The sequence below is a fragment of the Myzus persicae genome, unplaced genomic scaffold (assembly GCF_001856785.1).
Source record: "Myzus persicae strain clone G006 unplaced genomic scaffold, MPER_G0061.0, whole genome shotgun sequence".
NCBI classification, from domain to species: domain Eukaryota; kingdom Metazoa; phylum Arthropoda; class Insecta; order Hemiptera; family Aphididae; genus Myzus; species Myzus persicae.
Genome location: NW_019104044.1, coordinates 901,576 through 1,032,446, shown reverse-complemented (window position 1 = coordinate 1,032,446; position 130,871 = coordinate 901,576). Strand labels below are relative to the sequence as shown.

The window sequence follows — 130,871 nt, the reverse complement described above, 5'->3', positions numbered from 1 at the left end:
TTATGAATAATCTTTTTCCCTATCTAGGGTGCTGTTTATCACATTACCTTTTTTACGTTTTAACTTTTAAAGACTCATACAATTATAATTTTCATCCGGACATCCTTTTGTAATTTTTAAAATATAATGAAAGTCCACTATTTAGTTATAATTAATATGAATTCACTAACTCCCCCGTATACGATCAATCGAGTACACGTATAAACACACCGGTGTACAAATATAAGTTTGTTTTTATTTTAAGTGTAATTCTTACAAAATTAAATAAAAATGTATTTATTATGATATATCACTTTATGGGAAATTAAGGTATTGTATTAACTAGTTTATTAAATTGAATCTTAAAAAACAATATGCAGCATCGTGGATATTTTGTTTGTTGTGACAATATCACAGATTTAATAATGAGTTTTAATTATAATGATACATTTTTAGAATATTTAAGTCTACTTTTAAATTATGATTTCCAATACTTTAGAATTATATTTCTAAATATTCTAATATTTCTAAAACGATTCATCTACAAAAAAAATGTTAAATATTTTATTCTTTATTAATTAATGATCAATTGAAATTCATTAAATCAACCTGCTAGATAATAGTTTTATACAGGAAAAATTAACCGGGATGTGTTATTGGTTTTTTCTTGTTGTTTGACTATCAAATTTTTAATCAAAAACGATTCATTCAACGCGGATCATTTAATTATAAATATGAATGACATTGTAACTGTAATACAGTTTCTGTTTTATTATATTTTTTATTGACAATAACTTCAAACATTAGTATTTGTAGAGTGAAAATAAAATTAAAACGAATTTTTAAGAGTAAGTTTACCATCTTCAAAATCAAGTCTTGTTGACATGCGAAAAATCCTAATATACTTTCCGTCGTTAGGAAAATATAAACTAAAGCGAGTAAACCACTGTTTAATTTAATATCGTAGGTATAATAACTGTGTGCTGATCACCGAAACGCACTTTTGGGATTTGTAATTTGGTAAGTAAACAAACGTTATAGAACTTTGCCAGTCACCTAGTCGACATGACAAACGATTTCGAAATAGTGTGATACCTAGGATTTCCTTCTATTTTGTAATGATAAAACTACCAGTCATTTGACGAATAATGTCTCTCTCCGTATGAATTTAAAATGATATTAGCAATACTATATTATTATGATAATTGAGTGTATTAGTGAATTTTTAAGTTTTGATTAAAATAGTCAATTCAATCTTTAAAATTTAAATGTTTTATGTAAAAAACTGCTTAGGTTATAGTTGCCTGCCATATACTATCGTATTGACATTTTACCAAACCAATATATTATTAACACTTATGATTTTTATAGGTGTTGCACGAATGGCCGACACTCGATAAGCTTAAATACTAAATGGCTGACCAATTATAAGGCTTGTCAGCCTATATTGTTTGACATAAAAAAAAATTGATTTATACTGATTGATATGTACATTTTACGATACAATACATAAATTTACATTAAGTGACATTTTAAAAAAGAGTGACTTACAAAAGCCCGTTAAATTATGACATGTCGCCGATTCATTTAGAGACACAACTCACACAAGATCCGATTTCAGTAATCGTATAAATTTAAGCCACACCGCGAGATTGAAAACGATTTCAAATACCACATAGGTACTCGAAAGTACACTTCTTTTGAATGTATAATATAATAATAATACAATAAAGTACAATTCGTTATTACAAATGTTGTAACTGTCGATAACTTTCGATGTCATAGCTCATTGTAGGCCTTTTTGTGCGATGCCACGCATCATTTCAAAATGTACATCGACATCAAGGTAAGTACCCACAATAAAGTACATTATACATTTGTAAAAAAAAACGACGTGCATGTTACTGCTTAATCAAATTTTTAAATTCTCCATTTCCTGTAGGAAAATGTTTTACCGGTATCGAATTGATATTTAACATTTTATTTTCGGCTTTTCACAGTGTCAGCTAAAACAATTTCGGCCATTTGACTGTTGGCCTATGTCCCTCGAGTATGTTTATCAGCAGAATGTCCATATACCGTTTTTAATATTATGTATTTATGTTGTCTACGTCCATGCAATAACCCTATGGATATTGCATAGCGATTAATGTTTACCGGTGAAAACACGCAGTATTGAAAAAATCGTTTGTTTAAATTAGATGGCAATACAATTACTATGAAATATATTCAAGTCATATTCAACAGAAATTGCACTGAAATTCTCATATAATCACCCACCTACCTACACAATTTATAATTACGATTATTGAACTTCATTTTATTACGATCATTTAAAGTGAATAATATGTTCATTATAATATAACATTTCGTTTATTTAATTAACCCAATTCATATAATATGAAATGTTCAATGCGTTAAATTATAAATGTTTTATATTTTATCGAAATCATAGTATAGCTAAGTGTTTTTAATTTAGTATTCAAATGACGATTCAAATCGTATCAAAAATAACGTTACTAAACAGGTGTTTTAATGAATTTTGAATTGTTTACTTATTTTATTTTACAATTTTGTCCAAAAATAATGAGTGTATTATAATTATTAAAAACTCGAGAAACAAAAATGCAATAAAACAATACGAGATAAATGCTATCTTTGTGAAATCAAAAGATCAAATTGTATAAGTTAATATAAAGTTTATTAAAAGAAGAATGATATTACACAATAGGTAACTACATACAATTTCCAAGATATCATCGTTACGATATAGTTATAAATTATTCAAATATAACATTGTAACATTATTTTATATTTAGTATTAAAAAAATATTCCTCTAAACTTCAAGTAAACAATAAGTTCAACTGTTTTAATAAAAATCAAAGAAATTAATTTTATTTTCTCATGAATTCCATTATCTTTAACAAAAAGTACAGATTTCAAAATCCTTTATTATTTATAAACATAATAAGGAAAAATTTCAATGAAAATGGTGTGAATTAACATCAAATATAACTATTCCATTGCGAATATGACTATAGTTAGTCTACTCACTTATATGAGTCATAATCTTGTAAGGTGTGCTATTGTGATAATATCCTATTATAATGAATGATTTTCTCACCAAATTTCAATATTATGTAATTCGTTTACCATCATATTTCCTCAGTAATGTTAAAGTAAAAAAATGACCATCAATTTTAACACATTTTTACTATATGGTTAATTTTTTTTACCACTCAAAATTGTATGTGACCTCTTGTAATTGGTTATGATGTATGAAACATGTTATCAATTTTTGGATTTTACCACTACACAGTAAATCTTCCTCATATTATACCGAATTTGTATGTTTGGTATGGTTTGAGGTTAACTAGTACTAATAACTATACCACACATACATATATAATATCTAGTCGGTTATCATACATAACTTGTTATTATAATAGTGATTACATTTCGATAACCGTTTTGAATTTTCAGTTGTGTACCAAGACAATCGCATAGAATTACACCTATTCCACCATTTTGACCATTTTACTTCGATTTTGTGGGTGTGTATTTGTACATTTTCCATCTCTACTTTATTTTAGTAATATTAACTTATCGTGTACAAATTCTAAAAATTATTTTATAAATATTTATGTGGAAATAAAAATAAAAGTTAAAATATTGCAGGTCGGAGTGCGTAAAATACATGTTGACCGTTATATAGATCGACAGGACTCGCTGGCATTCCAGTGACATTCATTTTACTAATTACTCATGATAATGATGAAGGACTATTCAAATTTAATAATATCATCAGTCTCATACAGCACGATAGTAGTGAGGTTCTGCGTATATTCTGTCATAATAATTGAGCTATATCGTTTTTTACCTCAAATTGTAATTTATCCTAAATCACGATACGACATAAGCTCGTATAACCATAATATTCTATTTACCAGTACATATTAACTGCATAATACCTGTAATATAATACCTATACAAATTGAACAAATTTAATAAAATCAAGTTTGACCTAACTAAATTACATGGGTGACATGGGTTTTAACCGATAAACAGATACCGGTCTATTACCAGACCGGGTATTGAAATTATTATGGAAACGTCCAAGATTGAGGAATGCCGAAGATTTGTCTCGCGATATATTTGCGATCTAAGCACGAAAAAACCACGAGTATACTCTACGTGTATAAATATAAAATATTAGTATACATATAAACAGGATAATTTTTTAACATGCTCATTGTGTTTTTATGCTTAAATCATCCGCAAATTAAAATTCTGATTTTTGGAACGTTTGAATACACATGAAGCCCATTTTTCGAATCATTGAAATTTTATATACCACTTAAGGATAATTTTGTGACACTAAAAACTTCGTTTTTTCAAAAAGTATCCCCCCCTTTTCATTTTTAACTATTAAGAAGATAATTTTTTGAGAATTCTGATGTATCTAGATCAAAATTCAAACTAACAGTTTTTGAGTTATGTAACTTCGTGTCTTAAGGATACTATGTCTATGTTTTTGTTTTTTTTATATATTAGGCTTTGACGATTTGAAAAAGTTGGCAATTACTGTTGTTTTATCAATACTAATAATTTGTGAATATTTCCCAAGTATACTAAATACAACATTTAACATTACATATAGTTTTTATTTTTATAAAACCATTTTTAAGGATTAATATCATTGGTATAAACATTTTAATAACTCAGAATTTACAAATAAGAATTTTGATTGAGATACACATACATTTCCAAAAAATCATCCACTAAGCGATTGTCAATAAAAAGTGGGCATCTCATTTTAAAAATAGAAGTTTGTATCGCCACAGGATACTCCTTAAGTAGGTAGTCCAAAAATATTATGGAAACTCGAAAATATGGTCATCAGGTCTACTTAAAAATAATAAAATATCAAAATTTGAATAAATGCACCGTTGAAGAGAAAAATGGGGTGAAAATACTTAAAAAATCACTCTGTATATATTATATTACATTGAAATAAATATTGGGCACGTGTTATAATGTCAGATATTTCCCACCGAGTCGCATACTCGTCAGCTATCCCAAAATATTTGAAAAGTTGTTGCCGAAAAATATACGATGCCATGACTCGTCGTCAACCTTTAGGACACCACTCTCCCTCCTACCTCACACGTGTCACTGATACTTGATTCGAAAATATCAAACTCGGCTCAGAGTATTTTCCGAAACGATTGGAATGTGTATCCGGATCGTCGTAGAAACTTTTTTACGGTACCCGACGGTTTTTCTTTGAATATTATTCAATTTATTTATTTTTCACTTCCTGTCTTGCCATTAATTCTTTTTGCATATCAATCTCTATAGTACCTAAGTTAATGGGCATCAACTGCTAACCGGCATGATACCTCTTGAAGAATGTATCTTATTACCTTTATTTTTTGCAATTATAATATAGCATATAAATGATAATATTAGCACCGTGTGTCCGTGTCAGTATAATTATCCTATTATTTTACGACTATAATATGTTCTATCGTATATACGTTGATGTTAACCATTATTAAAACGATTAAAACGCGTAATACCAAATTCGGCATAGGTATTTTTTTTTTTTTTTTGTTTTTCACAACGTGCCCGTTAATTTTAATGAAACCGCTTACTAAAAAGGTCATTATACCTATAAAATAAAATAAAAAAATAAAAACGTTTATGAATTTAAACAACGGAATCAATTAAATATTGAAAGCTATTAATTTTGACACGTCGTATGCATGACAAAAAAATTGATTGCTTACAACGTTATTAGAGAAATAATTTAATATTTTAATAAATGGCTGATCATTACTTTTTAGGGAGCACACGGTTAAGACAAACGAATATTACATTTCAGTAAATACGCTGTATATGGACTCTGTTTGGCCCAATTCTATTAAAATTAAATGTTATAAAACATTTTGGTTTTTTATTCTGATCATCCTTACTCGATAAGCTTATGGAATACAAATCTAAAAGACCCTTGTGAATTCATCAAACATTTGTCCTCTATTTAATCCTTTCATATACAAGCAATAACTCTTAGTTTAATTACATCTGTACCTTGGTACGCGTTAGACAATTTATAGTTTACATAAATGCATATGCAAATCGTTGAAGTCATATACTACGCCCAGAACCTCCGCATCATTTCAAACGACTGAACACTAAAATTATCAATCACGAAAATTGAAAATAATATTTAACTCTCGTTAAATTGTATTTTATATCCTACGACCTACAATATAGTGCATAAAACAAAACACATTTTTACTTTATAGTTTTTTTTGTATAACATGTCATTTACATATATCGACATTATAACTGACATAGTTAATCTAATTTTACATTAATCTAGTAATATATTTTTATGATGTTAATAATTTATTATCTGGCGTTGTATGATCTAATTATATTACATATCATGTATGTTAAGTCCAGATAAGCATTTATTTTTTGCTAATTTGATTAACTGGACGTCAATAAAACCCCACATTAGAAAAAAAAATTGATCCTTGAAACTTCGGTGAACACATACATGTAAAATAAATTATTGATCTATAGACGATAATATATTTTCATAGCTAACAGATAGCAGCTTTATCATGTGACAGTATAATACAGTATACGAAATACGGTTCTTATTGTTAAGAACATATTATTTTGATTAAGTGTATAGTGCTTTTAGGATATTCCTCGGAAAATGGTTCCGAAGGGTTGGTTGAGTACTTTTTAATACCATATTTCTTGATTTTGGTATACCTACCACATATCCTTCAGTCAGATGTAATACTATAATAGCCCAGAAAATATTTCCGAGGTTATAAAAGAACTCGTAAGTTTGTCACCACAAGTTGACCTAACAAATGGTAACATGCAAATCGTTTGAACTAAATCACACACTCGTCAATGATAATAATAATAAACTTTTGATTGCATAATTACAATAAAATAAATTACGAATTAATGAAATGGGTTGCAAGAAAGTTCAAAATTGAATTGAATTCATTTTCACGATACATTAACACAACGTTGTACAACACGCATTGCCGAAATGATTTAATGAATTCTTGAAATTCAGTTTTCGTGTGCAAGAGAATAAAAACATGTGAATTCCAGGTACGGTTGTACAAATTCATGCTAAGCAAGTGTTAGGTAGGCAGCTTAAAAAAAAAATTCAGAAATTATTGTTTTTGAGCTTGCGAAAACATACTTAATTGCGTGTTATTTAACGATTGCATTTTAATTCAAAAATGATGACTTATTTTGGAATGGGTAATGTAGAGACATTTATATATATACAGTAATAAGATGTAAATATACATAAACATTGAAATAATTCAAACATTTTATTGCCTCTGCTAAAACTAGAAAATTATTTAAACATTTTATGAAACTTACTAAATAAAATTGCAAAAATAAATTTTTGGTTTAATTTTGACAAGTTATTTTTATAAGATAATATACCTGAGTTAAGCGAAATACCTAACGCAAGTGTTCACCTACATTTTTTATTACTTTTTTGTATTGTTTTACGTGATTAAACAATATCATTTAATATCAAAAAGGAATTCAATAGCTACACGGATAAAACTAAAGTTCGGAAGTTGTAGCTCTATGTATATCATTAAATCTTAACCTAAAGCAAAAAAGTATTAAAAATCCTAAAAAAAAGCAATGAAATATGTATATTGAATTATCGCAAGTAAACGTATACTGCTTAAATGCCTTAACTATTTCAAGTAACTATGTGGGGTTTAAGAAAGTTTATCCCTCGGAATAATCTCGAATTATATATATTCAAAAAATACATTCGTATCATGACAAAATGGCTAACGCGATACGACTTAATAATATTGGAACGTGTAACTACTACAACTTACAAATCAACGACATATGGTTTCGTGTATATAAATCGTTTCATAGGTATCGGCAAAGTAAACGTACCAAAACAAAATTAATTTAATTCATTACCATATACCTACATGATAATATGTTACCAAAAAAAAAAAAAACTAAAATACACTAAATACGTAGATACCTATAACATGTTTAAAAAAAAAATGACAGAATCAAAAATTTATGTTTAGTTTCATTTAGACAAAAACAAAAAATAAACGCCTACAAAATTTGAACTGTAGCAATAAAATAAAGAATATTGTTGCTTTGGTATGTTGCAATCTTGAGATAAAATAAAATAGCTATATTATTCCAAAAATACCCTAATTTTAAAAACAAAAGATATATTAATATTGTTTATAAAAACTGAATAAAAACTGATGAAAACAAAAAAAATTAATTCAGGAAAAATAGATATTGTGAAAATACCTGCAACTTTCTGGATGTCGTTAGTTTTTTACCAATAATCAATCTTAAAAAACTTTGAATCAAAACAAGTACGTAAAAATACAACTGGTACCTACCTACATTAAAAATGTTACACCAATGAATCTTCTGAATAATATGACACGTGCTGTACACCAGATTTTACTTTTTGTACCACTGCATCGCATTGAATCGATTTTACATAATGTACTATTTAAGCCTGTTTTGTATAATATTTACATTATGTTAGTATCGATGAAATGTTTATGTCGTTTTATGTGATATTATTGTCATTCTCCAAGCTTACGGAAGAGACGAATAAACCCGGTTTATGTAACTATATCTATCTTTGGTTATTTAGCATTTATTCACTTTTCAAACATTAATAATCAAACATTAGCTTTAAAAGTTTACAACTATAAATTAATAACGCACCTAACCAAAACCTATATATACATAAGATATCATTTTGTATAAAAATAATTCAATCTACACAGCTGATATATTATTTTTGTATAATAGGTTTCTAATTTGAAGTAGTGTTGTGAAGATTAGTAAAAATGTAGGATTGACTTTATTATGCGTACAGTGTGACTTGTCGGCAAAAAGCAAAAAATAAGACATTTTTTTAGCCATCAGTCATTACATTATGTGGAGAAATTAATACCCACTTCAACTAATTAACAAAAATCCAAATTCTGCGTTCATAAACCCAATTCGTAATCTCAATTTTTTTATAAAAATTATATCTAAATGTTTCATATAAATTCGATAGCGATATAAATAATCAAACAAAATGAATATTATTAGCAGCATAAATAAATGTCATTATTGTTGGTTTTTTTTTAGTATCAAAACAATATACGAACATTTACTCACAATAAAAAAAGTTGTTGTAAAGGACTACATTCAATAAATTCGCACAAGAAGTAAATTATTTCTAAAAAAAGCAATAGCACATGTTTAAGAAATGGTAATACTAAACTACCAACTATAATTAAAATACAGTCATAACAAAAGTCCATATTTTTTATGATTTATATTTGTGTTACAAAATTATAAATTAATTTAAACAATTAAATATTTATAGCTTGAACGACTATATAACTCGAGTAGGTTTTAATTCAAAATATTTGAAGTAACGTGCGCAGAATGTCTGAAATATATTATTTATACACAACAGTCAACAATAACTGATTAATTGATAAACAAAGAAATGTTAAGTTATTTATTTAGTTTAATGAAAAACCTCGAATTTAAAAACCTACCTACTTATTAAAATAATATAAATACGACATATATATATATATATATGTATATATCTTTCTTTACTAACACTTATTGTAAACTTCTTACCGATTATGTATTAGAATAATAGATTAAGAAAAAAAAATAGTTTCAAACTTTAAAATTCAAGACAACCTATGTAAATTTATTTTCTACGTATTTATTCCATTTTTATTTTGTCAAAAACCATACATAAGCTATAATATTATCCAACATTTGTGAACCTTACTCGCCATTAAACAACTATTTATAAAGATAAAATACTAAAATACATAAAAAAATGTATACTGCACATAATTACAAAACACATATAAGGTAAATGTACCAACTCTTTAGTTGATCTTAAAAGTAAAATTATATTGTAATATAATAACAACAAGCCGTATAACAACAATAGGTACAACATTATAAAATATGCACACTGTACAGCTGATGTATTATTTTTTATTTTACTTGTTAAAAATGTATCAAATAAATCTACATTATACAATATTAACAAAATAGTACCGATCGCTTTTTTTTTTTGCATAATATGTAGTTTTGAATCTGAATATTTTAATTGATATTAGTATATTCTCTGGTACACAATATGACTTTTTTCATTTCAACAAAATCGATGTTTCACTTTCAGGTGTGGTTTTAAGGTTACGTAATGCCGACCTTTTTTTTGATTTATTTATTTTTAGACCAATAATTAATACATTTAACCCACCAAGTGCACTCAAAATGTTTCGCCGATCGGCCTCGTTGATATCCCCTTTTTAATAGTCCGGCAGCGCTCATTCGCCATATTATTAATAATTTTGGTTAAAATATACTTGGCCGACTCGACCTATTTCTCGAGCCGTTCCTCGCCAATTTTAAGGATACATTATATCGTCAGGTCTACGGAGCGACCGAACAACACACTGTGTTATTAATACCCGTGTGGCCTGCCCTGTGCTTTGAGCGACGTTTTCTACCCCCGAAAAGGGTGCGACCGACTTGCGTTATTTTTCAGTGTTATGTGTATTAGTGTATTATATTTTCGAGATCCGAGAATGTGTCAGGTTTACAACAGATTCAGGAGGGTGACTGTTAAAACAATATATTATAACAATTCCTATTGCATTGGGAATTTATATCAAATTCCGCGACAAACTGCACGAGTATATTATAATATCGGTACGCGTCCCTATAAAATATGTATATTAACATCATTCGAATAATGTAATTTACTCAAAACACGGGGCGCTATAATTTGATTCGTCGAGACGCGGGCCGGATTATTCGCAATATTATTTTCACGATATTATTATTCCTCAAAATTCCAAAACGAATCAAATAATGCGCTTTGTGTTTTGTGCACACACGATGTTACATCGCATAACATTTTGTCAGTACACATATTCACTGGCGTAATAGCAATTATAACATTATGCAAGTTGAGAAATAATTGCAGTCCCACGCATTCTTGAATATAAGCCTTTTTTTTTCTCTGCAGAAATGAAACGCTGAGATGAAAACGTGCAATGGTATTGGGTGCGGATACTGTACGTTTGTCAATGCGGAAAGTAATAGCCGTCGGGTCGGCCGCACTCACTGCTAAAACATTATCATACGGATACATTAATCACAAAAGTTGTTATGACGTTCGCATTGTTGAATGGATTTGGAACGCAGGCGAGTGTGCGCCTACCTACCCAGTACCTACATAATATGTAATATATTATTGTGGTAAATTGTGTTCAGGAAACGGAATAAATAGCCACCTTACTCTTTTGCAAAGGGACTTAAATGGTGTACGTTGTACAAGTTCTACGTTGCGCCAGCGTAGCACATTTCAAAATATTGATTTTATTTTTTTCAATAACACAATTAGTGTGTTTTGGCATCAATTTCGCAATATTTGCATGTGTTCGCGGAATCACAAAAGCAATGGCCGAAATTTTGGAACGAACTAAAACGAAATTCTAAGTATCACGAACCACCATCTTTAATGGTAAATGCGAACATGCCCGAAGACTAAGTACCGCCGGCTTTGCATGTCAATCAGGATAAGTTGATCATCCTCGTGGTATGATATTTCAAAGATATAAATTCAATAATTCCAAGCATAACGTCGAAAACTACTTAATTGTATGTAGTGCTGATTAACCTTCACGGACCAAATGAAAAAAAATATAAAAGTAATATAGGTACAACAGTAGTCGATGAATCGCTAAGATAGTGATGCTTTATGATTTAAATTCAAAATTAGAATAAGAGATAAACTAGATAAGTGTTATTGCACAAAAATAAAAACGACAATGGAACAAAATTAATTTTAAATAAAAAACGTCGACGATAGCATATAAATAACTCTCTTCCTATACACTAAATCCCTGCTGAAGACGAGTTGCATGTTCAAACATTTATTTATTCCATAGATTAAAATTTACCTTCAAGGAAAATATATTTGAGATTAATATGGTAAGAAAAAAAAATGAATTGTTGATACTTGATGATCTCTCAGAAAACGGCCCAATTTATGGTGCAAAAAATGTACCTATTATAGAAGTTCATGATAATGTGATAAAAATATAGTATAAAGTATAAGCGACTTCAAGATTCATGAAACACTGCAAAATGATTTAAACAAAACGATTCAACACAAAACTTGATTACAAATATAATTTTTACTTACAACCCAAAAAGAAACACTCGGAAAAATAGAGTTGTTTTTACACTTGTTCTATAGGAACATGACATGGGGAGGGGGGGGGAATAGAATAACTTTGCAAAATAAAATTGGATAAAATCAATTGCCTCCCAAGAACGTCGACATATAAAAAACACCTACAATTCTATTATTTTCTAACATTTCAGCTGCAGTTTCTATTAAGTTCTATTCTACTAAACTTTGGTTTAAATTGTCATACTGTCACAAATCAGTTAAGAAACCATAAAAACTATGAATTCAACGCCCATACAACAATATTTTTGAATGGGAATGATGGTGACACATCCAACACATCATTATATTATTATAATGATGAACGTAATATCATACGTGTATTATTGTATTGGAATTTAAAATAATAATTAAAACACCACTTATATGTGGTATTATAAGTGTAAAACTAAAAAAATATAATATGTTGACTAAATAGTTTCATGAAAAATTATTTTTCTTACTTCTATTTTTTCCACCTGATATCAAATATAATCAAACAATGTTTTAAACATGCTTTTCAGAACAAAATATTTCAAAAAGTAGATGGACATGGAAAAATTGACAATAATATTTATATGTAGTATATGTTCTATGAAGTTAAGTAAGAATAATAATATGCTATAATATAATGTTATGCTCATACAAATAGAATTGTTCATTCAAACACATTTAATAACGTAACTAATAAAAATATTATTTTTTGACAAGTTTTCGATAATCTATAGCCGTTACTGAATTCTCAGTTTTCAACTGATTTTATCTGACAGTTTTAATTACATTACGATCGACCATCAATACAAATTAACCTAAAAAAACACCGTATAATGTAAATTAAATAATTTATAGCCAGTGGCACATAAAGTGTCTAATAATAAATAAAAAATTAGCATAATATGCGTCAACTACTTTTCGTAGAATAGTAGCAAAAAGTTTTTAAAAAACTATTATATTATAAAATATGGTTATAAATAAACACAATGAAATTTTACACTTTGATTAAACTACCTATTAAAGAAAATAATACATTATGGTTTATTTTTTATTTTATATGCATAATACCACTTTAAAACTATTTATAAAAGACTAAAAGCTGCGATGTCTCAATAGGAAATGTAATAAGGTCAATTCTCATTGAGTCTTTAGTAAGTAGCCATAACAAAAATTACAGAAACTGTTTAAAAAAAAAATACTGCATAAGTTGAATCATCATAAAGAAATATAAATAATATTAATATTTGTAATACGAATTAATTTGATTAAGTATTTTATTTACGTGGAATAGTTCTTAAACGATATGACCATTTTTTTTTTTTTTGTGAATAAATTAAAATTTTAAAAAGTTCTATAAAGGTATAAATAAGTTTTAAAGTTCCCCTCGGATTATTTTTTTAATGCACTTATGTTTTGTCCTGAGTTGAATGAAATATGAGTAATTCCCCAACATCTGGTAAATAATATGTCTTATGTATATTATAGCATTAGCTGTACGGCGCGATGTGTAGGCAATATAGGTACATAGATGTGTTGAACAAGAACACTAAAAAGTTATTATATTCTATACTTAATGCTTACATTATATTTATGTAAGAAAGTTGCATTCTTCTTGTTCGCATTTGTTATTAATAAATAATACTAAATAAAACAAACAATGTAATAAATATATTTTTTTTAAACATATTTTTGTATAAAATCAGAGCTATTCAATTCTTGGTTTTAAAATGACGTATTAGAAGTAATTAAATAGGTCAATGCTGCCAATCTATTTTCTCAGAAATTCAGAATACACCGTAGCCATTGTTGGTATTCTATGAGTCAAAATTATTGTAAAATGTATAAAAGTACTATAGGAAAGACGAATTATATTTTTTTTCATTCACTAGCATATGATTGTCAGTGGTTTCGATAGTTTGAAACCTTGAAACAAAGATGCTTAAATTACGTCTTTTTGAGAGAGGCTCTAAATATTTCCCCGAGTAACAATAAAAAAAATAGTCTGGTAAGGACACTGGGAATTACTTGATTAAGTTTTAATGAAAATAATTTATTAATTAACATAACTTTAAAAGTTTACCGATAATAGAAACGCAAAGAAGTGGTATGGTTCTATGATTAAATGATTAAAATATTTTGAAAAATAAACTCAATCAGTTCGTAGTGGAATATTTAAAAAAGAATAGTAATAAATTATTGGTAAATACTTAAAAAACAATCAACCAATTCTCATGCATAAATTAAGCATTCTAATAATTTAAATTATCATCAAAGTGGCTGGAGCAGATACAAATAATCAAGTAAAACAGACCAAAAGCTAGACAAAACTGTGGGACTTGGGTTTGACGGATTTTAATTTTTAAAACTAATTAAAAATCTTCAACAACCCTGCTAAAACATTTCCATAGAAATTTATCATTCTTATGAAAATTGATGGCGTACATAAATGTACAAAATACCAAAACTCTTATTTTCAATATGTCGATATTTTATCGGAGTATTTGAATAAATAAAATTCCCTCGGAGCCATTTCCTGACCAACACGATAACTAATATTAATAATATCTATTTTCAAAATTAAAATCCATCGAATCTAAGTTCTTTGATTTTGCCTAGCTTTTCGGCATTTCGTCATTTGAATATCACGAAGTACATTTGATAAAATCTGTATCATTCACTATCATTGAATGTGTCTGCGAGTGCGCCGATTTATATGAGGGCGGTGAGCCGTCGGTGCCCCCCGTACTCGATAACAAATTTTACGAGTTATGCACACTGACATTCATTTGATTCTCACCCGGCTCGAATATAATTATTTCTACACGAAATGCCTAAATGTTAACCCTTACAACACGCCGGCCCACTCGCTTAGAGGGGAAATAGTCGTAGAAAAGAAGCACTAGTGTTTTCGTACTATCGTAATGTACCTACATTATTCATTCCCCAGCAATAAAATACTACTAATAACGACACACAAGATACACCATCTTGTGTATAAAATGTTTGAACTTGTATTCATGATTATAAATAAAAATAAAACCTACGGTGTAACACCATAAAACGCTCGACACAATACAACAAGTACATTTGGTACAACAAAAGTATTATTCAGCAGCCGGCAACAGTAAAACACTTGCTTGTTCTGTCCAACACAATTGTTATTATAATCCCTACAACAGACTTCACGAAAAAAAAATTCTCCCCTTAAATTATATCATCGATTACAGAAATGCTTTCACAAACAAGTAGTATTATCGTAATTTAGATTATTATTATTATTATTATTATTATTATTGCTACCTTAATGCATTTACCCGTACATTTTCCCTGAGCATCACTTAAAGTTCATTGAACATATTTTAGAATCTTCATACATTAATTAATATATTATTTAATTATAAAATATAAATTTACAATGCATAATATTTCTCTGCATTAATTTAAACATATTTTTAAGCTCTTAATATTATAGTCCATAGCTTAACTAAAACGAAAAAGCTAGTGTAAGAACTCAGTGCTCAGAAGTTAGCTCATACGTCATATTTCAATTCAACTTAATCATTATTATTTTTCATTTATTGCAATTAAATCACTGTTCATATTATAAATACTAATTAGTGTAAACTGGTGACAGTTGTTAAAAACTTTTTGAAATAATAAATTGATAAAAGTAATATTATAAAATGCATGTGCATTATGATCTTTAAACTAAACCAATAAAAGTAACAAGTTCATGAGTTTTGCTAAAGTAAAAAGTAACTATTTTTTTTTTTTTTTTTAGTTATAGGATCTAAGCCAAAATTATATTATTATCAACGTCATTAATTTGTACTATAAAAAGTAATATCTTTTTTCTTATTATTATTTTTGGAACAAAAATATATCAGCGGTTTTCAAATGTTGAATTAACGACACCACTCGATCTATGACTATTATTATCTATTACTATTTTTTGTATCTATTACTATTTATGTAGTTTATACAAATAAAAAAAAATAAACACCACAAGTTATTTAGGCCAGACGATTTAAAATAAAATAAATAACTATAGATTATACATCTTAGAAATTGTATGGATAAATAGGTCATGTTATATGCCTGCTATCCATTTTCCGGTGGATATTACTTATAAGAACTAACTAACTACTTATAAAACAATGAATATTAAACTATACAAGTATTGCTTAGATTTGAGACGAAATGATGTCATTTAGATCCATTAGAATTCGTCGGGTAAGCTGCGACAGGTGGTTGCATAGCAGCGATTATTATTAACCAGAACGTTAGGTTCGAATTTAAAATCTAAATATTTTGTAGCACAGCTGGTTTAAGTCAAGTCTGTCAATTCGAGTAGCTGGACGTTGAACAATGTAATACAAAATTGTTTAAAGATAAAATTCGACGATAAACTTTAAATGGCCGATGCGTAAATCTTAACGATAATGTGAGAAATACATTTAATTTATATTTATGACTTTTATTCGTGGACTTTCTTTTCGAATTTTGAAAATAAATTCCTAATTGTTTCATAAATTGATTAACATAAACACTATAATAAGTCGTAAAAGTAATCTTGCTAATTTGTTCTTCGGCGTCTTTAGATATTTGAAATAAAAGCTTTTAGCATTTTTTTCCTCTTTTTTTTCCATTTCTCACATATACTACGCACATATATTCACAACTTTAGCCGTGCTGATCGTATGTTATGCGCAGACAAAAGCGTCTTAAAAGTTTTCAAATGCGTATTCATAAATAACAATAATTGTTGCTTCCGCCGTCCGAAAACCCGTTTAAACTTTTAACAATGTAAACGCGTTATTAGAACAATCAATCTATAAATAACGAGAAAAAAAAAACAATTTAATTCGCTTGACATTATTATGGAACCGAAACGTTTTAAGACACATTGGATAACGTTCACTATATATTACACTCTATATATACATATATAGGTCATTTAAAGGCTTGGCAGATCGTTTCCTCGTATTGAAATAATACAATTTGTGTTGGATTCATTATTATATTTCGCAGTGGTTAGGGTACGGCGATTTATTATCCAGTAATTCATTTAATTTCAGTTTTACGGCATTGTGTACGCACCCGATGACAAAATACAATATTATTGTGAAGTATATTTCGAACGCAGCTGCAATAACCGCGATAACCACGTTGGTTGAAGATTTCCTCACCCGGTGGCCGCCCTAAAAAGCATTAATCGTTGTACCTAAATTATTGATATTATTACCTATCTATTCGATTTTGAGTCAACGTTACGTCCTCTGTGACATTTTTAAAACGTAAGACGTGTACATATTAAATGTGTGCGTATTGGGAGAAATTGAATAATTACTAATTTCAACGCCTCCTTATTAATGCTCGATTATTTACCTCGTATTACTCAATATATTCTGATGGCTATAGGCGCAATGACGCCAGCTAGCAAAACGTTTTCCGGTCGATATGACTCTTAAAAAAAAAAAACGTAGTTTGATGATCGAGTTCAACGGCCAATATTTATAAAATGATTTTACGAGTATTCAGATTCTTCTTGGGTTTTAATTTGCATATACATTTTTTTTTTTTGTGAATTTCCGGTTTAACGTTTTTCATTTTTCGATGCGATAATACTATACCGGGGTGGTGTAATATCTGTATATACTATATAGTTGTTTGCTCAAATACCGTTTGATTTTTTTTTTTTTGCTCCTTTTTTCGTAACTGCGCGGAGCGTGTATATATCAATAGTAAATACTGGCGACGACGACGTGTAGAATTACTAACGTACCGGAAAACGTCCGGAAGGACCTTTGGCTCGGAGATAATTCGGCAGTCGCCAGCGTCACTAACGATTTATAGGACAGAAAAAAACGTAACCGTCCTAACAACGTATACTTATTGTATTTATTTATTTATATATATATATATATATAAACTATAAAATTCCAGCTTGTGGGCGTGGGAAGCTATTTGCTTAAAACGACCGTACCCACTTATACTCATTTCGGAACGGCGTCGAGGCGTGACAAAGAATATAACGGCACGAGTTCAAATTTCATCGCCCTCGCAGTCATCGAGAAAAAAACAAAATAACTCAATTCGTTCTCTACTCGCAGGAATCGTAGCATTAGCGAACCGTACCGAACATTTTCGTTCCATATTATAGACTAGGAGGGCAAAAGTTATACACATATGCAATCATAATCGTAATTATACTAGCGGCATGTCATGGGTACCTATAATTACAATATTAGGTACGTATGTAGATTGTAGGTAACAGTATATAAGAACATAATAACCATACGAGACATTTTTTTTTTCTGCAAATAATGTTTTTTTATTGTTTTAACTTTGAAGTGTTTATCTAACACTGTATTTATTTTTTGGCCTAAGAATCGAATATATGTATATGATAATTTATTCTCAACGAAATTTTATTTTTTTTTTTTTTTAGGAGTGAAAATATCTCAAGAACAAAATCTGGTGTTTTTGAAATATTGAAGGTACTACTTACTGCAGAGATAATGTGACTATGGATACAAAATAAGTATACTATATTATATTTTAGTAAACTAAAAACGAAATCGCTCTGATATTAAATGAATTATATATTTATATAATATCTTTAATGAGTGAATTATAAACAATTTTAAAACAGCCGCATTCGGCCATAGTATTTCAACACTTACGCAACACGAAAAAAAGATCCAGACCTAATATTTAAGTACAAAACCATTGTTGTTTTGCATCGATTATTAGGTCTGTGTTTCAAAAATACCAACAATTATTTTGTACCCATGACGGCCGTAATCCGTTCATCCAAAATATTATGAACCGCCTAAAATCTCAATCTATTATATTGTACACGATATAACAAAACGCATTTACTACCGAAATAAGAACATATTTCAACACAATATCAGTGTACATTTAAGACGCTGTTTACTTTATAATACAATATATGATGCGTATAAATAAATATAGTTTATCTAACAACAGTGGACGGGAAACAAAAATGGACTACAGGACTAGGGGTATAATTTTCGTAACGTCAAGAGCTGTTGTTATGAATCATTAATTCGAATTAAACTTTCGTTAAAACCAATCCACTCGTTGCTTCGACAAATCTGCAATAATTACCTTGAAAGTATAAAAAAATTAGCTAGCAAAATTAAGTCTTGGAGTAAACCAAAATGCATTCAATCGGACATACAATCCTCCATGACAAAATTTTTCTCTATAATACTGTATCCCAATTCCTTAATTAAGTATCTTGGTACAACGAGTTGGATTAACTACTAAAATTAAATTATAACTAAATAATCCGTCTACTTACACTAAACATCGTCCATTAATATTAAAACTTTATGTACAAAACTCCACTCGAACCTACTTGGAAATTAGGGCTGCAGGTATGCAAAGCTGGGCATAAACTAGTTAGAAAGTTATATAGTTAAATTACAAAGTTATTTTTTATGTAATCCAACACTTTAAAAACAATTAATAACTAGTTTTTTTTTCATTCCAAAAATCCAAATGTTCCTCAAAACTGCTGATAGTCGACAATTAGAAGGTATCTACTATCTACAGTCATAACTCATGATCATAGTTCATTTACGATAAATATTGAGTATTTTCAATTTTATGATAAAAACATATTTATTTCTTGTATTATTTCTTATTAATGATTTATATTAGTTATATATATATACATGCAATACATTCCTATTTCTTGCAAATCACCGTATCATAATGTTTGTATATTAATTATTTTTTTATACATTCAGTATTTTAATGACTGATAATCCAAATCGTTTCCGAGTTATAGAGGTTATTAGTATTAGTACCTACCTACTTAAAAAGTGAGACATTTGATCAAAATATAAGTTGGATTACCAGTAACTTCCGTCAGATACCGAGACATCGAGTAATTAACTTATGTAATACTTAACATATTTTGAACAGACGGGTTGTAAATTTATATTTTTAAATTGTTTTAAAAAAAACTAACTTCTAACTTCTACTCTGACTTAAATAACTACTTTCATCAAAGTAACTTCTTAGTTAGAAATTCAGAAAATGTCAGAAACCAACTTTTATTATAACTTAGTTAGTTGTTGTAGAAAAGTAACTTAACTAAAACTAGTTGAAACAAAAATGGGTTGGAGTAATGCAAAAAAAATCAAAGTCAAATCCAAACTTTTATTAATTCAAATCCTTGTATAAGTACCTAATATTATACTACACTTAAAACGAATTTAGAACTAAAAATGAGACACGAAAAGGCCAAGTATTCATATAAAAGATTTCACTACAAATAATACCTGAAAAAATAGTATAGCTTCTCACACAACATACTACTCCAAAATGTGCTTCTATTAACATATACCTGGTAAATCTTTAAATATTCTTAAAGCAGAAATGATTCTGTATAAGGATAAATAAACACTTTTAGTTCATACCAATTATAAAGATTGAAAGTGTTTTCCGTGGGTGACTTCTTTTATCGATTAATACGTCCCATTACATTGATTTTTCTGACAGATATTGTTTTGATTTACATTAAACTTGTATTCGCGTTGTCTCAAATGATAAAAATCGTACATTTCTTCAAAAAATATAAAAATAAATTCCCAATTATTTGTTTCTATTCAAACTCATTACCAGGTACCAGGTAAGCGAATGTGAGAGGCAACCATGTAGAGGAATACAATATATTAGAGTACGATTATTAGCTGGTGAGTATAGATGAGGACAAACATGTTGGCCTAGGGGCCACCTTGTGTAACTATGTATGTTTATTATTTACACGTTGTATTCCGTCGAGGCGAAATCATAATAACATTGTCTCCTACAACAAATGCGTTTTATTTTTTAATATAATTATTATTATGCGGACAATTGAGAATACGACCGATGAATCACTTCAAAAGTAAGTTGTGATGCGAAATTTCGAATAATATAGTAACGGCGTTCAGATACTTACCTCATAGGTATAATATTAAAAAATGAATTTGTTCACAGATCGGGGTTTGTCTCTATAGTCACAGTACACGTAAATACAATTATATAATACCGTGGAGTATCACTATTATGAAATAAATATTTTTTTTCCTTAATAATCAAGTGTTCGACTGCATCACATATACCTATTGTTTAAAAAAAAAATACCTTTGAAACAGCACTACTCCATTACATGATTAATTGATGCAATCGCATTGATGAAATAACAAACCACACCAATAATGAAAAATAGTGTATAGGTAAATCTCAAATCATCAAACATCGTCTTCATGATTCTGTAATAAAAACACGAAATAGGACTAAGAGCCTGGGTCACCCACGAAAATTATGGTTATATTTTTACTAGAGATTATCTTACGCTTCGCTGGTCATATCGCAATGGTGTTAATATTGAAATTTCAAATATAAAATGCTAAGTTTTTGTAAGCTTATAAGATTATGATTTATGATTTGAGTCAGGAATTGATTGGTTTTACAACTTTTGTTTCGTTTATCGGCTTCAGCGAGTGTAAAAAATGTTACGAATATCCCCACGGGCTACAATCACATAAAGATAGATATTGTTTTAGAACTACCATTGATTTAATAATATTCAGATCAAAAAAAAGTTTTGAATAAATTCTCATACATAGTTGAAAAGCAAGTAGCAACTGATAACATCGATAGATGTTACATCTTTTGATGTATGTTGTACCATATATCTGTATACTGAATTACTGGACAGTAACCAGACGCGTCCGAAATTGGTTGCACCCATGGGACACCTGTCGATCGCTTCTAAATAGTGCATGCCGATTTTTCTATACATGCAGGTTCGATTTAAGTGCAGATACCCATGACTATTGATATTAATGCAGTTGTAAGCAGTCACTATATTTTCATAGAAAATATTTATGACACTCACTCGCCTACCCACATCATTGATAGGTACTGACACTGATCATTTCGCATCACAATACTCGATAATAATAGTGCTTTTTACTCAGTTTAATTTTAATAGTTTGGAATAAAACCACGGATTATGTGAAATAATCTGCGATAAAACCATCATAGAAACTTGAAATGATCACTAATTTTAGTGTGATGTAGTACGTACGATTTATTATACGAACGTGATGGTATTTATTTTATAATTTATAGCAATAATAAAGCATACCATGTTATTTGAGTTGCATTGAAAAAAAGTGTCTCTACCTAAAATACACAACCCATACAACTTAGTACAATAACTAATAAGTTTATGTGATGAGGATGTTGTCGAATTACAAACTTGAGCAGCTTGAGTAAGAAGCCACTTATTATAGAGACTATTAATGACACCTCTTTTGGGTTATTATTATTATTATTATTATTATTATAGGTAATATAATTATAACATCGAGGACTATTTAAGTTGTACTCGTTGCAGTACTTTTTGATACCCATCATCTACAACAAATACGCAACTATTTATTTATATAGGTTGGTACATAATTATTTATGGTAAAATCTCTAAATACCAGAAACTCTATGTCTCTATAGTTGTGTTCTCTATTCAGAGAGTATGGTTTGTAGACATTTTGAAGAATGTTAACTTTGTTCCCAAAAATACGTTCACTATATTTTGGAAATGTCCCCTGTTTTAAGGTGTCGGTTAGAGGAGGTGTCAATGTGTACATACTCATTTATATAACTGTTAACATTTCCTGACAAATTGATTTCGCTTCAGCCATTGCCCATTGGCACAAAACCTGATCTCCTACATTCCAACTATATTCCTGCGGCTTATTTAAAACTGAAGAATAAACACATTAAAATAAGTATATTGTTTTTTTTTTAGGTAGAGGCCAAGGCAACATAGGCCATTGGGTGTGAGGCGGTACTGTAGAGGGTTTTTGTATATTTTTTTTTTTTAGTAGGTTTTTATGTCGGTAGGGTTGTAACACGTATTAGTTGCAAAGATATGTTGCTATAAAAACCTTGGGTGGTTACCCATCCGGGAGCTAGCAACGCCGTACACTCAGTGAGTTTCCACAGATTGAGAGTACAGCCACGCCTCACCAAGCCACGTATATTGTTTATTATACTTAGTAGGTAGGTACGTAGTATACTAATATATAGTATTTGTTTTTATACAATTATACAAATACTTAAATATATCAGTTATAATTTATTTATACGTCAATATATTTGAAAATTGTTTATAAAAAAAAAGGATTTAGATACGGCCCAACGTATAAAACAAAATTACTATTTTCATACTGAGCCTTACTCATTAATAGTATTATTCACCTAAATAAAAATATAGAACATTTCGAGTTGTTTTTTAACATTCTACTGTATTGTTTTATGTATATCTGTTCAAGTGCTTTGTGCTGGGTACAATTTATTCAGCTCTCATTTTAATAATTATATTAATATAATGAATTATAATGTTTAAAAATAATAACCAGGCAAAAAAGACGAAAACATTGTGCTTTATTTGTGTAAACAAATAACATGCTGATATATTGTTATGGTATCAATGTGAATACAAGTGAAATAATGTTAAAACATAAAAATGCATTAAATTTTAAGTGCTGTGAAATATATAAATGTATTGTGAATGAGTTATTATATTTGTGTGATTGTAGAAAAGTGTGAATGGGTCACTGTCGACTCACTGACCAGTTATAAATTAATTTTACTAGATGTATCTTTATTGTTTTGAATTCAAAGGTTATTCATTTTCATGGTTACACAGCAAAATATGAGGTTTTTATCAAATAAGATAGAATGTACTTGTTTATTTTTTAAGACATATTATTTATTGTTTATTTCAAACGTTCACAATAGGTTCAAATTTTTTATGGCAAAACTGTTCAGATGTTTATATAGACATATTCATTTTAGTTTATTACTTTAATTAACTAAAAACTACATCACGCAACAATAGTGATATTTTTCCCCTCAAGGACATACTACATTCCACAAAATATGGTGTGTTTCCGTCATTTTAAGTCAGCTTCTAAGATCGGGGTAACATTTTTCGTCAGTGAAATTGGACTGATAAAATATACAGTTCTCTAGCTATCAAATATCAGCTCAATTTTAAAAAGGTTAATCCGATAATTCTAGTAATAATTTGATCTAGTATTGCATATTTGAGGGTTTAAGGAAAATATCGCCATAAAAGCCAATTTGTCTTATTTTACTAGGTTAATCCAGCATTATTGAGGACAAATGTGTGGTTAATTGTTGATTATAAAAGTTATAGGTTCACAACTACCAAACACTAGTTGCAAACACATTTGCGGCAAATATAAATGAGTATTCGAATATTGTGTTGCGGCACGTCATTGACAACCGTTTTAATTAAATTTATTTCTATTGGTTGTTATATAATTTATATCGTAAAGGCTATATTGTTAACAGTGCGTTTTTATCGCTTGTTTTCAATTTCTTGTGTGATTGTAATATTTCAAACCTCCACTGTTGAAGTGCCTCGGCAACATGTTTGAAATATTTTCGAATTCTATTTCCGCGTGAAATGGAAATAAACATAAAAATAATATGTGACACGGCGTTGCGTAAAACACGGTTACTGCCATACCGGTATCAACCAAGAAAGTATGAATCGTGGTTTGTATTCTGCTGCTGGTATAAGCGGTGCCCAGGGGCTGGCTTATCGAACAGTCTGGCGCGGTCACTATCGGAGACTGTGCGGCGCCGCATATATGGAAATCGACGCCTTGCCTTGGCGTAAAGAGTAAAACTAGGATTATTCTCACAACACTCTAGTCTTTACCCCAACATTTTCGTTCACATTTAAAACGCACACATGTGACGCGAGTCCGGTCAAATAACGCAGCTATGGTATAATAATATTCGATTAAATAATGAAACTGAATCAGTGATTGGGCCACCGAACTTAACAAGTTTAGTCGAGATACTGGGGAGATGATAATTGTCTGTTTAAGAAAAAAACTGCTACTTGCGAACTGAAAAAAATATTCAAAATAAAGAAATTTTTTTAACTCTTATGTATTATTTTCATCATGATTAAGTCCACATTTTTCTAATAATACAGCATTATATAAATCACTAATATTAGGCGTGTCAACTGGTAATAAACCTGAATTAGTGATTTAAGTTATTTTACGTGTGCACTAACTTGTATTTTTAATTAAATTCGTTTCCGTCCGACCACCGCGTTTCCAGACCGACGACGCCGAGCTCGTACAGTGAACCGACCTGCTTTGGAAATTTGAAAGTATGGTCTAGGAGTATATTACGAAATTCTCCAAATCAGAATTATTTGAGAAGAATAATTATTGAAGAAAAAAGGAGTGAGCACCCTGTATAAAAACAAGTTAGAGTTTATAGGTGCATACTGAGTATAGATATTAGAACTTTTAAAACATTTATTTGTCTTTGTTATTTACCAATAATTATTAGGCATTTTAATTATTCCTATAAAGCTATAAATGTATAATATGTATGTATTGGTTGTATAGAAGTTATTTAAATTAAAACAAGTTTTAGATGATTAATTTAATTACATACAAGTAAAAGGTATTAATAATGAATTATGTGAATTGAATTGTATTCATAGAACGTCCCCAATAGTGCAAATGATGCCTATACATATTTTAACTTTTAACTTTATGTGACTTAGGTAACTGAATGTTTAAAACATTTTAATAGATTTATAACTGTATTCTATGAACTATGAAGTGCAGTGGTTCAAGTTTCAAATCAATATCACAATTTTTTAATGAATTATAGATTCTGATACATTAGCTTATCCGTTCTGAGTTTCTGACCCACATTCCACTACGGTTGACATAACATAACTCGACAATGTCTGTTGTATCTATTGCAATGTCGTGAGAAATTATTTAATTGAATTTATTTGATTTCGCATACCATTTACGATTACCTAGAGTGATGAATAACAGTAAGAAATACCTAATACATACATTTAAATAATTTATAATTAGTTTATACATACCTGGGCGTGTTAAATAGCTAAAATATTATGTTGTGAGTATCATGCTACTACGGTATTGTGTATACCTAAATGCGTAATATAGCAAATACTACAACATATAGTATTATATTATACTATACAAGTATATAACTTAGATTATAACTTTCAGTCATTGTAATATAAACGAAAATAAGTGAGAATATGAGCGGAGACTATAATAATAAGTAGATTATATTAAGACAATTGTATGTATCTTATGAGTAATATATTATGTACCTATACAATGAGTACAATAGATTCTTATTATGTCAAACGTCGGTAGAATCGAATTTTTGGTAATCTTGAACTCAATTTCAATCACCTTGAAATAATTAAATACCATTATAATAAAACTCTATTTATCAACCTTTTTTTTTGTTTCCCTTGAGTTTCGACATAACGAGAGCTTATTGTAATATACTTGTTAAAGTAGTTTTAGTATTTATTGTAGTACCTTGTATAATATTATATATAAGTAGCCAAGTACGTACTATGTAGTTTAACATTTATTTTCTAAGCTAACGCTTTGAGGGATAGGTATTGATTCCCTGTGAATTGTGATAGTGACGGAGATATTATTCAGCGACTAGAGGAATTTTACGATTTAGTTGTAGATGGAAATGAAAATAAAATTGTTCGCGGGACATAGTCCCAGTATTATTCGTAATGCGTTAAAATGTAAAATAAATTGTTATTATATTTTTTTTTTTTTTTTTTATTGATCTTAAGCTTCGGCAACTGAGGCCATTAGCTGTAGTAGGATTTGTATTGTAGGTTTGTTTGTATTGTATATTTTTGGGACGGTAGGGGGGAACACGTGTGTGTTTGTTTTTGGCAGAATTTCGAATGGGGCACCCGTAGGTTTCTGCCATGCCCCGGGGGTGGGGGATGGCAGCACTTGTTCTCCGGTCACCGCGACTTGTCCGGAGAAAAATGCCGCCCGGTAGCCGAGGATCGAACAGCGACCGGCTGCGTCGCAGCGGACGCGTCAGACCACTCGGTCACCTCATCCCCCTGTTATTATATTATTTTATTTAATACCGTCGTACCCTCACGCATCACCACGTCTTCAACTCCCTGTCAAACAAACAGACTATCGTCGGCCGCATCACACCCACATACATAGACTAAGACTAATACATAACATACACATTATACCTGGCTATTGTTTTACGCCAATATCTTTTGAATCATTTAAATCGTGTTGGGTGTATCATTTTTTTAAATATGCAGTAGAGTGTTCAAGTTCGTCAAACAGCATGAATCGTTTTTTTTTTTATTTCTAGTCTCCCTTGAGTGTGAGCTTAAATTATATTGCGTTATTGGTATTATATATATATGTATATGTATTTTAGGCGCTATTGCGCTATGTACACTTCTCATTATTATTAATTTATAGTGCTCGCTAATCGCCACAATGTTTATTAGATTTTTTTATATTATAAAATGCCTTAAAACATGTTAACATTTTGTGTGTACTGATTACTTATTTGTTTTAATTATTACCTATATTATCATACATTTAAAAAGTCCAAAATTAAACTTTAGCTTGATAAATATTATAATGGAGGCTCGAATAGCTATCTAATCTAATGATTTAATATAATATTACCATATTATCATTGCCAATCATATATTATTACCTGAATATATATTATAGAGTCAGGTGGCTGTTGCATTTATCTATTGATCGTTATTTATATATTTTTATTATATTGTATTATTTGATGAGTCAAAAAGAACTGTAGGTACCTAATTGCAGTATGCAACTATTTTTGTCCCGTATATTATTCTTGTATTCTAATTTCTTATTGTTCTTTCGTTATAACCCATTTGTCGTTATTTATGGCTTTTCCTGATTTTGTTTTTTTTTTTATTTTGTTTTAATTACCTACCTATATAATTATATAAAGCAACATTTAATGTGCCAAAAATCTTTAAACAGTAACACTATACACATCAACGCATAAGCCCAAAAATATTCAGACAACCACTAAACATTAGCACTCACTAGTTAAGCTCAGCGGCCCTGTCCACTACTTTTGAGCGACAGTGTAGAATTTAAATAAGTATATCCAAGGGAGGGCTATCGTCCTTTAAATTATTTAAAATTATACTGTTATTAATAATATATCAAGACGTATAATTAATTATTCCCGGTCCCACCTCGTGGCCGTTATATATTCAGAGAGTGAAAACGGATAACCCGTTTTCAACCTCGCGTGTCTTTCCAGCGATCCAAACACTTAAATTCAACACAAGTAAGCTGGAAATGGGCAAATGCCGTGTTGCGACAAAATTAAAAATTATAATTAAGAACAATTGAATATGGAAAATGAAAATGAAAATGGATATCTTTATTTATATTATATTATGTTGTATTGATATTGGAGACACGCGTTATGCCTACGAAAGAGGTACAGTTTTAGCTTTATCAATCTGTAGGTCCTATACCTAAATTTATTTAATTATTATTGTAGTCGATCGACGTTAGAACGTTCTTTCTTACAATGTGGATAAGGCCTACAGGGGACATAGCTCATACTTAAAAAGTGATGTGGAAACTTACACAACATTTTCAATTGCCGTCCTTCATCGCATACTTTCCAGTATCTTAAAAGTTCCGAAAGGTGAATATTTTAATAGAAAACACCCATTACAAATAATTATTAAATTCCAATAAAAATATATTATTTACATCGTCAGACGAAAAGTATTGTCGTTTTTTTAAAGCCCTTCAAAACAATCACTGCTACAAAACTACAATCATCCATGTATCATGTATTAACAAATCATTCTGATCACATTGCTTCATACTAAGAATCATTTACTTACTTTCATTTATCAAACATAATTATAATATTTCATATCCACGAGCACTACAGTATTATTTAGTGATGATATTATACATTGGTAACTCTGGTGTGTTTATTATAATAATAAAATCTAAAAACTGTATGATGGTATTTCACACAATTTCAGTATAATGTATTTATAAATTGCTCAGTGTTTAAATTGAGCATAAACCCGAGTACCAATACTACAGCAGACTCAACAACCGATTATGTGATAAACTGTTAATAATGTGTAAAGTGTAATTATAAATTATAATAATATGATTTTCTAGTATAGACAATGATAATACATTTTTAGAGACTTATTTGGGGGAGAAGAGTTATTAGAGAGACAACTTCTCAGGTGACTCTTTTGTACATGCACATAACAATATCATACAGGTTGGTATTTGACGTACTAAGTACCTTACGTTTATAGTTATAATAATTATAAATACTAAAATATTAATGCAATACAAAATAATTATGCATAATATTATTAACTTTGTATCCCTCCTAATTATAATCCTTGATAATTATTTTCTTATCGTTGAGATCGCGGTCGTACAATAAATTGTAAATGATTAAATGAAAACTGTCCATATATCTTTACACGAAAAAAAACCTTTGAATAATAAAGGTGACGGCATGATAATTTGCCATATGCACCATAGACCTACAAGCTAGTGGACGGCGCTTAGAGAGAGAAACCAGTGGACGAGATAGCCAAAAGGGAAAAAAGTTTGGAAATACACCTAGAAATTAATGGAGCCAAGAGACAAAGAGCTATCTCGTCCCCATGAACTGATGGCGAGTAGGTGAGTGGACGCTGTCCATTAATTTGTAGGTCTATGCGTGCCACGAGCGTCTTTCTTCGCGCCAACCATTTACTCGTAATCCTCAGAAACGGGCTGTGCATTTAATTGGACTCTGAAATGCTCACAAAAATGACTGCACAAGACGTGTATAAGACTCGATTCTCCGAAATGTCGACAAGCCACATGCACTACTATTAATACTTGATTATTACGGTCACCACTGACGACACGAAAACAGCGTTATTGAGTAGGTATCGAATTGCACATCGCGTCAATAACAGCTCGTCAGACTCTCATTGATCTAGGTACCCACCACGATGTAGAAAATATATCTATTCATATCCTGTGCATCGTGGTGCCCACATACAAGTATAATACATAAATGAATTCAATTATTAGTATATTATATACATAGGCGTGCGCACAGGGCGTGCCGGGCGTGCCCAGGCACGACCCGTGATTTTTCATGGGCCGAAGCGCCCTATGCCTTAATTTACCGAAATTACCAAATAGTGGATTTGAAAAAATTGAATAATTCACTATGTTCACTCTGTAGTTGAAAGTTTGTATACACTATACAGTATGGTGTATTATAGTCGTATATACATATTATTTTGACTAGTATCAAAATTGTTTTTATAGTTTATTTATATAATTGATGTATAATATTATGTAATAATAACTATAAATAATAATATGGTAAAGATTGTTATCTTATTATTGGAATACCGAATAATTGAATACAAGTTTACCGTTTACGTAGGGTTTTCCATCATCATATAATATAATATAATATCATATCATGATAATATGTTATTTTTACAAATTCAGTACTATTGTTATTATTAGTTATTAGTTATTACTAATATTCNTTGGTTGATTCTATATGTGAAAAATCAAATTCTAAAGGAAAACAAAATCGATTAGTTTTTAATTTTTTAGGAACTGTTCAATTCATATATAACTTTATAGAAAGTAGTCCTATGCGACACGCAACTCTGGAAAAAGTTGCAAAAGAAACTGGTGATAAACTCCACACATTGAAGTCATGTTCAAATACAAGATGGGCTTGTCGAGCAGAAGCTGTGAAAGCAATTATGAATAATTATGAAGTTTTGATTATTGCAATAGAAAACATTTGTGAAAATTGTTCAGTGCCAGAGATGAGAGCTAAAGGAATTGGTTTATTATATCAATTAAAAACCTTTGATTTCATTTTTGGTATGCATATGATGAATCCAATTTTAATGTTAATTTTAAAAGTTAGTACCTTACTCCAAGAACCAAATCTTAATCTTGTTTTGGCAATGAAAAATGTTAATAGTTTGAGAAGTACATTAGATAGTATGAGAAATGATGACAGTGAATACAAACAAATGTTTGATAGATCTGTTATATTATGCAAAAAACATGATATTGTTATTCCAGATAGTAATTCTCGCAAAGTTTCAACTCGTTTAGATTCTAATTCATCAAATCAAGCTTTTTTTAATACAAAATTTGATGAATTGAAAATTACAGTATTCTATCCATTACTTGACAAACTACTCAGTGGAATTGATTCAAGATTTAAGCAGGATACATTTGACTTGGTTGATGCTATGGCATGTATGTTAAATATGAATTTAACTCAAAATACTACAAAAATATTATCAACATTTTCCAAAGTTTCAGAGGAAGATTTAATTACTGAACTGAAACTTTTAAAAAATTATGAAAATGCTATGCAACTAAATGGTGCTTCTAGTAAATCTATTTATGAATGGATTGATTGGTTGAAAACAACTGGAAATTCTACAGTATATACTTGTGTTTTTAAAACTTTGAAAATGTTTACAATCATACCTGTAACTAGCTGTACTTGTGAACGTGTTTTTTCAAAATTAACTATTGTAAAAAACAAATTACGCAGTACAATGAGTCAAGAACGTTTGGAGTCATTATTACTGCTTTTCACTGAACAAGAAATGGTATCAAAGGTAGATTTAAATGCAGTAATAGATGAATTCAACAGTAAGGGGAACAGACGAATGTCTCTCTAAGGACATAAAATATATTTATGATTTCTACTGTTTCTAGATGACGTGAATTTCTGTAATTCATACATATTATATTTGTTATACTTTATTCTAATTTACTAGTACTTGTATTTTTTTTTTTTTATTTGAACTATCAGGTTTAATATAAAGTATTTATAATTATATTATGTTGTTATTATTATTATTATATTATTTGTAGCAATTATTGCTATTGTGTACTATTAATTATTATTATATTAAACTATGTAAGAAAATATAATATGTGATAATATTAAATAGGTACTTTTATAAAATTTAGATTTGTTATTATATATATAAAACGGTTGACTAATTGGCCGATGATAAATATGGGCACTACCTGCTTTTAGAGTCTGCGCACGCCTATGATTATATACATGAAAGCAAATATTCTATGTTAATTTACCTACCTGGCTACCTAATCATTTTAAACGCCTAATTTATAGTGACTAGAATATTTCCATATTCACTATTTCCATTCGCATTTTGGCGTCATAAAATGTCAACCTACATAATTTGCATGAAATATGAAAAAACTGGGTACCTAACTCGCCGGTATAATACATTTCCAGTGTACCTGGTCATTATTAGGTTATGTGGGTTACTGTTGTCTGTTATGGATAGTAAATTTGAATATTTTATAATGAAAATGAAATCATTGCATACGAAAAAGTGGCAATGGTACTTGTGTCACTTGTCACTGTGTTAGCCTTTTAATCTGAGTACTTATATCGTATAATTAATGCACATTTCTGTAAGAAATGTAGGTACTATATATGTACAAGTTATATGGTGCGTATACCTTGATTGGATTTATTTAAGCCAAAAACATCTCATTGACTATTATTATATTATGAAATTTAGGTATTACTGTATTAAGAATAATATAATAGAATATGTAAGGCAAATGCACTTTTTATTTTGACACTTGTCTTACAAACACATTTTAAAAATCTTTGGCCAGTTCCTGTTGACTGTTCGTAACGCCACTTCTGTGCCTGTTGGAACCTCGTAAATTTGTAGTAGCTTTTTCTGACATGCTGTGAACTGACTTCTGGCGTATAACTGCTTCAGAACATCAGAACTCTAATCTTGCATCAAATCGTGCACACACGGACACGGTACACGCATTTAAATAATTCTTAACTGTAGGTAAAATCGTTGGTAATAGGCGATAGTAATTGGTAATAGGCCAATTTTGTTTATTTTTATCATATTTCCTATACCCTGTTTCAAAAGAGAACATACCAGGTTAGGTTACGGAAAACCGGTTTTCTTATGTAAATCTGGCATATTCTCTTTTGAAACAGTGTATACTCCACGTTGGTCATTGTACATAATACATGGGCGAAACTCGTAATAGGTATATATATTTCCGAGTGATTTTAGGCATTTTATATAATGCCTAGGTATTTTGCAAAATACCGGATTATCCATATTGCCGGTAACATATATAATGTATAATATATATAAAAATATGTTATATAATAAATATATTAAATAATATATATATACATATATTTATATTTATGTCCACCTTGCACCGGACTTATAATTAATAATAATAAATACATAATAAAATCTTGGACATTGAAGACGGTAGCCGCGGCAACCACCGTTTTGTCGTTTTATGGTAATGTTGGCAGCACTCCACTCGTTGATGCCCTTCAAAATAAAATATTGTTCAGTGATAACAATATGATATCGTCTCGCTATCAACCGCGGTCAGCGTGATAAGCGATTAGCAGACCCCGAGTGTTTTTACTATTTTTTTACATCATATTTTGTGTATTTCCGTTGACCAAGGTGAATATTATATACATATATCTCCCGCTTATCGTTAATAGCGCATAACATATGTTCATGTTATCACGACCGGATTCGTATTTCGTATTTAGACAAAACTAAAAAGAAAACTCAAAAACTGTATCATTTTCTTGGTCGGGTCTCTTCCGTCACTCGATCTGTCGTTCCTTCGACCCTCTATTGCGAACGCTCGATCTTTGCCATCATCTCTTACCTACGTCGACCGAACCATCAGCCACCATGTCGTTGTTCAGGTACACGTATTACGATACTCCGGACGGTAAGGACCTCATAAAAAAACTGTTCTACACCAACAAACAAGTGTCCATCATTGGGTTCGGGCTGGCTACATCAGAAATCATCCTGGTCAGCAAACCATTTGGATATCTGAACACCGCAGTCAGGTAATAATAATTGTGTTTGACGGTAGCAATGCCTTCGTTTTTGCTCACGACCAATGTGTATCTTAAAATTGCACATCTCTTGATTTTCAGATACGGCCAGTTGATGGGACCAATGTATGCTGCCACATCGACATTCTGCTTGGTGACTTACTTTTCCACCAACATACGTGGTAAAGATGATATGGTGAACTATGCCATTGGCGGTTTCTCCACCGGCATACTGACCGGTCTACTGTTGAATCAAAAAATGCTCGGTTTTTGGATGGCAGTTTCGTTCGCGTGTATTGGTGCAGCCAAGAAGCATTCAAAGCTTAACAATTACGAATTCTACCCCACTTATCCTAAAATTCGTAAACCCTTGCACGGAGATTTCAGAACGCCATACAATAATTGGTCATTATATGAACAGCGACCAAAAGGATGGAAAGCTGCTGAAGAACGACAGGAATAAGTGAGAATGCACCAACAGCAGTTTGTAATAATGAAATAAGTATGTGAGTTTAAAATTTATTTAGTTATAATATATTACGCATAATATGTTTTGTTTGTTATATAGTGTTTGACTTGAATTACAAATACATATTTATAAAACATAATTTTGTTTCATTTGCATTAGACAGTTGTTTTTTTTTTTTAATAGTTGTATTAATAATAACCTATATACAAATAAAAAGTTCAAAATCATTTTATAAAAAAAAATTTGTAAAAAATACAACACCATCATTTGTTCGAATTTTTGACTTATTTTAGTTTACTTTAAAAATGTTGCTAAATATTTTTAAACTTCCTATCATGGATTTTAAAATAAAATAGACTCATTCCAACAATAGTTCAACAATTGTCTTTCATTTTTATTCATTGTTTGATGGATCTTATACTATTTCCTAATTTGGATTATTAAATATTTATTACTTTCATAAATACTCATAGCTCAAGCTCCGAGGTATTTTGAGTAATGTGATAGTGCAATCTGAATTTTTCAATGGAGAGGAACTATACTTAATTTCATGTTCCAAAAGTGGCAATACATTCTACATGACTATATTATTATTTTTGTTATGAATTATGAACTACCACAAAATTGTTATTTATAGATAATTTATACCATAGGTGTGTCTACGGTGGCAGCCTAGGTTGTCTGGGCTGTCCCTGCTATAAGGTGCCGGTCAACCTAATTTTAAGTCTGGGTTACAAATGTATTTTATATAGGTATTGTCATAATTACTATTTACTTATAAAGATATGTTCCCAACTTCTTAAAACCTGTACTATAACAATTTTAGAAGGACGGCAGTAAAGTTCACATCTAACATTAGATATTCCTATTGTTCTATTATTTTTTGATTTGTAGCTAGATAGTGTAATCCAAGGCTGTGGATTAATAATATTCCTAGAGTCAAATTTAAACTTTAAAAGTACTGCAAATACTGTAGATTATTTATTGTAAATAAATAAATAATCTACATTTTTTAAAATTATATAAATATTTCATTGGGGAGGAAGGACTTTAGAAACATTCAACCTTGGATGTATAGGCCTTTTTTTGGTTCATTAGCGACGGTTATTAGCTAGGCTGCCGCTGCGGATGTTGTCTAGTCATGCCTATGATTTATCCATATTATCAGTGGTCGAAGTGGGGGGAGGGGATATGGTGGGATGACATCCCTCTACTTTTTTGTATTTACATTTTTCATCCCTCTACTTTTATAATTATAATAATAATAAATACTAATATATTTTGTTATATTACAAATTATATTGTTAGTATTAATTACAATTTACAAATTTAACTAGATAATCTAAAATTTCCACAGAAAAATATTATAAATAAAATATTTTATCAGTTTTTTTGCTACTAAATTTGAAAATATGTTATTTATTTGTTTAGTTTTAAAGATTATTTATGATAGAAAAAGATTGTAGACTATAGTATTCTGATGCATAAACAAAATGTGAACTATAAAAAAATAATACTATACAAGGTATGAAGAATGTTATGATGATATCAGGAAATCTGAATTGTAAGCCATCCCTCCACTTATCTTGAGCCATTTCGACCACTGCATATTATATTCTAAATCAGGTGTTTCAAACACTCGGGCCCCGGCTCATTTTTTTAAGGTCCACGGATAGCAATTATAATAAACAATTATTAATAAAAAAAAATTCTACAGTTTTTCTTTTGTGTCACTAGACACAGCTATGTTAGTGAGAGGTATACATTATGTTACTTTTCTGTCTTATCTTCTGATAAACTGTAATTGAATATGTATTATAATAAAGTATTGTAAGCAGGGGCGGACTGGGCCGGCGGGAAACTGGGAACTTTCCCGGTGGGCCGCTGTTCAAAAATAATTTGTTATTATTACATTACTTATTACTTAAAATAAAATAGCAAATGGGTTTAAATTCAAATGATGAATATTTTATTTTTTCATATTATCTTTACGCGCGTGTATGAAAAATTGTTTACATTTGGTGTTTAAAAATAGATTTTAGATTTTGGTTTGGCTGATACTCCATCAGGAGTTTGCGTATGATCAATAATTTGAATAATATATTATTTTAGTAATGCAAGAAAATCTTTGCAATCAACCGCAAATAATCATTAAAAATGTAAATACCTATCTATTACCTAAAATTATTATTTTTCCCTTGTATTTTTTTTTATTAATAGGTATGCAATATGAATATAATTTATTTCCAAAGGAAAAATGAGTTAAATCTAGTTATAACTAGAGTTAGGATGTTGATGACCTAAAAAACACACAAAAATGCCCTAAAAAAAATGCAAAAAAACCCTAAAAAAAGTGCAAAAAAGCTCTGAAAACTTCAAAAAATGACCTTAAAAATTATCTAAAATACTAATTAAGTAAGTGAAAAAACTTATTTATAAATAATAATTTTTATTAGAGATATGGGTATAATAATGGGTGTAATAGTAATTTAAAATATGAATTATAAATATATTAAGCATTTAAATAATTCAATATATAACACTCAAAGAGTAAATCTTATCGGAACGCGATAAATGTAATCACAACAAAAACCCCACAATAATAATATTAAAATTATTTTTTACTAATAGTCCAAATCCAAAGTTAGATTTTAAATAAATTAAATTTGTTTCCAAACTTGGGTGTAACATTTGCCCTAAAATCTATAATTTGTAAAAAATGCTCTAAAAGATGAAAAAATGACTTAAAAATGTTGAAAAATGACGTTAAAAACAAAAAAAATGCATTTATAGCTGAAAATGCAAAAAATGCAAAAAAATGCAAAATAAAATTAGAATATTCTGCATCAAGGGAGCATGAAACAAATTTTTAGCTAGGATAGCATTGTACAGAATAAAAAGAAAAAAAATGCAAAAGTCATCAACATCCTAACTCTAGTTATAACTAATAAAAGTTAATATACTACAATATAAGTGTCATAATATTTTATATTTTTACATAAGGTATTAAATATTATTATGTTATGATTAAATGACTTTTACCAATATATTATTTATTTGTGAAGTACTTCATTAATATTTAACAAAATTTAAATTACTTATTGAAACTATTTGGTAAGTTTAGTTTAACAAATCTTAAGTTTCACATGAGTTCCGAACCCATCAGTCCCAAAAACCCCTGGCTAATAACTTCTTAGTTGATGCCATAAACAATTAATGAAAAAAAAAAAAAAATCTTAAGTTGTTTTCTGGGAAAATTGAAAATGTGTAGAGGCTGCATTCCTCATTGAATAAAACGTTGGTATATTTAAGTTTTACATTTTTGTGATGACGAGAAATGGCAAGGGCCGGGTCAAAATATAGATTTCCCGGGCCAAAATTTTGCCCCAGTCCACCCCTGATTGTAAGAAATGAATGCAGTTAAAAATGTGTATAAAATAGTTTTTGTTTGATTGATTTGTATGTGCATAGTAAAATATTAGTGGCCCAGTTAATAATTTGAGTTTGACATGCCTGTAATAGAAATAAAGATACTGAATTATTTTAAACGCACCTATGAAGGAGGAGTCCAGGTATCCTCCTGGTTGCACTACTGATTCTTCTGGTTATTAATGCTTAAAAATAAAATGTATTGATTATTACTTAGATATGAATAAAAAAACATTTTTTTACTAATTAATTAATTAAAGTCAGTATTGGTCATTACAATGCTTGAAATAGAGGTGGGGTGGGACAATTTATCTTTAAGTATCCTCCCAAAAATCTAAAAACCTGTGCACATTAAAAAATATATACTATGATGTTTAAAAATGTAGTATCTACTTACTTTTAATTATTGATCTAAATACATGCTATAGATATTAAGTATATATATCCTGTAAACAAAATATTAACAATAAACATTTTTAAAAATTGTTGTCAAAGCAGACTTTTTAAATAGGGTTCAACTGTAATTTATTTTATTCAATCAATTATTTTTGAAGAAATATTTAAACAAATAAAAATCTTAAACAATAATAAACCTACCTAAAAAATAATACTTTAATTATGATATTCCTATTTAAAACTTAAATTTTGAATGAAGTATCAGTCAATTATTATTTTGTTAAACCATTAAAAAAATGAAAAAAAAATCTAGGGATTGCCTATAGAGGGTTCAAAAAGTAAAGACTATTGTTATAATATTAAAGTATATGAATACTACAATATTTTCTTCTCTTTGAATATCTTGTTTAATACCCTCTGCGTTGTGAATACCTATGTGGCTATGTGTAACTATATACTGTATAAAGATTCTATACTAGGTTGTTTGTTATGATAAATTAAAGAGTGGTCACTCACTGAAGTATATGCGTTAGGATGATTTATTGTTAAATTAAAGTTCATGGTGCATAATTTTATAATCATGAACAATTGACCTGTGAATCAACATGTATTTGCTCATTCTGGAGTCAAAATCAAGGTTAGGTTAGGCTTGATACGTTCAAATTGTATTTATTTTTGGTTTTTATTTCTGGACAAAATAATGTACAATATCCATAATAATATCAATACTTATGTCTAAACAACACACATTCTTTGTATTATTTTTTATATTAATATAAATAATAACAGGTACTTACCTATAAAAAATCTTTCATCTTAAATCTGTTATCTTATATACATTTTTACAATGTTTTTTTCAGTCATCTTATAAATGTAACATTAAGCTTGTGTTAAAAATAGATAGGCGCCTAATTTGATAATATATGGTACTTACAATTAAATTAAATACTTATAGTTGAATATTGTACAATATCTCAATAACAGATATATTATATTATATGCTCTACTCATACTACACAATTTTATTGCATATATTATGTTAGCAATCTCTTTGAAAACTTTCCGATTTATATAAATTATATAGATGTATTATTAGTTATAGCTAACTGGAAGATAGTAAGAATATAGTTAGTAGTTACTCTTAATCACGTCATAGCACATCCTTTTGTATCAAAGGGTTTATGAGTAAAATGTGTGATTGACTACTTTTATTTTATTTTAATGCTATAATATATAAAACTATTTAGCTTCATCTTAAATTATACTTTATACATAACAATAAAAATCAGATCTGCTAGTTGATTTTGTTTAATTACTTATCACTTTATTTTTAAAAAATATTGTATACCTACCTAATAGTAGGTACATTATAACATAATATACCTACATTAACAGCAAATAATTTAATTAATATAACCATGTGTAAATCATAAAAAAAGGTTCCCATCTTTCTATTGAACATTTTATAACTACCTAACTATAAGGTGCTACAACAATTTATGAGAATTTCGTATTACATCAATTAGACAGTGTTGTAAAAAATACTTTTAAAATAAAGTATTTAAAATACCACCCAAATACTATAAATAGTAAAGTATTTGAGTAATACTCAAATACTTTTCAGAAGTATTTGAAATAATCTTCAAGTACAAAAAAAAATCTCTTTAGTTCTGAAATAATTTGTTATAGTAAAACATGTGTTTATTGCATTTTATTTAAACATGATTCGTTCAATAATCAAAAGTCAATAATTAGTTCTTTTTTAGTGATAGTTGCACACTTGCACCACAACAATGAACTTTTCCCTTCGTAGTTATATATTTTTAAAGCTATATTATATATTTGGATATCCCATACCGTCATCGATTTTCATCGACGATAAACGATAAAAGCATATTGTATATTTTAACTTATTTTTATTATCAAAAATTCATTAGATACTAAGCGCAAGGGCTTAAGCTGTCAAATATATTGTACATTTTTACTTCTATAATAGATTATTATTCATAATAAAAAATAGCAACAACACGTGTATGTACGAAATTAGTTCGCACCGAAATGGTGGACATGATTAATCTGCGAGGGAGATCCGGTCGCGTGAACATTACAATACTTACTCTTTGGCCATTCTCCAGAAATATGAAAGTCCGGGGAGATTTACAATGTAACGCGCATAATTTCAAGATAAAACAACGTTAGTTTTTGGCTTGAAAAAAGACCAAGACGATATGATATTATGGTTTGTTTACGACCAAGACTGCAGTTTTTACTTTTGATATTATTACTATATATATTATTTTTTTAGCGATGCAAACATACTTACATATATTAAGGAACACAACCGCAGTTTTTTTTTTTTTATCTTATAGTGTGCATCGTGCATATAATATAATATGTTCGATTCTGTACGAAATGTATATATTTATATCCGCAGAGGCACGAGGGTCGAGGACTTTAAGGGCGACAAAACATTTTTCGGGTACGGTATTTAATATTTATCCTTCGAAAAACGAATGCTCTCTCACACCATTTCATAGCCAACAAATTCTAACAAAAAATTCAATATCAAGGGTTTTCGGAGAAGACTTATTTTAGTACAAAACTTTTCCTCACAAGAAAAAAATCCCACGCTTCACGAAATAGTCAGATTTTGATAATTATGTTTTCACTTGAAAGATGTAGGTCGCATTGAACTTCTATAAAACTCGATTTTCAGAAGTTTTATTTAACGTTTGTATATCACAAACGACGTACGATATTAGTATAAAGTGTGTTATTGTTATTTTATTTTTATTTGTATTATTATTTATAAAGTATTATAAACGTAACTACCTCGTCTTCTAAGTACATATTATAGCTTAAATAAATGGTGAGAATTTTAAATCAATTCATTGCATGACCATGACTATATATATACACATTTAAAATTTAACTGATTATGTGAATTGTAAAACGAAAAATGACATATATTTTTTCTTATTAGAAATATATAGGTACCCAACATTTATACCAATAAATAATGTGACGTACATTATAATAACTAATATTATAATATAATATGGACTGATAGCATTTTAATATTGTTCTGGCTAAGATAATACATTCATGCATTATTATAATGAGAATATTAAATTAGAAAGTTTAATGTTCTGTCTTATTCTAAGTATTTAATGGCAGTTTTTAATTTTTTTTTAATTCTATAGTGCAGTAGATACTCAGTTATAAGTTTTTTTGTCATGAAATATTATGTCGTTAACTTCACGTAGGTTCACCTTTTTTTAAATCTTTTTTTTTTTGAACAATTCTTTAAAATAACATCATTTTTAGACATGGATCAATTTGTTGTTTTGGTTGTTCGTCTTGCTGCACAATGCACATATTATGAAGGTATAATGTATTAGGTATATACTAAATATTGTATTTAAAAAGGACAAAAGAATAGTCAGTTATAGAAACAACTAATAAAATATACCTGAAAAGTAATAAGAGTATACAAGGTATAAATAGCTTTTAGTTACTCATATAGCCATGTAGTTATAACTTATGACATAGATTATAGGTACCTATAGGCTTTAGAGTATAGAGTGTATAACTAAAATTTAAGTTAACAACTTACTATTAAATTGGTTATATAGGTGTAAATACTAAATAGACCTAAGGTGGGTGATTAATTGGTACAAAAAATTAATTTTTTTTTTAATTTAAATTTAAACTTTAAATTTTTTCTTAATTGGTGAACTATCTTAAACTACATTACATAATCAAATTTTAACTATAAGTATTAGTTTAATTTAAAAAAAAAATTGTAACTACGTAATAAATAATAATGTGTAAAAACTAAAAATCTAAGGTTATTCCTATAACCTAGTTCATTCGCTTAATCTTATCTGGTGAATAGCTAAACCCTAATCCGGAGTAATGTAATTTTACATTTATACATTAATACATTATACCACAATTAAAAAAATTCAACAGCATCTACACTTCCTCTACTTGTAATACCTTGTTAATTAAACACGACACAGATATGAATTTGTCGTTTTATGTGCTAAGTTAGTGAAGAAACTTGCACAGTTGCACGTGTTACTACTTACCTATCGTAGTAAAATGAATGCAGTGTAACGTGTATTTTATTATCTAATTATATTTTTATGTTATATTATTTTGTTATATTCTACTTGTTAGGTAGTTAAACATCGTGCAACCATATTTTAGGTACGGCTTTTCGATGTTTTTCTTTAACATAATATTAAATAAATGCAAATGATTAACATCACGTCAAAAATTGCATTTAAGTTCAGTGTAAGTTGAACAAGTCGTTAATATTATATAGGTACTATTTACGCTTACTTATTTTTTTGTCAAAATATCTGCAGTGGCTTACAATTCTTCAATCAAGTATAACACAATATGACAAAGTAGGTTACCTGATGTTAGGTTTAAAAACCTGATTTTCGAACCTGCAATTTAGCAATTTCCTATTTAAACACGAACACAACACTGTACTGTTCAAATTCTGTATCACACCGAACAGAATTTTTTTAAATATTTTTTTGTTAACTGGGTTCGTAATTTATTTATATTTTGTTTATTTCTTTCATTTTAAGTATGTATTGTATTATAGTGTACTATGTATCTTAATTAAGTATTATTATCATATATTCTGTGATATTGTCCTCCTTAAAGTTATAAAAATATATAGTAAATTTAATATAATTTAATTTAACTATTAATAAACTATACTAATACTTTTGAACCAAACTATTAGGCATTTGGCTCTGTCAATTGTTTGACATTTTCAGTTTGTGCTTCAAACAGTCAAGTGTTCACTATATACCTAATCAGTTAGGTAAATAGGTACAATACCGTGTGTCACACCATCATTGTAGCATACTCTGTAATAATATATATAATATTATAGATAATATATATAATATACATGGCTATCAGGACGAAGTCAATTATTGCAAAGTGTGATTCCTCGTTCTAGTTTATATTTTTTCACTAAGAAATGACTTTTGTAGGCCCTATATCTATACTCGCCTCTTGTCAGTAATATATTATTGTTATTAGTTTATTAGTATAAAAACGAGACAAAAATATTGTAGGTAAATATTATAATATAATATTGTATTCTACTATACAATGATAAATGTGTTATTCAACAAACTACTAACAATAGGATCAATTTTGTGCAAAGAATCACCAAACGCAGTTGTACGAATTGTACGATTGTTATTAATATCATCATTATCATCATTACACATGGCCAACAACGACAACGGCAACAACAGCCGCAGGACAATATTAATTATCGGTAAATGACTATGAACGATATATTATTACGATGGTAATGAACGAAATTACAGTTCGGGTTGCTCGATAATCACCAATCGTTAGTCCTGCAGGGGGTGATTGGACGGCAGTCGGTGGTGGTAGTCGACTTCCGTGTGCGACCGATGGTGGTCGCTGTCGCCGTCGTGGGGAGCACCGATTTTCTTGACCACGGCGTTGAACCCGCGCTCGTTGTCCGCGGTGTACTCGACCAATCGGGTGGAGCCGTCGGGTTCCACCAGACTGTACGATCCCTTGACGTTTCCGTGTCCGTCGCTCACTTCTTGTTGGCTCTTGATGTCGTGCGCGTGCAGGTCCTCCACGCCGTACTCGAAATGGTACGGGGCGGCTGGTGGCGCGTGACCGCTGTACTGGTACATCGACAGCGGATGACCTGCACCGTGGTTGCTGTGGTCGCCGTCGCCGTGGTTACTCTCGTGCCCCGGAGGGTGAGCGAACACCATACGCCCGAACAGAGTGGCGACGGTGGCGAACACTACGATCGCGGACTGGACGAAATAAATAATAATCGTTTTAATGTTGTATACGGTCTCGATAAGTTGAACTTTTTCCTTGCCCTTGTATTCGAATACATTAAAAAATACGCGTTATGAATACATCATATATTCGAATACATTTCCCCTCCCCTCCCTGCTCTAATGTTTTTTCGCTTTTGGAATGGTTGAAAACGGGTCGTCATATTTCATTCAAAGAGAAAAACTATTGTTTTTAACTGGTAATGTGTTCGATTTTAATAAAAATACAAAAAAAAATAATTCAGAAACGTGTTCGAATAATTTTTTCAACAAGTATTTAAAGTAGTATTTTCCGCGCCGACAAAAAAGAAACTGGTCTAGAGACCTCCTAGATCGTGAATTTTTTTTTGCTACCCTCCCCCCCCCCCCCAAATTGAAGTAATTTCACTGTTCTAAAACGTTTGGCATGAAAACATAAAAACACACATCATTGTAAAATCAATAGGTGCATCCATCGCTCAGCAGTCAGCTCAGAACCTTCTATCGAATAGTATGGTATACTTGGTTATAGATCTGCTCTCAAATTATCTCACAACTATTAATTACAGGGACCACAAATCCCTGATTTTTTTCATAAATGTATTTTGAAACAATTGCAATTGCATTATTAAGTATGTTATCACATAGTGTGGCAGTGTGTTTATTAGGCGTGTTATACGTATTGGTACGTAAACAAAACTATATAATTATATTGTTCAATAATTAGACGTTAAATATACAGCGTGTCCGATAATATTATTATATTGATACCATCATACGTAATGCAATCATTATGGAGATATTATTATAGTTCATTTTCGAAATTATTTTCTCACGAAAGTGAGTAAAATAATATAATACGTAAATATATAATATTATACTATATGCATAACCTACATTCCTAAGTCCTAATCTATATTTATAATATCTTCATGATATATGATTTTATTTTACTATATTTAATATTGTGTGAATAAATCTTCTCGTTATCATCATAAAACATTATTTTAAAAATGTTAATAAGCACTACACCGTTTATAATCTATAAATGATAGTATACATTTTATGAAAATTCCTAAAGTTTTCTAGCTATTTACTTAAAATTAAAAGCCATCTACACTGTTAGATTCATATTTTTGTTTATCTAAATACATTTGGATTCATTAGCTAACGGTCGTCATAAATTTTACCGGTCACTTATTAACTTTTATTTTTAAGTTTTATAATCTCAAATTTTTTTTAATTCCCTCTCGTATCTCACGTTATCCTGTTCCTTTCCACATCCCTTTATCTAATTTGGACCACTCTTCTCCTTAATTATAAATAATTATTTTATTTTATAAGCTATATCAAAGTTACTTAATACTTATCACAACTTATATAATTGCATTAAGTGTTTGTTACTTTTAAAAGCTGTAGCGCGTTTACTTCCAAAAACGAGACAAAATAATATACCGATAATGAACATTAAAAATCGAGATGCATAATAATATATTAATGAATCGTTAAATACAATGAATGCAAAAAATAAAAATGACAATTTATTTGAAAATCTTACCTTGATAGCCATTTTGAAAATGTCAAACACTGCTTAAATTATAAACGAGATGAATATAAATAATTTGTTTACAAAATTTACCGAAAACAAAACACTGATGGATATTGAAAGTTTGCTTACAGTTTATATACTAGGCACTATGCTTAGAACTGTAATTACTAATGACATTCACATTATTACGCCACAAAACTTCATGACTTGATATCATCATAATACCATTAAAAATATCAATCATAAACCTAATAAAATAACTGTACCGTGTGGGTACTTTACTATAATATAAATTAAGTGCAAAATACTAATTACTACCTATGTGTAGTGTGTACAATGTAATTAATGTGACAAAATGTTCATTAACAACAATAACATTGTATAGGTACCTATGTACCTTTTCAAATGAACAACAACGATTTGGAATCGAACAGCAAGTACGAAAAAGTCAATCATACATAAAGGCGTAGAAAACCCAATTTCGATACGACAGCCAGTATGCCTTCAGCCACTCCCCCCTGCTTCGGGCAACCGGTCTACGTATCTTGCAGTTTACACCGTATTTTCTCACTTATTTGCAATATACCGAGTGTTAACTTCATTAACCTTTATTTCTTGTTGTGAAACGTCAAATTAATATCTTGACTTGCACACAAAAACTGTGTTCCTATAGACATAAAAATATTAAGTTTTCGTTTCGATTCCATTGTCGTGCAATCATCGACGTTAACCAGACGAGAAATTATATTAATATATATTCACACATCATAAATGATAAGATTACCACCAATAGCAGTTGATAAGACACGCAGGCTTAGACTTACTAAAAAGTAATATGACCCGATTAATCGTAATAAAATATAGGCTCTTATAAACAGGTAGTAAATGTAAGGTCAGGTCTGTAGCCACCTTAACACCGTCAATTACTATCCATTAAAAGTACTTAACTGCTACAACTTAGTTAATACATTATTATAAGGTCATGTCTCATCAATAGCACTTTTGATGCATTACCAAGTGGAGCCCAACAATAGTGACTCTCTTTCAGAAAGATTTAAGATTTAAATAAATATAGGAATTTTACAACATAATATAATATTCCTGATCAGATAATATTATAAATTTAAAAAAAAATTGTTAAATGATTAAAATAATACTTCCAAGTTGTTAGAATTTAAAATAAAATAAAAAGTCCACAGTGGACTAATAATAACTAAATACAATTAACGATGAATGTAGATTCGTACAAAATTAACACAGAGTCGTTAAAATTAAAAATTATAGTCCATAGTTGACTAATAATAATACAATTAAATTAACGATCAAAGTAGATTCGTACAAAACTAACACAGAGTCGTTAAAATTAAAAATTATAGTCCATAGTTGACTAATAATAATACAATTAAATTAACGATCAAAGTAGATTCGTACAAAACTAACACAGAGTCGTTAAAATTTAAAATAAAATAAAAAGTCAATAGCTGACTAAAATTAATTAAATAAAAAAGTTAAAATTCAAAATGAAATAAAAAATTATAGTCCTTAATAGAATACTAATAATAAAATAAAAACTATTAAAGTAGATTCGTATAAAGTTAACACAGACTTATTAAAAATTATAGTCCACAGTAGACTTACAACCATTAAATAAAATTAACGATCATAGTAGATTCGTATAAAACATAACACCGAGTGTAGTTGAGTAGGGTGCAGTTGTCCGAAAAATGATAAGAAATTTTATGCCACGACTTATACCATCATAAACCAACGAGTCATCAGTGACACCAAAGTTGAAATGATTTACAGTGATGCCCGCCCAGTGATGACCACATGGCCACTGGCTCGCTGCGCTGCGCTAGGGCAAAAAAAAACGAAAATATCCCTCGGCTTGCTATGCAACACCACCTCAAGTTGGTCACAGGGTAACCACTAATCACCGCATATCCGCTCTTATCATTTTCGGACAAGTGCTTATCACTCCACACAACCGTATCGTATATTATAATCTATTTTAAGAATTCTAAAACTGTACCACGAAAAACCAATTTTAACAAATATTGAAACATACAACCACGTACATAGTATAAAATATAAATTCAAATTTGTAAATATTTTATAAAACAAAATCATTATTCATTTGTCCCTTGTTTTAATTTCTAAGTGGGGAGACGTTGTCTTAATGTCTCCGACGACGCTTCGCCACTGTATACAAGTATGTTAACATATTATGACGTTAATACCACGTGCCCGGTGCCCACTAAAATATATTATATTATATACGGAATACATTATCATGATGCCAACACGACGCGTGCTTTTCGGGGTATGGAGCCAATTGGATTGTTGGCGGGCGGTGATGGCGGTGTCTACCTATACTACAATAGTGGTATTATTTACCCCGAACTCGGCCCACCCGTCGTCGGACTATAATAATTATTTGGACCAGAGCTCCGAGCTATACAATATAAACATAATATTATTATGTGTAGGTAACTGCGCTATAATACTGGATATTGCAGCAGTGGAAGCCATACATGCCATCATACATGCCACTAGATCGAGTTGTCTCGACTCTCGAGCAATTATTATTAGTCCGCTGCAGGCTCCCGCGCAGAACAATTATTATATTAAATATTGAAGTGTACCGTATTGAAATGCCTTAATTGCCGAGGCTCGGTGAGTTTGTGAATAGTTTTAACAATAAAAAAAAAATGGACCGTAGTACTTCTTCAAATGTGGTATTTAATTAAAAAGTAATAATGAAAAAAAAAACATTATATACAATACTACCTTTATGTTATTATTTATATACATAATATACGCGTCCACCACTCTATAGAACCCCAGGACTTGGTGTTTCAAGATAGTTATTATTTTTTTTTTTTTTTAGCTATAATAAGAGTATAACCTAAATATTTTATATACATATAAAGATATATTATAATGATGTGAATAACAATGGAATAGATGAAAACTTGAATTACACAGACCTGTTGAAAATATTTTAATAATACTTTTATGAGAAATCCAAAAGATTATCAAAGCATTTTTCTGCTTTGAAGTAGTATTTTCTGAACAAAAGAAACTGATAATATTCTGTTTCGTCACAGTTTGCAGTTGTAGGTAAGGCAACTGAAATTAAAAATTAAAAATGTATTACGAAAAAGTCGTCTTGTATTATAATACATCATTCTGGTCATTGTTTGTACAACAAAATACCTATATATAAATATATAATACTATTTGCAATACAACGCATTGCAAGTAGGAATATTTCACAAAACAAAGATATAAAGTATTATTATGAATAATTAGTAAAAAAAATAATTGTATTTTCTTTTATTTATCACGTCTATAAGTAATGGTATTATTATATATTTTACAGTTATTTTGATCACTTTTGATGGACAATAGTTATTGTCGTCTGCTTTGGACACACGATCGGACATAGCAGCTAGTACCTAGTATAAATCGAAAGTGGTTCGAATTACTCTCTAAACTTTGAAATTTTTACAAAATCGGTCAAACAGTTTTTGAGTAGGTATATTATATAAGACACAAACTCATATTTGTTTTATCATATAATTTATTCATTCAAGGCCGCATAAAGACATGATTTGATGCATTATGTTTCTACCCCATCTGCACGAAAAAAATACTTATTTCTACAATTTCCATTACAATTTGTAAGATGCAACCAATGGCAACCATTTTTAAACAAATAAATTTTCAATTTCCATCGTAAATCTCAATGTTCTTGTGTGAGGAGTGAAAAGGACCTCTTCCGTGCAAACTTTTCCTGTTTTTATTTAATCTGTAAACACCTTACAGGACGAGCATTTAAAAAAATATTAGCCAAATTGGTCCAGCCATTTTTGAATGATTACTAACAACGAACAGCATTTCATTTTTGTTAATATTTATTAATATTTTATTTTATGAAGCCAATGGTAACCATCAAACCAATGGCAACCTTATACATAAACAAAACAAAAATATTTCATTTTCATGAGCCGAAAATTCTGTTGATGCATGAGCTACTCTTCAATGCAGCTACCTATGGGGATTGAAAAATACTCTTTAAACTCCTTCCACCGGTGTTCAAGGAATCTTTTATACAACTTTCATCGCAATGCCTCAATCAGTCATGTCGTTCAAAAGTTACACGAACAGTGACAGAATACAATCAATAATTAAATATAATTTAAAGAAGATAATTAACCTTCTAAAATGTACTGCATATTAATGTAATTTTATCAATACTGTACAACTCACATCGTATTAAAATTGAAAGTTTTTTCTTTTGTTCCTGTCAACTTGTTTTGAATTTTGATTATATTTTTTTCATAACAGTAAGACGATAGAATGTGGGAAAAGTAGAACGCAGGTAGTCCGTCCTGCAGTAGGTAGGTAGTGATGAGGTATATATCGAGGTATGTCGTGTGCTCGTGTATGCATTTCGTCATTGAGTAAGTCACTGTAATGCATGTATTGATGTATTATGTAATACATTTGAACTCAGCGATAAATCATTGTATGCAATTATTTGGTACATACTTGGGCATAATAAATGGTCGATTACCGACACTATGATACCGACATTTTGTTACCTATACATAAGTTTAGTTAGACAAAACTGAGTTTAAATATTTAATGACTGTTAATTAGCTTAATATATTTATATTCATATATCTTTAAATGTATTAAGTTATTTTATGACATTTTGTTTATATTGCTTATAATTAATGATCTTGAATATTACGTAATAGCTGATTTTGATCTAAATATTGGTTGTTATATATTACAATAGAAGCGTACCGTTGTCAGTTCGCTAATAAGAAGTCAATGAGTTTACGTACAGTGTTATTAATACAAATATGTAGTGTATGAGAATTGTTTTTATTTAATTTGTATTGTATTATACAGAAGGAGTACCCCATCAGTATTCATGAGTACAGATTAGTACCTATGATATTTTATAAATTACACTGGCCGACCGCCGACCATTTTAAATTACTAAATCTTATGGGACGACCTGTATTCATTTTTAAAAGACAAACTATTGTGTTTTGTAGAAAAAGAAACAAATTTTAATTTATATTAGTTCATAAATCCAAAATTAAGACCGTCAGTGTGCTTTTCTTGAATTTAACACTGGTTAAGGCAAATAGATGAGCTGCAAATGTCGGTCAGTAAAAGAGGGAAACATTAATTTAGATTCGGATAAATTATAAATGCATGAGAAAATTAGAATTTTCCTTCATATAAGTCGACCTGCTTTCTACTATTTTCTACTTTGTGGATTAGTTTGCATCACAGAGACAAAACATTGAATAAACTCACCAATTCCAAGTGTAATACACCAATACCTACCTCATGCTTTTAAAATTTAACGATGATTGGGTGTGTATTATATTACAGTTTAATAATCAAAGTCAGTGTGGAATTATAGAAACTAACATTTAATTATAACTTATATAAATGCATTGTTTTATTTCTATGTCTATATCCTATAATATTGTTTTGTAAATATCTTGTAACATATATATAAATGTACCCCAATCAATGGAACGAACAATTAAAACGAGTATCAAACAAACTAAGAAAAATGATCTGCCTACCTTACACCTATAAACTTTCATTACTTTCAGAAACTTGTAGCATATATTTTAGATAATACTAGATTAGAATTGTATATGAAGCAAAATAATGAATCCATTTATCATTTATTACGGTAATATTGTGGTGGTCTAGGGAAGGGATCGGGACAAGGTGAGTGCTTATTCCACAACAGACCCACTTACAAAGTTAGAAATTATTTTTAAATTGTTATTAGAAATATACAATCTGTGTCTAAGGACACAATAAGGATACAATATGCTACAAGAATAAGAATGTGAGAGAAGAAGTCATTACGTAGTGCTATCTAGTAGATACCTTTTGTTCAAAATTAAAAATTAAAAAATGATTATAGAAAATAAAGGTTGGCAAGTGGGTACTGCTCTGCTGTAAATTAGGTGTCGTGTAATAGATATTTTAGATTTTAGTTCAATGATTTCCGGAGACTGTGAGACACGTTTTTATCTTTACCGCGAGTATGAATTTATATATATATGGCTATCGATGGCAAATCATTGCAACGCTAGATCGTTATGCATGCCGGTGAAATACTAATAATGCCTATGACATAAAATATAAATACCTCTTAACCATAAAATAATATTTGTTAATTCTATTAATATTATTGATTCTTAAGTCACATGGTTTCTATATCCAATACATTAAAAACTCGTGTTTGCTCCAGAACTAATATCATTAAAATGCTATTTCACACATCCTTAAGAGATCAGACTGGTGTACTACTAAATATATAAAGCTACTGGATGACCCACCCAACGTTTTCCGTGTCAAAGATTTATTTTTTACTCATATAATCGATATCAAAATATGATATTAGAGCACACCTTATAGGAAAAAAAATAACATTCACATGTAGATTTGTTGATTCCAAGTCACTGTATTATAAAAGACATTGAGAGAGCTGATGAGGTTGAAAAATTTCCTCACTCATATTTGCGACACTCTCATAACAGCAGTCTTCTGGTACCAGGACACATAAAATTCATACTAAAAATGTGTACCAGATGGAAATCAAATAGCTAAAACTGTTATTGAAATAAAACTAAATTAAAAGAATCATTTACCCTTTTCCTATTCCTGAAATCATGAGAGCATATTTTCAAAAAAACGGGAGACTTACCTTAATTGCCTCAGAATAGGGCATATGCATATTTGTTATCACATACCAACACTTTCTAAAGGGGAAATAGTCCCCCAAAAGTCCCAACTAAGGATCCTCACTCGCTGCAAAACACCTCCTCCCTAAATGCCGGGCGTATAAAAAGGATAGGAAAGCATCGAGTACGCCTGCCATACGAACTTCTCAACACACCTGTACAATGTCTCGATTGACTCTTTATTTCGAGAGCAAACTTCTCTGATGGAATATAAAAATTTAATTTTAAGATATAAAATATAAATACATAATTTGATGTTTTGTGGATGGATAATGCACCTACTGAAACAAATGTAATCTAAAATCTTTGTAAATATTCATAAACTCAATCACGGCCTTTAACGCCATAGACTTTGCTTTAGTGAAAAAAAAATTAGCTGATAAAATGATAATATAAGATAAAAATAATAATAATTTAAATTTTACATGAAACAATAACAGAACATTAAAAGGCCTACTTGTGAAGGTGGGTATCTAACCTATACAATTATGTCATGAAATAATCCACGTATTACATTATATATTTATATATTTAACATAATACATCTTACCAATATTTTCTGATCAATCAGGTATGTGAACAATTGATGAATCCATCAGCGTATTCTTAAAATATTCTAGTCGTTGAAAAACTTAATTTATTATATGATATTACCCGCTAACTTTTAAACATAAGATTATCGGTAAACTAGTCAATACCGCAGTAATAGTTAATAAGTTAATAGCTTTATTGATGGTACTTAATTGTACATTGTATATGTATATATTATTTTTTAGTAATAATTAATGATTTGATCCGGTCTGTGTTATGAGTTTTTTACCAAAATACCTACTCATATTTTATAATTTATTCCAACTGTACCATCCAACCTAGTTACCGGATAAAACTTCTGAAAAACATATTTTTATTTATCATGAAGTTTACTTGAAAACGACTTGATCACTTTTTTGAAATTAAGCTTCTTCAAAATTAGATTTAAAAATGTTGATCATTACGAATTTTATAGTGTCAACAAATCATTAACAATAATATAGAAGTGGAAAAAATAGCTTAAAAATAAAAGTTGTTTTCGAATAAATTTCTTAAAAATACTAATAAATTATGTTTTCAGAAATTGCATCGGATTAAAAGGTTAGTTAATACGATTGGGAAAATTTTGATATTTTTGACCAAAAAAAAAAACCCCTAAAACAATTAATACTCTTGTAGTGCATTATTGACGTGTGCGTTCACGTGCGGAAGCTCTCCGCTATTTCTTTTACACACAGTCACTCACACTAATGATCCCTTCCTACACATTTCATAACCAGCACGCAAGTCTAAAATTGCCTATGTTGAACTCCTTAAAAACGACCAGTGTTGAATATATACTCTTATTTAAAAGCAGGAATACTTTTTACCACGGTCCGTGTGTTTTATTAGAGGAATTCACTATCAAAAAAATATAGGAGAACAATCAAATATAAAATATTATGAAAAACATTTATTTTATCAATATAATATTTTCTTGTAATAACATGTCATATTAAATTGAACAATTTTATGATCTAACCAGAAATTTAAAAAACATGTATTAAATGTACGTAACTTACCAACTTATGGATCATGGTTTATGATATAAGTAGGATATAAGTAGGTTAATTTTTTATCAACTTCAAAATTAATTTATTATGATACGTTTTTACTTTTCACTAGGTATGACAATTATTTGTCTAATGGAATTTTTAAACTATAATTATTAAAATAGTACAACGTAATAACTTTTTGACCATGTACTACAAATCCCCTGATGAATACTTGGACATTATATAAATGCATATAAATATATCGTCAACTACAGACGTTAAACATTAAAAAAACACTAAAAAATGCACACAACATAATATCGTATAAATAGTTTTATTTTGTATTACCTATTATTGTTGAACATAAAGTTTGAAAAACGTTACGTTTCAAAAAAATAATGACTCAATTTAATAACTTCTGTATACAATCGTAACGTAACTTATTTATATTATATTATGCACATCGCTCTAATGTGATAGACGTTGTATGATTATTATTTATAACTTAAAAAATATTAATTTTTAAATAACCGTTGTAGCTTTTTGGTGCCTATTTAAAATCCACGTAGATTGGACATTACTCAAATTTCACATTTTATAGTACAGTAATTAATTACATTGTTACATTTATCATCTATGTAATAATATGTTGTTTAGCACCTTTGTTGTAAAATAAATATATTTTCCATAATACCAATATATCCATTTAATACCTATATTTACATACAATGTTGAAAATCTAAATAGACAAATAAAATGGTTTACAATGGTCAATGAATTACAAAAAGGATTTACATGACGTCATGTAAACAAGGTACATAATTTAAAACAAACTTCAAACCACCTGCGGTTTGGTAGGATACTAATAACATAATCGAATATTAATGTGAATTGATAATTGGAATATCTGTACATTTTATTCAGGCAATACCTAATATCCTGCATTTAAAACAATTATTTTGGTTTAATAAATAATAATATAAAAAGTAAATCAATTAAAAAGTAAATTAAATGTATATAGTACAAATATTACAAAAGCTTTTGATAGCTCTTAGCTAAACTGTTCCCGAAGAGAATTTAACTTGGTTTCAATCGGGGCAAAAATAACAATCGATACTAAGACTGATGTTATTAAAACAATAAACAGCACGTGAATAAACAGCCAGAATTTCCGGAATCCAGAATGCTAAAAAAATCAAAAAAAAAAATTTTTGTCACAAAATAATAATATGTGGCGTTGATTATTTTGCGTATACGGCGTCAGTTGTACACCACAGTGTATATTTGACTTGGCAATAATTCGCTTACCGGTGCATCTTTATGTTGTTCGTAACTCATCGGACTCCTTCCGTTATGAAGGTCTTTCATGGGGAACGTGTTTATGCGCATGCTTCCCGATTTTTCGCTCAAGCAACCCGATATCTAAACCACAATGTTTAATCGGTGAATGATCAACAAGTGTGCAGAAAAATTATTGGTCAGAAAAACTATTCAAATAATTGAGTACACGTCGAGTGTGTGGTTTGTACTTACCGACAATATTAAATGAATGATGACGTAGAAGCCTACGTAAGCCACTAGTATCCAATCCATCCATGCCGGGAGTTCAGCTTTGCTGAGAGTGACGGCGAAAAATATGGTTAAGACTATAAACATATTAAAACAAAACCACGGTTGAGTGTTTAAGAGACCGAAATCGAGGAGATTGGATTTTAAAAAAACACGTCTGGTATGGGCTACTCACTGGCGAATATGTGGGCTGCGTTTCCGACCAGCCAATGGATCCAATTGAAAATCGGCCTCTTCGACGAGTCAGGATGCGGCCGGAAAGCTGCGAAAATCGGCTGGAAGAACGCCAACACGGTAGTGACGACTCCCAAAAGGGCGTGCGTTTGACTGGGACCGGACACCCATTCTCCGAGTTCCACGAATATGCAAGCTGACCCGGCCAACGAAAGGATCCAAGTGAACATCATCAACAAACGATGCCACTGTGGGTCGAAAAGTAGAATAAATTTGAGATTTTATTGTACAATGACGCAACCTAATATTATTTATGGTGCATATGAGAAATGCAAATATTCTCAGGACATCCAAATGCGTATTTTTACTTTCGAATCATTTGATCGTCCAATATATATAATATATATACTATTTAAAACTGATATGAAAATTTATAAAAAAAATTAGTTGAAAAAAATGGCTAAAAGACAAAAGCATAATATTATGTCACGAGTAAAATAAATCAATAATATTAATAATGATTAAAAAAGTTAATCATACTTATTAATATTTGATTGTTATAAAAATATTTCAAAACAAATTACAACTAAGTAACAATAAAGTATGAAAGTATTCCCGTACACTTGTTATGTCTGGTGCACTGTAATAAGTGCAAATTTAATATGAAGTGCGTTAATTAATTGTTAATATCAATAAATTGTTATTTCATATCAGTGAATTTTTACAAATTGTATATTTATTTGTATTAGGTACAAAAAAATATATGTTATAGACAGAACACATAGGTACTGATGTTTTAATTGTATTTTTGGCAGTTCAAATACTATATCAGAATAATATTATTTCCAAAATACAAATTTTATGAATAATAATTATTTAAAACGTGTGGGTAAAATAATTATTAAAACGGATAATAATTGCTCAAAATAATCTCGGGATCAGTTTTATGTTGCCGATTTAATCAAAACCATACGTAACGAAGATTTTTGACGTAACATTACAGATGCATGCACAGATACTGCAGCAGTGTAAATCTACTAGACAGTATACATTATCAATTTAATTATTAGTACAAAACGCTTTCCCAGCGGCTTACCCCAAACCACAAGTCCTTGGAACAACACGAACCTCCGACCCACGTCTGTTTGTAATACCGAGCGACGACTATACCTATGCTGGCCGCTCCAATCCACGCGACAATCATAAACGAACCGTGTAACCTCAAAAGCAACTTTGATGAGGTTCTCAGTGACTTGATTTCCGACAGCGCACTCGCCTCCGCGGTTGAGGTATAGGCCAAGTCATGGTAGCCTACACTCCGTTCTAGGACATACATTCGTTTAAAATTACAATTCTCATTTTATTCGTATCAATTTTTTCCAATGTTATTGTGACATTTTTGTTGTTATCATTATCATCACCGTCGCAATATTATTACTATTCATATTTTCTACCTTTTAACGATGTGCCAGCGGCGATCAGTAAAAAGTATTTGTTTCTCATCAGATCGTAATTAACTCCTTCCACTCTAGTGACGGCGTCCCGGACTACGTTACAGTAAATCGTGCCGTCGATAAACGAAGAATTTAACAGTGTAAGTCCATTTTGGCTCTACGAAAACACAGTATGAGTTAGACAACCATTTTTATTGTATCCCGCATTAAGAGATAAAAATATGATGCTCACCGTTAACCGTTTGTTGCTCTTTTGATTAGGAACGTTCCACGACATGTAAGCTTTGACCAGGTTCGTGCCAACGTTTTCGTGAACACATTCCATAACGCTGTCACCTCCCTGAGAGGAATAAAAAAAACAAAAATTAATTCTTAACGTCATTATAATATATTCATTCACGTTGTATTACACAACTCGTTCAATTGCTTACACCGTCGTGTACGTGACTATTGTTATATTCATATACGACGATGACAGTATTAATAGGTAGATTTCAATAAAATGTAATAATAACAATAATCACGAACGACCACAAAAAAGCCACTATATCCATTTCTGTTGTCCTCGGATCCACAACCAAAATTTAACCTGATCCGCAATAACGAGTCGTCTATATTTTACTTGCCTGTGCCTTGGCCATTCTTTCAATTTTTGTTATAACAATTCCTCTTTGTTCGCACTGAACTATGAATAATATACTTTTGACCTTCAAAATCTGTTATTTTATCTTCCCACTTTAAAAAGTCAAAAAGCTTTGTTGTTTCCATCATTGAAAAAAATATAATGTAGGGATCAGGGGGTATAGTGTTGCACGGGGCAAAGCGGTACGGTAAAAATTATTTGTGTGCGCATTAGATACACCAAAATAATCAGTTATCGGTTTTGACCATTTGTGTACTGTGCACTATTGTTGATAAGTCAGTTAAATAACAAACTTTAAATAAAATAAAATTAATAATTAGGAGAACGGTTAAGAACGATTTTGTAAGTCCCATGTAAGTAAAAACCTTGTATAAACCGGAAAAATGACACGCGCGTGTGTATACTTAAACTAAAAATAAGGTATAAAATATAGATATGCGTATGAACAAAGTAAATCTTCCGCTCATCGTATTAAATATTAAAATGCTCATGTATACGTCATATTTAATTGCCTTAGTAAGTAATATGTAATAAAGAACCTATATTTTAGTTTAATTTTAATGAATTATATTATTAAAAACAATAGTTTTAAAAATATTCTTTGGTACTTATTTGAATTGAATAATCCTGAATTTTTCCGTTTTATTGAATAAAACGGAAAACTGTTTAAAGCGGAATTTTTTGTTGGTCCCATGCGATTCAGCTTTAGACAATTTTCATGGTATTATTATTTTTCACTAGTTATCATAATGATTATAATCATTTCCAGTGAATCTAATGAAAGTTAAAAATTATGAATGATTTTACCACACCGATTTTGTGTAAATTACAAAAGAAAAAACAAAAGTGTATCATATAACCCCATTTTCCTATCATTAGAACCGTAATAATTAGGACTATTCTAGGTGCCTCATCATTTCTTCCTGTTATGATATTTTTTAGTTATTAATTAGAGAAATGTTGGTTTGTACTCTTTGCAGTTTAAATCGATTAGTTGATCCAATGAGTTGTTAAAGTTTCATCACTTTTATGTTTAATTTGTACTTTTTTCTAGATATTATAATTTACTATACGAATTAGCATCATATAATTTCCTTCAAAACAATAATTAATTATACGTTACTGTTACTAATTATTACAAAGTGTGACGCTCACTCACCATCTTCTGATCGTCCGAGATACCGACAGCCACATAAGCAGCGTTCCTAGCTTTCATTTCGAACATGTATCGTGTCCCTTCGACTTTGACGGCCGTCACGGCGGCGCAATCCTGTGTCGACAAACAACCATCGGGTGACCCGAAGCACGTTTTCGTCTGACCGCAGTTTTCGTAAAACGGGTCCATTACACGGGCCGCCCTTAGCTGACCCAGTTTCCTCTTGTCGGCGCTACTTATGAACGCTACGTCGTGGTAACCAACGCTGAACGCTGCGAGAGAATTTCGAAAATTAAATTTTTATTTTCACTACGATGGGACGTTTATTTAGTATTTTAGCAACAATTCGCGTACTTTTCAACGAGGCGCCGGCGGCCAGCAGGACGAAATAGTCGTCGTTGTCCAGATCGTAGGTGCTGTCTTCCACTTTTAAAACGGGATCTACGACGACCTTACAGTAAATAGCACCGTCGATGATCGAGGCACTATCCAAGTTCACTCCCGACAAGTCCTCGACACGTCGGTTTTGCTTCCGATTGGGCACGTTCCACGATTTGTAAGCACTCACGCTGTTGCTCCTGCCACTCTCTTCGTGGACACACTCGACGACGCCGTCACCTCCCTGATGAACACCAAAGCATAATACTGTTGATAAGTTATAATTGGATAACTTAAAGTTATAAGTACATAGACGAACACACACGATGATGACATCAATGATATCAGGTGAAATAAAAAATAAAATATATTTAAAAGCCTCATCGTCATATACTTTTGGTTGATTTATTATACGGGTAAAAATTCAAATTTTGCAAAACAAATATGTTTACCAAAGATCGATTTAATGTTATTCTGAAAAATTCTGCCTGTTGGCTGTAAAGGATTGTGTAACATATTGTAGCATAAATATCATTTACTCGTTGATTTTTAGACTAATTTTACTTTGCAACAAATTTAAACAACTATTCGCTCTTTTTCTTTTATAGATTACCAAGGAGTTTACCACACGAAACCGTTAAGTTCAATAATTAATCATCGCATAATTGATTACTTTGCATGTTTAACTTGTGAGTGTTTTAAGTTTTGTTTAAAGTCTTAGATTCAATATTAAATTCTGAACCATTAAAACCAGCGTTTGTCTATACCCGTTAAAATCAAGAAAAGTTTTATAATTAAATTCTTTGGAAACACTTAGCAGACAAGATTTTATATTGACTCGATGGACCTACCTATCGAAATTGCCTTCAACTCGTACTACCTATTAAAAATGTATTGGGCGTTATGCTAGGTTAAGTAGTTCAGTACTATTAGTACAACAAATTAGAATTACAATGCAAGTATGAAATGATTGTTATAATGTGTGTAATATTTTTCTAACAACAGGTAATATGTATATCAAACCGACAATAATTAAGATTTATACTGCAGGGTGATTTTTAAACATGCTCACCCCTATTTTCCCTTGAATAGTACATTTATTCAAATTTTTATTTTTAGAATTTTTATTTGATACAATTCATTTATGGCTATTACTAATTTTTTCAAATCGTCTAAGTATCTACTTAACCCATTACCATAGACATATTATCCTTATAACACAAATTTACAAAACTCAAAAACTACTAGCTTGAATTTTGATTTAGATACATCAAATTTCTCAACAAAAAAATATTTGCTTAACAGTTAAAAATGTAAGCTGCAGGTTCCTATTTGAAAAACTGAAGTTTGTATTGTCACATGATCATCATTAGGTAAGTGGTACGAACAAATTCAATGAGTCGAACAATTGTCTCCAGGTGTATTTAAAAATGACAGGAACCTAAATTTTAATATATGCATAATTTAAGCACAAAAATAGGATGAGCCTACTTAAAAAAAGCACTCTGTTTATACATGATATAAATATTATTATATATATAACGTTTTAAACCGATAGACATATTATATTAAATTGTATACCATTTTGTTGTCGTCTGAAAGTCCAAAAGCCACATATTGGCTGTCACGGGCCATCATTTCAAATTGATATTTGTCATTCCAGGGCATCAAGGCGACGACTGCTCGGCAATTCATAGTCTGAATGCAACCAAGAGGCGCTCCGACGCAGTTTTTAGTTTTTCCACAACCATCGTAAATGTTCGCCTCGATTTCTTTGAGACCCTATGTACATAACATTTGCGCGACATAGTTTAAGGTTTATCTCCATTATTGGTTGTACGATATTGTAATTTATTAATTATTATGATATAGGTATAACATAATATGCATATTAAATTGTTTTCAAAAGTGGTCATACGTTTTCAGATCTGCCAAGTTCGGTAGGCCCGGCTACCGATGAAGGCCCGCCTTTTGCGCTGTTGACCTGAACTGGAGTCGAAGTAATGCCAACCCAAAATGTCGCGTAATCAAGTAACACCGTTGCACTGCATAAAAAAATAATAATACAATTTCGACATATTTCCATGATGGTGTTTTTACGTAATAATAAAAACATGGTACGATTATAATATTATTGTTGAATTCAAAATTACCACGCGTCAAACGGGTCGGTAAAATATTCAAAACTCACACAAAATTCACTTGTCCGTTAAAATCGTTCGGTGCTTGCCAATCGAATTCCACAGACTTCTTTTTCGTGTTGCTACTGTGCGTCACGCCTGAGCTCTGAAAATTAATATTGAACTCATTAGAAAAATCACTGTAATTTATAACATGTTATTTTAAAATGACAACCGTTATTCAAAACTAATCGAAAAATAATATTATTATCTCTTTGCTATAATCGTTTTGTGTACGGAAAAACCCTGATTCAATATCATCGTACAAAATAAAATACACACGTTTTGTACAGTAAAATTGTAAAAATAATGTCCGAAAGTTGTTTCAGTTCTGTATTACCTATACCTACTATTATTTCGACAAGATGCAACCTACTTTTATTGTACTATTTTGGAATCAACTAGATTAACCTTGGTCTACACATCTCGCTCGTGACTCGTGAGAACGCATTATTGCGATAATCTACTGTATTATAACATAAAAATGGGTAGGTAATGTGTACAATTCTGCCATAATTGTCACTATTTTACAACACCTACTCCATAACAATATAGTATTATGTGTGCATAATATATATAATATAAAATGGCATATAACTAGTTTGTATTACGACTGTTTCGATTGCGTCTCAATTTGTACTGTGGTACGCGATGTACCTCCATCAGCTAGACATGCTTAACTCATTCGAGTATAATGATCTAAAAATGTATGGTTTTCGTTAAAACGATAGGTTTAAAATCCCTGCACGACAATTAATAGTATATACGTCAAAAGTAAAAAGGAGTAGATTGAAGTATAAATTTACAATCAAACGAAAGAATCCATCAGCAGAATGGATATCTTAAAAGTTTTTAACTATATTTTTTTTTTCGCATTGGATAATATACCTAGTTGGAAAATGTATAACATGGAATTCAATGTAGCTACATTTTCTCAACTTGGGCTGGTTCTTAGTGCAATGTCCGGTTAACAGTCCGTCAACTTTAACCAAACATTGTAAGAATACGGCCCTTTCAGTGGAAAATTGTGGCAACGATGTTGCCTAAAAGGACTGAAATTTACTCAGATAAAAAACAGTAGGTATACTTACGCTACATTATTCAGTAAGATATTCGGATTTAGGTGTACCTTTAATTAGACTTATCCAGATGTGTGGTGACCACCACTGTCAACAGACACATGACCAACAAACATATTATAGGAAAGGGATCGGCAATAAGCTGTCCGTGGGCCAAGTCCGACCAGCGGAGGGGAAATAACTGGACCGCCAAAAATAATTCAATAATTCTGGTTTTGAACACATTTTAGAATGCAGCATGTTTTTAAGTTTTTTGTCAGACCATGATGAAGAATTTGGTAAGCGATTCAAAGAATTTGCAGAAATCGTAAAACTATCATAATTTTTAAAATCATCACATAGTTTTTCCAATCCGGAAAATAGATCGACTAGTTGCGAAATTGTTCAGACTTCCAAAATCTTCACTTTAAATGGAAATTATTGATTTGGAAGAAGATATTTCATTGAAAATTTACATAACTACGTCTACTGAAGATTTTTGGGCAAAGCATGTTTTTGATAAGTACAAAAACTATAAGACACTGGCCGTATAATTAGCTACAGTGTTTGACTCCACATACATATGTGAAACTTCATTCTCCAAAATGACGTTTTTTAAAAATAAACATCGTTCAAGATCAACCTATCTCCAACTTGACAACGTTCTGCGAATTAGTTGTTCTCCAAGAGTACCAAATTTTAAAAAACTGTCTCAAGACAAGAAATATCATTTTTCTCATTAAAATAAGAATAAAATTGTTATTATAAGTATATGAATACATAATTACCTTATAATTTATAAATAATTAAATATTAAATGATTTGTCTTAATCTGTGATTTTAATACAAAAATCAATACTTTAATTATAATTATAAAGTTCATAATGTTTAAATTTTTTCTATCCCGCCATAGAAATCAATTGCCGACCCCCGCATATATTATAGGACCTATTTTCTAATATTACACAATATTATTTGAAATAACAGACTGTACAGCAACAATAAAAATATTGTACTCACGGCCACTTCGTTGCAGTCGAGCGTCTGCGAGTCCTGCGGCACCTGGACGAACGACCCGACGGCATCCTCGCCGGCGCCGGGCACTCGGGCCTCGATCAGGAACCCGATGAAGTAGTCGTTGGGCCTAGGCGCTGTGAGGGTGATGCGGATCCTCGAGGACGTGACGTTCTCCGACGGCACGATCCTGTACGGGGCGGCTGTCACCTGGGCCGCCTTGCCGTGACCCGGGACCATTGTACGACACGTGAGCACCGGAGCTCCGGACTCGTAGCCTCGAACCACCTGCACGAGCATTGAACAGCAGACGACCGCCAGGGTGGCGACGGCGGCGACCACGTGCCGGCTGGTAGTCATCGCTCACCGATGTGTCACACGACGAGTATAATATTGTTACAATAATGTGCGCTGTGAACAGACACGGACAACTTGAGTAAACGTCGTATGAACAACAAATATTCACGTAATACGAAGTATATTATAATATTATAATACGATACGAAATGTTATACCACGGTTAACGATTGTTATTTATATTGCAAATCACTGCTCGGGTTGGTCGCGTATAATATAATATTATTTATGAATTATAAATTCGAACGCGCGAACTGCGGACGAGTGGACGGCATACGTCATGCGTTTTCGGTCTGACGAATATTATAGGTACCTACGTATACTATAGCTGTTACTGTCGAATCCTAATTGATATATATTATTATATAATATAATTACCTACACCTATTACCTAGGTACCGTTGTCGAAATATGCCAATGACAACGAGTTTTCGAAAACTGCAACCGATCGTACGAGCATAGCCTATAATATTATACTCAGTGTCCTGCTACACTCGAGCCCGACATTGACACGTTTGTTAAGAATTGTTTTTTCGAAAATCGTGAGGGCAACTACGTTTTTGAATAGTTACGTTTTCGGGTAGAATTACACAAATATAATATCATATTAAATTCGTTGGTTATATACAGAAAATCTGGACCTCTCTTTTGTCTCTGGTGACAATGAGCACGTAGGTAGGCAGAATATACACTTACGGTGAGAGCACTTGTGCATTGCAAAGTGATAATGGCGACCGTGATAATACAACGATATACTATGTAGATAACGACAATTATCAGACCCAACATTTCATCGGCCATTTCACGGGCACGCATTAGAATATACGCGTGCGTTTCAGTTTAAATCAGGTAAATTCAAGTTCATTCAACAATCGACATTCCTTCGATGGCCGAAAGAACTCAAAACAATGGTGGTACCTACCTATACGATACAGTGAAACGGACCTCGAGATCGATTTAAATTAATCGTGCGAACACGACAGCTTGAATATGATAATAATATCGTATCACAAAAATGTCACTTTAATATTAAATTATGTTAATTTTTTTTTAGGGGGAACCCACAGAAACATATAGGCCATTGGGTTGTCACCCATTAGGAAAGTTATAACTATAAATTATAATCCAACGGCCAAACTGTAAAAAAAACCTCCAGTCACTGCTGCTGCAGATCACGTTATGATATTAAATTATGATAATTATTGCTGGCTGCAAAACTTAGAGGAGGGGGCTCAATGGTTCACCCCCCGCTCCCCGCTCCCCGTAGGCCACCAAAATTTTCTCGGATACGTAACTTAACGTAAAATTAAAGACTGTTTTTTTCAGCTCACGTACGCATTAACCATTTTTAATTCTGAACCAAAATAACATGATCCATATAGCAATCACCAGTACACACACTCCATCATCCATCAACCCCAAAGAAAGATATCGTCGTCACTTGGAGGAACTTGAAGATATAATTTTATAAATATTATTTTAAAATCGTATACGCTGTTTATAATATTATAGATTGTTTGTAATATAATAATAATATTGTATTTTAATTTCCGTCTGGGAACACTAGTGTCGATTTTTTTTCCACTTCCGATTTTCAGCGAATCGAGTAGGTACCTAAAAACTCACTTAACCGTTTGACTTTTGGCCCCCGACTGCGAATTTCACGGTAAATTATTTCCAGACATTCCAGCACACTCGCGAGCACGTTCATGCAATAACAATGTGTTATTTTCATTTTCCCACCACTTAGTGATAACAATATTAATAATCACACGCGCTTGCCGTTCATAATATTAATTTTGCGTAAATTTATTGCGAAAATTCAGTTGTCGTGCCGACACACACACACACACACACACACACACACCTACTTCCTGGGTGGGTAGACTCGACGCGCGTATCCATCGGTACAGTATAAATGCGTTTACAAAAATATAATCCCACCGCGTCCCGCGCTACGGTATAGTACATATTGTTGATATTATTATTTATGACCGAATTAATATACAAAGACAAAGACGGACGACAATATATCACGTTTTATAATGCGTTTTAAATTAAACCGGCTCGTTGCTGTGGTGTCATCGTCTCGTAATTATAATATATTATTAGGCGTATAATACTATAATACCCGAGTACCGAGATACCTGCAGACACCATCGTATGGGCTCATATACAGTCCGATTGCAATTAACACGACACGTTATTATTGCGTACTGTCGAATAGGCGTGAGGTACGACAACAATATTATATACCTGGTACATGGTATATATTACGTTGGTTTTCACGACTTGTACCTACGCGCACAACACGTTATTAACATGATATGGATTAAGCAAATCGCATAAATCCCATTCCGGAATGAGTCACGGTGAACATATAATGTCATGCGATTAATTTATGCGGGGTTTCGCCGAACCGGGTTCCTGGTATGACGATATAAAACACATTTACCTATTCGCTAAAACACATTCCCTCCATCACCCCCTCTCCGCCCAACACGCCTTTCCTATGCCATTGCCACCGCAGCATACCGACAAATAATATTATATATTTGTCCCACAGAATTCGACAGCAATACAATATACAATAATATATATACGTACACAAATATTATATCATCTTACGTACTCTACATTTTGTAGCTACACTTATTGGGATCAAAACTTTTTTCCCGCAAAAATTCACACCTTTTCCTGCAGGCATAAAATATGCATACATATACGGACCTATAGTATATAAAGGTTTATATTGGTTTACTCCTTTGGCGGACGAACAATAACCCCGTTATACTATCATTATTATTATTCAACGATAAATAAACACAATATATATTACAGTACATACCGACGGATTATTTTGACGGACGACATGACAACAATATTAATTTATAACCCATTCGAAATGGCATTCAACTCGACATGCAGGCAATGGCATAAAAATAAACAAAACACAAAAGTATAAGTTATTATAACTGTAAGTACTTACCATTATTACACAGCACTGTTACAACGTCTTAGTCGTGTACCTCGTGATAATTACCTATAAACGTGCAGTAGCTGTATCATTATCAATTTAGATACAAGTATACAACAAATTATTGAAGTATTATATTGTATACGACGTGTAAACATAGATATAAACTACAAATCTTTCTTTTTTTTTTGAAAAAAGTTTGTAAGCATGCTCTAAAATAAACCATAGAGGGAGCGGTGGGATGCACAGGCAAAGCTGTCCGATTCCGTAGAAAGTCGTTTCTATAGTCGCTTCTATAAAATAAATTAAAGAAACATGGGCATGTTTTTTTTGTTGATTATAAGCATTTATATCGAAGTTTAACCTACGACAAAAAATGTTAAAAATTAAATTAATAAAAATTAAATTTTAAAAAGTTAAAATTAACTTAACTTTAACTTTTTAACTCGTTTATTGCCAGGCTTGCTGCTATATCTATATTCTATATATTCCACTAACCTAATCGGCGTGATCAACGGTAAGCCGGTACCGACTCAAAATTTAAGAACTATACTATAAGAATAGTCACAAATATATACCAAAAGCAATAATATAATGATAAATGCACTGTTTTCGGCGAAAATTATTTCAACCTACCGGGTTCCTATTAGTAATAAAATGAATTACAATAAAATACCAAAATAAATAGGCATATCATAAAATATACTTGCAGGTAATATAGGCTGACAGACCGTTTTTCGTATGCAATGATTTTTCGTCGAATTAAAATTTAACACATTATATTATACTATAACAGTGACTTATTCAAGGGTACCCTCAATAAAATACAACAGAACACTTACACCTAATTTTCCTCCTTTTTTATTTTGTTTCCCTGATCATAATCATAAATCATAATAAACGCACTCAACACAAAAACGAATTATTAAGAAATATATTACATTACTATTTTTCCTAAATCCTAACGTACGTAAACGCCATAACCTAAGTAAATTAATTAAGTATTTATTATTATTTATCCTTTTATTTTATTGATACTTGTCAAGAGAACTTGTCGTTCTCGTTATATTTTACGAAAAACAAAAATGAGTGACGTGAATAAAAGAAGTAGAAAACGGGTTAAAGTGTGAGTGCACTTTAATGATGAATTTTAAAAAAAAATCACCAAAATGGGTTAAATATGTTGGAGCACCAGAAAATCCATTTTAAAGTGCAGCCCTAACTTCAAGAAATCCGAATAAACGGCTAATGATAACCGTAATCGAACAGACTTGCAATGTACCTCTAAGGTACCATCCCATAAATAAATATAAAAAAATTCAAAATATTATCCAACACATACTCGTAATTTACTATTTAGTATTAAATTAGGTAATAATAAATTGTATTCCATTAGTTAATAAGTGCATTGCATATTTTTAACTGACAATAAAACCATTTTATTTCTATATTTTAAGAAAACGTGTTAATATTTTAACATGTGGTTAGTTTATTTTTCTTAGAGATTTATGTCCATAGTATGATCAACCAATAATAATATCTAATTTATATTTATCACCAGAAATACTGACATTAAATTGCATCTCGTGAGTTTTTATTTTACCCAACCGCATCTATTATACTAAGTGTTGAACGCTGACTCAATACCAAAAAATGTCCTCTCACTTTATGTGAACAAGGTTAATAAATCCCAAGTATTTATTCCTAGGTTAATAATAATAACCACTCGTGCGGAGCGAGACAATTTTTTTTTAGTCAGAAAAATAATTAGTCTAGGCTTCCCCTCGTCTCCCCCTCCAAGGTTTGACTTCCCGTGCACAGGCCGACGGACACAATTAATGGAGACAAGAACAGTTTAGGTTTCTAGTCATACATTTTACTATTTTAGATTTCCGGACTACCTACTTGCAGAATTACTGCACAATCCCAAAAACTGAAATTCAAAAATATTTTAGGTACTGCGCACAAAGTTGGTATAGGTACACATTTATAATACCAGATTATCCGAAAATAAATAATAATAATATATGCAGTTCTAACTTAACACGTGTATTTCAACATACGAGATAATGCAGTGCATAATAATATTTCGGTATACTATTATTCATAATATAGCAACTACAAATCGCTAAAATATTATATACTTCGATAACGTTGGCACTGATCTCTTCATTCTGCTTTTAAGCCATTTAAATTCTAAGCCGAACTTCCGTTGCCAATAATAAAAGGATTCATAAATATTTCACAAAAATACAAAATAATATAGTATATACTATATTATTATGCGTAGATATGAAATATTTCGAACGCCTTTGTTGTATTAGTATAATATAGTTTGAGCAATTTATTTTAATTTTTCTGATTTTTATTTTTACTCTTATACTATGCTCAACGCGTCTATTGGTTTTGCGTCTTATCGATACTATTATTGTACTCGAATTGTTTTTAGAATTGGATTTTTAAAGTTTTCAACACTCGAAAGCACTCGAATTACGCAGAAAAACGGATTTGAATAATTTTATAATCATTGTCGAGATACACGTTTGTTTGTCTGTGATTTTTCCTCAGTTAGTTTCTTATTGAAAATTGCGTCGATTTAGGTTGGTATGGCATAAATTATCCATTGAAATTGTACAGTACAACTAATAATCTATTTTTTAAACCGTATTATCGTGTTGCAATGTATAATAAAATTATAAACAAATCGAGTACAATTTTCCGAGTGTTGCGAATGACCTATTGGACGAACATTTAAAATAATAACAGTAATTGCTATATTAGTTGAAAAGGTGATTATTAGTTTACCTATACGAGAAAAAAACCACGCAACCAAATAGATGCTAATTAATATTGACTTTATATGACATTCAAGGTGATAAAAATATCAGTTGCCAATATATAATATATATATATATATATTATTTTATTATAGTCAATTTAAAAAATAAAACACACAATATAACCTCTATTTACTCTAGGTTGATAATTATCATAATTAATCATGAATAGCTTATTTATTTATAATTATAATATTTGATAAATGTAGGTAGGTACTGTATAATGCCTAATGAAAACATTTGTATGTACCTTATAAGTACTAACCGTACGATGGGAACTTGAATGAATACGTTCAATACATTTTTTAGATGCAGTATGCCCTGTATGTTTTGTCGGCTTTTGGCAGTTATCGTTTTCCCATACAAACTCAGTAGACAAATCAAACAAACATTAGAGCCCATTAATATCAGGCTCAGCCATTTAGGAAAATAAATAAATAATCTTATAATGAAATCGCCATTCGGCGGTTTCGAAAATTGTAATTAATAATATTTTGTTACCCTTTTTGAAACCTAGATTTTTCAATTTGGTTATAAACTTATATCGTGTTCTGTAAAAGTTTTCTACAATGGCCAGGAAAGTTTCAAAGAATCCAAAGCCATCGCGTAAATGTACATTTAACTTATTTGCGTGACACGGACGTGGGCCGGCCCACTCCCCGCGGGTCCCGTCGTCAACTCGCGGCGTTTTATCGATTCATAAAGATATTAATATTTTATTATTATATATTATACCAGAAAAAAAAAAGCACAAAGTCAATGTGCCGTCCTTCGAATCGTAATCGTTGTACACATGGCGTTATACGTGGGATTGAATAATCGCTCCGAGTACGTATATATAGGAACACGAATGACTATTTTTTGCTGCGAACACTTTGTCGTTATTATGATACAAAAATAGTATCAATCCAAATCGCAATGACCGTTATAGACGCGATGAGTAAACACAAAAAGGGAAAGCCTAGCGCGTGGAAAAGAAAACCCCGAAAGCCCGCGTTTTCCGGGATAACCTTGGACCAAATACGAAGTCGTTAGGAGAATAATGGAAGTTCGAATCAACGGTCGTACGGCCTTTAGCCGTGTGCTATACATAATATTACATAATCCACCTCATACACGAGCAGTTATACTGTGCAGCCAACTATAGTCCGGTCCTGAAAGTCTGAGCAACACGACAACGACGACGACTAGGTCGGCGGTGGTGAAACACCGAAACGGAAATAATTGCGAGCCCGAAACGATAGAATATAGTAAATAATATTACCTATTATTATAAGTCGTATACAATACTACGCGATTCGAGCAATACAGCGCATTTACAGCGACTGATCGCCACCCGGATGCCGAGAATAACATAATACATGGCGTTGTCCGACGCCGACGCCTATTATATTATTATAAACGAAAACGTACATTATTATATAGATAATAATAATAATAATAATAATATCATGGGCTATACAATAGTGCGTTGCCAGCACTCGAACCTTGGTCGCGTGCGCTGATACAAACATGGTATACCGCGAGTACGTCACAATATTAGCTTGGTATACATAATATATATATATATACCGGTACAACACTGTAGTACCACCATTGATCATAAACATAATATAATAGGTAAAAGTAATATTATAATGTATATGCATAACATATGTGTATGCTGGCGATAATTATTGCTGGAGTAACATATATTATCAGGGTGACCTTCGTCGGTCCGCTTCCGTATATAATATATAATATAATATATCTGTACAATGTAATAAAACGGTTGGGTTTGTCTTTTTTCCTTTTCTTTTCGCCAAACGTTTTATCGTCCAACCGTGACCGTGATGGTGTAGTCGTGACTAATCGCGGAGATCACGATAATATTTTATCACATATACATATAAATATATATAGGTAATATAATTGTGTTATTACCACGCGACTGCAGCAGAGTAATGCAATGATTTCATGTATATATGTATATATATATATATATATATATATATATGGTGCGTTTTAAACACACACACGCGAATCGCAGAGTCTTCGTCGCCGCAATCACCCTCCGGGGAAGGGTAGTAGTGGTGCGCACGGCCGGCGGAGGGGTGGGAGCGCCGTATCGTACATTTGTCGCTAAAAAGTCGTCGCCGCCATTATATAATATTATTATCGCCGTGTCGTCGTCGTCGTCGTCGTCGTAGTAATTTCCTCGAACGGTCAAGGACGAGAGAGAAAAAAAAACCGAGAGATAAAAAGTGCTCCTGCGCCGCCCCGCCTCACATGCAGAGTCGTGTGCGCGTTATTATTTGATAAGGATCGGGCTCCTCTGGATTTGGATTCGCAGGGTCACGCGCCGCGGTCGTAAAATATTTCGTAGCCGCCGCCGGCGGCGACGGATTACTGCAGCTGCCGCCCCGAGATCATCCGACGATGATAAATGACGACGGGTCGTCAACTCTGCGCTTATATAGTAATATTACTGCATATAATATAATATATATATGTGTGTGTGTGTGTGTGTGTGTGTGTGTGTAACTACGTTTTGCAGTGACTGTACGTGTAGTGGTGATTTCCGTTTACTCGTCTATTATTGTTATTGTTATGGTGGTTCTCTAGGAATAAACGGAGAGTTTGTTTCGAATATTGAGGGACAACGTCGTCTCGGTGTCGTGATACGCAACTGATCAACTGATTCGCAATCTGACCGGCAGCCGAACTCCGATCGACAGGTAGGTGTTGCAGGTACTTGATGCGACGAGACTACGAGAGTGTATAATTTGTAGATGGTATCCCACCGAAACCGCTATTATATACGCATCGGAAAACCGGAAGTGGTGTAGCCGACACACAAGTAAGTATGACACGTATCGTGGTATACACGCCGGTATGAGAAGAAGCTAGAAGATATATATTTTTGCCGGGAAAGTGTTTCGTGATATTTTTATTTGGGTAGGCTTTATAGTGCACACGCCCTAGCAGACCTACCCGGAGCACGCCGTTATAATGCTACATAGTGTTTATTGCTTGGGATATTCACGCATTTTTAAAATCAAAAACCGTTTTTGCCGCTCGGAGTTCTTACGAGAAAAAAAAATAAACCAGAGTACTAAATCTGAGCCCCCCGCGGTGGTGTTTGATCATTTTTATTCTTTCGGAGAGGCGTCCATCGCACGGTGGATTATATGTCTATTGTATGCACAGAGTATACCATATTGGTATACACGACGGAAAAATTGTACAGATAACGATACAATAAAATATTACATTAATTTACAATTATTACAGGTGTGTATCAGGTGTATCTAGTCGGTCATCGCAGGCTGAGCTCAAGTGTAGTCGCTTGTCGAACAAAACCCATTTATTCGTCGGAGCTATACGTCGTTTGTAAACGATTATTGTTCTAATGCGAATGCGACTGCTCTTTACTTTAATAATTATATTATATAATACGATATTTACAAAATATTTTAATGGGTCATTTTTTTCCGCGTATACCTAGGTACTAATGTTTTATGAATATATGTTTTTCGCACGTGCATGTTGCTAAATGTATACTTAATATTATATTATTATACACCTGGCGGCTGGCACGTCGTGTTTTCGCGTTAAAACCCATATAATGGCTCGTCGTCACCGTGTTTCGACCTCGTTTGCAAAAACGAACCCACTTAAAATGCATGGAATTTACATAGCGAATATATTATTATTATTATTATTATTATTATTATTATTATTATTATTATCATAGGACCGCAAACGAATCGAGTCGGCGTATATATATGCCTTCACGCCTTTACATCTGTGTACCTATATTATGAGATAGTGTATGTACACCGATACTGCAAATACGTTTGAATTATCAAAGCACAAAGATGAAACATATTATGGGGACGATTTGCGCTCGCACAACAACAACACGTACGTAATATTATAATTATTGTTATCTGCAATTAATAATACAAAAACGGATTGACTTAGACGCTTTCACATAATATACAATATCATCCGCGAATTTGCCGGTGAAATAATTAATGATGGCTGTACAAATGTGCAACGATTTATATGCGCTGGATCGAGCGATACGGAGGCTGTTACCGGGGAGGCTGCACGTTTAGATACTTATATTTTGTTATCATCTCATACGTCCTACGACGTGGATTTTTTTGATTTTTTCGGTCCGATTTGACCTCCACTCGCGCCTTTTACGGCAACGCCACCATAACGTTTAGTACATTATCTGTACGTATATATTATTGTATTAATATTACTATCGTTAATTGTTATTGTTATTTTCGTTGGGATTGCGTTTGGAGATGTTATCGGTCCAGCGAGCAAACGGCCAACAAAAATATACAGACTAATAGTCACGAGTTTACGACCATATAGTTACGTGACGACGATCTATCGATTTACTTTAATTATATTACTGTGTTTTCTTAAAAGCATAATCACTTAAACCGTACAACACGAACACATTTTGCCACCGGTCATTCGCTCATGGTTGCAGTCGTCATTCTAAAATTATTAAAGATGGAGAACCTTGCGTAAAAAAGAATATCAACCAATAAAGTGGTAAAAATGGTATAAAATAGAATCTATATGGTTGGTAAATAAAAAATTGTAGAGACATTTTTTTTATTAGTAAATACGACTTTTGTATACTTGAAAAATTGAGTTCTTTCTAATAATAATTAGAGATAAACAACTAAAAATGGATCTATTGTTCTGTATCAGTATATAGTATTATGAATACTTCGAGAGAATAGAAAATATTACGATTAGTACTTATACAATAATTTATTTTATTGTGTTGGTATTTAATATCAGTTGATAAAAAACATATATCTTTATAATACTGGAAAAGTGTTTTTGATTACATTTGATTCCTGGGGCCACACAACACTGTTTTTGGTTAACAAATAATTTACAGGTAAAAATGTATCTGGTTAATGTACAGCATTCACTTCTCTAATTATTACTATAATCATCATCATCGAGTACACCTACATGCGACCAAATCGCAAACGGCGTAATACTAAAAATTAAAACATAAGACGGATACAATTATATTATTATGTAGTTACACGTCACGCTGCACATGGTATTATCATATCCGATATAAATTATAAGCTTCAAGGTTTATCACTATCAATAAGCATATAATATGTTTACCCATTGTAATATTAAAATATAATAATTATGTTATATCCATGTCGTTATACCTATTATGATATTAATATGATTAACGTGCACAGGCATCAAAATGCTTACCTGCCTATATACCTATATATTATGGTCGTACGGATAGTATACGAATATTACGTTCGAGTCGTAAAACTACGTCTTTTCGCCCGGACGACTCGACACGACGACGTGTTGTTAAACGGACCGTTTTGTAAAATTGACACAATAATATTATACAGATAATGATGGCGATATCTAAATTGCAGCAGAATAGCAGTTTATATGGCGTACGCTCAACCATATGTGCTGTATATAAGCAGTATGTGTGTCTCCGAGATCATCGTCGGCGTCCTATTTTCCGGGCGATTTTCCCCACGAGTCTCGCAGGCAACCCGGGATTAACGAGATCAAAACGTATATCGTTGTGTGAGTTTTTAAACCTACCTACCTGCCGAAAGCAAAAGTCGTATACCATAAAGGTCGTCTACGACACGGCTTTGGACGGGGTTATATCCGTATAGGTACTATACAGACCTGCAGGTAGTCCGGTAGCAGGAATGGTGAAACATAAAATTGCACATTATAATAACACATGATAATATTACGATTAGAGTAAGGATGTTGATGACCTAAAAAGCACACCAAAATGAACTTAAAAATGATCTAAAAACTCTAATTGAAGAAGTGAAAAAAATTGGTTTATAAATAATCATTTTTTTTTTTAGTGATATGGGCGTGATGATTGGTGAAATAGTAATTTAAAGTATGAATTATAATATTAATATACAATAGTATACGTTTACATTTTAAGCATTATATAAAATTACTAAAAATAAATTAATAGGAAAATATAAATTAAAAAAATGATATGTATGTGTATGATATATATATTGTATGTCTGAAAGAGCACTTGTTTTATCAATGTATAACACGCAAACAAAAAATCTTATCGGTACGCCATAAATTTGATCACAACAAAAACCACACAATAATAATGTAAAAATGATTTTTTTGAATGTAATACGAATTATCTTTAAAATCTATAGTTTGTGAAAAATGTCCCCCGCATTGTACAAAAACTACAAGAAATGACCTAAAAAATGAAAAGATGACTTAAAAGTTGAAAAATTACGTTAAAAAACAAAAAAATGCATTTATAGCTGAATATACTTAAAATAAAATTAGAATATTCTACATCAAGGGAGCACGAAACATATTTTTAGCTCAAATATCATTTGTATAGAGTCAAAGGGAAAAAAATGCAAAAGTCATCCACATTCCAACTCAAATTATAAGTGTACGTACCTATACGGTTCGATTTCTATTCGAATATTATTATTATTATGATTATTATTATTTACCGTGATCGATTTGCTCCGCTCGGGCCCGTTCATCTTCACACGTCAGATATCATATATATATAATACGTACTACGAGTACTCTTTAATTATTATTATTATCTTTGCTCGTCAAGTGTGCATATACCACTGCAGTAGGTAGGTATAGACCATATTGGTGAATACGGTAATTATACGCATATACGGTGTTCCGTATATCACAACAGCTAATATTTAATTGAATGATTGCAGTCGGTTAAATGCAGCTTTATGAGATTTAATATTTTATAATACACCCGATTATACAGTAGTCAGCAATCAGATTTCTAAGTATACGTATGTGTGTAATAAGTGTTGAACATCAACAGAAAGGATATCGTTTGAGATTTGGAGTAACAGGCTCGATTACGATGTGCATAGTAATTATTATTATTTTTATTTTTGATGATTGGTGATTTTGATAACATTTAAGATGGGTTTTCGGTGTCATTCTCGTGGGCACAAAATCGTAGATCAGCATATTTTTCAAACTAGGGAAGATGGAATTTTATTTAATGACGAAAAATGATAAACGTATCAAAATATTATGTACATTACTATGCTTGAGCTCGGTTAAAAGAAACGGTATCAATTTCCTTGAGCCCCTCACCTTAAATAGCCACTACCTATGTATCATCGAGTAAATAGGTCGCATAGGACGGCGTGTTGGCGTTGCCATTATTTGATCGTATTCAGTGTATGTCGACAAAAAAAAAAAAAGTAAAACTAGTTGGCGACGGGGACGCCTCAAGGTCGTATTCAAATAATAATTATAGTACGAATTAAATTTCACTTTCGTAATGACTGGCATATTTGTTTTTGTGAAAATACGAAAACACGTAATAGGTATGTGTATGTTATAATAATAATTATATTTTAATATCAATACGTAACGAGTGAATACAGAGTGTAGACGACGTGTATTGTCACAGTGGTGGTATAATATAGAGAAGTCGGATATTTCGTTGGATTTTCTGTTTCCGAAACAATAATCTCCGCAGACGACGTGCTATATGGGTAATATTCTGGATTCGTGTGCACTATATACGGCGTCTGGCGAGTTATTTATCGAGCGCAGATTATTATAAGCTCGCCAGACGTATAATCATATCGTTATTACAGCTATCGTCGGATTCTCCCGAGTGCGAACAACCCAGCAGCAGTCGAGTCGCCTTGAAACGATAGCGATTTTCGTTTCTACAAAACATTATTATAAAATCGAAAATCAACATGGCGATAAACAACCCGCTGCCAACGCCATTGCGATACGTCGTGGCGGCGCGTGAAATTATTATTTTATACCGAGCAAACGACAGCGTTGCCCAATCGAAGAAGGATAAAGCCGCCGTTACCTGGTAAAACGAAGCGTGTGGTATGTATGGTACACGTATAATAGGTATACTGCGGTGGATAAGCCTGTGACAGAAACGACGACGACGTCGACGCGGGCCCGCAGTACACACGAGATTTCGTTTCTCGGGCGTTAATGTCTTTCCGATGATATTGCACCCAAAGTAATATATTTCGATAAACAAAAATGTACATCCAATGTCGCTGCGACCTCGTCTCAGATGTCTATGAACTATAGAAAAACGTATACAAGGTATACCCGCCATGCCAATATTTATGTACACCGGCAGGTATATCATCGCACTATATCGGCAGCAGCCTTCGACACTGTTGGACGCAATGATCGATAATGTATGTAGCCTACTATTATACAGCTATATAATATACAGAGTGTAACAGAAGGAACTCACTAATGCAATAACTTTTGTTACGATCAATATTTTGATTTTTTTTTTTTTCATATATATAATTATTAATTTATAGTCACTTGCCCTACATGTGTACTATAAATAAAAATTATTTTTATTTTTAAATATTGAATACAAACAATTTTAAATTTAACTAAATTTTTTTTAGAGATAAGTTCAAAATCTTTGAATCTGATGAGATTATAAGAACAATTTTGATGGTTAAACATTTATCTAAGTCAAGTAGTTTATTTTTTGGAATTTTTTAAACTATCAATATTTTTTTGATTAAATTCATTTGGAACGTAATGACTTTTTTCAAAGTATAATTTTAAGAAATTCGCTGACATGAGTATATTTCTTTAAGTATTTATTACTCATATTATAATGTTCAAAAGTTTTGTCCTAAATTAAAGTGGCACCATTTTTTTTTTTTTTTTTGTCAGGGCTATCTGTTACACCTTGTATATTATACACTACGAGTCACATTGTTTACAAGAATTTTATCGACGAAACGCATCTATTTTTTGTTATCTCTTATATATGCTGCATCGTTATGCGAGATAGAACGAAAGTATGGTTGAATTACACGCCATAATAATATTTCATAATTTTAAGCAGGTAATTTATACATGATGGTACCGTTATTCCAGCAACTATAAAGATTAACTGAAAGTCTGAAAATATAACGAACGCAACGAAGTAAAACCGACAACGTCTTGTTTAATGATAATGTTTTTGTCTTGCCGTATATGATTATTATATGCATATTGTTTTCTAATTACGAGTATACGCCTTGAAAAAGTGAAAATAATGTACATAATATAATATGTAAAATACTAAAATCGTTTGTAGGTAAAAGTCGTAATATCGTGTATTTAAATACGATCTGTGACGTATGACGTAGAGTCATAGACAACAATAACTCTAAGAGATATTATTAAAAAGCTTAAAAACCATCAAAATATTATATATTTAATTTCAATCAACATAATATGATAAATACCTCCAACGTAGGCGCGTCTTATGTGTAGTTAAATTATAGGTGCGCACCTAGTCTTAATATTGGAGAAGTGTTCATAAAACGAATATACAATTATTTAAAATGATTTTCGCTTTTGTTGTAAAATTCAAATATTTCAACCCATGCACAAGGTTATCGAAGAATGTTCTTTGGCTCTTGTAGCACTGATCAAACATGTACCTACTTGTATAAGTGTATCCAATCAAACAACAATAAAATATACTTGGTTGTTTCAATCCCACAAAATGTAACCGTGGGAACCAAACGGCAATTATTGCATCGGACCTTATGTTTTCCGTATTCGCTTATGGGTATTTTATCTGTAGAAAAAAAGAGGAGTCATGTTTTTTACGAACTTCCACTGGGTATTTGGAGATTAAACGTTTTCATAATTGCATTTTAGATCCCATACTGTTATGTTGTCCAGAAAAAAATCATCAACATTCTGCAAAACAGTTATAACTTTACAGAATAAGAGATTGATTAACAAAACAGCGAACAGTATAATAATATTAATCAATCACAGTCCACAGAAATTGTATTATTATTACACAGGCACATATTTATTTAATAGAAGTAGTACCACATTTTTTACAAAAGACGTGAGTATGGTCAAATAATATTTACCGAAACATTTTTATCTACAATGAATCGTATCGTATTCGTAGTTCTTATTACACTAATGGTCTCAGTTTGGAGATTTAACGTTAACCACAGTCGTACACTGCAGTCTGTTGTCAGCTTACAATCACTTAAAGATGGAATGTAATAATATATTATAGGTCACACACAAACGTATATATTTGACCATAAATATGGTATATATCTATAATACCACACATGCAGTATTCGAGTGTATTATTCAATATATTGTAGGTTAGGTTAACACGTTATTATATCCTGGTTATATAAGCCAAAAATCTTCCATCTTGGTTTAATTTATAAAAACACATTTCCTACGAAGTATACTATATATTATTATTATTCATTTTTATATGAATATTTTATTTGCCAATATGCTTTCCCTCTTTTTTCGTTTTATTTATTCAATTACTGATTTATGGAACTTTTGAATAGGTATACTTGAGGGCGCGGATTAATATGATATTATATATGAATATTAATCCATGCTCGAGGGACGTTTCAAATACTCCTACTTTTTATACAATTCAAGAAGTGTCCTATGACGATATCGACTTATTTTTTTCCAAATAATCACCCCATTTGTAAGTACCCGTCGAGACCCTAAACTGTAAAGCAGATGACTTTTCTGAAAATGTTGTTGTACTCAAACAAAATTTCGAACTAGTAGTTTTTGAGTTTTTAACTACTTTGTCTACTAAGGATTCAGCTATTTAAGTCCATAAAAATGGGTTTTCAATATTATATATGGAAGTAATGATAGTTTGAATGTGAGAGTAATGAACATAAATCAATCAACATTTTATAATTACTAAGAATGTCCGAGCTTATTATATATTGCATCCAATATTACATCGCTGTTTTATAGTCTTGTAAAACGATTTTTAGTCCTAAGCACATAAATATTCATGGCTCTAGAAACTACTCTTTCAAATTTCGACGTAGCTGATTAGCAACATTGTCAAAAAAAATTGTCCGCTAAAAATGTTCCTGTAAATGTTTCCCGAAAAAGAGCAATTTTCATTTAAAAAAAGTAGTCGATCTTCCCTCATTAAATGGTATAAAAATTCTGAATAATTGGAAATAATATGGTGCTTAAATAGGCGCACATAACGTTTCCAGAAATCAGAATTTAAAAAAATGCATAATTAAAGAAAAAAATTATGGAGATTAACTGAGAATTCTAATGTATTGCCATGTATATTTACAAATTAATTTTGATTTAGAGTTTATAGTATACAGAAATATTTTTACCAAAATTCAATGCGAATTTTCAGGTTTCTAAGAATAATACAACATACTAAACTACATTAACATAATATAAGCCGTTGTTGGATTTTGAATCTAAAAATTAGTACGTACCTACCGTAGTTACAAAGTAGCCAAGTAGGTAAACTATTATTTGATTTTTAGATACATTATTCGTTTTTATGGCTTAATACACACTTATAAAATAGTTACCTCAACAATAATTGTTTGTACCCATTTAGTCATAAAAATAAAAAATAAACTCACAATAAACTTTTTTTTTAATTCGACTAAAACGAATGTTTACACTTTTTTTATATTTTTTAGGAAAACGGGCTCTGAGAAGTACGCTTGGTAGCTATAATGAATAATAATGGTAATATTTCAAAACGTTAACAAATTAAAACAATATAATACACAATTTATTAATTAAAATGTGAAAATCTTATCTCGCTGCGCTGGCTTTCGTTCCGGCCGAAATTGCGTATTTTAATTGTATATTGCTTAAAAAAAGTGTTATTCTACTTGGCATTAACTAACAGCTAAACAGCTACACATAATACTAAATAAACTTATTTAAAGCTCACAAGAGTAATAATAGCAATAACCGTAATAATAAAAATAATACTATTAATAACAGTTATAGCAATTGTACCATTATATTTATATAATAATATATAGCTGGTGTATGTAGCATATACACACTGCATTTATAGAAACATTACGAACGAGCGGACGACAAATCGAAAACATTTTTATTACTCGACATGTCGTGAAATAAACACATGTTGTATAAATTGTACTTTCACGGTCTTCATTCATTTTTCATTGCTATAATATAATAATAATAATAATATAATATTGATCATTAGATTTCAAACAGGTTTGATGTTTGTTTTATTAGTCGTGTGGTCGCGACCTACTCAGACCATACTCGATTATTGATGTATACTTGAACATCGTACCTACCCAAGTACTTGTAGGTATATGGTAGTTGCGGACTTGCGGTACAGTGTTTATCGCCTTTTTTTTTCTTTTTACTACACCTCAATGTGAAATTCGTCATTAATATTATTTTAATATCGTATTCTAAATCAACGGTGACAGCCAGTCCATTGTCCATCGAGTAATTTTTGTTCACGTGATGTTGCACAAAATAACAATTCCTTCCGGCATGTTCGTTCAGGGTTGTTTAGTGTCAGTAATTAAACTCCCACGTGTTAAAAAAATTACAAAAAACTATTCTTATCGGTTCGTAAGTTTTGATCTCGAGTAAGAGTACAAACACAAGTATATGAACTAATAACTAACTAATAATTAGGTATAACAGGTCTAAGCTCACGTATAAGTAACATTTATAACATATTAATGCCGATGAGTTGCATAAAAATTGATTAATTTGATGACTCATTAAAATTTAATGAAATAATCACGGGCCACCAAACCGTGTCTAAGGGACCATTAGCTCGCTATTGATTCATTAAATGTTTGCTGATTGCTTATGCATAAGTCTTTCAAGAGGTTTGAGAAAATCTTAATAGATTATTATGGTTGAATAGGAACCCTTCCAGTAGAACCTGCATCGTTAACCAAACGGAACGTTACAAATATACGAGTGACCTCAGAAAATTCAACATTCCGTCCAATTTAGACACAGCATTAGGTCAGGACACAGAACATATCAAAAACATGATAGGACATCATCAACTGCTTAAAAAAACGAACCTGTACAATCAAATCATCGTATACCAAAGACGTACCTAAATACAATATTGAAGAAACCATCACGAAATAAGCAAATGTTCAATTTTTTTAATAATTTATTTTCTCCCTGATATATTTACGGCTGGAATCGTGGTGCAAACGCACGGAAATGTGATTCATTAAAAACAATAGATCGTTCGGGAAATGGTAGATAAGTCTGTCGGATGATAATTAATATTATACATTCGCATACCAGTTATGACGACAGTAAGTGCCATTTTTCGTTCGACGGTTGATATTGTATGAAACGCGATGATTATATTTTAATTCCATAGTTTTGGGCATTTTATTTGCAGCTTCGAATGAACGAAAAAAAATGTTTTAATTCACTTTAAACGGGGTTCCGCAAGAGATTATATTACTTCTATATAAATCATATCGTTTACAGCGCACAACTGTATCGTAGTACATGTTATTATAATCTACGATAAATCTCGCAAAATGTTCCGAAACATGTGTCGTAAGCATATGGATAACACTATTATAACACACTATAGCTCGTACGTCCGAAGACAGCTGCGATGAAATATAATATATATATTTTTCATCGCTTTTCCGAAGCTAAAACTCAGAGACATTAGCTCTCGTGGCTGATGGATATCGAATGGTCGGACTGCCTATATAACCGTATACCACGTGAGTGGTAAAGACGTTTGCCGATATTCGAGCGAAGTGGGACGAAGTAGGGAAAGTAGGGACGCAAAACTGGCCAAACTCAATAGCCGCCGGTCGAACAGAAGTGCGCGTACATCCAGCCGATTAATAATATCAAGACTACCCTCCGCCACCACATATGCCCCTGTGCGGGGTGGGGGGGGGGGGTGTAAGTGCTTTTGAATTCGCCTCTGCCTCGCCTAAACGGATAAGTATTAAAGCTGCAGTACTGCAAGGGTCGTGTAATGTAAACACATGTATGTATACGCAGTGGGCAGAGAAACAATCGTCTCGACCAGGTCAAAACCCAGCGTGTACGAGTATAGTAGTATTACTTTACAAACCTGGGCATAAACGAGTTAAAAGTCAAAGTTAAGTTAATTTTAACTTTTTAAGATTTAATTCTCGTTAACTTCATTTTTAACTGATATAATTTAGATATTATAATTGGTTGGTCATATAATATATTATGGACATTAATCTCATAAATTAACCACATTTTAAAATATTAACACGTTTTCTTAAAATATAGAAATAAAATAGTTTTATTGACAGTTAAAAATATGCAATGCACTTATTAACTAATGGAATACAATTTATTATTATCTAATATAAAACTAAATAGTAAATTACGAGTATGTGTTGGATAATATTTTGAAATTGTTTATATTTATTTATGGGAAGGTTAGAGGTACCTTAGAGGTACATTGCAAGTCTGTTCGATTATGGTTATCATTAGCCGTTTATTCGGATTTCTTGAAGTTAGGGATGCACTTTAAAATGGATTTTCTGGTGCTCCAACATATTTAACATTTACCCGTTTTTGTGATTTTTTTTTTAATTCATCATTAAAGTGCACTCACACTTTAACCCGTTTTCTACTTCTTTTATTCACGTCACTCATTTTTGTCTTTCGTAAAATATAACGAGAACGACAAGTTCTCTTGACAAGTATCAATAAAATAAAAGGATAAATAATAATAAATACTTAATTAATTTACTTAGGTTATGGCGTTTACGTACGTTAGGATTTAGGAAAAATAATAATGTGATATATTTCTTAATAATTCGTTTTTGTGTTGAGTGCGTTTATTATGATTTATGATTATGATCAGGGAAACAAAATAAAAAAGGAGGAAAATTAGGTGTAAGTGTTCTGTTGTATTTTATCGAGGGTACCCTTGAATAAGTCACTGTAATAGTGTAATATATGTGTTAAATTTTAATTCGACGATAAATCATTGCATACGAAAAACGGTCTGTCAGCCTATATTACCTGTAAGTATATTTTATGATATACCTATTTATTTTGGTATTTTATTGTAATTCATTTTATTACTATTAGTAACCCGGTAGGTTGAAATAATTTTCGCCGGCAACAGTGCTTTTATTATATTATTATTGATATTTAATTACTGTAATAGACTATAGTATATATTTGTGACTATTCTTATGGTATAGTTCTTAAATGTTGAGTCGGCACCGATTTACCGTTGATCGAGCCAATTAGGTTCGTGATATATATAGATATAGCTGCAAGCCTGGCAATAAACGAGTTAAAATGTTAAAGTTAAGTTAATCTTAACTTTTTAAAATTTAATTTTCATTAATTTAATTTTTAACTTAACTGATTTTTATTGATATAAACTTAATAAATAACGAGTTACTTTTGATCAAATCCAATTTCGTTAAATTATAAATATAATAAAATTATTATTGATGATATTGCATATATATATATTATATATATATATTTCATAAGTAATTACTTTTGATTAATTTAAACCATATAACTAGCTGCTTAAATATAAAAAATAAATAATTAAACTGAAGTTAATAAGTTAATTATAACTTTTCTAATAACTAATAACTTAACTAAGTTTAAAAAAAATTAGGGTGACTATTAACTTTAAACTTTTAAAATGTTTTCTGTCAACTTAATTATTAACTCAGATAAAAATTATCATTAACTTGCCCAGGCTTGTTATTCTAGCTGTTTTAGTGAGCTGTGAAAATTTGACGAACGAAAATAAAAGTACCTGCAGTGACTGAATTTTTCTTATCGCCGAAAAACGTACACGGTAGGCATATACGTGCTCCATACGCTATTGGACTTGAGACTTTAGAGTGACGAAAAAGTCTGAAATCCGGTGATAAAAACGTAACCGCGTTACGGGAAATCGGTCCAACGAAAAAACGAAAAGCTTTCCAAAATAAAGCAACAACAATAATAGCATAATAATATGAACAATAGTCTTGTGCGTGCGACCGAAAAAAAATCCGATTATCGCATCGAGTAATAATATGACAGTACAATGCATATGCTATAATAATTATTATGTACACACTTAACCGTTGCAATACTTTGATTTAATGATACAATATAATATCTATACGTCGGTTAATGTCGAAGTACCCACCTGTCGAGTTTAAGACGACAACGGTTCCTGTAGATATTATAACATATTATTTTACGGGTATAGTTTTGCTATTATGCGAAATAGTTGTTCCTTGAACTGACCTTTTCGGCTGGATTGACTCGTGGAAACCGAAATGTCGTACAATGTTGAACGCGGTTCGTCGGTGGGTCTCGAATTACTTAAAATATTGAAAAATCAATTTTATTTTATTCGATATCAGACCCCACACCCGACACCAAATTCGTGTAGTGTTCGATGTGAACAATCGGTACCACGGTAATTATTTAAACGATGTAGCACGTCCGTTGTTGTCTTGAGACGTAGGGTTGAGAAAGATAGGTATTTGTAATAATCAAACACTTTTAATCATTATTTAACAATATAATAAAACACTTTATCACTGTAAACACAAAATAGGCAAATGCACTGTCGTAACAAGCTTAATATAATATTAGACATTTGACGAGAGCTGACCATCTTCTAAAAACATTGGTAGGTGCTCTTCCCGTGGTTATGCGGGTTATCTGCACAATGACGTATGGTCGCTTGATATATCTATATTCTAATTTTACTTCCCATTTCTGTTAAATTAAATTTATTATGTGAAAAGGTATAACAACTTGTTGTTTTCACCTATGAACTAAGTTCCCAGCTGTTATTTAGGCTTTTTACGTACACCATATACATTGAATATTGCTTCCTACATTAAAATCATAAATTATACTACTGTGTGATTTATTATTTTTTTATTATAAATAGGTAAAATAGTTATATTCTACTTTACTGGGCTTACTACACACCCGATGGATGCTGCAGGTTGTAGACGACTTAAAACGGCTGTATAGAAAGCTCGTCGAATAACGATAACTATAATATTATAATATAATATTAGTTTTTAAAAACCGACGCACGTAGCGGTGGAAAAAAAAATGTTTAAAAAATAATTAAAAACATATCCTTGGCGTCGTCGTCGTCGTCGTCGTCGTCGTCGTCGGTTTACCAAATCGGTTAGCGAATGTATATTGTGTGCGCGTGTGTACACAGCCTCCGTCACGAAGACGCGGCAATGATAATAATAATTGTTACGCCGTTTTCGCTCACAGAATACAATGCGTGCGGTCTGTATACGTACACACGAGTATTTGTAAATATATATATATATATATATGTATATATTGTAATACGCCATAGTATCAATTATTTATCAACGAAAACGAGATTTGAGCGAATTGCGAATACCCTACCCATACGCCCACGCATTTTATCCTTCGCACGTGACACGACAAAAGCTTTCGTAATATAAATTAGAAACTGCCTATGTGTGTACCGGTATGGTATGTACATAGGACGTTTTCGCGCTAAAGGATATGACTCGGCGGCGGTTGTAAATAATATTATTATAATAACAACAATAATAACCGTCGTCGTCGCACTGCAGGTTCGCGTATATGCGCGAGTGTCTCTCTTGTTTCGCCGGGCTCCGACGACCGACAAAATATTAAATATGAAGACGACGGCCGGATTAACGATTACTCATACCCATAATATTTTTGCGTCGTCTTGAAACCATTAATCGTCCGAAAACGGTACGGCCAAAAACGTTTGCGCGAACACAACTCTTAACAACAACAATATATACTACCTAAGTCGTACCTGTTATATATTATATGCGACAAAGCATATACAGTAATATTATACACCTGCGCCTCTGCCTATAAGTTTTCAAACGGTAATTATAAAAATAACATTCTGAGGTATAAAAAAAGGAATTTAATGACCGAAATCGTATAAAATATATTATCACTGCAGTATTACGTACGTATGATAATATTAAAAAAAAAAATAACACATTTCTTCCGTTTATTAATTTTTAGAATAAAGGAGACATGGTGGAACAGTGAAAGTGAAAAACTTCAATACCTTTTCAGATAAAATAAATACAACATTAAAACTATACAATAATACATACTCCATGGATTGTGATATTTAAATTATTTAGGTACCGCCAACAAAATTGTATAATACGAATATTATGTCTAAGTAAATTTTACAGCTAACAATAAATTGCTGTATAGCTCCTTGAATGTTAATATATTGTAATTTGTCATACCGAACCTTTTTCGGGTCAAGTGCCAAAATTTTTTAAATATAATTGCTTGGCCCTACCCAGAAATAGTCTTTTTAGTTTTTACTGATATAGTAAAAAAAAAGTAAGCAATAATTACTATGCTCATTTTATTACGGGATTATTTGTTGACTTTTATCTTATGAAATACACACAAAATATTATTAAATAAGCAGAGAAACATATTTTAATTCGTTTTTAAGTGCCATTGAAGTTTGGCCAACGTGCCATCCCCCTGCTCTATGTGTTCCAGTTTCACAATGTACAGCATGTTGTAAATAAATATTGTACATTATACACACAATAATAAAACATCGAGACATAAAATAGATTGGTTTTTTTCCTCGACGATATTATTATTATATCGGTCACCTATGTGTTTCAGATCCTATAACCACGAAGAGTCTAAAATTTGGTTTTTTTCCATAAACATAAGAGGACTTCTCTAATGTTCAATGCCTTCGTGGTTTTGTCGTTCTCGTGGCAATTCTGATAACATTATATGCGCATAGGTAGATAAGGAGAATACACGTGGCTTACATTATACCATACTTGCCTATCGTCTACGTTAACCTGACACATCACCGAACGTTTAGGAGTTCGCCCGACCGGAATCTTCTCAAGTTTGACAATTCTACGTATACGAAACATGCTATCTCAAAGCTGTAGTTGTATTTCTCGTATACAGTCAGACAGAATAATGTTGTACACAATGTGTATATACCGCGGTCGTATATTATCATGTTATGAATGTCTATATGGATATGTCATCGACTAGAAGCGTAGGACCACACCGACCGTGTGTGTGTGTGTGTGTGTGTACAGTTTAAACTCGGTTACAATATTATGGCTGCCACTCCGAGACGTATTGTTTTCGAGAAAACATAAAAACTTTGCAATACGATATTCACACTGATGTCTTTCTTTATCCCGGATTATGATTTACGATCTCTTTCCATATACCTTTCATTGGTTTTTAAACGATTTTCCACACTGAATGGCGCTCATCTCCAGTTTTTCACTTATTAATGAATTTATTCAAAATCTATGCTGAAAGACCGTAGTTTCAAATGCTTGAAATGTTACGTTTTACTCAACTCAGAGTGTCCTGTAGTGATCCGAGTTTGTATTTCCAAACGACACTCCGTATTCCTTTTAAATAGTACGAAAAATCTCAACAATTTAAAAATATAGCCTTTAATTGTAAGAATTCCAAAAATCAGATTATGAATAACTGCGCATTGTTAAAATAATAAAAACGGGGTGAGCGTGGTCGGTGAATCACTCTGTATATTGTTTGAAATCTCAGTATAATGAAATTTTATCGTGTGTACAGAGAGCATCGTTCGTGCAATGTTTGTGAGACTACACTTAAGCAGAGGGTTACATAATGTAATTTTACATTGTTTTAATTACATTATAATATTTGAACCAAAGATTCAATCGCGTTGTATTAACTGTTATACGCATATTATTCGTCGAGCTAACCGTTAATGAAATATTAATGAATCGCCTAGCGCCTGTTCCCCATCAACTACAAATCGACGGCTTCCTACAAAGTATATCAATATGCACGCAGTATATTCTTAGATGTAAAAAATATCTCAAAAATCACAATATATTTTGCTTACGGTCATCAGCTAGAAGTAAAATACTTAAACTGCTTACGGAAATAAAAAGAAAAAAAAAATTTCTGTTTTGGCGCCGATCTGAAATTGCATTCACACATTTCACTTAATTTTACACGCTGCAAAGACCACTTTTATTATGATGGTATATATATAAACCATAATAGTATGCAATTAATGACCATTTTATTAGATTTCAAATAGCAAAACACATACAACGAACAAGCAAGTGTTTTAGATTCGTAGAAGAGTAAAAACTTTTAAATAATAGTAAAAATATCGGATTATTTTCTAAAATGTAGTTTTATTTTAAGAATTGAAATTATGCACATAAAACGTTTACAAAAAAATCATTCAATAAACCGAAGAAATTACAGAATAAATATTATATTTTACGTATTATACTCTAGTATGAGTATTTTATTATTATATTAATAATATCTACGATATGAATACAATATGGACCTGGCTAGGTATAAAATGTTATATGAGAAAAATCTCGAGTTTTGCGGACAAAAAAAAAAGTAACAATAAGGTAGCTCGACGACCGGAATGCGCGGAGAAGACGGCAGATTTGCCCATATATAATAAATAATAACTGATGTATTTTCTATGTATCTGCAGAGGGAAACGGTGACAAAACTTTCGAATCATCATCGATAATATCTGTACGGGTAGGCAGTGTGCGAACAGACGGACTTGCAGCTGCCGCGAGATACGACATATCACGCATTGAGTGCTAAAGTAACTTGACGACACCATATAATGTATATCCACAGGTATTACTCGCGTATGTATACCTGTATATTTAGAACACAACACACACACACACGCACACACACAAGCACACGCCGTCTGACTGACTGAAAGCGAAAATGTCGAGTTTCGCGAAATTTCGAAATTCTATTCTCACCCCCTCAGCACACCGCCATCATCGACGGCGGCGAGTGGTAATAGCGGGTTAGGCGGTATATACCAGTTTATTGTCGCCGGCATTTTGCAAGACGTATCGGGTAGCACGGCAGCCAGCAGGTAGTATAGCTGGTACAGCCGACCGGTATGTATACATAAAATATTGCACTATGATAAAGTACGGAACACGCGCGCAGGTCGCGGGAAAACACGACGACGTCTTCCCTTCCCGCCGCCTTATCCTTCCGCGGGGTCGGTCCCGGACGGGTCTATAGAACGCATATATATATATATAGTAAAAACTACTGCCAACATCAGTGTAGGTAGGTATATATATATATATACATACAGGGTGATCCATTTAAGGGGGTACACTAATTATATCGAAGTGTATTGAATTTTTTTGTTTTTAAATTTTTAGATTTATGTTTTTTCTAAAGCTGTATGATATTTTAATTTTTTTCACCCTTACATTTGTGGATAAAACCACTGTCGACTTTTGATTTTCAAATGGGAACATAATACGATAAAAAGATCATACAAAGGACCAATAAAACCATTTTATTCATGAATACTAGCATTACAATTTTTGTTTTTCGTTATTTCGTTTGCGAGGTACAGCTTCTCGAAGTTTTGTGGTTCAAGGGGGTGTTGATTATACTATTTATTCATTAATAAAGACCAGAAGCTACAAGTGATGAATTCGATACGGTTCAACCAAAGGTAACAATTAATAAGTCATTACTATTGTACTTTGAACCCAAATCACTTATTAGTCTATCGTCTAATTAGACATGCCGAATTACGACGATTGATTAGTAAAAAACTGGTTATTTGGATAACTGGATATTTGTAGCACCGCCGACTATAACGCCTCCTTAAACGACCAAACTTTGAGGAGGAACTGTATCTCGCAAACCAAATGACAAAATATAAAAATAAAAATTTTAATATAAAAAAAAAAAGGGTTTTATCAATTTATGAGCTTTTTATCGTATAATATTTTTCCATCTGAAAATCAAAAGTTGATAGTGGTTTCACCCATAAATGTAAGGTTGAACGAAATTAAAATGTTATACAGTTTTAGAAAAGCGCAAATCTAAAAATTTAAAAAAAAAAAACTCAAAAAGATTTAACACTTTTTGAAATAATTAGTGTACCCTATCTCTCAAACGGATCACCCTGTATAATATGTATACATGTATTTCTACGATGATAATTATTGCACATACGTGTAGATTCGCCGTCGTAGTCGCATGAGGCCGACGATAATAATAATAATAATAATAATATGTGCCACGGTCATGGGACCCGGACCACGTTAATTGCACCTCCTCCGGACAACTACAACTACCCACCGGCGGCGGAGACGGTGTAGGTTTCCCCGCGGCCGCGTACGCGTACGTATTATTAATGCTATGCGTATCTTTGGTTTTTTTTTTTTTTTTTGTTTTGTTTTACTGTTCTCTTTTTTTCCGCAAGACTATACACACACACACACACACACACACACACACACACGCATACACACACACATGCGCGGGCGCGCGCGACGATAATAACACAACATTACTGCGATATGGGAATGGGAATGTGCGTCGACGACGGCCGCCATTGCGAAACGTTTCTTCTCGTTTCTTTTTTTTCCTCGGTTTCATTCCACAAAAAAAAAAATAAGTAATAAAATAAACACACACCTACCTGCCTGCCCGCCCGGCCGTGTGCCGCTGCAGACGTGCATAATTCTCACGCACGTCCCGTCCGAAATATTTTCGTCTCTGATGCGACATAAAAGTATAAAACCCACATCATCCCGGTCCTGGAACACCGAACCAACGGACCCTGCTAAACGTTACGGCGGTTTTAGTCTGAATAATGCGCCGTCGTCTGTTTCGAGTTTTTTTATTTCCGAGGGCGAAAAATGCGCTATGAGTTTTTAAACGCTCAACCGCCGCCGTTATACTTTATCCGCCACAGTGTTACACGATAATATTACAATTTATAATAATATATATATGCGTCATATTTAACAAATTATTATGATATTCGATGTGGATCGTCTTGATTGTGTGCATAATATCACGCCGTAGAGCTCGACAGATTGTAAATATTATCAATAATATTATGCTTATTATAATATATGTAACCGAGAAAAGCGTCTGAGCTAGCAGAAACCTGCAACCGTCGCAAAATGACGAAATCTTCGCCATGCGCAAGTGTATACAGTGGACGCCGCTTATAAGACTCACGGATATAAGATTCAGTCGCTTATTAGAATCAAAGTTGTCTGAAACGGTCCGGACGTATCCAAATACGTTATAAAAAATTAGGTTATAAGACTCAAATTTTGTAAAAAAATGTATGTAAAATGTATGTACCTACAACAAATTGTATCGTCTTTCACATTTTCCAATATATTTCCGGAATATTAATTTACAAGTTATAACTAAAAAAAAAACAAAATCACAATTTTTTTTCATAAATAATAAATAGGTACATTATACATACATCTTTTATAATTTTTTATTAATGCATATAATCATTTTTTACATGTATTGTAATTTTAATTTTGTTATCAGAATTTTTTTAATTTATTCAATATTACGTATGTCATATGTAATATGTATTAGAATATTAAAATTAAAGAAAAATATGTAATAAAATAAAATTCATAAATATGTAATTAATTTTTTTTCCCACTTCGCCTATAAGATTCATTCGGTTATAAGACTCACCTTATGCTGGTCCCAATGTGAGTATTATTAGCGGCGGCGTCCACTGTATATATAGATGACAATGCGATTTTGTGATCGCAATAACAATAAAATCCTGTGTCCGTTTACTGCACTGTAACTACTAAAAGCATGATGTTGGTGACTTTATGTAAAGTAACATTATTATAAGGTACCCACCGAGGTAAATTAAAGGTTACAAGAAAATCATATATAAGTACTTATATATGATTACTATACATATTATATACTTACTACTATGTAGTGATACTTATTATTTTATTATGATTTAGAACCCAATGCCAGTCAATAATAACGTTGGATACTGTAGATGTTGACGAAGCTAATATATTTGTTAAAAATATACATTTCGATCTCGAAAATATTTTGAAATAAATACCTCGAGGATTTGCGTTTCATACGTAGGTATTACTGTATAGTAAATATAGTCGTATGTTATTCAAATACGCACTATGAAACTTCCACATACGACGAAATTCCGCACTTAACAAGATGATGTGTAAACAAAATATTGTTGAGACTCAAACCAAAATAGAACCAATCATATTTTGTAATTCTATTTGACGAATTTCTCTGTTACCTATACATAAATTATTTTTCCAGTCCACGAGACTTCAGGTTTCGCTGTGATATAAATTATGATGATGTGACGGTATATCATCATTACTAAACGTATTTTATGATTGATTTTTATAATTGGATCAACGCTGGACATATTATATTATATTATTACCTACATCAGTGAGTACTCACCACTACTAGTGAGAGGATTATGTATGATATGTGTTTCAATTGTAGAATTTGAGAACGAATTATCGCCATTGCTCATTCTCTTAATTTTTCTATTCCAAACATAGGAGCAAGCGATGAATGTATCTAGACGTGAATTTCATAACTTATGAGTTATGCTTATATGATTGTAATTTTTTAAAAACTGTGAATTTTTCAATATCGATTCCTCAATCATTTCCATTTTATTCACTACCGAGACAAGACGGAAAGACACGTTCCAAAGCTCTGCTAAATCATCTCAGCTCAAACTCAGCTAATGTTGACTTCTGCAGGAAATGTATTATCAACCGAAACTATTAAATTCATTATTGATAAGCCGAAATCCGATGTATCTATCTAAATATGTATATATACCGTCCATATACCACCCGAAACACATATATATGATGCATATTTGATGTCAAAGTTTTATGGTTTAAATTTCTAGAGTACTCGAAATTTAATTTTTTACTATGTATAATGTACTTCTCTTCTGAATATTTGAATGGTCATGTTTGTTTTAGTAAGATAGCAGCTCCTTTTTTTTCATTTTTATTTATACAAGATTAATGTTCAAAAACATATTCAATTATGCAACGACAGAAAAACAAGTGAATACCTTACATACTATCTAGTAAAAGCATCCGTCGAAAAACAAGTAAAGTGGATTTGTACGAATTCCTTCGCGAGCATACAAATGAGATGCGCGTGTATAAGTCCCGAAACTAGAATACAAATTAGTAATTACATAATAATATTATAATTCAAATGTTTTTCAATTCTCAAGTCGAAAAATAATTACAATAACGTATACAACATACTCCATCGGCTGTTCGTCATAATATGGAAAACCACACGGGGTACCTATATATTTTAAGTAAATGTTACAGGTCTGGTAACGGGACTGTAAATTGTATACGCAGCAGGAATACAAGTATAATACGGAGTCGGTGCATGTTCCATACACTCGACAGTTGCAGTAGGTATAATATTATTATTGTAGTAACCATGACCGCAGTCGGCACATTGTTAACTATTATATCTTGTCACTTTTACAAGCATGTGACTACAAACGGGAACACACAAAAAATGTGATCTGTAAGTATTTAATAATGTGTACTCAGATATTATCATTGTGATCGAATGAGGGGTACTCACCTCTTTTACCGACCCCCCCCCCCCTCTAACTAGTGCTGCGTAAATACGACTGATGAAAAAAACGACAAGCTTCGATACAGTTTTAACAAATCAAAAAAAATCTTCTAAATTATTAAACCCAATCATTTTATTTCCCCTAAAGGTGAATATTTTTAAAAAACGTTTCGTGCGCATTTAATCTATCTATACGCCGGAATCGCTTAATTCTAAATACTAATGAAAACATACTTATGTACTTATATAAGTTTAATTTAATTATTTAAATATCTAATATTGCGTGATATTGAACGAAATATTTGTTGTATATCTATACATTTGTAATTGTTTTTATAAAAAAAATGTAGATATTTATGTATACAATTTTTTTATTGTATTGTAATCAGCGTTAGCGAAGTATAAACCGCGATTAATCAAGTGCTGAGTTTATGGCATGTATATTTATAAGTGAATATTCGTCAGAACAAGTATAATATGGATATTGAATCATATTTTCAACCATTTTTACCACCGGTTATTTTATTAAGTTAAATTCTAAGTGATTCGACTATCACGTCTTATTGTCTTATTGTAGGCACCTACATAATGTATTAAATAAACTTTCATTGTTTCACTAATTCACACATAATAATATAAAATATTGTTATTTATAATTTTGGTGAAACAAAATATGGGCAAGCGTATGAAAAGGAAAATTCAAACCATATTATTAATATTTAATATCATTTTTAATAATTTTGCTTGATTATCAATAGTACAAGCAGTATGCATAGGCACATATGTTCAACTTTATGCAAATCAACATTTAAAATCTTTAACTGCACCCAAATTTATATTAAACCTGTTTGCAAAAATTTTAAATTTATTTTTTCTGTCGTTAAAAAAATTATGATCAAATATTAAAATAACAAAAAACATGTGTAGTTTTGTAGGTATCTACCATTTAAATATGTATGTTGTAAACTAATTGTAACATAATTAATGTTCAAATTTGGTTCCCGTAATCAAGTATAATTATTATTAATTTATTTTAACTGCATGATATTTCTCTGATAATAATTAAATGACTAAAGGTAAATACCGTGCCCACTACATGGCGTCATATAAATCTGTGTATAGAATAGATTATTCATTACCTAGGTAGTCATTACGTGAGAAACACACATGGTTTTCCCTGTTCTAAAGCCCACGATAAAAATATAAGACGAGATTAAAAGTATTTAAAAAACGTGTTGTGTTTTTGTAGACACGTTTTTCCTGGTGAATACTAAATAATAAATACTGAATGTCTAAATCATCAACAAACTTGACGGAAAAGTGGAAAACTTAATAATACAAAATAAACAATACCCATCTATAGCGACGAAACTCGCGGTGTGATGAAAAAATAAATGCTATTTCATCTATAATAGTCACCAGTATACAATAATAATATCGGTTTAATAATAATAACAATACACCCGACGATATTGTGCTAAGAGATTTTTAGGTCCGAAAATTGTTTGGGGAAATCTTTCGGGTCGAGCCACGCGATGATGCACTATACAAACAGTCAAGACCACAGCAAACGCCAAATCGTAGTAGAAATTAATACTAATAGGTTAGGTAGGTACGTAAGTGAAGGTTAGGTTCAGAGTTAGGTTAAAATATAAACCGTTATAGACGGATTTTCGACAATTTTATGACGATTATGTCTGCCAGCCAAAGCGCTCCATAGAGTATATATAACTAAAATAAAATACATTTCTACGCTTTCGAACACTAAAATAGACTAACGACATTGACGCATTAAAATATATATGTATGTTATATATGTGTATAATATCGTTGACGACAAGCTAGGTATGCGCTTATATATTTCCATCGCGTGTGAACTACTTTTCCATTTCACGTATATACACTTTGAATTTTAAATATTAAACGACCATGTAGTAAATGGGCAAGCGCCATTCGTTTAGGGCGTCTGATTTACTTGTACATTATCGTTTTGCTAAAGGAATTATTTTCGTTCAGTTTTTGTTGTTCAACGTACACAAAACCCACTGCGCGCGCATTCACAAAATAAATAAACTCCTTTTGTATCGAAAAAATCATTGCACATATTATATTATTTTAATATAACACGTACATTTTGGCCTGATTTTTGCTACGATGTAACGTGTTACAGGGTATTACCTGCATTTGTATATGTGCGATAATAAATTGCAATAGGTAGTCGTATCCGAAAAATGACTAATGATCACTTCAGCATACTGGACCGCCATAAATGACTAATGGGTCGACGTCCACTTCAACGCGAACGTTACAAGTGGAATGTATAAAAATTATTATGAGATTTCCAAACGTTTGCGGTTTTTTTTTTATCGCGAAAACGATTTGTCATGATTAAATGGACCAAAAACATCGCGGGACCGCGACGCAAACTAAATTTAAAACACTTTTGTCTTATGAAAATATTTAAATTTAAAAATATATCGTCGTCCACTGACCCTATTGTGAGAGAATATTATTGTGTAATGACTTACGGGTTTTTCAGACAGTCCATGGGTAAACAATAATAAAAACGACAATCGCGATGATGAGAAGAATATTCTTGAATAATATGATGTTTGACATTAATAACAACCGGTTCATATAATATTGTATACGTAATAATACTATGCTGCAGTGAAGTATACATTTTCCGTGGTGAAAATCAAGTTACAAATTCCGAATTTCCGGTTACGAATGGCCACGAATTGATTACTAACTAATGACCATAATTTTTTGTGGAAAATTCTGACTTAGCGGTGCACAGGGTAACGTACCTTGATGTATTTAATCTCTAGAAATACAATCTTCCGTTGTCGTAAAAAAACGCATTACGGTGCATAAACTCGGTGTAGGGCTTGTAAAGTGAACAGATTACACATTAATATTATACGTATTATATTGTATTGGGTATATAATAGGTATATAAACAAGCTCATTTCCCAGATTTATTTGAACTCAACAAAAAAATGTAGCTGTTTTTATTAATAATTTTGGCTCCTCGTCATTAAAAAGACTCGAATATCTATACTCAGCAGCATTAAATTGAATAATTTATACGAAAAAAAAATGATTAAACTTGGTGATACACTGCTAAGCGTGCTCCCAACATTTTTCCTTAAATAATAAATGTATTAAGACTTTGGTTTTTGAAATCCGTATGTATACAAGGACCATATTATTTTAAAACCGTTATATTTTTCTATGCCATTGAAGGACCGTCCTGTGTTGATCAATTTTTTTTTCAAATGAAAATCACCTGGCTTACTGCTAATTGTTAAAAATATGATGTCTTAACAAACTATGTGTACGAATCGAAATTCTAACGATCGTAAAGTTTTCGAATAATTAAACTTTAAATACTCAGAATAATATATTAACTATAATAACAGGCATAAATGACAGTATAACGGGGTTTAAAATGATTTAATTATATTAATATCAAAATTTAAAATTGTTTTATAAAATTAATTTTATGGTATGTACGCTTAGCATACACAGTTTAATAACTCAAAAACTACTTGTTTAGAATTTGTGTTTGGATACACCAACAACAACAAAAAAATCAACTTCTTAAAAATGTACTGTAAAAAAGATTGGTTCTCGTTTATTTATATCATCGCGGGACAACTCCTTCTAAAACGGTATAAAAATGGAAATACCCAATTGAAAATATTATGTTCCTTATGTGTACTTAAAAACAATAATAATAAATAATATTATCAACGACTCCGCACAACTCATTCCCCAATGAAATTGTAATTATAACTCAAATAACGAAGTGTCGCCGGTGGGCGGTGACTCCACCTAAGTCCATCAACTGTCTTGTAATGTTGTAAATGTCTGTATAGCTATATAGCTTATGTCTGAATTTAAAAAATGCATAGTCAAAGAAAAAGGGGGGGGGGGTGGTGAGCATGATTGGTAATCATTTTTTTTTTCAATTCCATTTCCATCACCTATTATGTGAACAGAATATAGAGTAAAATCAATGCGCCTTGTACATATTATATTCACGGTCATTATAATTCATCTAATCTGTTCGTGGTAACTCGCAAATCATTCGATCGGATATGATTTGTTTGAAACGCTAGAATTATTATTTTCATGCTGACCCCGCATCCTTGTTGCATCACACTATATAATATACAGAGTGATTCACCGGAAATGCTACATCGTTCCATTGGCAACAACAAAATTATAATTTCTGATTTTTGGAATTTTCAAGTACACTTAAACACTGGTTTTAAAATACTTGAGATTTGTATGCAGTATTTTAATAGGAGTGTCCTGTTGCGATGACATTTTTTTTCGAACCACCCTTTTTTACTGTCGATCGTTTAGTCTTAAGAAATATTTTATTTTCATTGTTAATCCAGTGTAAATGAACCGAAATTTGTAAGTGTAGTATATATTATAAACCATAGTAATTGGTTGAGGAGTATAGGTTATAATAATATTACGATGATATGACAATGAACTGCAATTATCTGAAAATATGGACTTTCAAAGTATAAATGCTTAAATTTATTTCCCTAAATCAGAATTTAAATAAATGCATTGTTAAGAGGAGCTTCTAGGTTATACCTACACGTGCTGTCTCAGTCTAATTAACACAGAACATGGCAAATTTCAAAACAATCGGTTGTACTCTTGTTATTTTTAATACAATAGTGAATTTACTATTATCAAATTTAACAGTAAGCATATTATTCAGAGCATATTAAACCTTTTTTTTGGTATCTGAATCTGTAAGTTGTAAACATTTTAAAATGCAAACTTTTTTAAATTTTTAAATGCTCTGAATGGACGAAAACATATTTGGCGAATTACTCTATAAATTAGAGTTCAACGAAATATACGAGATGATCGATTTTTATATTTATAATACGCAAAGCATATCGGAAGATTTAAAAAAAAAATCTAACTAATTATTAATAAAAAATAAAAAAATAAAAAATCGAATTAAATGACAAACGATTGTGAGGGGGTTAAAAAAGAACAAAGGAATGTTTACAAACGAATAAAGGAAAAAAAACTTGCGGTAAAAAATAAATCGGACCGAAATATATATATTTAATATATTGCCGTACCTATTTCGCCAGAACTCAGAATTGTTCTTTTATTTTATATCCCTATAATATTATTGCTAGTAATAAAAATATCACACACACTCGGCACATATTATTATGACGTGTACGGTTATCGCGGGTGAGTGTGTGTGTGTGTGTGTGTGTGTGTGTGTGTGTACATAAAGTAATAGATTAAAGTGTATTAAGTCTCTATAGAACGCGCAAAAAAAAAAATGGCCGCGAGAAGGAAACTAAAATGTTATAAAATATTATAAAAATACGTATTTTATGATAATAATGCGTATTATCATATTATTGTCGTAGACCGACGTTTCGTTCATGATAAGCGTCGTCGCCGCGGGAGCGAAAAAAATAAAACAAATAACCTAACCTACAGAATCCGGCGCAATTCTAACGATTTATCCGTACGAACATATTTTGGTCGAAACTCTCTTTCATTGTTTCTTATACTCGATTCAAGTATATGTATAATATGTGTATTATTATACGCTACGGTTTGATACGGACGCATATACGAGCGTTCAGTGTACCTATTTTTTTTTTATCTTTTTTTTACACAACCATAACAGTACGTTTTTACTGCCAAACTCCGAGGTTATATTTTCAGCTCACCAAATTGTGCGAAACATATAATAACAGCTGTGACAAAACTAATGTATATATATAATATATATATATATATATTTATATGTATGTATACTGTGCATTAATAAAAGAGAAAAATTATGCCATCAGAAAATAATATTGCGATGGGAATAAAAAAAAAACACATTAGGACTGGTGAAAAAACATCTCCGTTCTATAATGGCGTACGCTTGTGTCGACCACAATGGGTTGAATGGCATATTGAAAAAAAAAATGATAATATTTTGAAACCGACCGAACTACGATGTAGAATATTTTTAGGACTGTATAGTGTATATAATAGTGCATAATAATATATTAAACCTCGCTGTTTGCGAACAGAACGTTTAAATGAAATTAATATGTTCGGATAAAACGTTTTCAGCGTTCGAGTTCTTATTAAAAATCGACCACACGCGGCTACTTTTATGTACATAGTCTGGTGTAATTGGGAGAAAAACTAGGAAATGAAAACATTCCTAATGTTCAACAACTGTCCGCGATCAAGAGAGATGTAACGTATATTTTTTTTTTTTATAAACGATCATGTATTATGTTAACTTCAAAAATAATACATGACAATTTAGCCTTTAAAATGTAATAATATTATATCAATTACGAAAATTATTGATCACTTTTTAGAGGAAAAATTTTATACTTAATACCTATTAGTGATTATAATAAATACAATTATCATTTATAAAACATAACTTTTTCAGGAATAAAATGAACGACCCCCGTATATCCATAATATCTCATATTTAATATGATGTCGAAAACCGTTTGCTTCCGGCAGGTATAGAACACACGATAAGCTTCTCAGCTTTTACGCATTATGAAACCCACAATCGAGGAAAGTATGAGAATATTCAACCCACATGCACATCATACATACCTACATATCTTATCAATATGGTAATTGTTGTCTAGGTATTTAATTATTCAAGGTGGTTCACCAAGCATGCTGAGCGCCATTTTTCCCTCATAATGAATTTATTCAAATTATGATTTTTAGAATTCGTAAACATATTTGAATTTTATGTACTTTAGTTTTTATATTCAAATACTTAGATTCTTTATACTATTAAAAGAGTGGCGATATCAACTTTAAGTCTTCATGCGATGTGGCTTAAATTTTAAAGTTGAAAAAATGTCAAGTAAATGGAATTTCTACTTCTTTTTGGAAAACATATATTGTACAATAGTACCACATAATCATGTAATACATTTCAATTTTAAGCCAACATATTTTAACTCTTACACTTTACCTTACGTCTCCACGTAGGTATACTAAATATGAATTTTAAGTTTTCAAACTACAACCACCACCTATACTTGTTTGAAATAATTGGTAGTACTGAAGTAAAATATAATTTCACTGAAAACTTTGATTCTAAAAATAATTAATATCGAATATTGAATAAATTATTAATTATTTATACAAGCATTTAAAGTTTAGTAAAGAAGTTATTTAAAAGCTTCGTCGAAATGCGTACTGTGCAATGTGCATACTCCTCTAAACTTTAAATTCTTATAAATACGGTTCAAAATTCAATGTAAATAATTAGTAAATAAAAATCATTCTGCATCAGTAAATGAAATTAACAAGATTGGTTTCTATAAAAAAAAAAATTATTCTGCATAAAAAAACCACTTCGATGAAAAACAGTAGGTAAACAAACTCTATTGTTGTGACTATAAGTAAAGTAGAAATAAAAAGACAATTGCTTATGGTAAAAAAGAAAAAGATATATCTCCCCCTGCAGTGAACACTGTGAGCTATACTATATACTATATACTACCACATAATATACAACAATACACGGTTTTTTATATTATAATATTTATAAACACAGATCGAAGAATACTCAAACAATAGAGTATCGGCATGATCTATCGATATGTCTCGTCAAAAACTCACTTGACCACTATAATGATAATAATAATAATAACGTTCTGTATTATTGTTGTACCTGATCTATATTATTATGTATAATTACGTCACGTCCATATCGATTAGTCACACACTCGTCATGGGTGACTATCCAGACCTGTAGGGCTTTCTGTCCTTCTAGCCGTCTCATCATTTGACCCTAGAAGAACTAAGCTAGGCGAGCATGGGGCATTACTCGTATTGCGCAGATGGTAAGGTTGAAAAACTTGGTTGAGCCATTATAGTCAATATCGTTTTAAATATTTAAATTACTAATACAGGTTAACGGTAATACAATTGATAGTAAATATTTAAAATGATAATCACAATCTCTGCAGCGAAGCCAATTCATAGTGTAGCAATGACATTTAAAACAACTCAGGAGAGCTTACACATTTCCTTCAGGTAGACATAATATATTGACCGGAGAGTGTTTTCCATCATACTGTTTACTAGTTTTAAAAATCGGGAGAGTTTACCACCGCCCCCTAGAATATATTTAATGATTTTAGCAGCATCGGCACATCCCACGGTGTAGACTAGGTGCCACACAACAATCCTCGTCTCTGCGGAAGTCTCTCGCCACCATAGCTGATGCTGCTCACGACAAGCAAACAGTATTTTTTACGAACAGTGCACACCATATTATAGTAAGACGAGAAGCGTCCACGTCGTCCAAGGTCCCTCGAGAGACTAATCGTTCGGTCACAAATCACCGGGCGAATAATAAATTACCATTATTAATACGATATAATTATCGTAATGGCTGGCACGGTGACGGTGTTTCGGTAGCAGACATCAATGCATCATCGGACGCACGACACACTTCCGTTTAGAATACGACCATTAGGTGGGTACCTAATTATTATTGTTATTCGTCTGAATTTCAAATCGATTTTCTCACCATTTATCCTTCATTATGTATATCGCCGTTTTATGTTATTATGTGCATGCATATACTGCACATTGTAGCGAGTTTCTTGTGTTAAATGTCCATTAACCTGGCAGTCAATAAACGCGATTTACTCACAGTCAAAGTCTGGAAAACCGATACAATAACTGTGGCCATTCGGATATAAGAAAAAACAAACACAGAACGATAGAAACTTTATTTTTATATTTTTCGGGCACTTCGTGCTGATAATATAAATGTGCAATTATACGCGTACGCCAATGCATAACGACAACCATGTATCGTCGAAAAATAAGAAAAATGTTATTCGCGGTTCAATAATAAACGTAATTAACATTTTACTTTTGATTGTTTGAACTCGTAAAACCGATTAAATGCCACTCAAAAGCAAGCACATCCACACTACTTTTACAACATGTACTCATTGATTAAGTATTGATTGGTATTTATTATAATAATACTATATGGATTGGATGTCTACTTTACGTCCACGATATAAATTTCAGAGTTCATATAAAAGTAAATACCTAGTAATTACTTACTACCTACATATTTTTATTTGTCTAAGACACGAATGTTTTTTTATTTGCTTACTTTGCTATTTTTATTGACATCGAAAATGTATACTTTGTAAATATTGATAGGCATTTTATTATTTGAAGCATAATTGTAGAAAAGGGGGAAAAAATTAAATACATTTTCATGACCCAAATCACTAACCAAATTTTAACTTATTAATTACCCAACTACGATATAATTGTGTAACGAATGGGTATCAGTCGTCTTATTTGAAAATCTATGTGTGGAAAACAAAGAATTTAAGTGTCAGTTATTTAAACTGTTGAATTACGTTAACGAATAATTGACAACAGGATGAATTATACCTTTTGTGTTTATTCCACAAAAAATCCATTATCGAATAAAACTAAACAAAAATAAATAGAATGCGTACTACTAAGAAATACATTGAATCACGTCGTAAATGCACGAACAAGGAGCGTTTTTTTTAAATTTCTCCGCGATTCAATTAAGCTCGGGTCGATATCATAGTATTTTATAAAAAATAGTTAAGTAAAATCGACTGACCCGTAGACTTCTATTAAAACCTCATATTCAACGACCTATATAGACACGTGAACACGTGGGTACTAGATATTAAATTCAAGTGGTTTAGTCCGTGAAGTAGCAACACTAATACAACACGCGATTTAGGTATGCCGATATTAACGATCACATAATATTATTAAATATTTAAATATGCTCGAAATTCGTTTGATTGACAAAATATTCCACGGTCGCCAAAATATGTGGCCGAAAAATATCGACAACCCCTGTTCATATTATTATTATACTATTATTATTTTAGGTACCTATATATATATGTATCGTCGTCGTGCTAACCACTCGTTAGTAATATAGCAGTACTACCTGCGCACCGTTATCGTAATGTTGCAGTGATTTTTCGATCGGCTGTCGTGATGCTGCCTGCAAATCCGAAAAATATAGACGGCACACCGTCGTGTGTATTTTAATATTATTTTATCTATATACGCATAGCCGACGGGCAATGATACGTGTTGGATGGAAAAATAATAAAACCCGTTCCGCCGATTAAAATATTCAAGGAAGTGCCATCGTATGATATTATTATTCATGGGTGGAAACACTGCATACCGTCTACATACGAACATACATATAATATAATATACTGCATTTCACTGCCAGTGTCGTACAATAATACTCGAGTGTAGTTCGTTAACGGCGAGTTTCACCGATCCGAAATACTTTTTCTCTGGTCATCGCCGATATATAATATATGAACGTAGGTATAGCTAGCTGGTTGCTGGTGGCATATTATATCATTACGAAATAGAATCGAAATTCCTCCAAATAAGTGTACGATATGTTAAACCACAGTGTTGAGTAAACGACTGAGTGATGATAATCAATAATAGGTAATGTTATCATCATGTTGTCCACAAACACCGTCCTGCACAACGACAACGGTGTCCACACATACAGTGAAACCGCGGTTTTCAAAAATGTCAGCGGCTGCCCTAATCGAGCCTAGCTTGCTATAACAATTCGGTTGGATTTATACAACCGTTATGATTGTTCATCTTTGCTTTGATATTTCATAACATAATTATTCACTCACGTCCGGCCTACATCTGCCGCGAGCGATATGGGCAGTTTTGATTTTTTTTTTTTGACCGTTATAAATACGTAAGTACGATTTTGATACCGGCCATTTATAAGACTATACAGTGCTAATAAACTTGGATATCACTAAATGATTTTTCTTTTTTAAATTCGTCACTGTATCTATAATATTGTGTAATGCGACAGAATATCGTCTTTGGTACATGATTCGATAAGAAGACCGAGCGTTTTTAAAAAGTTACGAAATTATCGAAAAGCCACAAAGATATCCATATTGAAGTACGAATGTGTACCTATACTATATAAACAGCAAGTATAGATAATGTGTATTCATTTTCCGTAGTCTAAGATCCAAAGGTATCGTTTTCAATCGAACTAATGGAATTGGATACACGTGGCGACATGATGATTAACCCGGACACATCATCATACACGTTTAATTTTTTGCAAAAATCATCAGACTTGACGAGCGATAGCTCTCAAAAAGCATAATCGAATGCATAATCGTACACAATCATTCAATTTATTACACATAAGAATGTGCAAGCTGCAGTAACCGTACCTATGTTAAACACTAATTTTTGTGTTTCTAAAATTATACTCAAATACATAAGCTGATAACTACTATATTATATGTATTATTCAGAGTGATCCATTTGACTGACTACATTACTTTCCTAAGTCAATATTTGTATTTTTGAAAAAAGCTTTTGTATAGTTGTATTGCATTGTATTTATAAATTTATAACATTACATTGTACGACAAAAAATAAAATATTATACTAGGTGTCTATTGATTATACTTCTATATCCGACTTTTGCGGAGTACTATCCTTGTCATTTTACTCCGCTCATCTAAGCTCTGAAGATTAATAAATAAAAATAAAAATATATTTATTCAATAACAATATTCTCATAAATCTATTCTACTTCTAATTTTGAAATTGTTAATATAATAGGTTATAAAAAACAAAATCATTATGAAAAGTAGAAAAAATTATTTTTTTTAGAATTACCTAAGTGTTATATGCTTTAGTAGTTTCAACTAAAAAACACTTTTTTCAAAAATTCAAAAATTGAATTGCCAATTTAATTACTGCAGACGGATTACCCCGTTATATCTATATGCTTATAAAAAAATGTATAGTTAGAATTCTACGATTGAGGTACCTCTCTTCATATAAGGACTGTAGTAATTACTAGTAGAATATTATAATATTAATATAATATACGCCTGCAAACCTATATAACATTAAAATTCCGATCTAATTGATTTTAGTGAATGTACGGAAATTAAGGACGTTCGACATTCTTGATTTTATTTTTTATTGTGGTTAATACTTAAAATACTCAATACCACGAAACGTCTGTCGTCATAATTTCCTGTTTGAATACTCGTATAATACCGTGAAGTATTAATTTGTATTGAATTACTTGTGTCTTACTTGGTATCTACTTCTATCTATCTTACTATCTACTGTAATGTTGTTTCAACAAAAACGCCTCGAAGACACCACGGTTTGTGAAGTCAATGACTTTTTTCTAATCGTTTTTAAAATCAATACCTAACAGTAAACGTTCAAAGACTATATATTAAATAGAGCATAATTTAATTATAACAGCCGAATTAGCATTTTATGATCTGGTATCTATTATAGTGCATTTAAATAAACACATCAACAAACGATAGTGAACCACATTTTTAAGTGCTAGTTGAATTTAGTTATTCTTAAGACAATCATAATTTTGTAGCTTCATGTACCTTTACACATTTTTTAAATATTGGCCTGAAAGCCATATTATATATTTTGGTGAACTTCAATATTTGTTTGCAATAAAGAGTCTAACATATAATATAATATATATCATAATAAAAGACACAATTATATTATTACCTATAGCATGTTACAATTATAATGATTTGGTATAGGTATTATATGTTTATAATTTGACACACTCGAAATATGTTTTATGTTAAAATTAAATTATTTGTGATAATTGGAGATATATTTAAGTAATTATTACTAGTTATAAGTCAATCTAAGTACTTTTATATTACGCAATTGACAATTTTGTTGGTTTTCTATATGTAGGACGAGTATAGATGATTAAATCTTACTCCAATGAATGATGATGAATAGAGGCAAGTTTTACAAAAGTTGTGAGGAGACAAAAAAAATATGAATATTACTTTAGTTTTTTTGTGGTAATATTTATCCAAAACTATTAAGTCATTATTATCTTATCAATTACCTAATCTAATACGGTATCTTTGTTAGATACCTACTTACTAAAAGTTGTAGTAACGCGTATACATATTTTAGGCTTACGAAACTCGTTTCGATTGTATAGGTGTATAGAGTAGATAAGACTCTGTCAAACATCGACACACCCATTTGTTGATCTATAAATGGCAATGGTACTAGATAGTCGTTGAACTATCGTCGTAAAGTTATCGCTCAACAGCAAATCTCAATATCTCATCGCATCCCGCTGACTGCGAGGAGTCTGCGGGAGACTTTAACGCTTTACTCGCTCTGCTGACTGCGACGGACAATTGCTTGTTCGTTCTCAATTCGTATCGTCATATTATAATAATAAGTATTATACTGTACATTTAATTTACAAACTTGACATAAAATACACACACCCACCCGTAATAGGTATATTATATTATCATGTACTGTTATAATTCATGAATTCTCTATACATAACACGATTATATCGAATATTTAAGCAACATGATCAACAAGTACTGCTTATAACTTGTATTATCTTTTTGAAGTCACACCTAGCGTAATGACTGTTATTGTATAGGCATCTGCAGTAACCCTATGGTATTATTATTATACACCTATAATTAAATAAGAAAACGGTGTCTCGCGAACGGTCAACCCAAATATGGGTTGTGTTACGAAAACAGACCAATAAGAACGGTCCTTTTTAAAAACCTACCGGCAGTGTTACGCATTAAGTGTCGATTTTGATAACATTATTTTGACATGCACTATTACGGTCTGGCAAAACTAACCTGTGCGTGGACAAAGTGTCGCCGCGTATATAGTGTTCGAGTGGCGTTGCTCTATACAGTGTTATCCTTGCCGGCAAGGGTAAAGTCGACCAACTTTCAACTTGTCGATGGAAAAAGAAACAAACGGACAAATAAAGAAAACGAACGGCACACTGTCTGTAAAACTGAATAACTGTTCGATCAATCGCGTCCGCGTCGAACCATCGTATTGCGCGCGCTCGGGATACGTTCTACCGACGTGATAGTGACCGGACGAATGAGTGGCGTCGGCGGACGGCCGTGTGCAACCGGAATATACGAACTCTCGGGCCGGACAGAGGCGGCGGCGGCGGCGGCGGCGGCGGCGGCTGCAATGGCCTTCGACGACGACTACGATGAATAATAATAATAACACTGCGGCGGCGGCGGCGGCGGCGGAGTGAAAGAAACGCAAGCGCGCGCACGCATACACAAAACTTGTATACAAAAAAAATGTATATGTGTAGGTACGTACATACATATTATCACAACGAGAATACTACTACTACTACTACAACTGCTCTAATACTATAATACTACGATGGAATATAATAATATTATGTAGAACTGTAGAGCCATGTAGAGGTAATATTGTCCGTCGTCGTCGCCGTCGTCGTCTCTCACACGCACCCGACGATATTAAATGTATTGTATACTGTGCAGTGGCGGGGATGTGGATACATTGTTATTATTTTCGTAGTAGTATTTTAATGCGCGTAAAACCTAAACCACAGTAGTGTTTACGAACGTGTGTCACTAACCCCCCCGGTTGCTACGGCCCGCCGGCAAGTCATCCCTCCCACCACGACCGCGGCAATACCTCCTAAAAAATAACAGCCGCGGTCGTGCGTGCGTTTGTATACAAAACGAAACGCAATAATGCAGTACGCCAAAGTCCACACGGCGATACCCGTACACCTGACGGAACCTCGACGAGTCCTTGTTTATTGAAAAGGAGAATTTTCTCGTACAGATTTCGACTCAAAGGGGTTTTTGAAATTTAAAAGTTCAAAGACGCATAATTTTTTTATTAGACGCACAACACAATTTCGTTTTTATAACAGTACTACAGTCGTGTTTAATTTTGATTTTATTTTTATAAGCTTCGACCAAACGTTACTGTACACTTTGAGTTGATAGCAAAAATGTTTGCTATTGTATTTAACAATAATAGAATACTACGGCATGCGATGTTTGCACCGAAAATCAGTCATTTACCGAAAAATAAATTAATAATGCGGTACTTGCTTATTATAAATAAATTAGAAAATGCCGTCTCCGCTCTACAGACTCGTTTTTCCTGAACTTTGAAAACGTCCATTGTGCAGTGACCTACTCAATGACGAGGTGCCTTCACTGGACATCTACTATACAGCAGAGCGACTTCCCCGGGGTTTTAATTGTTGACCATATTATTTACAGACGTACAGTATCACGACTTGTCGTACCATCGCGGTGAATCTGTCGTCGACCGACAGGTATGATGAGTGTGAGTGGAGTGTGGACCGTGTCTGTCCCGCAAACCGATACATTGTCGTACAATATATTTACAATACGAATTATAATGTGCCCGATGTGCATTAATTATATAGGTAAATAAGTACTGTTATATTATATGTGCACGCGATCGTATCGATTTTAGCCTTAGAAAAAAATGAAAATCCTCACAAGCCGTGCAGAGTTATATTATCCAGAGTTATTATCCTTTACTGTTCAGCGTTTTCTATTATTGCAACTCGACCGCATTCCGATGCAGTTTTCGTGTTGTCTGCAGTTGTACGATTGCATTAGGTACGACGTCGGTGGGTGAGAGGCACAGACGATAAGACAGTGTGGTGTCACGTGTATCGCGTGATCTATTTGAAAATCTATCGAATTATTAACACTGCATGACTAGGTAGATACAAGCCAGGGCAAGTTAATGATAATTTTTAACCGAGTTAAGTTAAGTTAACAGAAAACATTTTTAGAAGTTTAAAGTTAATAGTTGTCCTATTTTTTTTAACTCAATTAAGTTAAAAGTTATTTGAAAAGTTATAAACTTTTAACTTATTAACTTAAGCTAAATTATTTATTTATTAATTTTTTTAGTAAATAAGCAGCTAATACTATGGTTTAAAATAATTAAAAGTAAATGTTTATGCAATATATATCATCCATAAAAATGTTATTATATTTATTATTTAATTATTTGTAAATGAACGAAATTGGATTTGATTAAAAGTAACTCACTATTTATTAAGGTTATATCAATAAAAATCAGTTACGTTAAAAATTAAATTAATGAAAATTAAATTTTAAAAAGTTAAAATTAACTTAACTTTTTAACACGTTTATGCCCAAGCTTGCAGCTATATCTATATATACCACGAACCTAATCGGCGTAATCAACGGTAAGTTGGTACTTACTCAAAATTTAAGGACTATACCATAAGAATAGTTACAAATATAATATACTATTGTCATCTATTACAATAATTAAATATCAATAATATAAAAAATGCACTGTTTTCGGCGAAAATTATTTCACCCTACTATACCTACCGGATTACTAACAATAAAATGAATTACAAAAAATACCAAAATAAATAAATCATAAAATGTACTTGCAAGTTGCAGGTAATATAGGCTGACAGACCGTTTTCGCTCAAAACCATTTTTTGTATGCAATGATTTACCGTCAAATTAATTGAATAAAAATCAGTTAAGTTAAAAATTAAGTTAATGAAAATTAAATTTGTACATGTTAAGTAAAAAAGTTAAAATTAACTTAACTTTAACTTTTTAACTCGTTTATGGGTAGGTAAATTTTGTTTTCTGTTGTCAGCCCAGTGTTGTACACACGTTATGTGCGCATTATAATATTCCAATAAATCGCGGAGCTACATTATATATATATTAGAATATAGTAGGGGTAATATTACTGTAGTGCCAGACGGATTGCAGAATGCCTCGGGCCTCGGCTCGTTGGAGAGAATTGTGACGATGATAATATTACTATTTTTATAATGCACTGGCGCTGGAGGTTTAGTCGAACGAACCGTTTAGAGCAGGGCAAATGGCGGCACGAACTTTATCTGACCAGCGGACGGGAAAGCTATTTCTTAGACATTTAATTTAACGAGGTTTTCATTAAATTTTAGTTTAAAATTTTATTTTTTGATATCACCTTTACTCCCTTTGAATAAACACGAACATTGCATTTTGATGTCCCCAAAAAACTGCAAAAATTCCTAATGAGGTCCTACAAAAAAAATATTAATTTGTTATCATTATACTCATTATAGTCATTAATCATGTGTAATCATAAACGAACAGCCTCCCTCTTTCACCAATACTAGATAACTAGATAATATTCGTTATTACTATATACTTTCATTTCAGGGAAACTTATTTTTAACGTATTTATAAATCTATTAAATATAATATATTATTATTATGATATCAATGTATGTACAATTTCGAAGGAGCATACCATGTTCTAAGGAGTAACATTTAGGCAATTCATATTACATGTATATTTGGCTGTGTCAATGTGTGAGTAGTTAACATCGAATGAACATACTTCGTTTAATCCGTTATCGCCTTCAACTCTAGCACACGCACGGGAATATTATGTCAATACAACTAAGGAAATTAAATTTATTTTTGTTTACATATCTCGGAAAACTACGAAAATAATTATACATAAAACATACGTAATTTCAAACATGGTTGGGTTCATAAGTTTCTAGTCTAGACTTTTTCTAATTAAATTGTGATAATATGATGTGTCCAATATAAATACGAATGTGATGCAATTATTTCACAGAATTTAAAAAATAATGTCTCTTCACGTTTAAGTAACTTGAAATTGAAAATCGACTTCTTGAATCGCCTAGATATTTTGTTAAAGAATTCATGCAGATAAACATAAAACGTGTAAAAGTTACGAGAGCTGCGATCCCTTCAATAGTCTCTCTGTCTCCACAAACTAGCAGTGGAGCCACGATGTATTATACTCGTAGTGTTCACGTGCGTGAAGTTGCCCCCCCCCCAACTTTAACCCCCACTTAACCCAGGAACTTAGAATTTGCATTGCCTATCTTTATTCACCTACGTATTCGAACCCGGTATCAAACATTTATATTCAACTAGGATTTTAAATTAAGAATTTTTACCATTCATTTTTTTTTTTTTTGTATTAATTATGAATTTTTACTATTACATTTTTTATTAATTTAAGTTAATCTATTAATATACATTTTTTTTATTAATTTAGGCATTTAATCCAACTAAGAATATTTTTTATTCAATTTAAATTTTTAAATAATAGATACCAATGTCTAATAGTAATCAATAACATGTCTATGGTCATAGTTACTGTGAAGGGTAAATGGTAATCATGTATATGTCATTTAAATCCCCCCTCCTATAAGTCATTATATTAGATATATTATTAGAAATATTATATTTACTATTATTCATTTGTTAGTTTGTTACTATATTAACACTATACAACAATGTATTGTCACGAAGTGATGACGGTGGAAATAACCTAACGGCTTAACCGTCCTACGGCCACGGTGCGGATATACAATCTTCAATCACGTATGTCTGACAAACAGAATAAGAAACAATATAGGAATGATAAACTATAAACAATAAGAAAATAAAATATCGAGAATGCGCCTAGGTATATATACATGACACATTAATTTCGCGTTTCGATCTGATCCGTTTCTTGAAATAGTAAAATGTATCCAGAAATAACATCCAGATCCAGTTCACGAAACGGAACTAAATCTTTTAGACATCGCGTGATTACGCAGTATATATGGAATAACCAAATATGGATAACTTTTCACGAAACAGATACTGAAATTTAGTAGTACGGAACTCGTTCCGTGTTCTGTACATAGTACGTCCATGTATCGGATCAAAATTCAAGTGATACGCAGCCACACAAGTATCCAATTTTCAATACGTCAAGTAAATACGTATGTATAAATCTCATAACTGAAATACGTTATCGACAATGTGCATTTTCGGCAGTCTTGTGGATATTAGGATTGGAAAATGAAAGGTTCGCCAAGAGCTGCTGAAAAGATGTCAAAGGTAAAAACATATTAAATATTTTATCAAAATTGTAACACAATAATATTATTTCAATTGTTTACAGAAAAGAAAATGAGCTCCATATAGATTTGAAACCAAACGTGGATTAATTAACGGGTGATTTAATCTTTCAACTCTTCGACCTGCGCTACATTTAGTAATTTTACTAACATATCAGAGGTCAATACAGCAAAAGAGCCAAGTCTACGAGAAATAGTGGCTTTAACAACAAAATAATCATTGGACATTATTTAACCAAAGACACCTCAGTGAATAATGAATATTACAATCGTAGCAACACACAACGATCCACTTCACGTAACCAGAAGAATGATTTCATAATATAAGTGCTGTACCACGTAGTGTTTTTTACATAAAATCATTTGATGATAAAAGTAATAAATAATTAATTAATTTGAAATCAAAAAGTGGTTTATTATAATTTATTGTAATTGTATTAATGTTGAAAAAGATATTCAATTTATTGGGTAGCCATATTATTAAGTCCATGGACGTATACCTATATCTTCTGTATAAACAAAAATAACACACTTTAGGGTGAAATTTCTGGAGGTTCGCGAAAACTGTATCAAGTGTTATTTGTCGAGTTGCTAATAATAATTCAAGTTACTACCATAAAGAAAAATGAGATTAATATGTCTCGTTTCGATAAATCTACAGCGCTAAGTAGCAACAGTGTAACGCGTGTTATTAATATGAACTCAAGCGAAATATTTATAAACAGTCTTTAACATTGTATTTTAATTTTAATAGATTTTAATTTAGGTCACAAGTTCTCTTTATTCTTGACTTACTATTTTCCTAAACGCTCGTTGTATACTTACATGTATATTTGCCAGTCTCGGCGGAGTTTCGTGCAATAGTATAATTTTTGCTCGTTAGTTGATGCATATGAATCGACGACAAAAATTATTTAAAACTCTCAATTACTGAGAATATTAATACAGTATCAGTAATTAACTATTCAAAGAATTGTTAATATAAATTACGCCAATAATTACGGTATAATGTACAATATTATTTAATGTAGTCTCAACTTCACAAAACATTACGTATAATTATTGTGCACTTCCTATTATATCCATCCATATTATAGTATGCGTTTTGTATTATTAAGTTGTTATTCATTGGAACACACAGGAAAATTCAGCTTGCATGATTGCCCCCTTTTTTTCAATAATGCATTTATTAAAAATCTGATTTTTTAAACAAACTCAATGACAGTGGGTACTTTTAAAATTGTTTAATATTTTTTATATTGCTTTAGGAGTGTCCTGTGGAAATACAAACTTCCATTTTTCAATTAGAAATCCTCGTTTCTAATGTAAATTATTAAGCAGATAATTTTTTTTTGGACATTTTGACGGATAATCAGAATACGGTAACTGACTCCTGTCAATTAGAACGCGTCCAGAGACGTTTCTCATCTTCAGCAGCTTTTGTGTTAAAAATAAATCCCCCCCCCCATGACTATTCCATAGTTATGCTGGAACTCGGTCTCATCCCACTGGCAGACAGGCGAGTTAACGCCAACGCAGAGTTTTTGAAAAAAACTGGTGGACGGTCATATCGATGCTACCTCACTTCTTTCACAAGTCAGTTTCGAAGTGCCTTCTCGCACTATTTGCTACCATGTTCCTTTTGCAGTCCATGAGCACGCTACCATTAATTATGGCAGAAATAATTCGTTAGACCGCATGATGCGGTTGGCCATCGAGAACAATATTTATCAAGACTTATACAATTATAATTGAGTGTTACTTTATATTTATACTAGCTGACCCGGCAATGCTTCGCTATTGCGAAATCTCTCAGATATTAATTTAATATTTATTTTCTGGATGTTAAATAATTATTTTTATTTTAGACTACTTTTCATCACGTCTCCGTGGTAATATAGTAATATAAATTTAGCCTCGCCACCGTGGATTTTTTATACTGTTGAAAAAAATTATATCGCTCTTTAATTCAAAAAAACTGCACGACCATCCAATAAGTAGTTTCGGATTTTATCCCGAACAAAAAAAAAGCGACTTCATCTTATATAGTAGTAATAATAATAATAATAATAATATACATAGATATAGCTATTATACAATTATTATCGTACCCCACGCTAGGTAATTTAATACTCTATATGAACAATATTTTTTATTTTTATTGTATTTTTTATTTCGACTGTGGATAAGCGCTTATAAGTGAAACTAAACCATCTTAGCAAGCAATTTGTGAAAATTCGATTAGTTATTAGTTATTTTTTACCAATAACTAATGTAACACCATTAATTATAATTATTACTAATAATAGATAATCAGATAAAATTAATTGTTTTTTTTTTTTTTTAAAATAATTTTTATAATTGTTTATTATTCCACGTCAATACCGACCTGTCTAGAAGCATCTGTGGTTGTCGAGTTTGATTGTTATTTATTTTCAGCCAACGACTATTGCTTACTAAAAAGATATAGGTATGCAATTTACACGTTTATTTTAATTAATAATAACTAATTATTTATCAATTTTATCGGACTAAATTTCTCCCTAAAACCTTCTCTGTGATGTCCTCTTTAATTTAAAAAAAACTGCACGACAATTGAATAAGTAGTTTTCTCGGTTAGCGTGATCATAGAAAACTCCTTACTGCAATTTTATATAATAGTACAGATGTACTATCATTATTATTTATTATACTTGATTTATTACTGGAATATTATCTTATATAAACTCATTCATGTAATTTAAATAAATAATTTAAATAATGTATATTATTGTGTTTTAAAATGTTGTATAAGGCTCATCCTGTTAATAAATAAATAAAAAAAAAATTCGACATAGTAGTTTTTGAATTCCGTAACTTTAAAAGTACTATTAAGGCTAATAAATCCATGATAATGAGTTTGAGAGATATGAGACCTATGGTGATCTCTATTTTTTTTTTTTGGTTTCTATATAAATCTATCAATATTAATACATTTTAAAAATGGTTCAAGTATTAAAAATGTTAGATACAAGATGACATCTATTTTTCGTTTTTGTAAAATCATTTTTGATGAATATTATCCTTAGTACAAACATTTTAATTGTTCAATAGAAACCCCTTTCAATATCTTAGAGTTGATATTAATAGCCGTAATAATCATCATGAGGAAATAAGGTTGAGGATTAAAACTGAGAACAGATGCTATTTTGAAAACCTTCAGGTCTAAGTTACTATCAAAGAAATCAAAAATGCAACTATACAAAGTGTTAGTAAGACCGGCAATTTTACACGCATGTTATAAGTGGCCAAACTCAAGAGAAAACGAAAGAGAGCCGTTCTAGAAAGAAAATTCCCCCGTCACATATTCGGACCTAAGAAAAATGACCAGTCGAATACGAAATAAGATCGAATAAGGAAATTAATGAACTCTTGTGAAAAGAGGACATCATGCAAACACTTAAAGGAAGAAAAATGAACTGGCTGTGAGTATAGGTGCAAATAGGGAGTTACATTGGCGGGGACTCAAGCCCTGCTTTCATATATTCAACAAATATTCCCCCACCCCCTCCACATCAAATAAAAATATTACTTTTTTTTATTAGTTTCTAGTAGAAAATTATTACTTAATGCACATATATTTATTATTAACTAGATAATGAGTAACTACAGTATTAAATTTATTCTCCTGTTGGATTTGGCAAAGTCATTTAATACTGATACCGTGTCAACATTAATATCCGTTTCAATATTAATTAACCCTAAGCTACTGAATCTTTCTAGGAGCATTGTTGATCTCATCCATGTTTTCAATCTCCTCATGGCGGAAAATGACCTTTCTCAAGTAGCGGAATTGATTGGCAAAGTTATTGCTACATTAAATAGTTTATAATAATTTGGAAAGATTTGTTTTTAATTACTAACATAAACACTAGTCACTGACGCTGACTATTATAATAATCATGAACTAATAAATAATAATAAAATAAGCTATGAGGATATGACGTTATATCGACAATATGCTTGATAATCGCTGGGAAAAGCGCTAGCTGTTTACCAGTTAACCCGTTTATACTCGTACACATATTATATGATATCATAATATCCTACCATTTAACTTAAACTTGACTATTTATAAGTCTTACACTCTTAGCCTAGAAACACATGGACGTTATTATAACGCGCGACATTTTTACGGAATATAATAAATTAAAATGTAAAAAAAAAAATTTATATTGTACACTTTTACAGTCAAAGGGAGCAGTCGAAACAACATTTGATCATTAATAGGTGCATTAAATTTTAATAAATTAAAATTAAGAGTAAATATTGGGGGGGGGCTCAGATGGAATCAGGGGGTGCTTATCCCCCCCAAGCCCCACCCTATTTGTGCCTATGGCTGGAACACATGGATATCGATCTGCATAATAAAGGGTTCATTGGACTGGAAGGTAAGAGACCACTAGGTAGGCCGGTATGTAGCTTTTGTAATTTTTACTGACCAATAATAAAATAAAAAGTCAAGGAAGTCGTTCTGCTGTACAGTAGATGACGATTACACCTCGGCATTGAGGTCACTGCAATGGAAGTGTTAATATTTAAGCCCAGTGATAAATTATTTTGTACAAAAAACAACTGAGCGGACTAACGGAGACGGTTTGTCAGCCTTTAAATCTTAGAATAATTTATTGACTTATGAAATATTTATTAGTAATTTATTTTTCGATTACCTAGTAATATGGTAAGTTGAACTATTTTTTGGCCAAAAACTAATCGCATACATTAAAATATTATTTCATATGGGTACCTAATATTAATAATAGCTGTTATTTACGTATACCTATGTGCGTGTCAATACAAACATACTGTAGGACGGTATGATTAGGTAGGTACGTCAAATAAATAACTTAAAATTAATTCGCCAATAAATATTTAAACGATTTCATTGTGTAGGTAAATAACTAAATATTAATAATAATCTACGCTGTAACAAAAAACTTCAAGTATACGAATAATATATTTTTATAACAACACAACAAAATAAAAGCTAAAATCTTTGTTTTTAGTTTAAGTATCCAATTTTAGAGAAGTTTGAACTTGAAACGTCTCCAAAATATAATGTGTTATTTGTATATGCGATATTATTAAGAACAACTTATGGGTTATGACGAACCTCCAAGTCTAAGTCATTAATTTGCAATGTACCTATAATAACACTGTAATAGTGTAATAAATTCTGAGTACCTATACAAATAATTATCCGAACCCTCATAAAATATACCTTTTTAATTCAATCGTCCTACCTGGAGAAATGGAATTGATTTACTTCATTTGGAGTAGTACGCGGCTCAGCCCACGTCTGAAATTATTATTGACTTTATTTCTTTGCAAATATATTATTCTCTACAAGTTCTGTTGGTTTAGCGTACATAATATACAGCACTGCAGGCCTAGAAATAGCAGCACATTTATTTAATAACATTAGTGTTGCAGTATTGAAATCGAACGCATAAATGCATAGGTAATGTGTAGAATATGGTAAACCGACCAAAACAATCAATGACGAAAACATAAAAATACTGTATACAATAAGGATCGGCGTGCTGAGAAAATAAAATTATAATAAATTTCACAATAAATAGATTGATATCGGATTTTCTTTTGCCGTCCTTAATGACGATGATTTGTTTCGTGAAGTTTGAAAGAGGTCGTACAATCGTGATAAATGTTCAACTAATCGTAATTCATACGTATTATGTCCGCATTTTCAAAACTAATGCCACGTTAATATGTTATCGTGATGTAGTTTAATTTAAAATGAATAATGATTATATTATACACATTCAGTATTTTGTCCCGTCCGACAATCCACTAGTCGAATACAGTAAACAGATCACAAGTAAACAACGGTACCTATGACGTAAAACCTCGTGTTTATGATGTATTTTGACTTAAATTTAAATTTATGTAGATACTAAAACACATAGATGGAAATTGTTAAACTAGACTTAGTTACTAGAGTTATAACTTAAAAATTTATATTTTATAGGTGCATTGGTGTATTCCATAGAGTTGTTATATTTATACAATTTTGTTATATTGGCGAACATGTAAACAGATATTCTATAAAATAAAATGATGGTCATTTCTTTTATGCGTTGTCATAATCGTTTGTAGAACAATAATCTTTGAAAACAATGATAATAGGTACATTGTTGTACATCAAAATATACATATTTGAAGAGCTTTGGGTAATCTGAAAATATATAATCTTGATTTTCTATTCTAAATTAAACTTACTTAATTTGGGTATCTATCTGAAAACGTACACCATTAAATGACTTTTGATAATAATAATACGTCTTTGAATGGTTTATAAATGCTGCGTTAAACGTCTTGATTCTTACTGCGGGATAATTCCTTTGAACTTGTAGTATAAGTTCATATAAATAACCTTACCACATATACGTTTGATTATTGTACATTTGTAAAATCATATGAGATTGGATGTATCAACATCAAATATAAGTTTTAAAAAATCCATTCAAAGCTTAGGAGAAAAACACACACGTAAACACGTCAAGGTAAAATAAATACACTTATCGATAATCTTAAATGAAAGAAAACTATATAAGCTATAGACTTCATCACAAATTGAATATCACCGAAGACTGAATTTCGTATACTTGTTACGTGCATATATATACTATATGGTTACACATAATATTGCAAACATTTTACAACCTATTTTACACCGGAAATGTCATGATAAACTTGAGAATTTGACACATTTGTCATTATGGAAAAAACTACAGACATGGTGAAAAAACAATTCCTTGACGGAATAAAGTCTTATGGTAACCAGCATATTAATACTTTTATAATGTTGTGTATCAAAAACCTGATGGGTGCTTTTTTTAACATTTTTTTTTCTTCCAAAGTAGTCCAACTATACTACAAAGCGGAATTTTAAAATAACCTATGAGCAAATTATGTTTGTGGTTACTCCGTTATCGTAAATTAAATATCGTTCAAACTTTAAATGCTTTGTGTTATACTAACTATATTATGTAACTAGTTTTTATTTTTACTTGAAGTACAATAATCTGAATTTTGAACAATGCTCAATTAAAATTATTTCATTATTTTATTTAGTTTATTAAATATAACATTAAAACACTATCTTTGTCTTTTTTTGTAATTCACATTATTTGAGTAGGCACCTATACAACATAATGCGGTTATCTGTACAACCGTGCTCAGTGTTAAAGGTATAACCAAATGTTTTTGTGGGACGGCCTTCAATTTGAAATGGGTAAAGGGTAAATACTGAATAGCCTTTTATATACTAGGTAGGTACCTATATAGTTTAGAGTATCAAAACACATTTAGAGGTAAAATGATATATTGTTAAACCTTTTTGTGGCACGGCCGCAACAGAATGTTGTAATATAAAACTTTTTATGATATATTTTATTTAGATTACATCTATTTAGAACTGAGTTAAGTACATTTTTTGATCGATTTCTACTCATCTGGTTTTGATGTAACTGAGTTCGGGCGTTGACCAGTTGCCTGAGACGCTGTTTTAGGCATTTAAAAAATGTATAAATTGGCCTCGGCCTGGAATATACCAGTTTCCCTCAATGGATTATACCAATTGACTTCAACGTAAAATAGAGCACCTAATACAAAGAGGGAAATCGTACCGACATGAGTAATTTTAGAGGCGAATATTTTGTTTGTTAAAACATTTCTATTCCCCGTCAATATATGCCGATTATAATTATCATTGAAAATATTGTATTCATTATTTTAGTACGCGTGCCTTTTTTATTTCCATTATTTAATATACCCATCAATACTTTAGATGCGTCTACTACGTCGTGCTAAATCACATATTTACCTCCCCTATTTTACACCAGATGTAGTATTGTGGTCATAAATATAAATATATAATGATATGATAAGAGAGACAGGATTAAGTTTAAGACAACCGGTACAGTAGGTTGAGGGGCTGCAACACGATTGAGCAAATTTGTCGGCTTATCAAATAAGGATATAGAAATACAAGATAAAACCTACTTGATCGAGCATAAGAAACTCTGGGTTGTTGTTATTTTCAATTTCGAACTGCATTATCCAAAAAATATGGTGAGAGTTAAAAAAAATACCATGATTTCACAGTCAATAGTAGTCAAATTTCATAGATCTACCAATAATTTTATACCTATTTGATAGTAATGATAATATTATTAAAAAATAGTAAAGTATTCATATACTTGCTGGTTTGAAATCAATAATAATAATAAACTAAATTGGTATACCTTGATATCTGTTTCCAAGTTGGCTTAAATATAATATAGTAGACTAGTAGAGGTTACGCATTCTTACGATTTGAATTTTGATCGAAAGCTTTAACTAAAATTCTAGTTTTTTCGATACATTCTCGATTCCGATTTCTACATTCCGGACTCGGCTCACAGCTTGTGGCTTGTTTGGTATCCTAACAATTGGTGGATAATTCTTGAAAATCATAAATAAATTACAACATTTTGGCAACCTAAATGTGTCAAGGTCGCATAAAAATATTCTTCACTCAATCGTGTTGCTCACTTGCTCAACACAGTATATATGCTCAACCGTTTTATGCTCAATCGTACTTTACCCGAGGGCAACTGGTGCATTTCGCTTTAGGTAATAACTGTAAAGTTCAAATTTCAATAACACCCGTAGTCCATATTTTTTCCGACTGGGTACGTATTACAGCGTAGTATTCGTCATTTGATTTGTGGGTATAAGCAGCATTACGGCTTGTTTCTTGTCGCATAAGAGAACCTTTGCACGGAGTTAATTCTTTTCACATATAGGTATATATACTTTTCTATACTTATTATTGTTTTCTATCAGAAAAAAAGAACAAAATGTGTTACCCGTGTTACGTAAGCGTAAACTTCAGATATTACTCTTAAAAGTTAGTCTTGTCACATACCATCGCATAGATGTGAACATCTCACAAAAACACAAGAAGCTTCTCCTAGAAGTATTAGCAACTGCAGTGGTTCGGCAAAAATATCTTATTGAAATCGATATACTTTGTGAATTCATGATCTCACGTAAATGTTTCTCACTACCATATTTTATAACTTAAGTGTCTTAACATAATATACATTATTATAGGAGTTTTATTTATAAATTAATAATAACTGCTCGTATCCAATAACATCAGTATGAAACGAATATCGAAAAAACTTTATTTGGCGAATAAACATGGCGAAAAGTCCTCCTCCACAAAATCAATTTGACATATTTCTTCCCGCTACCAGCACATAATATATTATATTTAGTTTTTTATACTTTTTTATAACTCAAACAAGACTTTCGTGCCTTCTAAAAGTTTTAAAAACGGTCTTAAAACTTAATACGTATTGTGATAAAAATACGTTTTGTAACAGGTACAACACACAATCAAACTCAATAGTCGCATAAATGTAACAAGGTAAAAAAACCCCTATCTTGATTGGCACTGGGCCTAAATTTGACTTAGGTTATATATTCTTGTGGTTTTTATATTGGCTGTCAAATGTCATCGACTAAACCAGGGGTTCTCAAACTTGTATAGACACTCCTTTTTACCAATAAAAGGGTACCCCTTCTAGGTTACTAAAATATATAAAAAAATCTTTTCTCCATTTCAGTTTAAAGGTTTTATGGCCAGAATCGTACCTCCAAAAAATGTCGAGTAACCCCAAAGGATACGAGTACCACAGTTTGAGAACCGCTGAACTACACAATGATCGCATACCTAAACACCTATTCAAATTATTTTTGGGTTGCCTAAACAGTTCGTTAAAAAATAGCTATTTGCCAATATGGATATACCGCTGATAAGTAAATGTGTATGTTTACCCGATGCCACGATGGGTAGGAGGAGAAATTTCATATTTTGTACCCTTTTCATGTTCAAGTCTCAACGTCTTGGTATTAATGTCAAAAAGGAATAATCGCGGTAGGTGCCTGTCATTTAACTTCATTCCATCAATTCAGTTTATTTTAAAGGTACAACATACTTATGCACGACATATTTTTATGATTCATAAAGCCTATGTTTAGCTTAATATTATAACACAATATAATATCGTTTATTTTCCAATTTGATCTTGGTTGTTATATTTTATTATAGTCGACGAGTTCAAATCAAATATCTAATTATTGGTATTTGGTAAACATATATATTAAAAAAATCCATTAACTGAGTTATATCTCATATCATAATATAGTAATATACTCGTTAGTTAGTTATTCAATTTGAAAAACATTTGATATCACATAAAGGAATCATATAATGTTGAAGGTGCAGTAAATATAATATTAAGATTATTAAAGCGTATTAAAAACTATCGAATCGACAATATTGTTTATTAAACCACAACATAACTAATAAAGTACCTGATAATTTATAAATAAACATGACATAAATGTTTTTTAAATTCTAATAAATATGACGTATAGGTATAATATTATATTATAGTACCTAATGACAATAACACGTTTTAGTTACACTGTTAAAATAATTATAGATTATTAAGCCCACGGTGAATACCTTTATATTTTTAACACATACAGTGTTTACATTGTTATCAATTTGTAAACTCGTTGATGTATTAAAAAAAAGAAAAACGTTTTCAAAAAAAAAAACGTAAAATTAAGCTACATTTCATTCGGTATAACAAACACTTTAAAATAATAGCTTAAAATGTTTCTTCAAACCAACCATATCTACATATTGTGTTTAATGTTTATTAAGTTAATATTGTAAAAGCATAATCTATAAAATGTGAATTTTTGACTTATACTTCGTTCACAATGATGCATTGTTTTCTGAATGTTAACAGTGCACTAGTATATAAGCAACCATATACCAGGTATATATAACTTTTAACATAGCCGACTTATGGTGGCCCGTTCTGTGCACCAAGTATATCGGACTTTTTATTAAGAAATAATTGAATTTTCTTATTACCCAAAGTTTCCAACAATGTTAAAACTCCCGGCAATCCTAATCGAAACTTTATACCTACACACTAACCTACAGCTAAAACTAAATTTTCCAAACAACTATAATGGTTAATAGTTTAATACGCTAACAACGTTAAGAGAGAGAGAGAGAGGTGAAAAATAATGTCTGATGCGTATAAGCACGATGACAGTCGCATTTATGTGATATAAGACTCAATAGGTATAAGAACTGCATTATAGGCACCTGTACCTATTACTAAACCCCAATACCTATCTATACATATTGGTCTCGAGCTAGGATTTTGGTGACTTTTGCATTTTTTTTCTTTAAGAGCTGTACAGTTCAAACCAAAAACAAAATTTGTTACGTAGCACAATAATTTAGAAACTGTAATTTGAGTGTCTCCAGCGTCATATTATTATTGTAATAAGACGCGTCACGGGTTTCAAATAATACCTAGCATAAATCAGCGGTTCCCAAACTGCGAGGCTCGAGTTTTTGGCAGGGGAGGAGCGAGTGGCGTGGTAAATATTGATGTTTTTAATCGACAATAATTTTGTTGAAACGTCTTAACTAGGTATTCTAAACAAATATTTCACTACCTATGTCAGTATCTACTACTTTAAGTCAATAACATACTTGCGATTCGGAGATTTCCGCAATAATTTATTTATTTAAGGGACGGGCAATTTATTTTCGTAATTTTTAGGGAGGTGTGAACTAAACAAGTTTGGGAACCGCTATTTATATTATAAATCATAGTGGAAGTCGCCTCAGTTGGACAGACAGGTCGTCGAAAATAAGACACTTCAAAATTGGAAAATGAACCGCCGGTCGAAATCGTTTTTTACTTAAACGTCAAAACGCGCACAACCTTATACACAATGTGAATTATTATGGTTATTATTATTATTATTATTATTATTATTATTATTATTATTATTACTACCTACCTACTGTTATTATTTTATTTATCGTCTAGAAAACTTAACACGCCACGCGTGTGCCGCTCGAGCCCGGAAAACAGTTCACGTTTGAGCTCGGCTTACTCGCAGTAAAATTGTGTAGGCACTTGTATATCCGTATATATGTGACGCGTGGCCACATGGGGAATTCGTGTCATTTCGTTTACCGTTTTGAATTGTGATCTTGCAGGAAATCCTCATTCTTCCTACCACGACCCCGCCGCGCCGTTTTTCCCGAGGGAAAACGAAGATAAATTTCACGTCCACAATGCTCCAACGCACTGGTAGTAGTAGAGTCAGACGCGACCTCATTTCCTCATTCGGTACAAGTTCAATAGTAAAATTATACATAGTTTTTTTTTTTTCATGTGAGTGCGTTATGACTTAAATATTTTACCGTGGGTGACGTTAGGAAACGGTGCAAATATTTGGGGAGTGTACGAGACACATGTCCGAAAACGGCAACATTTTTATGTGAAACTGATTGCAGTAATGTACACCAATATAGTTAAAAGTAATACGACAAGAATTTTTATTCAATATTTCAATGATTTAATCGAGAAAACGTTCTGACCATTATTTTGCCGATATCCGAGCAAAATAAAAAAATGACTAAACGTTTTAACTGTATTCAATTGCAGTATATTGATTGGTAATACATCAAGCATAAATAATTTTCCAAAATAAATATATTACAATAAGTCAAAAAAGTGCACATTATGTGCGGGAAATGTTTGGGGATTTCTACTGCTCGAGGACGAAAATACGACCGCATATTACAATAATTACATTAATTAGGGGCGGCAGGAATTATTGTGATGTTATTATCCGTAAATACTGTATGGTCAGCCTTTCGGGCTTGGGGTACCAAGTTGCGCAGCAAAGGTATACGTATAAGAAGTCGCACTCGAGAAATTTCGTTTTCGACCGTTGCAGGATATATATATATAATACAACGTCCTTTGAGATTTATGTCTTACTACTATAATATATATATATATATATATATACACTGGCTGTGGAGGTATGGCCGCGCGTTCAAAAATACGTACCTACCTATATGGCATGTTATGTTTTTCTCTATCGAAAACGGTGTTACCGCTGCCGGTACATAGGATGATGTAAGACTGGGATATATAGGCGATATATTTATCGCGCACATTTATAACACTGGCGACAACCGTTGCAGCACGGTCTCTCATAACCGCGGCTTCCGGACTTTTTCGGGGGTGACGTATAAAACAGTTTTCGGCCGGGGGGGGGGGGGTAGTTTCCAGTCCGATGGCGACGCTCAATGGCACATGGGTGGAGGCGTACGATTTCGGCGTGCACGTGCGCTTATACAGTATAAACCTATCGGGGCGCCACTTCTGCAGTCGTTCGAAATTAATGTTTACACGAGCTGCCCCGGCGACCGTCGTTATTATTGCTCTGCCCGCGACCATTGCCGGCGTACGGGTCGTGGTGGGAGGGGGGATGATGTGTAGCAGTGTACCGTATACCTGATTTATTATTATTATTATTATTATTATTATTATTATTATTGCGGGGAAATAGCTGCAGATGTGGAGTGTACGCGTAGAGTGGTACAAGGTGAAAACACGCCTATAAATATGATATAAGTTTGAGCGAAAACGTGCCTCTCCTATTAGTTGTCATATTATTATACGGCCCGCGCAGTCACTGCATGCGCTGGTTTTATTGCCAAACATATCGGAAAAGTCGAGTGCGAAAAAATCCGAGCGAAACCGGAGCGCCGTGGCCTATCTGTGCTTACCAGACAGTGGCGTGCTCACTGAGAATCCAGGACGCCTCCCCCTCCCCCCCGAACGGATCGAATTCCCCTTGGACAAAAAATAATATCAAACAACGATAATAATATATCTACAATGCAAATAAATTTGCTCAATACAATTCTATGAAATGAATACGCAAGTATAATTGAATGATACGTCATACTAACGTTTTTGCTATTTGCCAAGTATAAATATTAAAAATATTGAACACCATGTACAAATACAAATTATAAATACTTATGTAAATATGATACGATTAAAATATAATACAAGTAAAAAAAAACGTAACAGTACGTTTGTTTCATTTTGGTAGTGTGGCTCACGGAAATTAAAAAAATTTAAATATCATCATTTGAACAATTTTTAAATCATTTTTTTAACCTGTTTTCTTTATCTAAATTATTACGAAAAGCTAATGCTCTTTCATTTAAAATGTCAATTGATGCACTCGAGTTACTCATCTGTATAGAGCTTCAATAAAAACGTGAATGATGACAGTCAATAGATATGAGGATTGCATATTTCGAGTAAAACCAAAGAACCTATTTTCCAACCCGTTATATGTACCCGATTCGTGAGTAAAAAAAAATAAACATATTGATTCGGGTGGGAAACGTCCTGTACCGCTAAAATTGACGCGGGGCGGGGGCGTCCAGAAACCTCTTCGTTGTGGGCCGTTGGAAATTTAAAATCTCGGTAAGTCGAAAATTCTCGATCCGGCGCTGCTTGCTATATTGTGTTCTCGATCTTCATTCGCCAATCAATAATATTCTCGTTGACTTTTGCTAGTGTCATTTTAGTACGATACCATATTTTTTGTAATTTTACACTCAAATAAGAATGATTTACTCTATTTTAATGAACTGTATAATTAAAATAATATATTTAACTTGTGTGGACATAATGTATTTACGTATGGAGAAAACATTTTTTTTTATTAGTGTTTCAATTTCATGGTCTAAATTAAAAAGTTTGAAGTTTAAAGTTGAAGATCAAAATGTTTTTTCTAAGTTGTTCAGAGGAACAATGTAAATTAAAATATAAATTCAGTGAAAGAGGTGAAGCCCCTGGCCCCGGGGGGCTGTGACACTCCAAAAATGACCCTTTCAAAAAAGCTGAGCACGCCACTGCTACCAGCTTTTATAGCTATATCTGTAGTTTTTCGTTTTGCTTTTCATACTATAATAGGTATACGGGAACAACTGTATATCGCATGCACCCATTACCCCCCCCCCCTACCACTATGCATTCTACCGTAAGTGTCATATAATTTATACTTATAAGTATATAATATGCATTTATATGTACGACTCCGGACGATTCCGTCACCGGAAGGTGCTATGCAATCCGTAAAAAATGAAGATTATAATATTAAAGTTACTCGACCAGGCATTTTTACTAATCGCGGAATGTGCAAGACGGCGGGCGTGATGGGCGGTTAGGTAAATTGGGTCGGCGATAATTTGTGGCGACATTTTGAAAGCGGTAAGTCGAGCGCCGGATATAAAAACATATAATGGGCAAGTCGGATCCCTATATAGCTTTAAACTCACTTACATGGTACCTGTTCAGGCCTCGAGGATATATAGCGGTATACCGCTAGGACACCAATTAATTCTGTACGCCCCGATAGATAAACAAACAGTACAGGTGGTTTACATGCACTGCAGGCGCGCATATTCTGACTTATACTATTTATATACGATTTGTATACCGATTTGCTCGTACCATTATTTATACCATATATATATTTTATTTAGAACACAATATCATATAAAAAAACGCACAATATACTTTTATCTATATAATAATTGAAAAATTTAACTACTGAAAAATAGGATGAACTTATAATAACATTATTTCGGGGACTCGATTTATCTATACTACCTTTTTTTCCCCGGGATCCGACTTACCGATCCCGGGCGTTTTGGTGTTTGGAATGAAATAGTAGAGAGAAAGCCCAAAAATTGAAAATACGCTGTAATACCCATCTATAAACGAAAATATCTCATCCGCCAATTAGCGGATTCAAGAACGTTTTCAAATATTTTTTAAATTATGATGTAGGCAATGTTTCTGTCCCACACTCCCGCTGAAAAAGCACTGAGATCGCTGGAGCTTGCCACTTGAGATGCGTGTTTGGCGCCGCGGTGTCACGCACTGGAATCGCGGAAAAATATTCCACCGAAAATAATTGAATTATAAAATATAAACCAAGCCTGGGCATAAACGAGTTAAAAAGTTTAAGTTAAGTTATTTTTTAATTTTGAACTTAACTTTTTAAAATTTAATTTCCATTAACTTAATTTTTGAACTTGACTAATTTTTATCGATATAAACTTAATATGTGTACGCCTATAATATTGGTTAGTTATTATATACACGCCAATGGACCTAATTTTTTTTGTTGTATTATTCATCTTATCGGCTACTAGGCCGCCATTAAAGTTACTATTATTATCATCATCGATATGGTTATTATATCTACGGGTATCTATAGTAGGTATGTACCATTAAATATTATTGTGTTATGCTTTTTAGAATAATTATAATCAACGAAATATTTCTAAAATAAAATTAAGTACAATAGTATGGGCCTTTTTTTCAGTTGGCTTTTTTCCCGGCTACCCAAGCACTGGCAGAGCGAGTTGATGCAGTGCTGTATACAGTAACTCCGAACCCTAAAATATTTTGTAAAGTGAAATCTAAAA

At 31.4% G+C, this 130,871-nt stretch overlaps 4 protein-coding genes across 5 annotated transcripts; 2 read left to right on the top strand and 2 right to left on the bottom strand.

Annotated features, from left to right (window-relative positions):
• Nucleotides 1-29,918: 29,918 nt before the first annotated feature.
• Nucleotides 29,919-32,013, top strand: LOC111037990. The gene is made up of 3 exons (XM_022320892.1): nucleotides 29,919-29,967; nucleotides 30,944-31,579; nucleotides 31,640-32,013. Exons 1-3 carry the CDS (start codon nucleotides 29,919-29,921, stop codon nucleotides 32,011-32,013), a joined length of 1,059 nt encoding a protein of 352 aa, XP_022176584.1.
• A 1,781-nt stretch (nucleotides 32,014-33,794) lies between these two features.
• LOC111037982 lies at nucleotides 33,795-34,972 on the top strand. Its single transcript, XM_022320885.1, has 2 exons — nucleotides 33,795-34,238; nucleotides 34,329-34,972. The coding sequence occupies exons 1-2, from the start codon at nucleotides 34,075-34,077 to the stop codon at nucleotides 34,687-34,689; spliced, it is 525 nt and encodes a 174-aa protein (XP_022176577.1). The 5' UTR covers nucleotides 33,795-34,074; the 3' UTR covers nucleotides 34,690-34,972.
• Nucleotides 34,973-43,711: 8,739 nt separating this feature from the next.
• On the bottom strand, nucleotides 43,712-44,456 carry LOC111037983 (the record flags this gene model as incomplete). The annotated part of the gene is made up of 1 exon (XM_022320886.1): nucleotides 43,712-44,456. A coding segment is annotated over one exon (540 nt), but the record flags the coding sequence as incomplete, so codon positions are not given.
• A 10,180-nt stretch (nucleotides 44,457-54,636) lies between these two features.
• LOC111037940 (putative ferric-chelate reductase 1 homolog) lies at nucleotides 54,637-109,584 on the bottom strand. Of its 2 annotated transcripts, XM_022320790.1 has the most exons (14): nucleotides 109,266-109,584; nucleotides 63,913-64,317; nucleotides 61,846-61,940; nucleotides 61,573-61,699; nucleotides 61,236-61,436; nucleotides 59,631-59,898; nucleotides 59,280-59,548; nucleotides 57,710-57,817; nucleotides 57,478-57,634; nucleotides 57,120-57,346; nucleotides 56,025-56,271; nucleotides 55,814-55,926; nucleotides 55,589-55,702; nucleotides 55,332-55,466 (listed from the first exon to the last, which is right to left on the bottom strand). In XM_022320790.1, exons 2-14 carry the CDS (start codon nucleotides 64,264-64,266, stop codon nucleotides 55,332-55,334), a joined length of 2,415 nt encoding a protein of 804 aa, XP_022176482.1. In that variant the 5' UTR covers nucleotides 64,267-64,317; nucleotides 109,266-109,584. The 2 variants fall into 2 exon arrangements, with proteins under 2 accessions (XP_022176483.1, XP_022176482.1); XM_022320791.1 differs by lacking the exon at nucleotides 109,266-109,584 and having other exon boundaries at nucleotides 54,637-55,466; nucleotides 63,913-64,266.
• Between the last annotated feature and the right edge of the window lie 21,287 nt (nucleotides 109,585-130,871).

Excerpts from the sequence above, each read along its gene's own strand:
- LOC111037990 (XM_022320892.1), top strand. The coding sequence starts at position 29,919 with ATGGAGCCAAGAGACAAAGAGCTATCTCGTCCCCATGAACTGATGGCG. Across the intron at positions 29,968-30,943 it reads TCCCCATGAACTGATGGCGA|AAAGTAGTCCTATGCGACAC; the intron begins GTAGGTGAGTGG and ends ATAACTTTATAG. Across the intron at positions 31,580-31,639 it reads CTTGGTTGATGCTATGGCAT|TTTCAGAGGAAGATTTAATT; the intron begins GTATGTTAAATA and ends CATTTTCCAAAG.
- LOC111037982 (XM_022320885.1), top strand. The coding sequence starts at position 34,075 with ATGTCGTTGTTCAGGTACACGTATTACGATACTCCGGACGGTAAGGAC. Across the intron at positions 34,239-34,328 it reads TATCTGAACACCGCAGTCAG|ATACGGCCAGTTGATGGGAC; the intron begins GTAATAATAATT and ends CTTGATTTTCAG.
- LOC111037940 (XM_022320790.1), bottom strand. The coding sequence starts at position 64,266 with ATGACTACCAGCCGGCACGTGGTCGCCGCCGTCGCCACCCTGGCGGTC. Across the intron at positions 57,818-59,279 it reads TCTCGGACGATCAGAAGATG|GGAGGTGACAGCGTTATGGA; the intron begins GTGAGTGAGCGT and ends TATTCCTCTCAG. Across the intron at positions 55,703-55,813 it reads TCATTCATTTAATATTGTCG|ATATCGGGTTGCTTGAGCGA; the intron begins GTAAGTACAAAC and ends ATTGTGGTTTAG.